This window comes from Oncorhynchus masou, chromosome 29 (genome assembly GCF_036934945.1).
Source record: "Oncorhynchus masou masou isolate Uvic2021 chromosome 29, UVic_Omas_1.1, whole genome shotgun sequence".
NCBI lineage: Eukaryota > Metazoa > Chordata > Actinopteri > Salmoniformes > Salmonidae > Oncorhynchus > Oncorhynchus masou.
Genome location: NC_088240.1, coordinates 23,299,606 through 23,443,784, shown reverse-complemented (window position 1 = coordinate 23,443,784; position 144,179 = coordinate 23,299,606). Strand labels below are relative to the sequence as shown.

At 44.2% G+C, this 144,179-nt stretch overlaps 2 protein-coding genes across 8 annotated transcripts; one reads left to right on the top strand and one right to left on the bottom strand.

The window, feature by feature from the left end:
- The first annotated feature begins 48,494 nt into the window (after positions 1 to 48,494).
- Positions 48,495 to 53,357, top strand: serp2 (stress-associated endoplasmic reticulum protein family member 2). Its single transcript, XM_064947072.1, has 3 exons — positions 48,495 to 48,751; positions 51,903 to 51,975; positions 52,155 to 53,357. The coding sequence occupies exons 1-3, from the start codon at positions 48,668 to 48,670 to the stop codon at positions 52,193 to 52,195; spliced, it is 198 nt and encodes a 65-aa protein (XP_064803144.1). The 5' UTR covers positions 48,495 to 48,667; the 3' UTR covers positions 52,196 to 53,357.
- Positions 53,358 to 55,129: 1,772 nt separating this feature from the next.
- On the bottom strand, positions 55,130 to 124,764 carry LOC135519211 (TSC22 domain family protein 1-like). Of its 7 annotated transcripts, XM_064944311.1 has the most exons (4): positions 124,601 to 124,764; positions 121,407 to 124,074; positions 58,368 to 58,419; positions 55,130 to 56,766 (listed from the first exon to the last, which is right to left on the bottom strand). In XM_064944311.1, exons 2-4 carry the CDS (start codon positions 124,049 to 124,051, stop codon positions 56,506 to 56,508), a joined length of 2,958 nt encoding a protein of 985 aa, XP_064800383.1. In that variant the 5' UTR covers positions 124,052 to 124,074; positions 124,601 to 124,764; the 3' UTR covers positions 55,130 to 56,505. The 7 variants fall into 7 exon arrangements, with proteins under 7 accessions (XP_064800383.1, XP_064800382.1, XP_064800388.1 ...); XM_064944310.1 differs by having other exon boundaries at positions 121,407 to 124,764; XM_064944316.1 differs by lacking the exons at positions 121,407 to 124,074; positions 124,601 to 124,764 and adding an exon at positions 71,281 to 71,557.
- Between the last annotated feature and the right edge of the window lie 19,415 nt (positions 124,765 to 144,179).

Sequence of the window (144,179 nt, the reverse complement as noted above, 5' to 3'; positions counted from 1 at the left end):
TCCTCCTTTCTCTCCACGTATCCTCATGTCTCCTCCTTCTCCCCTCTCCTCCTTTCTCTCCACGTATCCTCATGTCTCCCCTTTCTCTCCACTTATCCTCATGTCTCCCCTTTCTCTCCACTTATCCTCATGTCTCCCCTTTCCTTCCACGTATCCTCATGTCTCCCCTTTCTCTCCACGTATCCTCATGTCTCCCCCTTCTCCCCTCTCCTCCTTTCCCTCCACTTATCCTCATGTCTCCCCCTTCTCCTCTCTCCTCCTTTCCCTCCACTTATCCTCATGTCTCCTCCTTCTCCCTCTCCTCCTTTCTCTCCACGTATCCTCATGTCTCCCCCTTCTCCCCTCTCCTCCTTTCCCTCCACTTATCCTCATGTCTCCCCCTTCTCCCCTCTCCTCCTTTCCTTCCACTTATCCTCATGTCTCCCCTTTCCTTCCACGTATCCTCATGTCTCCCCTTTCTCTCCACGTATCCTCATGTCTCCCCCTTCTCCCCTCTCCTCCTTTCTCTCCACGTATCCTCATGTCTCCCCTTTCTCTCCACGTATCCTCATGTCTCCCCCTTCTCTCCACGTATCCTCATGTCTCCCCTTTCTCTCCACGTATCCTCATGTCTCCCCCTTCTCTCCACGTATCCTCATGTCTCCTCCTTTCTCTCCACGTATCCTCATGTCTCCCCTTTCTCTCCACGTATCCTCATGTCTCCCCCTTCTCTCCACGTATCCTCATGTCTCCCCTTTCTCTCCACGTATCCTCATGTCTCCCCTTTCCCTCCACTTATCCTCATGTCTCCCCCTTCTCCCCTCTCCTCCTTTCCCTCCACGTATCCTCATGTCTCCCCCTTCTCCCCTCACCTCCTTTCCTTCCACTTATCCTCATGTCTCCCCTTTCCTTCCACGTATCCTCATGTCTCCCCTTTCTCTCCACGTATCCTCATGTCTCCCCCTTCTCCCCTCTCCTCCTTTCCCTCCACTTATCCTCATGTCTCCCCCTTCTCCTCTCTCCTCCTTTCCCTCCACTTATCCTCATGTCTCCTCCTTCTCCCCTCTCCTCCTTTCTCTCCACGTATCCTCATGTCTCCCCCTTCTCCCCTCTCCTCCTTTCCCTCCACTTATCCTCATGTCTCCCCCTTCTCCCCTCTCCTCCTTTCCTTCCACTTATCCTCATGTCTCCCCTTTCCTTCCACGTATCCTCATGTCTCCCCTTTCTCTCCACGTATCCTCATGTCTCCCCCTTCTCCCCTCTCCTCCTTTCTCTCCACGTATCCTCATGTCTCCCCTTTCTCTCCACGTATCCTCATGTCTCCCCTTTCTCTCCACGTATCCTCATGTCTCCCCCTTCTCCCCTCTCCTCCTTTCTCTCCACGTATCCTCATGTCTCCCCTTTCTCTCCACGTATCCTCATGTCTCCCCCTTCTCTCCACGTATCCTCATGTCTCCCCTTTCTCTCCACGTATCCTCATGTCTCCCCCTTCTCTCCACGTATCCTCATGTCTCCCCCTTCTCCACGTATCCTCATGTCTCCCCTTTCTCTCCACGTATCCTCATGTCTCCCCCTTCTCCCCTCTCCTCATTTCTCTCCACGTATCCTCATGTCTCCCCTTTCTCTCCACGTATCCTCATGTCTCCCCCTTCTCTCCACGTATCCTCATGTCTCCCCTTTCTCTCCACGTATCCTCATGTCTCCCCCTTCTCTCCACGTATCCTCATGTCTCCCCTTTCTCTCCACGTATCCTCATGTCTCCCCTTTCTCTCCACTTATCCTCATGTCTCCTCCTTCTCCCCTCTCCTCCTTTCTCTCCACGTATCCTCATGTCTCCTCCTTTCTCTCCACGTATCCTCATGTCTCCCCTTTCTCTCCACGTATCCTCATGTCTCCCCTTTCTCTCCACGTATCCTCATGTCTCCCCTTTCTCTCCACGTATCCTCATGTCTCCCCTTCTCTCCACGTATCCTCATGTCTCCCCTTTCTCTCCACGTATCCTCATGTCTCCCCTTTCTCTCCACTTATCCTCATGTCTCCTCCTTCTCCCCTCTCCTCCTTTCTCTCCACGTATCCTCATGTCTCCTCCTTTCTCTCCACGTATCCTCATGTCTCCCCTTTCTCTCCACGTATCCTCATGTCTCCCCTTTCTCTCCACGTATCCTCATGTCTCTCCTTTCTCTCCACGTATCCTCATGTCTCCCCTTTCTCTCCACGTATCCTCATGTCTCCTCCTTCTCCCCTCTCCTCCTTCTCTCCACGTATCCTCATGTCTCCTCCTTCTCCCCTCTCCTCCTTTCTCTCCACGTATCCTCATGTCTCCTCCTTCTCCCCTCTCCTCCTTTCTCTCCACGTATCCTCATGTCTCCCCTTTCTCTCCACTTATCCTCATGTCTCCCCTTTCTCTCCACGTATCCTCATGTCTCCTCCTTCTCCCCTCTCCTCCTTTCTCTCCACGTATCCTCATGTCTCCTCCTTCTCCCCTCTCCTCCTTTCTCTCCACGTATCCTCATGTCTCCCCTTTCTCTCCACTTATCCTCATGTCTCCCCTTTCTCTCCACTTATCCTCATGTCTCCCCTTTCCTTCCACGTATCCTCATGTCTCCCCTTTCTCTCCACGTATCCTCATGTCTCCCCCTTCTCCCCTCTCCTCCTTTCCCTCCACTTATCCTCATGTCTCCCCCTTCTCCTCTCTCCTCCTTTCCCTCCACTTATCCTCATGTCTCCTCCTTCTCCCCTCTCCTGCTTTCTCTCCACGTATCCTCATGTCTCCCCCTTCTCCCCTCTCCTCCTTTCCCTCCACTTATCCTCATGTCTCCCCCTTCTCCCCTCTCCTCCTTTCCTTCCACTTATCCTCATGTCTCCCCTTTCCTTCCACGTATCCTCATGTCTCCCCTTTCTCTCCACGTATCCTCATGTCTCCCCCTTCTCCCCTCTCCTCCTTTCTCTCCACGTATCCTCATGTCTCCCCTTTCTCTCCACGTATCCTCATGTCTCCCCTTTCTCTACACGTATCCTCATGTCTCCCCCTTCTCCCCTCTCCTCCTTTCTCTCCACGTATCCTCATGTCTTCCCTTTCTCTCCACGTATCCTCATGTCTCCCCCTTCTCTCCACGTATCCTCATGTCTCCCCTTTCTCTCCACGTATCCTCATGTCTCCCCTTCTCTCCACGTATCCTCATGTCTCCCCTTTCTCTCCACGTATCCTCATGTCTCCCCTTTCTCTCCACTTATCCTCATGTCTCCTCCTTCTCCCCTCTCCTCCTTTCTCTCCACGTATCCTCATGTCTCCTCCTTTCTCTCCACGTATCCTCATGTCTCCCCTTTCTCTCCACGTATCCTCATGTCTCCCCTTTCTCTCCACGTATCCTCATGTCTCCCCTTTCTCTCCACGTATCCTCATGTCTCCCCCTTCTCTCCACGTATCCTCATGTCTCCCCTTTCTCTCCACGTATCCTCATTTCTCCCCTTTCTCTCCACTTATCCTCATGTCTCCTCCTTCTCCCCTCTCCTCCTTTCTCTCCACGTATCCTCATGTCTCCTCCTTTCTCTCCACGTATCCTCATGTCTCCCCTTTCTCTCCACATATCCTCATGTCTCCCCTTTCTCTCCACGTATCCTCATGTCTCTCCTTTCTCTCCACGTATCCTCATGTCTCCCCTTTCTCTCCACGTATCCTCATGTCTCCTCCTTCTCCCCTCTCCTCCTTTCTCTAAACGTATCCTCATGTCTCCTCCTTCTCCCCTCTCCTCCTTTCTCTCCACGTATCCTCATGTCTCCTCCTTCTCCCCTCTCCTCCTTTCTCTCCACGTATCCTCATGTCTCCCCTTTCTCTCCACTTATCCTCATGTCTCCCCTTTCTCTCCACGTATCCTCATGTCTCCTCCTTCTCCCCTCTCCTCCTTTCTCTCCACGTATCCTCATGTCTCCTCCTTCTCCCCTCTCCTCCTTTCTCTCCACGTATCCTCATGTCTCCCCTTTCTCTCCACATATCCTCATGTCTCCCCTTTCTCTCCACGTATCCTCATGTCTCCCCTTTCTCTCCACTTATCCTCATGTCTCCCCTTTCTCTCCACGTATCCTCATGTCTCCCCTTTCCCTCCACGTATCCTCATGTCTCCCCTTTCCCTCCACGTATCCTCATGTCTCCTCCTTCTCCCCTCTCCCCTTTCTCTCCACGTATCCTCATGTCTCCCCCTTCTCTCCACGTATCCTCATGTCTCCCCCTTCTCTCCACGTATCCTCATGTCTCCCCTTTCTCTCCACGTATCCTCATGTCTCCCCCTTCTCCCCTCTCCTCCTTTCTCTCCACGTATCCTCATGTCTCCCCTTTCTCTCCACGTATCCTCATGTCTCCCCCTTCTCTCCACGTATCCTCATGTCTCCCCTTTCTCTCCACGTATCCTCATGTCTCCCCCTTCTCTCCACGTATCCTCATGTCTCACCTTTCTCTCCACGTATCCTCATGTCTCCCCTTTCTCTCCACTTATCCTCATGTCTCCTCCTTCTCCCCTCTCCTCCTTTCTCTCCACGTATCCTCATGTCTCCTCCTTTCTCTCCACGTATCCTCATGTCTCCCCTTTCTCTCCACGTATCCTCATGTCTCCCCTTTCTCTCCACGTATCCTCATGTCTCCCCTTTCTCTCCACGTATCCTCATGTCTCCTCCTTCTCTCCACGTATCCTCATGTCTCCCATTTCTCTCCACGTATCCTCATGTCTCCCCTTTCTCTCCACTTATCCTCATGTCTCCTCCTTCTCCCCTCTCCTCCTTTCTCTCCACGTATCCTCATGTCTCCTCCTTTCTCTCCACGTATCCTCATGTCTCCCCTTTCTCTCCACGTATCCTCATGTCTCCCCTTTCTCTCCACGTATCCTCATGTCTCTCCTTTCTCTCCACGTATCCTCATGTCTCCCCTTTCTCTCCACGTATCCTCATGTCTCCTCCTTCTCCCCTCTCCTCCTTTCTCTCCACGTATCCTCATGTCTCCTCCTTCTCCCCTCTCCTCCTTTCTCTCCACGTATCCTCATGTCTCCTCCTTCTCCCCTCTCCTCCTTTCTCTCCACGTATCCTCATGTCTCCCCTTTCTCTCCACTTATCCTCATGTCTCCCCTTTCTCTCCACGTATCCTCATGTCTCCTCCTTCTCCCCTCTCCTCCTTTCTCTCCACGTATCCTCATGTCTCCTCCTTCTCCCCTCTCCTCCTTTCTCTCCACGTATCCTCATGTCTCCCCTTTCTCTCCACTTATCCTCATGTCTCCCCTTTCTCTCCACGTATCCTCATGTCTCCCCTTTCTCTCCACTTATCCTCATGTCTCCCCTTTCTCTCCACGTATCCTCATGTCTCCCCTTTCCCTCCACGTATCCTCATGTCTCCCCTTTCCCTCCACGTATCCTCATGTCTCCCCCTTCTCCCCTCTCCTCCTTTCTCTCCACTTATCCTCATGTCTCCCCCTTCTCCCCTCTCCTCCTTTCCTTCCACTTATCCTCATGTCTCCCCTTTCCTTCCACGTATCCTCATGTCTCCCCTTTCTCTCCACGTATCCTCATGTCTCCCCCTTCTCCCCTCTCCTCCTTTCTCTCCACGTATCCTCATGTCTCCCCTTTCTCTCCACGTATCCTCATGTCTCCCCTTTCTCTACACGTATCCTCATGTCTCCCCCTTCTCCCCTCTCCTCCTTTCTCTCCACGTATCCTCATGTCTCCCCTTTCTCTCCACGTATCCTCATGTCTCCCCCTTCTCTCCACGTATCCTCATGTCTCCTCCATTCTCTCCACGTATCCTCATGTCTCCCCTTTCTCTCCACGTATCCTCATGTCTCCCCTTTCTCTCCACGTATCCTCATGTCTCCCCTTTCTCTCCACGTATCCTCATGTCTCCCCCTTCTCTCCACGTATCCTCATGTCTCCCCTTTCTCTCCACGTATCCTCATGTCTCCCCTTTCTCTCCACTTATCCTCATGTCTCCTCCTTCTCCCCTCTCCTCCTTTCTCTCCACGTATCCTCATGTCTCCTCCTTTCTCTCCACGTATCCTCATGTCTCCCCTTTCTCTCCACGTATCCTCATGTCTCCCCTTTCTCTCCACGTATCCTCATGTCTCTCCTTTCTCTCCACGTATCCTCATGTCTCCCCTTTCTCTCCACGTATCCTCATGTCTCCTCCTTCTCCCCTCTCCTCCTTTCTCTCCACGTATCCTCATGTCTCCTCCTTCTCCCTCTCCTCCTTTCTCTCCACGTATCCTCATGTCTCCTCCTTCTCCCCTCTCCTCCTTTCTCTCCACGTATCCTCATGTCTCCTCCTTCTCCCCTCTCCTCCTTTCTCTCCACGTATCCTCATGTCTCCCCTTTCTCTCCACTTATCCTCATGTCTCCCCTTTCTCTCCACGTATCCTCATGTCTCCCCTTTCCGTCCACGTATCCTCATGTCTCCCCCTTCTCCCCTCTCCTCCTTTCTCTCCAATTATCCTCATGTCTCCCCCTTCTCCCCTCTCCTCCTTTCCTTCCACTTATCCTCATGTCTCCCCTTTCCTTCCACGTATCCTCATGTCTCCCCTTTCTCTCCACGTATCCTCATGTCTCCCCCTTCTCCCCTCTCCTCCTTTCTCTCCACGTATCCTCATGTCTCCCCTTTCTCTCCACGTATCCTCATGTCTCCCCTTTCTCTACACGTATCCTCATGTCTCCCCCTTCTCCCCTCTCCTCCTTTCTCTCCACGTATCCTCATGTCTCCCCTTTCCTTCCACTTATCCTCATGTCTCCCCCTTCTCTCCACGTATCCTCATGTCTCCTCCTTCTCCCCTCTCCCCTTTCCCTCCACGTATCCTCATGTCTCCTCCTTTCTCTCCACGTATCCTCATGTCTCCCCCTTCTCTCCACGTATCCTCATGTCTCCCCCTTCTCTCCACGTATCCTCATGTCTCCCCCTTCTCTCCACGTATCCTCATGTCTCCTCCTTCTCCCCTCTCCCCTTTCCCTCCACGTATCCTCATGTCTCCTCCTTCTCTCCACGTATCCTCATGTCTCCTCCTTCTCCCCTCTCCTCCTTTCCCTCCACGTATCCTCATGTCTCCTCCTTCTCTCCACGTATCCTCATGTCTCCTCCTTCTCCCCTCTCCCCTTTCCCTCCACGTATCCTCATGTCTCCTCCTTCTCTCCACGTATCCTCATGTCTCCTCCTTCTCCCCTCTCCTCCTTTCCCTCCACGTATGCTCATGTCTCCCCCTTCTCTCCACGTATCCTCATGTCTCCCCCTTCTCTCCACGTATCCTCATGTCTCCCCCTTCTCTCCACGTATCCTCATGTCTCCTCCTTCTCTCCACGTATCCTCATGTCTCCCCTTTCTCTCCACGTATCCTCATGTCTCCCCCTTCTCTCCACGTATCCTCATGTCTCCCCTTTCTCTCCACGTATCCTCATGTCTCCCCCTTCTCTCCACGTATCCTCATGTCTCCCCTTTCTCTCCACGTATCCTCATGTCTCCCCTTTCTCTCCACGTATCCTCATGTCTCCTCCTTTCTCTCCACGTATCCTCATGTCTCCCCCTTCTCTCCACGTATCCTCATGTCTCCCCTTTCTCTCCACGTATCCTCATGTCTCCCCTTTCTCTCCACGTATCCTCATGTCTCCTCCTTCTCCCCTCTCCTCCTTTCTCTCCACGTATCCTCATGTCTCTCCTTTCTCTCCACGTATCCTCATGTCTCCTCCTTTCTCTCCACGTATCCTCATGTCTCCCCCTTCTCTCCACGTATCCTCATGTCTCCCCTTTCTCTCCACGTATCCTCATGTCTCCCCTTTCTCTCCACGTATCCTCATGTCTCCTCCTTCTCCCCTCTCCTCCTTTCTCTCCACGTATCCTCATGTCTCCCCTTTCTCTCCACGTATCCTCATGTCTCCTCCTTCTCCCCTCTCCCCTTTCCCTCCACGTATCCTCATGTCTCCTCCTTCTCTCCACGTATCCTCATGTCTCCTCCTTCTCCCCTCTCCCCTTTCCCTCCACGTATCCTCATGTCTCCTCCTTCTCTCCACATATCCTCATGTCTCCCTCCTTCTCCCCTCTCCCCTTTCCCTCCACGTATCCTCATGTCTCCTCCTTCTCTCCACTTATCCTCATGTCTCCTCCTTCTCCCCTCTCCCCCTTCTCTCCACGTATCCTCATGTCTCCCCCTTCTCTCCACGTATCCTCATGTCTCCCCCTTCTCTCCACGTATCCTCATGTCTCCCCCTTCTCTCCACGTATCCTCATGTCTCCTCCTTCTCCCCTCTCCTCCTTCTCTCCACGTATCCTCATGTCTCCCCTTTCTCTCCACGTATCCTCATGTCTCCTCCTTTCTCTCCACGTATCCTCATGTCTCCTCCTTCTCTCCACGTATCCTCATGTCTCCTCCTTCTCCCCTCTCCCCTTTCCCTCCACGTATCCTCATGTCTCCTCCTTCTCTCCACGTATCCTCATGTCTCCTCCTTCTCCCCTCTCCCCTTTCCCTCCACGTATCCTCATGTCTCCTCCTTCTCTCCACGTATCCTCATGTCTCCTCCTTCTCCCCTCTCCTCCTTTCCCTCCACGTATCCTCATGTCTCCCCCTTCTCTCCACGTATCCTCATGTCTCCCCCTTCTCTCCACGTATCCTCATGTCTCCCCCTTCTCTCCACGTATCCTCATGTCTCCTCCTTCTCTCCACGTATCCTCATGTCTCCCCTTTCTCTCCACGTATCCTCATGTCTCCCCCTTCTCTCCACGTATCCTCATGTCTCCCCTTTCTCTCCACGTATCCTCATGTCTCCCCCTTCTCTCCACGTATCCTCATGTCTCCCCTTTCTCTCCACGTATCCTCATGTCTCCCCTTTCTCTCCACGTATCCTCATGTCTCCTCCTTTCTCTCCACGTATCCTCATGTCTCCCCCTTCTCTCCACGTATCCTCATGTCTCCCCTTTCTCTCCACGTATCCTCATGTCTCCCCTTTCTCTCCACGTATCCTCATGTCTCCTCCTTCTCCCCTCTCCTCCTTTCTCTCCACGTATCCTCATGTCTCTCCTTTCTCTCCACGTATCCTCATGTCTCCTCCTTTCTCTCCACGTATCCTCATGTCTCCCCTTCTCTCCACGTATCCTCATGTCTCCCCTTTCTCTCCACGTATCCTCATGTCTCCCCTTTCTCTCCACGTATCCTCATGTCTCCTCCTTCTCCCCTCTCCTCCTTTCTCTCCACGTATCCTCATGTCTCCCCTTTCTCTCCACGTATCCTCATGTCTCCTCCTTCTCCCCTCTCCCCTTTCCCTCCACGTATCCTCATGTCTCCTCCTTCTCTCCACGTATCCTCATGTCTCCTCCTTCTCCCCTCTCCCCTTTCCCTCCACGTATCCTCATGTCTCCTCCTTCTCTCCACATATCCTCATGTCTCCCTCCTTCTCCCCTCTCCCCTTTCCCTCCACGTATCCTCATGTCTCCTCCTTCTCTCCACTTATCCTCATGTCTCCTCCTTCTCCCTCTCCCCCTTCTCTCCACGTATCCTCATGTCTCCCCCTTCTCTCCACGTATCCTCATGTCTCCCCCTTCTCTCCACGTATCCTCATGTCTCCCCCTTCTCTCCACGTATCCTCATGTCTCCTCCTTCTCCCCTCTCCTCCTTCTCTCCACGTATCCTCATGTCTCCCCTTTCTCTCCACGTATCCTCATGTCTCCTCCTTCTCTCCACGTATCCTCATGTCACCTCCTTCTCTCCACGTATCCTCATGTCTCCCCTTTCTCTCCACTTATCCTCATGTCTCCCCTTTCTCTCCACGTATCCTCATGTCTCCTCCTTCTCTCCACGTATCCTCATGTCTCCTCCTTCTCTCCACGTATCCTCATGTCTCCCCTTTCTCTCCACTTATCCTCATGTCTCCCCTTTCTCTCCACGTATCCTCATGTCTCCTCCTTCTCCCCTCTCCTCCTTCTCTCCACGTATCCTCATGTCTCCCCTTTCTCTCCACGTATCCTCATGTCTCCTCCTTCTCTCCACGTATCCTCATGTCTCCTCCTTCTCTCCACGTATCCTCATGTCTCCCCTTTCTCTCCACTTATCCTCATGTCTCCCCTTTCTCTCCACGTATCCTCATGTCTCCCCCTTCTCTCCACGTATCCTCATGTCTCCTCCTTCTCCCCTCTCCTCCTTCTCTCCACGTATCCTCATGTCTCCCCTTTCTCTCCACGTATCCTCATGTCTCCTCCTTCTCTCCACGTATCCTCATGTCTCCTCCTTCTCTCCACGTATCCTCATGTCTCCTCCTTCTCTCCACGTATCCTCATGTCTTCCCTTTCTCTCCACGTATCCTCATGTCTCCCCATTCTCTCCACTTATCCTCATGTCTCCTCCTTCTCCCCTCTCCTCCTTTCCCTACCCCTATCTTCTTTCTTCTCACTACTTTCACCAACTATAACTACTCTGTAATATTTATAAATAGAAGACAATCTTATTCTTTCCATGATTTTCATTGCATGGATAGACCCAGCTATAGCTATACAGCTATTACACTCTTGCCCTACAATCTAAATATTGGATACTTCTGTATGGTCTTCACCTCAATTGAAACTGCCATACATCTTCACAGTAAAAACTTCACACTGGCACGTGTACTGTAAACCCCAAAACAAACTTCATGTGGAAAGCAGACACACACTCACTGTATTTTTACTACAGGTGATGTTTTGTTTTGGGAAGGTAAAGCAACTTGATCCTCCATATTAAGGGTGGGGTCAGCTCCTCTTATAGCCCCCCCCCCCCCCCCCCCCATCACACAGGACAAATATTGTGCTCATGTGCACTGTCAATCTGTAGATATGTGTTTGTGTGTGTGTTTATTAATACCATGGTCTGCATGAATGTGTAGGCCCAGACCCCTCACAGAAGAATGTGTGTCTTGGGTCTTGGGTCTGTACTGTGTCCAACAACAGGCACTACAGTCTGAAGTTATATTTCTCTCTTATGAGGCCATTCGGTTTTACAACTACCTCTTTATGGCATCTGTTACTTTGTGTGTGTCGTCTACTGTAATGACTGAGAGTGTAATTAGAGGGAGAAACTATCTGATAAGATGACCAATCAGATTGATTTGATTCTACATCACATGAATCACTATCATTACCTTGTTAGTGTTTGTCTCTATGCAGTACTGGGAGGGAACTACTTAGTCTGACGCAGCGAGGAAAACAGAGTGACATCACGATTCATTCAGGTGTGGTGGACAATGATGTGCTTGTGTGCGTGTATATGTTTGTGAGAGGGAGATTGTATCTATGCAGCAAGTCAAAACTGTACAGAGGAATTTAACTTTCAATGTGCAGATACACTATATGATGTCATAATCACCATTGACACACAGGCCCTCATTTGAATGTTTGAAAGAGGGGAAGGAAGGAAGAAAGAAAGGGAGAGGCAGAGAAAGAGGGGAAGGAAGGAAGAAAGAAAGGGAGAGGCAGAGAAAGAGGGCAAGGAAGGAAGAAAGAAAGGGAGAGGCAGAGAAAGAGGGCAAGGAAGGAAGAAAGAAAGGGAGAGGCAGAGAAAGAGGGCAAGGAAGGAAGAAAGAAAGGGAGAGGCAGAGAAAGAGGGCAAGGAAGGAAGAAAGAAAGGGAGAGGCAGAGAAAGAGGGGAAGGAAGGAAGAAAGAAAGGGAGAGGCAGAGAAAGAGGGGAAGGAAGGAAGAAAGAAAGGGAGAGGCAGAGAAAGAGGGGAAGGAAGGAAGGAAGAAAGAAAGGGAGAGGGAGAGAAGGAGGGGAAGGAAGAAAGAAAGGGAGAGGCAGAAAAAGAGGGGAAGAAAGAAAGAAAGGGAGAGGCAGAGAAAGAGGGGAGGAAGAACGAAAGGGAGAGGCAGAGAAAGAGGGGAAGGAAGAAAGAAAGGGAGAGGCAGAGAAAGAGGGGAAGGAAGGAAGAAAGAAAGGGAGAGGCAGAGAAAGAGAGAGAAAGAGACAGATAGGGGTAATTCCACGGTAATGGAATTATGCTGAGATACAGATTCTTTTTTTACAGTATATTATACCAAAACTAAAAAAATATTTCAAAGTTTAACAAACCCTACAACTCGATGTATAATGACTACTTTTAACAATTCCCATGTCTGATGAACCTAATCATGGTCTAACTTGCTTTATGTCCCCTGTCCTCATCCTTCTCAGTAGCCTACTGTATGGAATCCTGGGTATGCTGATTGGAATCCTCCTCATGAAATGTGTGTTTCAGACACAGCAGGTAACAGAGAAGAACATAAACCTCAATGAAAGAAAAGGACTCAAAAACATCACACTGGAAGCAATAGAGAGAGACAGGTGAAGAAAGAAAGCATCAGAGGCTGAACAGAGGCTTTGTGTTTTAGAAAGATAATTCATTGTTTTTTATTAGGATCCCCAATGGCAACAGATACTCTTACTGGGGTCTGACACATAATGGAAAAAACATTACCGACAAAATACTTGAGAGACATTTAAAAACATTAACTTGTAGTGTGAGCGTGTGTGTGCATCTATCAGTGACATGTACATGTCAGTACAACCACACTAAAAATAGGTCACATGGAGGAGAGGCATTATGCCTTGAGGTGTTGCTTTATTGGTATTTTTAAACCATGTTTGATGTTCACTTGCACTATATAAGAGGGAAGGGAGTTCCATGTAATCATGGTTCTCTATAATACTGTATGTTTCCTTGAATTTGTTCTGGACCTGGGGACTGTGAACATATCCCTGGTGGTATGTATGTTGTGGTAAGTGTGTGTGTCAATGCATAAGTTAACACTCATTGACATAAATAGTATTGATATTAGCCCCTCTGATTACAACGAAGAGCAAGATTTCCCGCTCTGTTCTGGGCCAGCTGCAGCTTAACTTGGTCCTTCTTTGCAGCATTTGACCAAATGACTGGATAAGATGAAACTAGAGCCTGTAGGACTTGGTTTGTGGAGTGTGGTGTCAAAAAAGCAGAGCATCTCTTTATCACAGACAGACCTCTCCCCATCTTAACAACCATTGAATCAATATGTTTCGACCATGATAGTTTGCAAGCTAAGGTAACACCAAGTAATTTAGTCTCCTCAACTTGCTCAACAGCCACACCATTCATTATCAGAGAGAGCGTGTTTGTGTGACTCAGAGACATGAAGAAAAGAGGGTTGTTGTAAGCAGGACAGGTGTGTTGGTTAATTGGCTGTTCCCCTGCGATGCACTCATTAGGGGGATCAGTGACCGTGTCTGGTGTCACTATACACAGGATAAATCCCCAGGGACTGCATACACACATTTTCAAATACACACAAACCTACAACAGAGTGGGCACAAACACACTATCCTACCTATACACTCAGTGCTACCTAAACTTTGGACTGAGGTGTCAGTAGTACTACTGTACATGTTTTATGTTTTTAATTTTACCTTTATTTAACCAGGCAAGTCAGTTAAGAACAAATTCTTATTTTCAATGACAGCCTGGGAACAATGGGTTAACTGCCTGTTCAGGGGCAGAAGGACAGATTTGTACCTTGTCAGCTCAGGGGTTTGAACTCGCAACCTTCCGGTTACTAGTCCAACGCTCTAACCACTAGGCTACCCTGCCGCCCCATGATAAGAGCAGTGTGTTTGTCAGGTTTTTCACCTACATTTGTGATAACTCAATGCCTTCAGCATTCTGTCCCTCCCAGAGACATACAGACTGTCTGGCTATATGGTCACCAATCTATCCCCATTGGACTCCCCGTCTCTATGTGCCTTTGTCTGTTAATTAAAGTGATACCAAGGAGCTTCAGCTCAGCAAGGCAGGGTAGAAGAAGGAGGAGAGAGAGGTCTGAGCACAGCACAGCTACACAAACAGCTACAGAGGAGATAGGTATAGTGGGAAAAAAGTTTTGTTTGTTTGTAGCTGGTTGTCAAGCTGGTTGTCTAGCACTGTGAGTGACATCACCTTCCTATTGACTCAACTGTCACTCCTAGAAAGACAAACTAGTTTCTTACTCTCCAGAAACATTGTTGGTTTTGTTTAGAAAATGATAACCCTGATATGGAATAGTGCATACATGCCACATGTGTGTTCAAATAGACATAATTGCAGAGTTGTAAGTAGCAACGGTCATCAAAATTGTTAAAATGTTTTATAAACAATTGTAATAAATGCAAGTTAGACAATGGATGAAGATATTCCAAACTTTTAGAAGTGTTATAATCCATCAGAAATGTACTGAATTACAGAACACAAAACATTTTACTGACACGGACAAATAATGAATGGAGTTCAGGGATTTCAGTGGGAATTCAGGTATTCAAAGAATCTTAAAATGCACCCATATATACATTACCAGTCAACAGTCTGGACTCACCCACTCATTCAATGTTCTTTCTTTATTTCTACTATTTTCTTCATTGTAGAGTAATACAATGTAGCCGTATATATTCCCCCCCCCAAGCAGACACATCGATGGCCCTGAACAAACTTTATTTGACTCTTTGCAAACTGGAAACCACATATCCTGAGGCTGCATTCATTGTAGCTGGGGATTTTAACAAGGCTAATCTGAAAACAAGACTCCCTAAATTGTATCAGCATATCGATTGCGCAACCAGGGCTGGTAAAACCTTGGATCATTGCTATTCTAACTTCCGCGACACATATAAGGCCCTCCCCCGCCCTCCTTTCGGAAAAGCTGACCACGACTCCATTTTGTTGCTCTCTGCCTACAGACAGAAACTAAAACAAAAGGTCTGTTCAACGCTCGTCCGACCAATCTGATTCCACGCTTCAAGACTGCTTCGGTCATGTGGACTGGGATATAGGTTCCACACTGAATACGCTAATTCGGTGAGCGAGTTCATTAGAAAGTGCATTGAGATGTCGTTCCCATAGCAACGATTAAAACATTTCCAAACCAGAAACCGTGGATTGATGGCAGCATTGGCGTGAAACTGAAAGCACGAACCACTGCTTTTAACCAGGGAAAGTTGACCGGAAACATGACCGAATACAAACAGTGTAGCTATTCCCTCCGCAAGGCAATCAAACAAGCTAAGTGTCAGTATAGAGACTAAGTAGAGTCGCAATTCAACGGCTCAGAGACAAGAGGTACGTGGCAGGGTCTACAGTCAATCATGGATTACAAAAAGAAAACCAGCCCCGTCACGGACCAGGCAGACTAAATAACTTTTTTGCCCGCTTTGAGGACAATACAGTGCCACTGACATGGCCTGCAACCAATACCTGCGGACTCTCCTTTACTGCAGCCGATGTGAGTAAAACTTTTAAAAGTGTTAACCCTCGCAAGGCTGCAGGCCCAGACGGCATCCCCAGCCGCGTCCTCAGAGCACGCGCAGACCAGCTGGCTGTTGTGTTTACAGACATATTCAATCAATCTTTATCCCAGTCTGCTGTTCCCACATGCTTCAAGAGGGCCACCATTGTCCCTGTTCCCAAGAATGCTAAGGTAACTGAGAAAAAATGACTACCGCCCCGTAGCACTCACTTCCGTCATCATGAAGTGCTTTGAGAGACTAGTCAAGGACCATATCAACTCCACCCTACCTGACACCCGAGACCCACTCCAATTTGCTTACCACCCAAATAGGTCCACAGACGATGCAATCTCAACCACACTGCACACTGCCCTAACCCATCTGGACAAGAGGAATACCTATGTAAGAATGCTGTTCATTGACTACAGCTCATCATTGAACAACATAGTACCCTCCAAACCCGTCATTAAGCTCGAGACCCTGGGTCTTGACCCCGCCCTGTGCAATTGGGTACTGTACTTCCTGACGGGCCGCCCCCAGGTGGTAAGGGTAGGTAACAACATCTCCACCCCGCTGATCCTCAACACTGGGGCCCCACAAGGGTGCGTTCTGAGCCCTCTCCTGTACTCCCTGTTCACCCACGACTGTGTGGACATACACGCCTCCAACTCAAGCATCAAGTTGCGGACAACACTACAGTGGTATGCTTGATTACCAACAACGACGAGACGGCCTAAAGGGAGGAGGTGAGGGCCCTCGGAGTGTGATGTCAGGAAAATAACCTCACACTCAACGTCAACAAAACAAAGGAGATGATTGTGGACTTCGGGAAACAGCAGAGGAAGCACCCCCCTATCCACATCGATGGGACAGTAGTGGAGAGGGTAGTAAGTTTTAAGTTCCTCAGCGTGCACATCACGGACAAACTGAATTGGTCCACCCACACAGACAGCGTTGTGAAGAAGGCGCAGCAGCGCCTCTTCAACCTCAGGAGGCTGAAGAAATTCGGCTTGTCACCAAAATCACTCACAAACTTCTACAGATGCACAATCGAGAGCATCCTGACGGGCTGTTTCACCGCCTGGTACGGCAACTGCTCCACCCACAACCGTATGGGTCTCCAGAGGGTAGTGAGGTCTGCACAACGCATCACCGGGGGCAAACTACCTGCCCTCCAGGACACCTACACCACCTGATGTCACAGGGAGGCCATAAAGATCATCAAGGACAACAACCACCCGAGCCACTGCCTGTTCACCCCGCTATCATCCAGAAGGTGAGGTCAGTACAGGTGCATCAATGCAGGGACCCAGAGACTGAAACACAGCTTCTATCTCATCAGACTGTTAAACAGCCACTACTAACATTGAGTGGCTGCTGCCAACACACTGACTCAACTCCACTTTAATAATGGGAATTGATGGAAATGTATGTAAAATATATCATTATCCACTTTAAACAATGCTACTTAATATAATGTTTACTTACATACCCTACATTACTCATCTCATATGTATATGTATATACTGTACTCTATATCATCTACTGCATATGTATGTAATACATGTATCACTAGCCACTTTAAACTATGCCACTTTGTTTACATACCCTACATTACTCATCTTATATATCTTTATGTACATATTCTTTATCCCTTTACACTTGTGTGTATAAGGTAGTAGTTTTGGAATTGTTAGGTTAGATTACTCGTTGGTTATTACTGCATTGTCGGAACTAGAAGCACAAGCATTTCGCTACACTCGCATTAACATCTGCTAACCATGTGTATGTGACAAATACATTTGATTTGATTTGATTTAGTGGTGAAGACATCAAAACTATAAAATAACACATATGGAATCATGTAGTAATCATGTAGTAAGTGTTAAACAAATCAAAATATATGATATATTTTACATTCTTCAAAGTAGCCACCCTTTGCCTTGATGACAGCTTTGCACACTCTTGGCATTCTCTCAACTAGCTTCACCTGGAATGCTTCTCCAAATGTCTTGAAGGAGTTCCCACATATGCTGAGCACTTGTTGGCTGCTATTCCTTCACTCTGCAGTCCAACTCATCCCAAACCATCTCAATTGGGTTGAGGTCGGGTGATTGTGGAGGCCAAGTCATCTGATGCAACACTCCATCACTCCCCCTCTTGGTCAAATAGCCCTAAGACAGCCTGGAGGAGTGTTGGGTCATTGTGGGGATGGCGTATTGTGGGGATGGATTGGCGTATAACTGCAGAATGCTGTGGTTGCCATGCTGGTTAAGAGTGCCTTGAGTTCTAAATAAATCACCAACAGTGTCACCAGCAACGAACTCCCACACCATCAAACCTCCTCCTCCATGCTTCATGGTGGGATCAGCACATTTCGGAGATCATCCATTCACCTACTCTGCGTCTCAAAAAAACACAGAGGTTGGAACCAAAAATCTAAAATTTGGACTCATCAGACCAAAAACAGATTTCCACCGGTCTAATGTCCATTGCTCGTATTCCTTGGCCCAAGCAAGTCTCTTCTTATTATTGTCCTTTAGTAGTGGTTTCTTTGCAGCAATTTGACCATGAAGGCCTGATTCACACAGTCTCCTCTGAAAAACTGATGTTGAGATGTGTCTGTTACTTGAACTCTGTGAAGCATTTATTTGGTCTGCAAATTCTGAGGCTGGTTACTCTAATGAACTTATCCTCTGCAGCAGAGGTAACTCTGGGTCTTCCTTTCCTGTGGCGGTCCTCATGAGAGCCGGTTTATTCATAGCGCTTGATGGTTTTTGCAAACTTTAAAAGCTCTTCAAATTTTCTGCATTGACTGACTTTCATGTCTTAAAGTAATGATGGACTGTCTTTTCTCTTTGCTTATTTGAGCTGTTCTTGACATAATATGGACTGATTGGCTCAAACGCATTAAGAAGGAAAGAAATTCCACAAATTTTAACAAGGCACACCTGTTAATTGAAATGCATTCCAGGTGACTACCTCGGGAAGCTGGTTGAGAAAATCACCTGTTCTATCTACCCTACCTGTACTCACCTGTTCTATCTACCCTACCTGTACTCACCTGTTCTATTTACCCTACCTGTACTCACCTGCTCTATCTACCCTACCTGTACTCACCTGTTCTATCTACCCTACCTGTACTCACCTGCTCTATCTACCCTACCTGTACTCACCTGCTCTATCTACCCTACCTGCACTCACTTCTGTTGTTGTCACGTTCTCTTGCACAATTCAACAAGTGTGTCAATAAGCAGGATACCCTCAGATTAAAAATCAATACAGTTGGCTCTAGACTACATCTATCTAAACATACTTTACATTGTTTGTGAGATCAGACAATCAGACATAGTCATCACCGTAATCCGAGTGTTCATTTTTGGAAGTTCCTTTAATTTCAGCGCTTCCGTTTGTAAACATTTCAACTGAACTAAATAATGACTTTTTTTAATTGCATAAAAAATTCATACACATGAAAATAAAGTGATCTTTCTTCTCTGTCCTTGTGATGTACAGGGCCTTCAGAAAGTGTTCACACCTGTTGAATTTTTACACATTTTGTTGTGTTACAAATTTGGATTAAAATGGATTTAATTGTAATTATTTTGTCAATGATCTACACAGAATTCTCTAATGTCAAAGTGAAACAACAATCCTAACAAAAAAATACATGAAAAATAAAACACTAATATACACTACATATACAAAAGTATATGAACGCCTCTTCAAATGACAGGATTCGGCTATTTCAGCCAGACCCGTTGCTGACAGGTGTATAAAATTGAGCACACAGCCATGCTATCTCCATAGACAAACATGGGCAGTAGAATGGCCTTACTGAAGAGGTCAGTGACTTTCAACGTGGCACTGTCTTTTATTTTTGATTGGATTTAACCTTTATTTAATTAAGCAAACCAGTTTCAATAACGGCCTACCAAAAGGTAAAAGGCCTCCTGGGGGGACGGGGACTGGGATTAAAAATACAAATACATTTGGTAAAAATATAGGACAAAACACACATCACAACAAAAGAGACAACGCAACACTACATGAAGAGAGGCCTACTACAACAACATAGCATGGCAGCAACACATGACAAAACAGCATGGTAGCAACACAACATGACAGCAGCACAACATGTTAGCAGCACAAAAACGGGTACAAACAGTCTTGGGCACAGACAACAGCACAAAGGGCAAGAAGGTAGAGACAACAATACATCACGCAAAGCAGCCACAACTGTCAGTAAGAGTATCCATGATTGAGTCTTTGAATGAATAGGTTGAGATAAACTGTCCAGTCTGAGTGTTTGTTACAGCTCGTTCCAGTCGTTAGCTGCAGCGAACTGAAAAGACGAGCGGCCCAGAGATCCGTGTGCTTTGGGGATCATTAACAGAATGTGACTGGCAGAACGGGTGTTGTAAGTGGAGGATGAGGGCTGCAGTAGATATCTCAGATAGGGGAGAGTGAGGCCTAAGAGGGCTTTCTAAATAAGCATCAACCAGTGGATCTTGCGACAGGTATACAGAGATGACTAGTTTACAGAAGAGTATAGAGTGCAGTGATGTATCATATAAGGAGCTTTGGTGACCAATCTGATGGCCGAATGGTAAAGAACATCTAGCCGTTGGAGAGCACCCTTACCTGCCAATCTATACATGTATGTCTCCGTAATCTAGCATGGGTAAAATGGTCATCTGAATCAGGGTTAGTTTGGCAGCTGAGGTGAAAGAGGAGCGATTACGATAGAGGAAACCAAGTCCAGATTGAACTTTATCATGCAGCTTATATATGTTCAAAGAGAAGGACAGTGTACCATCTAGCCATACTTCCAAGTACTTGTATGAGGTGACTACCTCAAGCTTTAAACCCTCCTTTGGGTGGCGGGGCATTCTTCTTACCAAACCACATGACCTTTGTTTTGGAGGTGTTCAGAACAAGCTTGAGGGTAGATAAAGCTTGTTGGACACTAAGAAAGCTTTGTTGTAGAGCGTTTAACACATAATCCGGGAGGGGCCAGCTGAGTATAAGACTGTATCATCTGCATATAAATGGATGAGAGAGTTTCCTACTGCCTGGGCTATGCTGTTGATGTAAATTGACAAGAGCGTGGGGCCCAGGATCGAGCCTTGGGGTACACCGTTAGTGACAGGCAGTGGCTAAGACAGCAGACATTCTGATTTTATGCACTGCACTCTTTGAGAGAGGTAGTTAGCAAACCAGGTCAAAGACCCCTCAGAGACACCAATACTCCTTAGCAAGGCCCACCAGAATGGAATGGTCTACCATATCAAAAGCTTTGACCTAGTCAATAAAAATAGCAGCACAACATTGCTTAGAATCAAGGGCGATGATGACATCATTGAGGACCTTTAAGGTTGCAGTGACACATCCATAACCTGAGCGGAAACCAGATTGCATACCAGAGAGAATACTATAGACATCAAGAAAGCCAGCCAGTTGATTATTGACAAGTTTTTCCAACACTTTTGATAAACAGGGCAAAATAAAAATAGGCCTATAACAGTTAAGATCAGCTTGATCTCCCCCTTTAAATAAAGGATGAAGTGTGGCTGCTTTCCAAGCAATGGGAACCTCCCCAGAGAGGAGATACAGGTTAGAAAGGTCAGAGATAGGCTTTGCGATGATAGGGGCAGCAACCTTAAAGAAGAAGGGGTCTAAACTATCTGACCCAGATGTTTTTTGTGGGTCATGTTTAAGGAGCTCCTTTAGTGACCGCTTGCAGGGACAAACTTCGTAGCGTGGCAGGGGAAAAAGAGGGAGGAGCATCGGGGCTAGTCGCATTAGAAGGGGTGGGAGATGAGGAAATGTTGGATGGGCAAGGAGGCATGGCTGAGTCAAATAGGAATCCTGGCTTAATGAAGTGGTGATTAAAAGCTCAGCCATGTGCTTCTTGTCAGTAACAACCACATCATCAACTTTAAGGGACATGGGCAGCTGTGAGGAGGAGGGTTTATTCTCCAGGTCTTTAACAATTTCCAGAACGTCTTGGGGTTACACCCACATAGAGAGAACTGCTCCTTAAAGTAACTAACTTTGGACTTCCGGATAGCCTGAGTACACTTATTTCTCATTTGCCTGAACGATAGCCAGTCAGCCTGAGTATGCGTATGCCGAGCCTTTCACCAAATGCAATTCTTGAGGTGGAGTAACTCTGCAAGATCACGGTCGAACCAGGGGCTTGAACCAGGGGCTTGAACCTGTTTTTAATTCTCACTTTCTTTAGGGGGGCGTGTTTGTTAACAACACCACTGAAAATATCAAAAAAGAAGGTCCAAGCATCTTTGACAGAGGGGATCAAGCTGATTCTTTACCTATTTACAGAGGCCAGGTCGTGAAAAAAGGCTTGCTCATTAAAGTTTTTTAGCAAGCGTCTATAACAAATCAGGACAGGTCATTTCACTGAGCAGCCATTACGAACACAGGCTGTAAAACAGTGATCACTAAGGTCATTATAGAAAACACCAGACTGATAACTATCAGGATTATTTGTGAGAATAACATCGAGGAGAGTAGCCTTTTCTGGGTGTTTGCTGTCATACCTTGTAGGATTGGTGATAATCTGAGAAAGATTTAGGGAGTCCCATTGCCTTAGAACTTGGTCAGGTGGTTTAAGCATGTCCCAGTTTAGGTCACCTAGCAGGACAAATTCAGACTTAGTGTAAGGAGCCAGGAGAGAGTTTAGGGGAGGTAGGGTACAGGCCAATGCTGATGGAGGACGATAGCGCCCAGCAACAGTCAACAAAGAGCTATTTGAAAGTTTAATGCTTAAAAACCGCACATCAAATTGTTTGGGGACAGACTTGGAGACAACCGAGCACTGAAGGTGATCTTTGGTAAAGATTGCCACTCCACCACCTTTGGAAGATCTGTCTTGCTGAAAAGCTTATAACCAGAAAGGTTAACATCAGTATTCAAAACACTCTTTCTTAACCAATGTCTCAGTAACGACCAAGTCATTTGGATTGGAGGTGGGAACACACACTTTAAATTGATCAATTTTAGGTAGTAAGCTTCTAGTGTTAATAACGTGCAGAAAACCAGGCATTTACAAGAGCAGAAGTCAGTGAAACATATCAGAGCACAAGTCAGAATTGGGGCTTGCAACAGTAGATGGGCCAGGGTGTACATGCACATTTCCAGATATCATCAACAGTCATCACAGTAATACAGTAATACAATCAAGGCACAATCAAGACACCACATAGTACAGGGAGAGCTCTGCAGTGCTGATTTATGACATTTGAATGTGCATTAGATGGCAACAAGATTATATTATACAGCAATTTCATCAGGTAACATGAATACAAAGCCGGCGAGAGGTGGTTAGAATAGGATGGGAGGCCAAAAGTCTGTAACCAATAGAGAGTCAGAGTCCTAAGTGTGGGAACAAACATAGTCTGTCCCACGGTTGGGTAAACAAGAAGTTCATAGTCAACAAAGCATACAGGAGTCATAACTACTTGGGACTAGCCATTGTAAGTTCTAGCCATTGTAAGAGTCACATGCCCCAACAATGTCTGTGGGCTGGAGGTGAGTTAAAGCTCGGGAGAGAGGGGGGAGTATGGTGGGGGTATCTGTACCTGACAGGGGGAGACAACCAGGGCAGACGGTGAACAGATCGCCAAGTGGAATCCAAGCAGCAGTGCAGCAGGCAACGGGAGTAGTAGTGTCTCACCCACTTGGGATAAGCTTTTATTTCTGGAACATGCCAAAATGTGCTGGAAAATGTGGGAGCTCATCTGCTCATGACCTCTCTCTCCAGCAGCCGGTGTAATAGGATTTCACTTTTCCAACAAGTCAGTTAGTCAAATTTCTGCCCTGCCAGAGCGGCCTCGTTCAACTGTAAGTGCTGTTATTGTAAAGTGGAAATGTCTAGGAGCAACAACGGCTCAGCCACCAAGTGGTAGGCCACACAAATTCACAGAACGAGACCGCCGAGAGGCCCTCAGCGTGTAAAAATCCTCTGTCCTCGGGTTGCAACATTAACTATCGGGCTCCCAACTGCCTCTGGAAGCAACGTCAGCAGAATAACTGTTTATTGGGAGCTTCATGAAATAGGTTTCCATAGCCGAGCTGCGGCACACAAGCCTAAGAACACCATCCACAATGTCAAGCATCGGCTAGAGTGGTGTAAAGCTTGCCGCCATTGGATTCTGGAGCAGTGGAAATGCGTTCTCTGGAGTGATGAATCACGCTTCACTATAAAATTAAAGTAAAATGAAGTAATATTAAAGCAATCAACCTTGCGAGATTTAAGTGACAAGTGGATTTTGCTCCCATCAAACAGGAAATAGATGGCTGAAAAGACAGATTCTCAGGTGGATGTGTGAAAAGTGTGTGAAAAGCCTCTCAGGTTACTGAGCAGAGAATAGGATGTTCTGATTAATCTTCAGGTTCACATACAATTACCATTAAATCCACAGGTGGCTGTGTGCGTTCTGTTCTGGCTCTGCCTGATACTGAAGTCCGTTAGCAGTTATACTGGATGATGATTCCTTCTGAGGGAAACCAGTGGAGACAGCCGGAGTCTCTCTGCCAACTCACTCTGTCTCATCTTGCAGCCATATCAGTCCCAGCCTGGTGAGCACTACCAGACCATTCATATTCTAGTACATTCCAATACTGTTCATGTGGAAATACTGTACATCACGGCTTTCCTATCCTGTGTAGCATCACAAGAGCTGGCAGGCAGGAGTGGAGAAGGGGGGTGCCACATACCTTTGTAATGTCCCATACACACACACTGACACACTGCGTATGGCCCCGCTCTCACTCTTCAATGAGGAATGTCCCGTTCAAACATTTCAAACACACACAAACAAATGGCCACCTCAAACATTACCTCACGGATGTCACTCGTGAGGGCACAGATGTCACTCGTGAGGGCACAGATATGTGTGTCTTATGGGGTTAGGGACAAACCAACGTTCCCAAACAGGAACTCCTAACTCACTGCTGACAAACCTTGGCAGAGTCCTATGGCCAGGCACTAGGTACTGTTGGCAGAGAGAATGTCGATAACTTCAAAGTGTCTGTTTGCTGAGAAAGTGTGTGTGTGTGTGTGTGTGTGTGTGTGTGTGTGTGTGTGTGTGTGTGTGTGTGTGTGTGTGTGTTTGTGTGTGTGTGCGTGCGTGTGTGTGTGTGTGTGTGTGTGTGTGTGTGTGTGTGTGTGTGTGTGTGTGTGTGTGTGCCTGCGTGTTCATCACATGCAGGTGTTGTGGAGAGTGACAGAGCCTGTCTGGCATCCAGCTCCATGACCTCAGCCATCCAAACCGTCTTATGACATCATCAAGATGGGATGCTGTTTCTCCCGGAGACTTTGTTTTCACAATTATTATTCAAAACATGTTTTCACAGTTTCCCTGCTGTGGGTTGGCAGCAAGGGGCAGCGCTAACAGACGTATAGTGGGTCATTCAGCAAGGCGTGTGTGTGTGTGTGTTGTGGAAACACTGCGTGCCGTGTGTGCATGTGTGTGCGTGCATGTGGAAACCTGCCTTATGTGCGTGTTGACCTTGGCTGCCTGTAAGTGATCCAGCTGTCTTTGAACAGGCCTCAGCGTTTTACAGCAGCCCTGGGCCATGGAGGGAACTCATTTACCAACCTGTTTACCTAAAATACACACACACTCACACACACACACACACACACACACACTCACACACACACACACACTGGGACTGATTGTAATTCCATTGATCCAATCTGATGCTAATTTAGTTTTTGCTGCTATTCCTGCCAGAGTGTCAGAGAGAGAGAGAGAAAGAGAGAGAGAAAGAGGTGGTGGATGTTTATCTGATAAAACGTGAGCTAATCTAATCATGTAGTAAGCGTTAAACAAATCAAAATATATTTTATATTTGACATTCTTCAAAGTAGCCACCCTTTGCCTTGATGACAGCTTTGCACACTCTTGGCAATCTCTCAACCAGCTTCACCTGGAATGCTTTTCCAACAGTCTCAAAGGAGTTCCCACATATGCTGAGCACTTGTCATCGGATGCATTACTCCATTACTCTCTTTCTTGGTCAAATAGCCCTTAGACAGCCTGGAGGTGTGTTGGGTCATTGCCCTGTTGAAAAACATATGATAGTACCACTAAGCGCAAATCAGGTGGGATGATGTATCGCTGCAGAATGTTGTGGTAGCCATGCTGGTTGTGTGCCTTGAATTCTAAATAAATCACACACAGTGTCCCCAGCAAAGCATCCCCATACCATCACTCCTCCTCCTCCATGCTTCATGGTGGGAACTACACATGCAGAGATCATCCGTTCACCTACTCTGCTTCTCACAAATACATGGCGGTTGGAACCAAAAATCTCAAATGTGGAATCATCAGACCAAAGGACAGATTTTCACCAGTCTAATGTCCATTGCTCGTGTTTCTTGGCCCAAGCAAATCTCTTCTTATTATTGGTGTCCTTTAGTAAGGGTTTCTTTGCAGAAATTCAACCATGAAGGCCTGATTCAAGCAGTCTCCTCAGAACAGTTGATGTTGAGATATGTCTATTACTTGAACTCTGTGAAGCATTTACTTGGGTTGCAATTTCTGAGGCTGGTAACTCTAATGAACTTATCCTAAGCAGCAGAGGTAACTCTGGGTCTTCCTTTCCTGTGGCGGTCCTCATGAGAGCCAGTTTCATCATAGTGCTTGATGGTTTTTGCAACTGCACTTGAAGAAACTTTCAAAGTTCTGGAAATGTTCTGTATTGACTGACCTTTATGTCTTAAAGTAATGGTGGACTGTCGTATCACTTTGCTTATTTGAGCTTTTCTTGCCCTAATATGTCCTGGTATTTTACCAAATAGGGCTATCTTCTGTATCGTACCCCTACCTGGTCACAACACAACTGATTGGCTCAAATGCAAATGAACTTTTAACAAGGAACACCTGTTAATTGAAATGTATTCCAGGTGACTACCCCAAGAAGCTGGTTGAGAGAATGCCAAGAGTTTGCAAAGTTGTCATCAAGCAAAGGGTGGCTACTTTGAAGAATCTCACAGATAAAATATAATAATATATATTTAATTTAGGTGCAGATGAGGATGTGCAAGTAGAAATACTGATGTGCAAAAGAGCAGAAAAACAAAAACAAATATAGGCATGAGCTAGGTAGTTAGTTGGATGGGCTAATCCGGTGTAATGGTCCAGAGCTTGAGGCAGGAATTCGATGATGTAGTGGGAAAAAAGGCAGTCAGATATGCTCAGGGCTGATATCACGCTGTGCAGATTGGCAGGTATTATCCGGGCTCTCTGGGCTAAAGCGGCTGGAGTCCGAGCTAAAGGTAAAGACCGTTAGCAGTGGCTAGCAATGACTAAATTGCTAGTAGCTAATTACCTGGCTAGCTGCTGATGGAGGTTCCAGTTAGAAGGTCTAAGAAAATAGAAGATCCATACCACATTGGGTGAGGCAAGTTGCAGGGAGGTAAAGTTCATTTGAAAATGGAAAAACGAGATTTAAATATAATGAAATGTATACAAAAAAACAGAAAAAGACAATATTTACATGGACGATAAAATATATTTTGATTTGTTTAACACTTTTTTGGTTACTACATGATTCCATATGTGTTATTTCATAGTTTTGATGTCTTCACTATTATTCTATAATGAATGAATAGGTGTGTCCAAACTGTTGACTGGTACTGTACATATACACACAGAGACACATACACACAGAGTGACAGGAAAGCATTGCAGAAATAATGATGTAATTGCAGACAGCAGGGTTGGGATTCTGCATTGATCTGTTACATATTGATAAGTGACGTGGGACACATCATCATCAACGCCTCTATTCAAAAAACACCAATAAATCAATAGTTTCTAAAACTAGACTAGGCCTTTATACAGTTAAAACCTTCCGTGACAGGAGGGCACTGTAACATCTCAAACAAAGCTGGATCCTTTACCAGACATGCCAATTAAGCATATTTGATACAAGAGAAGGAATGTTACGGTGAACTGGAAGAGGGCACGACAACACCTATTCCCCCTCAGGAGACTGAAGAGATTTGGCATGGGTCCTCAGATCCTCAAAAGATTTGGCATGGGTCCTCAGATCCTCAAAAGATTTGGCTTGGGTCCTCAGATCCTCAAAAGGTTCTACAGCTGCAACATCGAGAGCATCCTGACTGGTTGCGTCACTGCCTGGTATGGCAACTGCTCGGCCTCTGACCGCAAGGCACTACAGAGGGTAGTGCTAACGGCCCAGTACATCACTGGGGCAAAGCTCCCTGCCAATCAGGACCTCTACACCAGGCGGTGTCAGAGGATGGACCTAAAAATTGCCAAAGACCTCAGCCACCCTAGTCAAAGACTGTTCTCTCTGCTACCGCACGGCAAGCAGTACCAAGTCTAGGACCAAAAGGCTTCTCAACAACTTTAACCCCCAAGCCATAAGACTCCTGAACAAAGTAGAGATACAGAGAGAGAGAAGGGAGATGTACAGTGAAAACAGAGAGAGGAATGATTTTGTTAACACAAGTACAAAGGAGGTCATGTTACGCCTTACTGAAGGAGGAACAACAAAGTAGCAGAGTTATACAGCATTATACTGACACTCACCCTCGATAGAGCGATAGAGGGAGGAAAGAGAGGGGGAGAGAGGCACACAGCATGTGCAAGCTTCATCCTTCCCTATAGTGCTGTGTGCTTTTGTGCACGTATTTCAACATTTGAGTGCATGTCACATCTTGCTGAACTCAGAAATCCCTGTGTGTCTGTGTGTGTGTGTGCAATCAGCCTCTGTGTACCTCATTCTTGTGTTCTCTGGGTTTTTCAGGCCTGTGGTCATTGTGGCTCTGTTGTCCAATGCTGCTTTGTCCCTGTAAAGGTTAGCAGCTAAAACAGTGAATGCAGCGCTGGTGTTTTGTAATACACTGCAGTGTGGACAATATGAGCTGAGCTGTGTGTGTGTGTGTGTATGTGTGTGTGTGTGTGTGTGTGTGTGTGTGTGTGTGTGTGTGTGTGTGTGTGTGTGTGTGTGTGTGTGTGTGTGTGTGTGTGTGTCTGTGTGTCTGTGTGTGTGTGTGTGTGTCTGTGTGTCTGTGTGTGTGTGTGTGTGTGTGTGTGTGTGTGTGTGTGTGTGTGTGTGTGTGTGTGTGTGTGTGTGTGTGTGTGTGTGTGTGTGTGTGTGTGTGCTTACGTGTGTGTTTCAAATCATATCAAATTTTAGGATTAGAATTAGGTCTAGGGTTTAGTGGTTAGGTTTAGGGTTAGGAGTTAGGGTTAGGTTAGGGGTTAGGAGTTAGGGTTAAGTTAGGGGTTAGGAGTTAGGGTTAGGTTAGGGGTTAGGAGTTAGGGTTAGGTTAGGGGTTAGGAGTTAGGGTTAAGTTAGGGGTTAGGAGTTAGGGTTAAGTTAGGGGTTAGGAGTTAGGGTTAAGTTAGGGGTTAGGAGTTAGGGTTAAGTTAGGGGTTAGGAGTTAGGGTTAAGTTAGGGGTAAGGGAAAACGGGAATCAATTGTTGGTCCACAAAAAGTCCTCCACAAGTATAGAAAGACATAGCTGTGTGTGGCCAGGCACTATGGCCAGGCACTATGGTGTTCGTGCGTGTGTGTGTGTGTGTGTGTGTGTGTGTGTGTGTGTGTGTGTGTGTGTGTGTGTGTGTGTGTGTGTGTGTGTGTGTGTGTGTGTGTGTGTGTGTGTGTGTGTGTGTGTGTGTGTGTGTGTGTGTGTGTGTGTGTGTGTGTGTGCATATTTACGTGAACTTTTATAGTCATTTAGGAGATGATCTTATCCAGAGCGAATTACAGGACCAATTAGGGTTAAGTGCCTTGCTCAAGGGCACATCAACATATTTTTCACCTTGTCGGATCAGAGAGTCGTATGAGCTCAGAAGACCCTACAGAACTACTAGAAGTTCTGGACAAAGACAGAAGAGACTTTTGTGGATTGGGGTGATCAGTCCTTTGTTCCAAATATTGGGGAAGATGCCAGAGCTAAAGATGATGTTAAAGATATTAAGTATAGCCAATTGGAATTTGTTGTCTGTCTGTCTCTCTCCCTCCCCCCCTCCCCCCCCCACCGATCTCTCAATTAATTTCAAAGGGCTTTATTGATAAGGGAAATGTGTTTACATTGCCAAAGCAGGTGAAATAGACTATAAACAACAAGGAAATAAACAAGGAAATAAAACATCTGAAATAAGCAGTAAACATCACACTTAAATTACTATAGACATTTACATCTCTCCCCCTCTCTCTCCCCCTCTATCTGTATCTCCCCCTCTCTCTACCCCTCTCTGTCTCTCCCCCTCTCTCTCACCCTCTCTGTCTCTCCCCCTCTCTGTCTCTCCCCCTCGCTCTCTCCCCCCTCTCTGTCTCTCCCCCTCTCTCTGTCTCTCCCCTTCTCTCTCCCCCTCTCTGTCTCTCCCCCTCTCTCTGTCTCTCCCCCTCTCTCTCACCCTCTCTCTGTCTCTCCCCCTCTCTCTGTCTCTCCCCCTCACTCTCCCCTCTCTCCCCCTCTATCTGTCTCTCCCCTCTCTCTGTCTCTCCCCCTCTCTCTCTCCCTCTCTCTGTCTCTCCCCCTCTGTCTTTCCCCTCTCTCCCCCCCTCTCTCCCCCTCTCTCTGTCTTTCCCCCTCTCTCTCCCCCTCTCTCTGTCTTTCCCCCTCTCTCTGTCTTTCCCCCTCTCTCACCCCTTCTCTCTCCCCCTCTCTCTGTCTCTCCCCCTCACTCTCCCCCTCTCTCCCCCTCTCTCTGTCTTTCCCCTCTCTCCCCCTCTCTCCCCCCTCTCTGTCTTTCCCCCTCTCTCTCCCCCTCTGTCTGTCTTTCCCCCTCTCTCTGTCTTTCCCCCTCTCTCTCCCCCTCTCTCTCCCCCTCTCTCTGTCTTTCCCCCTCTCTCTCCCCCTCTCTCTGTCTCTCCCCCTCTCTCTCCCTCTCTCTTTCTTTCCCCCTCTCTCTCTCCCCCTCTCTCTGTCTCTCTCCCTCTCTCTCCCCTCTCTCTGTCTCTCCCCCTCACTCTCCCCCTCTCTCTCCCCCTCTCTCTGTCTCTCCCCCTCACTCTCCCCCTCTCTCCCCCTCTCTCTGTCTTTCCCACTCTCTCTGTCTTTCCCCCTCTCTCTCCCCCTCTCTCTCCCCCTTTCTCTGTCTTTCCCCCTCTCTCTCCCCCTCTCTCTGTCTCTCCCCCTCTCTCTCCCCCTCTCTCTGTCTCTCCCCCTCACTCTCCCCCTCTCTCCCCCTCTCTCTTTCTCTCCCCTCACTCTCCCCCTCTCTCCCCCCCCCTCACTCTGTCTCTCCCCTCACTCTCCCCCTCTCTCCCCCTCTCCCTCTCTCTCCCCCTCTCTCTGTCTCTCCCCCTCACTCTCCCCCCTCTCTCTCTCCCCCTCTCTCTGTCTCTCCCCCTCACTCTCCCCCTCTCTCCCCCTCTCTCTGTCTTTCCCACTCTCTCTGTCTTTCCCCCTCTCTCTCCCCCTCTCTCTCCCCCTTTCTCTGTCTTTCCCCCTCTCTCTCCCCCTCTCTGTCTCTCCCCCTCTCTCTCCCCTCTCTCTGTCTCTCCCCCTCACTCTCCCCCTCTCTCCCCCTCTCTCTTTCTCTCCCCTCACTCTCCCCCCCTCTCTCTCCCCTCACTCTGTCTCTCCCCTCACTCTCCCCCTCTCTCCCCCTCTCTGTCTTTCCCCTCTCTCCCCCCTTTCTCCCCCTCTCTCTGTCTTTCCCCCTCTCTCTCCCCCTCTCTCTGTCTCTCCCCCTCTCTCTGTCTCTCCCCTCACTCTCCCCCTCTCTCCCCCTCTCTCTGTTTCTCCCCCTCACTCTCCCCCTCTCTCCCCCTCTCTCAGTCTTACCTCCTCACTCTACCCCCTCTCTCTGTCTTTCCCCCTCTCTCCCCCCTCTCTCCCCCTCTCTCTGTCTCTCCCCCTCTCTCTCCCCTCTCTCTGTCTCTCCCCCTCTGTCTCTCCCCCTCACTCTCCCCCTCTCTCCCCCTCTCTCAGTCTTACCTCCTCACTCTCCCCCTCTCTCTGTCTTTCCCCCTCTCTCACCCCTTCTCTCTCCCCCTCTCTCTGTCTCTCCCCCTCACTCTCCCCCTCTCTCCCCCCTCTCTCTGTCTTTCCCCTCTCTCCCCCTCTCTCCCCCTCTCTCTGTCTTTCCCCCTCTCTCTCCCCCTCTCTCTGTCTTTCCCCCTCTCTCTGTCTTTCCCCCTCTCTCTCCCCCTCTCTCTCCCCCTCTGTCTGTCTTTCCCCCTCTCTCCCCCTCTCTCTGTCTCTCCCCCTCTCTCTCCCTCTCTCTTTCTTTCCCCCTCTCTCTCTCCCCCTCTCTCTGTCTCTCTCCCTCTCTCTCCCCCTCTCTCTGTCTCTCCCCCTCACTCTCCCCCTCTCTCTCCCCTCTCTCTGTCTCTCCCCCTCACTCTCCCCCTCTCTCCCCCTCTCTCCCCCCTCTCTCTGTCTTTCCCACTCTCTCTGTCTTTCCCCCTCTCTCCCCCCTCTCTCTCCCCTTTCTCTGTCTTTCCCCCTCTCTCTCCCCCTCTCTCTGTCTCTCCCCCTCTCTCTCCCCCTCTCTCTGTCTCTCCCCCTCACTCTCCCCCTCTCTCCCCCTCTCTCTTCTCTCCCCTCACTCTCCCCCTCTCTCTCCCCCTCTCTCTGTCTCTCCCCTCACTCTCCCCCCTCTCTCCCCCTCTCTCTTTCTCTCCCCCTCTCTCTGTCTCTCCCCCTCACTCTCCCCCTCTCTCCCCCTCTCTCTGTCTTTCCCCTCTCTCCCCCTTTCTCCCCCTCTCTCTGTCTTTCCCCCTCTCTCTTCCCCTCTCTCTGTCTAAATATAAAATAAATATAAATATATCCCATTTAGCAGACGCTTTTGTCCAAAGCGACTTACAGGTCGGCTGGGGCCACGACTTTTTACATATGGGTGGCCCCAGCGGGAATCGAACCCACGACGCTTGGCGTTGCAAGCGCCATGCTCTACCGACTGAGCCACACAGGACCCATGTCTCTCCCCCTCTCTCCTCCTCTCTCTGTCTTTTCCCCTCTCTCTCCCCCTCCCTCTGTCTCTCCCCCTCACTCTCCCCCTTTCTCCCCCTCTCTCTGTCTTTCCCCCTCTCACTCCCCCTCTCCCCCTCTCTCTGTCTCTCCCCCTCTCTCTCCCCCTCTCTCCCTTTCTCTCTGTCTCTCCCCCTCACTCTCCCCCTCTCTCTGTCTCTCCCCTCTCTCTGTCTTTCCCCCTCTCTCTCCCCTCTCTCTCCCCCTCTCTCTTTCTTTCACCCTCTCTCTCCCCCTATCTCTGTCTCTCCTCCTCTCTCTCCGCCTCTCTCTGTCTCTACCCCTCTCTCTGTCTTTCCCCCTCTCTCTGTCTCTCCCCTCTCTCTGTCTCTCCCCCTCTCTTTGTCTCTCCCCCTCTCTCTCTCTTTCCCCCTCTCTCTCCCCCTCTCTCTGTCTCTCCCCCTCTCTCTGTCTTTCCCCCTCTCTCTGTCTCTCCCCTCTCTGTCTCTCCCCCTCTCTCTCCCCCTCTCTCTGTCTCTCCCACTCTCTCTCTTCCCCCCTCTCTCTCACTGTTGCCACCACCGCTCACACTGTCTCGGTCTCTCCCTCTCACCATTAGCTGTTTATAGTATCTCTTCTCCAAAACACCCCACCCCTCTCTCCTCTCTTTCTTTCTATGTGTGTGTGCACACATGCCTGCATGATGTGTGTGTCCTGTCTGGTACACTGTGTTCTTTGGGATCAATACTACATTCAACTGAACTGAAGTTTAATTTCAAGCCTATTACTCAAGCGTTACTGCTGCACCAAGTCTGGAACCAACAGGACCATGAACAGCTTCTACCCCCAAGCTATAAGACTATTAAATAGTTAACCACATAGCTACTCAGACTATCTGCATTGACCCTTTGTGATTTGATAAGTTACATGTGGAGAGAGAGCGAGAGAGATAGAGAGAGAGAGAGAGAGAGAGAGAGAGAGAGAGAGAGAGAGAGAGAGAGAGAGAGAGAGAGAGAGAGAAAGCCACAACCAGAGCGACTAGTCTGTGTTATTCTCAATTCAAAGGGCTTTATTGGCATGGGGAACATATCTTCACATTGCCAAAGCAAGCCTGTGACCCCCACCCCTTGTCACCTGCACTACAGACACTTGTTTAATACTTGTGTTGTAAAAACTTAGAATTCAGGGGCCTGCTGCCTCTACCCTCTTTCATCTTTAGCCCATGTCCTGTTTTCCTTTCTCAGAGTGTTTTTCTCCTACCCTCTTTCATCTTTAGCCCATGTCCTGTTTTCCTTTCTCAGAGTGTTTTTCTCCTACCCTCTTTCATCTTTAGCCCATGTCCTGTTTTCCTTTCTCAGAGTGTTTTTCTCCTACCCTCTTTCATCTTTAGCCCATGTCCTGTTTTCCTTTCTCAGAGTGTTTTTCTCCTACCCTCTTTCTCCTCTCACCCTTTTCTTGCCCCTCATGTCCTTGTGTGACTGGTGTCTGAGGTGAACTTCAGTCAAGTGGTCTGGGGCCACTGGGACAAGGGTGTGTATGAGTCCACATGTGCTGTCTTTTACGATGAGCCACATTCCTCTCTGTCATCCAGACAGGGTCAACAACAGTATAGGCTTATAATTGATGGCTTAAGGTACCATAACAATAACATTGTTAAAGGTGTTACTGTCGCTAGCAGCCCTCTATTGACTAGGATTGCCTGTCTTGTCTGTCAAGTGCGCTATTGTTAACAAAGTGCAGACATGCATGTGAGGGTAGAGAGCTGTGTGTGGTTGCAGCCCCATCTCTAGTCCAGTCAGTCAGCCCCATCTCTAGTCCAGTCAGTCAGCCCCATCTCTAGTCCAGTCAGTCAGCCCCAGCTCTAGTCCAGTCAGTCAGTCAGCCCCAGCTCTAGTCCAGTCAGTCAGCCCCAGCTCTAGTCCAGTCAGTCAGCCCCAGCTCTAGTCCAGTCAGTCAGCCCCATCTCTAGTCCAGTCAGTCAGCCCCATCTCTAGTCCAGTCAGTCAGCCCAGCTCTAGTCCAGTCAGTCAGCCCAAGCTCTAGTCCAGTCAGTCAGCCCAAGCTCTAGTCCAGTCAGTCAGCCCCAGCTCTAGTCCAGTCAGTCAGCCCCAGCTCTAGTCCAGTCAGTCAGCCCCAGCTCTAGTCCAGTCACAGCCCCAGCTCTAGTCCAGTCACAGTCACAGCCCCAGCTCTAGTCCAGTCACAGTCACAGCCCCATCTCTAGTCCAGTCAGTCAGCCCCAGCTCTAGTCCAGTCACAGCCCCAGCTCTAGTCCAGTCACAGTCACAGCCCCAGCTCTAGTCCAGTCAGTCACAGCCCCATCTCTAGTCCAGTCAGTCAACCCCAGCTCTAGTCCAGTCAGTCAGTCAGCCCCAGCTCTAGTCCAGTCAGTCAGCCCCAGCTCTAGTCCAGTCAGTCAGCCCCAGCTCTAGTCCAGTCAGTCAGCCCAGCTCTAGTCCAGTCAGTCAGCCCAAGCTCTAGTCCAGTCAGTCAGCCCAAGCTCTAGTCCAGTCAGTCAGCCCCAGCTCTAGTCCAGTCAGTCAGCCCCAGCTCTAGTCCAGTCAGTCAGCCCCAGCTCTAGTCCAGTCACAGCCCCAGCTCTAGTCCAGTCACAGTCACAGCCCCAGCTCTAGTCCAGTCACAGTCACAGCCCCATCTCTAGTCCAGTCAGTCAGCCCCAACTCTAGTCCAGTCAGTCAGCCCCAGCTCTAGTCCAGTCAGTCAGCCCCAGCTCTAGTCCAGTCACAGTCACATCCCCAGCTCTAGTCCAGTCAGTCAGCCCCAGCTCTAGTCCAATCAGTCAGCACCATCTCTAGTCCAGTCAGTCAGCCCCAGCTCTAGTCCAGTCAGTCAGCCCCAGCTCTAGTCCAGTCAGTCAGCCCTAGCCAGCCAGCCCCAGCCAGCCTAGCCCATGAGAGGGAACAATCCACAGCGAAGAGACACCCCAGGGAGAAAGCTGGGGAGGGGAGGGGGTCTGACGGAAATGCTTGGGCCACTTTCCACTTCTGACCTACATATCTGCTGATGCTTCCCTTCCCTTCCCTTCACTAGCCTGCTGCTTCCCTTCCCTTCCCCAGCCTGCTGCTTCCCTTCCCTTCACCAGCCTGCTGCTTCCCTTCCCTTCCCTAGCCTGCTGCTTCCCTTCCCTTCCCTAGCCTGCTGCTCCCCTTCCCTTCCCTAGCCTGCTGCTCCCCTTCCCTTCCCTAGCCTTCTGCTTCCCTTCCCTTCACTAGCCTGCTGCTTCCCTTCCCTTCACTAGCCTGCTGCTTCCCTTCCCTTCACCAGCCTGCTGCTTCCCTTCCCTTCACTAGCCTGCTGCTTCCCTTCCCTTCCCTAGCCTGCTGCTTCCCTTCCCTTCACTAGCCTGCTGCTTCCCTTCCCTTCACTAGCCTGCTGCTTCCCTTCCCTTCACCAGCATGCTGCTTCCCTTCCCTTCCCTAGCCTGCTGCATCCCTTCCCTTCCCTAGCCTGCTGCTTCCCTTCCCTTCACTAGCCTGCTGCTTCCCTTCCCTTCCCTAGCCTGCTGCTTCCCTTCCCTTCACTAGCCTGCTGCTTCCCTTCCCTTCACTAGCCTGCTGCTTCCCTTCCCTTCACCAGCATGCTGCTTCCCTTCCCTTCCCTAGCCTGCTGCTTCCCTTCCCTTCACTAGCCTGCTGCTTCCCTTCCCTTCACTAGCCTGCTGCTTCCCTTCCCTTCACCAGCATGCTGCTTCCCTTCTCTTCCCTAGCCTGCTGCTTCCCTTCCCTAGCCTGCTGCTTCCCTTCCCTTCCCCAGCCTGCTGCTTCCCTTCCCTTCACCAGCCTGCTGCTTCCCTTCCCTTCCCTAGCCTGCTGCTTCCCTTCCCTTCCCTAGCCTGCTGCTTCCCTTCCCTTCCCTAGCCTGCTGCTCCCCTTCCCTTCCCTAGCCTGCTGCTTCCCTTCCCTTCACTAGCCTGCTGCTTCCCTTCCCTTCACTAGCCTGCTGCTTCCCTTCCCTTCACCAGCCTGCTGCTTCCCTTCCCTTCACTAGCCTGCTGCTTCCCTTCCCTTCCCTAGCCTGCTGCTTCCCTTCCCTTCACTAGCCTGCTGCTTCCCTTCCCTTCACTAGCCTGCAGCTTCCCTTCCCTTCACCAGCCTGCTGCTTCCCTTCCCTTCCCTAGCCTGCTGCTTCCCTTCTCTTCCCTAGCCTGCTGCTTCCCTTCCCTAGCCTGCTGCTTCCCTTCCCTTCACCAGCCTGCTGCTTCCCTTCCCTTCACTAGCCTGCTGCTTCCCTTCCCTTCACCAGCCTGCTGCTTCCCTTCCCTTCACTAGCCTGCTGCTTCCCTTCCCTTCCCTAGCCTGCTGCTTCCCTTCCCTTCCCTAGCCTGCTGCTTCTCTTCCCTTCACCAGCCTGCTGCTTCCCTTCCCTTCACTAGCCTGCTGCTTCCCTTCCCTTCCCTAGCCTGCTGATTCCCTTCCTTTCACTAGCCTGCTGCTTCCCTTCCCTTCACCAGCCTGCTGCTTCCCTTCCCTTCACTAGCCTGCTGCTTCCCTTCCCTTTACTTGCCTGCTGCTTCCCTTCCCTTCACCCGCCTGCTGCTTCCCTTCCCTTCACTAGCCTGCTGCTTCCCTTCCCTTCACCAGCCTGCTGCTTCCCTTCCCTTCACTAGCCTGCTGCTTCCCTTCCCTTCCCTTCCCTAGCCTGCTGCTTCCCTTCCCTTCCCTAGCCTGCTGCTTCCCTTCCCTTCACTAGCCTGCTGCTTCCCTTCCCTTCACTAGCCTGCTGCTTCCCTTCCCTTTACTAGCCTGCTGCGTCCAGCTGTATCTGTCAAGAGACGGTGGGAGAAAGACTGTGGATTCGCTCTGGATTTCTGGCTGTGCAGAAAGGTTGCTGGTTTTCAAGTTAGATGAATATTGTATCAAACAAGGATGTTGCCACGTTGGGTGGCTGTGCCTGCAGGTGCAGTGGTTAGAAGTGGTGCCCTAGCTTAGGATGTGGTTGAGTTTCTTGTGAAGAGGGGCAATAACAAGTTGTCCTGTTGAAAAGGACTATACATAAAAAGAGCTGTAGGAATTAAAAGCAGGCCCATGCCAGAACCACAACAATGTGTGTCATACCTGACACACACACCTTACCAGTGGTGTAAAGTACTTGGTAAAAATACTTTTTACTTTCACTTCACTACATTCCTAAAGAAAATAATGTACTTTCTACTCCATACATTTTCCCTGACACCAAAAGTACTCGTTACATTTTGAATGGATAGCAGGACAGGAAAATGGTGGAGGACTCACTAAACACAAATACTTCATTTGTAAATTATGTCTGAGTGCTGGAGTGTTGCCCTGGTTATCCGTGAATTAAAAAACAAACAAGATAATGGTGCTGGTTTGCTTAATATAAGGAAATTGAAATTATTTATACTTTATACTTTTTATAATTTCAAGTATATTTTAGCAATTACATTTACTTTTGATACTTAAGTATATTTAAAACCAAATACTTTTAGACTTTTACTCAAGTAGTATTTTACAGCTTGACTTTCACTTTTCCTTTAGTCATTTTCTAATACAGTTGTTTTCAATTGCTAACAAGCATCGGTTAATACTAAAGCCACTTTTTCAAAACCCTTCACAGTCTGTATTACCAACATGCATCTTTTTCCAAACTCTTCACAGTCTGTATTACCAACATGCAATCTTTTTCCAAACTCTTCACAGTCTGCATTACCAACATGCATCTTGGCCAAAACTCTTCACAGTCTGCATTACCAACATGCAACTTTTTCAAAACCCTTCACAGTCTGTATTACCAACAAGCATCTTTTCCAAAACTCTTCACAGTCTGTATTACCAACAAGCATCTTTTCCAAAACTCTTCACAGTCTGTATTACCAACATGCATCTTTTCCAAAACTGTTCACAGTCTGCATTACCAACATGCATCTTGGCCAAACAGTTAATCTCACCTCCAAAACTCACTCAAACCACCAAAACACTTCATATATGTCTCAAAATAAGCTTGTTCGACCAGAACACTGACAACAATTCTCACTCAGAAAGCAGACATTGTCACTCATAACACACTGACACTAACAGGGAGCATTACATAAATTATTAACTTTTCTCTTTGAAGTTTGAATGATTTTTCACATAAATCAGTATTTCATTATAGAGTAAGAATAACACCTTTTCACTTTGTTGACTGTACTAAAGTATATGTAACAAGAATTAATCAGAAAAGCAGCAATATGCTTCAATAGCCTTTATTTTTTATGTATCTTTGCATGTAGTAATTTACTTGTGAAAAATAAAAAGTTGAAACAAAACAAATTCCTGAAAATCCAGGTCTGCAATAATAATAAATGAAAAAAACATCAACATGTATAGTACAATCACTCATACTGTACAGTACTGTGAGGGTTCTAGTTCTCATCAACATTATAGTATAATCACTCATACTGTACAGTACTGTGAGGGTTCTAGTTCTCATCAACATTATAGTATAATCACTCATACTGTACAGTACTGTGAGGGTTCTAGTTCTCATCAACATTATAGTATAATCACTCATACTGTACAGTACTGTGAGGGTTCTAGTTCTCATCAACATTATAGTATAATCACTCATACTGTACAGTACTGTGAGGGTTCTAGTTCTCATCAACATTATAGTACAATCACTCATACTGTACAGTACTGTGAGGGTTCTAGTTCTCATCAACATGTATAGTATAATCACTCATACTGTACAGTACTGTAAGGGTTCTAGTTCTCATCAACATTATAGTATAATCACTCATACTGTACAGTACTGTGAGGGTTCTAGTTCTCATCAACATTATAGTATAATCACTCATACTGTACAGTACTGTGAGGGTTCTAGTTCTCATCAACATTATAGTATAATCACTCATACTGTACAGTACTGTGAGGGTTCTAGTTCTCATCAACATTATAGTATAATCACTCATACTGTACAGTACTGTGAGGGTTCTAGTTCTCATCAACATGTATAGTATAATCACTCATACTGTACAGTACTGTGAGGGTTCTAGTTCTCATCAACATGTATAGTATAATCACTCATACTGTACAGTACTGTGAGGGTTCTAGTTATCATCAACATGTATAGTATAATCACTCATACTGTACAGTACTGTGAGGGTTCTAGTTCTCAACAACATGTATAGTATAACACTCATACTGTACAGTACTGTGAGGGTTCTAGTTCTCATCAACATGTCTAGTACAATCACTCATACTGTACAGTACTGTGAGGGTTCTAGTTCTCATCAACATGTATAGTATAATCACTCATACTGTACAGTACTGTGAGGGTTCTAGTTCTCATCAACATGTATAGTATAATCACTCATACTGTACAGTACTGTGAGGGTTCTAGTTCTCATCAACATGTATAGTATAATCACTCATACTGTACAGTACTGTGAGGGTTCTAGTTCTCATCAACATGTATAGTATAATCACTCATACTGTACAGTACTGTAAGGGTTCTAGTTCTCATCAACATTATAGTATAATCACTCATACTGTACAGTACTGTGAGGGTTCTAGTTCTCATCAACATTATAGTATAATCACTCATACTGTACAGTACTGTGAGGGTTCTAGTTCTCATCAACATTATAGTATAATCACTCATACTGTACAGTACTGTGAGGGTTCTAGTTCTCATCAACATTATAGTATAATCACTCATACTGTACAGTACTGTGAGGGTTCTAGTTCTCATCAACATGTATAGTATAATCACTCATACTGTACAGTACTGTGAGGGTTCTAGTTCTCATCAACATGTATAGTATAATCACTCATACTGTACAGTACTGTGAGGGTTCTAGTTATCATCAACATGTATAGTATAATCACTCATACTGTACAGTACTGTGAGGGTTCTAGTTCTCAACAACATGTATAGTATAACACTCATACTGTACAGTACTGTGAGGGTTCTAGTTCTCATCAACATGTCTAGTACAATCACTCATACTGTACAGTACTGTGAGGGTTCTAGTTCTCATCAACATGTATAGTATAATCACTCATACTGTACAGTACTGTGAGGGTTCTAGTTCTCATCAACATGTATAGTATAATCACTCATACTGTACAGTACTGTGAGGGTTCTAGTTCTCATCAACATGTATAGTATAATCACTCATACTGTACAGTACTGTGAGGGTTCTAGTTCTCATCAACATGTATAGTATAATCACTCATACTGTACAGTACTGTGAGGGTTCTAGTTCTCATCAACATGTATAGTATAATCACTCATACTGTACAGTACTGTGAGGGTTCTAGTTCTCCCTCTCTCCTGTCAGTCTTCTGGAGTAGTGTCTCCACACTCTGGCAGTCTTCAGGAGAAGTGTCTCCACACCCTGGCAGTCTTCAGGAGAAGTGTCTTCACACCCTGGCAATCTTCAGGAGAAGTGTCTCCACACCCTGGCAGTCTTCAGGAGAAGTGTCTCCACACCCTGTCAGTCTTCAGGAGAAGTGTCTTCACACCCTGGCAGTCTTCATGAGAAGTGTCTCCACACCCTGTCAGTCTTCAGGAGAAGTGTCTCCACACCCTGTCAGTCTTCATGAGAAGTGTATCCACACCCTGGCAGTCTTCAGGAGAAGTGTCTCCACACCCTGTCAGTCTTCAGGAGAAGTGTCTTCACACCCTGGCAGTCTTCATGAGAAGTGTCTCCACACCCTGTCAGTCTTCAGGAGAAGTGTCTCCACACCCTGTCAGTCTTCATGAGAAGTGTCTTCACACCCTGGCAGTCTTCAGGAGAAGTGTCTCCACACCCTGGCAGTCTTCAGGAGAAGTGTCTCCACACCCTGTCAGTCTTCAGGAGAAGTGTCTTCACACCCTGGCAGTCTTCAGGAGAAGTGTCTCCACACCCTGGCAGTCTTCAGGAGAAGTGTATCCACACCCTGGCAGTCTTCAGGAGAAGTGTCTCCACACCCTGTCAGTCTTCAGGAGAAGTGTCTTCACACCCTGGCAGTCTTCAGGAGAAGTGTCTCCACACCCTGGCAATCTTCAGGAGAAGTGTCTCCACACCCTGGCAGTCTTCAGGAGAAGTGTCTCCACACCCTGGCAATCTTCAGGAGAAGTGTCTTCACACCCTGGCAGTCTTCAGGAGAAGTGTCTCCACACCCTGTCAGTCTTCAGGAGAAGTGTCTTCACACCCTGGCAGTCTTCATGAGAAGTGTCTCCACACCCTGTCAGTCTTCAGGAGAAGTGTCTCCACACCCTGTCAGTCTTCATGAGAAGTGTCTTCACACCCTGGCAGTCTTCAGGAGAAGTGTCTCCACACCCTGTCAGTCTTCAGGAGAAGTGTCTTCACACCCTGGCAGTCTTCATGAGAAGTGTCTCCACACCCTGGCAATCTTCAGGAGAAGTGTCTCCACACCCTGGCAGTCTTCAGGAGAAGTGTATCCACACCCTGCCAGTCTTCAGGAGAAGTGTCTCCACACCCAACATTCATAACATCCAGTAAGGACATCTGGTCATGTGAATGGTGGTCATAAACCTTCCACCTCCATGCAGAGAAAACCTCCTCTATGGGGTTTAGGAAGGGGGAGTATGGAGGCAGGAATAGCACTGACATCCTGGGATGTGCAGTAAACCAGTCTGTGACTGCAGCAGAGTGGTGGAAGGCCACATTATCCCACACAACGAAGGTAGGGGGGTTTCTTGCCCCTCTCTCCTCTGCTGGCACAAGTCCATTATGCAGGTCAAGCAGAAAATAAATGAGCCTCTCTGTATTGTAGGGGCCAATGAGTGGTTTGTGTAACAGCAAAGCATAATTGGACAGTGCTGCACACATTGTGATGTTACCTCCTCTCTGGCCTGGGACATCCACGGTTGCTCTCTGTCCAATCACATTTCTTCCCCTGCGGTGTGTTTTTGCCAGGTTGAATCCAGCTTCATCCACAAAGATGAATGTATGCGCAGTTTGCCTGGCTTCCATCTCCAATACTCTCTAAAATATAGTAAAGCCACAGTTTTACAGTCATTTACATTATGCATAGCTTGTGTATGTACCCTGTTTGGTTATTGAACAGACATCTTACCTGGACATATTGATACGGGAGTTCTTTCACACGTTCACCATTTCTCTCAAACTGCTTCACCCTTATTTTATGTTTCTCTAGGACTTTAGCAATTGTCGTTGTGCTGACCGTATTCACATTCCCAAAAGTGATAATGTCTGCCAACACTCTGTCCCGAATTCACAGCAGTTTTATTGCAAACACAAAACAATAAATATATTTCAAAATGTCAGTACATGTAAAAATGTGAACATGCTGTATTGTACTGTAGTATGTAGTTAAATTATCATTGAAGGATGCACATCTCACCTGTTGTTTTGCCAGAAAATTTGTACTAATGGTGAAACTGTTGAACGCTGCAGATTTGGTTACACCCTTAAACCGGCCTCTCTCAAAGAGAGACCATGGTTTACAACAGGGTCGATATTTGTGGTCTTTATCTCATCAGAGACCACCGGTCTTGGTCTTCCTCTCCTTTGTCCTCCACGCATTCTCCCTCTCCCTGACACTCTTCTCTCCCCACCAACCTGTCTGCCTCTCCCTGCCACTCTTCTCTCCCCATCAACCTGTCTGCCTCTCCCTGACACTCTTCTCTCCCCACCAACCTGTCTCCCTCTCCCTGCCACTCTTCTATCCCCACCAACCTGTCTGCCTCTCCCTGCCACTCTTCTCTCCCCACTAACCTGTCTCCCTCTCCCTGCCACTCTTCTCTCCCCACCAACCTGTCTCCCTCTCCCTGCCACTCTTCTTTCCCCACCAACCTGTCTCCCTCTCTCTGACACTCTTCTCTCCCCACCAATCTGTCTTCCTCTCCCTGCCACTCTTCTCTCCCCACCAACCTGTCTCCCTCTCCCTGCCACTCTTCTCTCCCCACCAACCTGTCTCCCTCTCCCTGTCACTCTTCTCTCCCCACCAACCTCTCTCCCTCTCCCTGCCACTCTTCTCTCCCCACCAACCTGTCTCCCTCTCCCTGCCACTCTTCTCTCCCCACCAACCTCTCTCCCTCTCCCTGCCACTCTTCTCTCCCCACCAACCTGTCTCCCTCTCCCTGCCACTCTTCTCTCCCCACCAACCTGTCTCCCTCTCCCTGCCACTCTTCTCTCCTCACCAACCTGTCTCCCTCTCCCTGCCACTCTTCTTTCCCCACCAACCCATCTTCCTTGATCCATGTTTCCAAACTAATTCCGAAGCCATCTTCTTTTGTCTGTTTGGTAATGAGACTAAAAACAGGACACTTGGGTAGTCGTTCAGCTGAAATTGCAATCAGCTGTGTTTGGAAGAATTACATTTTCTGCTGAGATTTTCTATATGTTTCAATCTGGTTACTGCCAAAATGCACGACATTTGCAATCATTCTGTTTTGAATGTGTTTTTAACAGTTTTGTGTTTGCATTTGAAAACATGTGCTGCAAATATATAGTTTTGCAGGTGGTGGAGTGTGAATGAGAAAAGAGTTCATGGATTTCAGGGGAAATGTGGTCATTGAATGCATTTTGTGTGAAAGCAATGAAAATGATTCACAGTTTTGTACACATACACTTCTGTTTCGCTGACTGTGTGAAGAGTTTTGACAATGTGACTTCAGTTTTGACTAATGCATGTTAGCAATTGAAAAAAACTGTAAGGTATCTTTACTTTTACTCAAGTTTGACAATTGGATACGTTTTCCACCACTGCACCTTACACACACGTACATTGTTCCTTCCCATTTCTCCCGCCGCCTCCCTCTCTCTTCGCCCTTGTTCCCCTTCTCCTTCTGGCTCTCTTCAAGGCTTTCATGGGGTTAATTCAGTTGTCAATTCAGAAAGTGAATACAAGTAAATTATTAAAAGAAATTATCATATACATATACACCAATCAATGTATGTATGTATTGCTGTAGCATAGTAGCTTCGTACCATCCTGATCTGGCGAGGTTAGTGACGTAGTGGGATGCAGAGCCAGTGTGGTAGTGCGGCAGGTTGAACCCAGGACACCAAAACACTCAGAGACAGAATAGAACGGCAGCATGTAAAAGCTGGAGCTGTATGTGTCATCTCTAATTCAGCACCAGAGCAGAGTAGCACTACCGGAGCCTACCATACAGGGCCTGGGGAGAGTGGCAAGGAGAGCAGCACACAGAGACATGATGAATAAGATTAGCTCAAACAGTACAGCAGGCAAACGCTGAGAAAGCCTTCCCTCCTTCCTGATTGCAGTGCTCGATAGGACTCAGAGAGCATCGTCTAGTTGTATCTAAGATCAATATGTTGATTGTGTGTGTGTGTGTGCGTGTGTGTGTGTGTGTGTGTCAGACCTGATTTAAATACTATTTCAAATATCCCAATTACTTTCACATATAGTACATTCGAAATAAGTATTCAGATATATTTTATTTGAAAAGACAAGTAGTTTAATAGTTTAATGTATTTGGAAATACACTTAAAAAGTATTTGAAAATACTCAAATACACTCTTATGCATTTAACCCCAGTGTTTGAAAATAGTTTTTGAAATATGTATTTGAAGACACTCCAATACAATTTGGTAGACAATTTTTTTTTACAAATAATCACTCAAATACTGAAATAAAAGTACTTGTTTTGGGCTGTATATTTGAAAATTCTGAAATACACGGAATACTTAAATGCAGAGAGGTAGAGAGGTAGAGAAAGTAGAGGTAGAGAGAGAGAGAGGTAGAGAGAGAGGTAGAGAGAGAGGTAAAGAGAGAGGTAGAGAGAGAGAGAGAGAGAGAGAGAGAGAGAGAGTGGTAGAGAGAGAGATAGAGAGAGAGGTGGAGAGAGAGGTAAAGAGAGAGGTGGAGAGAGAGGTAGAGAGAGAGGTAAAGAGAGAGGTAGAGAGAGAGAGAGAGAGAGGTAAAGAGAGAGAGAGAGAGAGAGAGGTGGAGAGAGGTGGAGAGAGAGGTAAAGAGAGAGGTGGAGAGAGAGGTAGAGAGAGAGGTAAAGAGAGAGGTAGAGAGAGAGGTAAAGAGAGAGGTGGAGAGAGAGGTAGAGAGAGAGGTAAAGAGAGAGGTAGAGAGAGAGAGAGAGAGAGAGAGAGAGAGAGAGAGTGACTGTTTAGATGTAAGTTGGATATGAACAGGTTTGAAACTAGGTCAGATATTTTCTCTGTTTCTCTCTAGAAATAAATGGTTTCGTGCAGAGTGTAAAGTTGTCTTGCAGTGGAAAGGGAATTACTGTCAGGATGGGGTTGCACTGGTGCCTGGACTGTATTGTATAATAGGTTATTAGCACTGCATGTAATCATTCCTAACAACAGTGTATGCATGCATGCGTGTGTGTGCAGGTGTGTGCAGCTGGGATCTAGGGGTCTTGTGTGTGTCCACTTCTTCATAATCAAATCAAATCAAATTTATTTATATAGCCCTTCGTACATCCGCTGATATCTCAAAGTGCTGTACAGAAACCCAGCCTAAAAACCCAAACAGCAAGCAATGCAGGTGTAGAAGCACGGTGGCTAGGAAAAACTCCCTAGAAAGGCCAAAACCTAGGAGGGAACCTAGAGAGGAACCAGGCTATGTGGGGTGGCCAGTCCTCTTCTGACTGTGCCGGGTGGAGATTATAACAGAACATGGCCAAGATGTTCAAATGTTCATAAATGACCAGCATGGTCAAATAATAATAATTGTCAACTATAACAGAATAGACTTCCTGTCCTGCAGGTATTTTGTTTTCTTTGACAAAGAACCATCAGAGTTGGCCACATTCCATAGTGTTAGATGGGTTAGAATGGGCTTAAAGCAGTCAGAGGGTAAATCAAACATCTGACCCAGCCATGGATAAGAGATAACAAAGGCTACAGGGAACTACAGGGAGAAAGATGACACCACATAACCAGGGCTGAGTTTCTGTTTGCCCAACATACCACCAGTATGTTACTGTGAGATCCATCCTCATTCCCATTGATTAGAGCCCTGGGTGTCTGGGTGTGTGTGTGTGTGTGTGTGTGTGTGTGTGTGTGTGTGTGTGTGTGTGTGTGTGTGTGTGTGTGTGTGTGTGTGTGTGTGTGTGTGTGTGTGTGTGTGTGTGTGTGTGTGTGTGTGTGTGTGTGTGTGTGTGTGTGTGTGTGTGTGACGGGTCACTTTCAGCCTCTGTACACGAGAGGAGTCATTGGTCCTCAGGGCTGCTCAAGGGGTTGCGGGTCGGCTGGGACAAGCAATATAGTGGATCCCCATAGAAGCAGGCATGAAGGACCCCAAACTCAAATCTCTCTCTCTGTTCACCTACTCTCATCTCCCCTTGCTGCCTTTTCTACTTTAACTACCCTTGCTCCCTCCTCTACTACCCTCTCTCTCTGCTCATACCTCCTTTCCCCTGTCCCCTCCTCTCCCCTGACCGCATCTTCTTCCCCTATCCCCTCCTCTTTCCCTGTCCCCCTCCACTTTCCTTGTCCCCTGCTCTCCTCTGTCCCCTCCTCTTTCCCTGTCCCCTCCTCTCCTCTTCCCCTGTCCCCTCCTCTTTCCCTGTCCCCCTCCTCTCCTCTTCCTCTGTCCCCTCCTCTCCTCTTCCCCTGTCCCCTCCTCTTCCTCTGTCCCCTCCTCTCCTCTTCCCCTGTTCCCTCCTCTTTCCCTGTCCCCTCCTCTCCTCTTCCCCTGTCCCCTCCTCTTTCCCTGTCCCCCTCCTCTCCTCTTCCCCTGTCCCCTCCTCTTCCCCTGTCCCCCTCCTCTCCTCTTCCCCTGTCCCCTCCTCTCCTCTTCCCCTGTCCCCCTCCTCTTCCCCTGTCCCCTCCTCTTCCCCTGTCCCCTCCTCTTTCCCTGTCCCCTCCTCTCCTCTTTCCCTGTCTCCTCCTCTCCTCTTCCCCTGTCCCCTCCTCTCCTCTTCCCCTGTCCCCTGTCCCCTCCTCTCCTCTTCCCCTGTCCCCTCCTCTTCCCCTGTCCCTTCCTCTTTCCCTGTCCCCTCCTCTCCTCTTCCCCTGTCCCCTCCTCTCCTCTTCCCCTGTCCCATCCTCTCCTCTTCCTCTGTCCCCCCCTCTTTCCCTGTCCCCTTCCTCTTTCCCTGTCCCCTGCTCTTCTCTCCTCTTCCCCTGTCCCCTGCTCTTCTCTTTCGCTGTCCCCCTCCTCTTCCCCTGTCCCCTGCTCTCCTCTTCCCTTCTTTCATCTTCCCCTGTCCTCTCCCTTTCCCTCCTCTCGTGTGTCCTTGGGCTGGGCTGAGAATTCCCTCCACATGGTGTAAAGCTGGTAAACACATACAGGAGCAAGGCAGACCACACACACTCACTGAATGGTCACAATAAACACACACACATGTGTGCGTGTCAAAGCTGAGTTTTTCGTATTGGAGGTTGTTGCATTGCTCTGCAGTTTGGCTGAATATGGACCTAGAATATAGATACTGTGGGCAAGAGGAGCCAAACTGTTGTTGCAAAGTGAACTGTCTGGATTACATGTGTTTGGGCTCACAATGTTCAGTGCTGTGTAACACCAGAACAACCCAATTAGTAAAACAGAGCATGAAGTCAACATTACACACTGTGGACACAGAACACACACTTAATTGGTTGAAATGACTGGAAATATTACATACAGTACAGACTTTTAATAGATAAAGACAATGTTATTAGACGTTTATTAATTGTATGTAAATAAAGTAAAGATAATGAAATCTATCCATGGGTTGAGCTGTTGGACCCATGGTGCTGATAAGAGTGGTTGCCTATCAACTGCATCTAGGGGTGGGCCAGCTATGTCTGAAGTCCTCCCTGCCAAGGCACAGTGCTGCTGTGAAACCCTGGTTGGCCCACCCCTAGATGCAGTTGCTAGGCAACCACTCTTATCAGCACCATGGGTCCAAGTGCAGCACTGCTGTTGTCTTCTCCTCTCTCATCTTATTCTTATTATCTCTCTCCTCTCGTTCTCTACTTAAGCTAATCACATTTGAAGATATATAATTTTGTGAGGATTAGAAACCCCAGAAGCGGATAGTTATGAGTGGTGTAAGCTGTTGTAATTCTAATTTATACTTTTGTCTTTAAAATAAATAAAAAACAGGTCACTCAAATGTTTCTAACCTACTTTTGCACCATTTTCTAGGCCACCACACTCAATGTCCTGAATGCAAGGTACTTGTCAGATTAACACATGCTGTTTCTCCAGACATTCCAGGCATGTCCAGCACACAGACAAGACCCTGGCAACAGCTTCTGTTGAGAAAGGTAGAAGAACTTTAGCCTACTGATTGAGTACTGGGGACAACTGAGGGTTATGCTACTGTTTATAACGTGTGTTACTACGGCAAATGAGAGAACTATTCATGCATTCCATGTTGAAGAATAAATAGTTTGACTCACTGCTAATGGCTGGTTGGATTGAGAGGTGAGGCAGAAAAAAATGCTCTGTAGCGGATCGCGCGCGCCACGCTTCATGGAAGAGCACTTCCGTCCGCGCGCACGTCAGCAGGTGCAGAGAGCAGTGGGGGTCTCGCGGCTTCATCATCCCTGCATCGAAATTACGCCGGCATATAACAATTTTACATCAATATAACATTCTCAGAAAATGGTAGCAAAACAAAGGATCCGTATGGCAAACGAAAAGCACAGCAAAAACATCACGCAGAGAGGCAACGTTGCAAAGACCCTGGTGAGGCGAAGCTTTTCTTCATGCTGTGTGTGTTCATCATCAGACGAAAGAAGATGCAAGCATGATGACACCGATTCAGTTAATCATCACTGAGAATAGCATGATTTCAATAATGTGACCCATCCATTTCATTATGATAAGTTATTGATTGGGTAGGCCTATCTGATGTTATTGTTTAAAAAAAACGCATGTTTTAGCCTATCTAATATGATTCATTTCAAACCATTCGGATCAATCACACGACACATACAAGCCGCAATTAATGAGTTTTCAAGCCCTTCTCCATTCATTGTAATACATGGGCCGTTGGTTGGGTGGTTTATCAATACTGATGGCTGTATGTTATATAATGGTCGATTATCTTGAATCGGCGGTTTGCCACAGGGTTTACAGCCCGGTATTCTCCCAATCAATAATTAATGAGAGATCAATGCCACGTAGATAAAGATCGAGATTGTCGATAAGGATGGTGTCATCATCTGGTTGAACAGTCCATATAGAAGGCTTGAGGTTGTTGATGAACTCTATGGTCCATCTGTATCCTGACCGGGTCACAAATACACGCACAGTTTTGTATTGCAATGCTTGCAGGGACCATAGAATTCCCACCCAAAATCCGGTTTTCCCTAACCCTAAATCTAACCCTAACTCTAACCTTAGCCCTAAACCTAACCATAACCCCTAACCTTAACCCCTAAGCCTAAAATAGCATTTTTCCTTGTGGGGACAGGCAAAATGTCCCCACTTGTCTGAATTTTCCTTCCTTGTTTTACTATTCTTTTGAGGACTTCTGGTACCCACAAGGATAGTTAAACAAAAACACATACACAGATATTATAGGACAGGTAGTGATACTGATAATTATGTAACTCTGGAATGTAGGATTCACTTCCTCATGGGGATTGGTTACACTGGCCTGTATTAGTTTAAATAGTGTACATTAAACCCTTGTATAATTGTGCTGTAATAGCCTTAGGGAAATGGGAGGTGTTCATAATTTATTAAATTATCGTAACTGCTGAATATAATGTTATAGTATTTGTTATAGTATTCCCAATTTATCCAAAGTCTAACAGATTGCTTTTCATGGCAGGCTGACTTGTTCTCTTGGTGTTCCTTAAGATGTTGTTTTTTCTTCGGACAACCTTGAATTATGAAACTATACCAGAAATCTTTACATGTCTTCAACATGACTGCATTGTGCAAGGTGACACTGAATGGAATAGCTCACTGTGGAATAGAGATTGTTTTCATTGTTTGTATTGGAATAAAGGAATACTTGGGGTTTGCGCTGTACATTCTAGATAGCTATTGTGTCATCCACAATAATACCGTACCACAATCAGAAAGCACATGGGTGCTATCCAACTGTATTATGACATCACCCACACCAGACCACATCTTGTGGTTGTGATGCTTTATGATGGTGATTCTCGTGCTGCTGGTCTAGACAGCCAGGCAGGCTGAGCGTTTCCAGAGACATATTGTATATCATGTGTTTTTACATCAGTGGTTTGGTTTCCACTCCTGTTTTCCATAAGAACTAGATGTGTTCATAGCGGAGTCTGAGGGGCTATATGCTAACTCCGCAGAACTCAGTTTATTATTAGATCCAGTCTATTCTGGTGTAACTGGGTACAAAACAGCCACACCGTGATGAGGACAAGGTTTAAAACAGTCAGACTGAGCCTGGACTAACATGGTTTAAAACAGTCAGACTGAGCCTGGACTAACATGGTTTGAAACAGTCAGACTGAGCCTGGACTAACATGGTTTGAAACAGTCAGACTGAGCCTGGACTAACATGGTTTGAAACAGTCAGACTGAGCCTGGACTAACATGGTTTGAAACAGTCAGACTGAGCCTGGACTAACATGGTTTGAAACAGTCAGACTGAGCCTGGACTAACATGGTTTGAAACAGTCAGACTGAGCCTGGACTAACATGGTTTGAAACAGTCAGACTGAGCCTGGACTAACATGGTTTAAAACAGTCAGACTGAGCCTGGACTAACATGGTTTGAAACAGTCAGACTGAGCCTGGACTAACATGGTTTGAAACAGTCAGACTGAGCCTGGACTAACATGGTTTGAAACAGTCAGACTGAGCCTGGACTAACATGGTTTAAAACAGTCAGACTGAGCCTGGACTAACATGGTTTAAAACAGTCAGACTGAGCCTGGACTAACATGGTTTGAAACAGTCAGACTGAGCCTGGACTAACATGGTTTGAAACAGTCAGACTGAGCCTGGACTAACATGGTTTAAAACAGTCAGACTGAGCCTGGACTAACATGGTTTAAAACAGTCAGACTGAGCCTGGACTAACATGGTTTGAAACAGTCAGACTGAGCCTGGACTAACATGGTTTGAAACAGTCAGACTGAGCCTGGACTAACATGGTTTGAAACAGTCAGACTGAGCCTGGACTAACATGGTTTGAAACAGTCAGACTGAGCCTGGACTAACATGGTTTAAAACAGTCAGACTGAGCCTGGACTAACATGGTTTAAAACAGTCAGACTGAGCCTGGACTAACATGGTTTGAAACAGTCAGACTGAGCCTGGACTAACATGGTTTGAAACAGTCAGACTGAGCCTGGACTAACATGGTTTGAAATGTGTCCTATTCAGCATGTTGTTGATGTCGGCCTAAAGGTCATAACACTGTATGAAACTTCATCCAACGGATGTTTGTTCAACCTGCTTAGTCTTCCTCCACCGGGCGATGTCCAGTAGTCGCATATTCTGCACAGTTTTGACCACCCTTGAACAACGACTGTCTGACCTTGACCGTCATACTAACTCTGACCTTACATCCGACCTTATGCCCGGTGTATGTGGCCAGCCAGAGGAGGATGCCTCTCAAGACTTCCTCCTTCTACAGTGGAGGTTTCCTGGCCATTGTTACACTAAACTTGCTCACTGGGGTTTCAGGCCCTATCAGGTCCTAAAATGATAATCTCTAAAACTAAAATAGTTAACTAACGGAAGAACACCGATAACAACTGTTTCATTCAGAAGGATCATGTAGTTTCCAAAGAGGTCCTAAGTCATGACATAAATAGTGACATTAAGATGACATTTGACTTGTACAGTATGTCTCAGTGGTTGAACATTGTTGTTGTTTTCTCTCCCCACTCCCTCTCAGCGACCTCAGGAAGAGAAGTACCCCGTGGGGCCGTGGCTCCTGGCTCTGTTCGTCTTCGTCGTCTGTGGATCTGGTAAGGTGCAAACATCCAGTGTTCAATATTCTGTTTCACATTAGCCTTGATATTACTCACCTAGGGAACATTGGTTAACCACAGAACTAAACCAATTTTAGTTTCACTTCAGTTTTCTGCTCAATTATTTTGCTTAACTGGATGTTGTCTTGTGTAACAACAGCCACTTTCTCTCTAAGCCATCTTTCAGATCATCCAGAGCATCAGGATGGGAATGTGATCCAGAGGTCCCACAGACTCTCCCCTCTCTCCCCACACCCGCACATCAGACCTGAGGCTGCTCGCCACACTACGTACCTCCCTAACACCTCCAGGAGGCCTGGAGGTCCGGACAGCTCTGTGTCCATCAGGGAAGGCCTGAGAGATGAGTGGACCACCCCCCTTCCCCCCTCGATTTTCTCGATCACATGTTTACAGAGTTCCAGGCTGTGGAGATGAGAGCTTTTCTACTGACAGTCTAAACCACAACCAATGGCTGGCTCAATCTCGTACAGAGTGTTTTACACCTGCTCATATGTGTGAGTGTGAGACTGTGAGTGAATGTGTATGTGTGTGCAGTCAATGATGTGACTGGCTGCTGTGCAATACTGCTGTGTTTCTATATACACTCACCGGACAGTTTATTAGGTACACCACCTTGTTCACAAAAATGGATCGCTCCTATTGACAGTGACCATGGCTTGCTGTATAAAGCAGGCAGACAGGAATCTAGACATTCAGTTACTGTTCAATTGAACGTTAGAATGAGCAAAACAATTGACCTAAGCGACTTTAAGCGAGGTATGATCGTCGGTGCCAGGCGCGCCGGATCCAGTATTTCAAATGGCCGACCTCCTGGGCTTTTCATGCATGACAGCGTCTAGGGTTTACCGAGAATGGTGCGACAAACAAGAAACATCCAGTCAGTGTTGGTGAAAACAGCTAGTTGATGAGGGAGGTTGTAGGAGAATGGCACAAATTGTGCAAGCTAACAGGCAGGCCACAAACAGACAAATAATGGTACAGTATAACAGTGGTGTGCAGAACGGCATCTCAGAACACACAACGCCTCGATCCTTGTCACGGATGGGCTACTGCAGCAGACGACCAAACTGGGTTCCACTGCTATCAGCTAAAAACATTAAGAAACGTCTCCAGTGGACACGCCATCACCAACACTGAACAATTGAGGAGTGGAAAAACATTGTCTGGAACATGACAGCGAGTTCAGTTTACTTGATTGGCCTGCGCAGTCCCCAGACCTCAACCCAATAGAGCATCTTTTGGATGAGATGGAACGGGGTTCCGACCCAGTACTAGATGGAAGTACTTAATAAACGGGCCGGTGAGTGTATATCTGTGTTGTGAGAACCTTTTTCAAATAAATGTGACATTTGGGACATGTCTGTTTGTCTGCTTTCAGTTCCACTTTGGCTGCTTCTATCCCAGCGCATGTTGTGCAGATTCAGCTTGCTAATAGTGTGGTTCATTTGGGGCTTCCTGGTGTGTGTGTGTGTACATGCATATGTGCGTGTTATATAACTTAGCACTAAAGAACCACGGCTTCATGGGGTGTCTTAATGTTTAAATTCCAGGTGCTAAACCGTCACAACTATTTACCAGGATTCTGTCATGTCCTTTCTCCAACATACCTGTATGACACCAGGGTTATGTCATGTCCTTTCTCCAACATACCTGTATGACACCAGGGTTATGTCATGTCCTTTCTCCAACATACCTGTATGACACCAGGGTTATGTCATGTCCTTTCTCCAACATACCTGTATGACACCAGGGTTATGTCATGTCCTTTCTCCAACATACCTGTATGACACCAGGGTTATGTCATGTCCTTTCTCCAACATACCTGTATGACACCAGGGTTATGTCATGTCCTTTCTCCAACATACCTGTATGACACCAGGGTTATGTCATGTCCTTTCTCCAACATACCTGTATGACACCAGGGTTACATCTTGTTACTCAGCCTCTCAAATTTATGTCTCCCGAAATCATCCTTCTTCAAGGCAGATGGCAGCTTATCGTCATTTGAATGGAATGCTGTTCACACATTTATCCAGTGTCGTGAGTTGTGGAGTTATACAATCGCTGTTTGTTCACTTGAAGTAATGGGCCAGAGCAAGGTGCTGTTCCTGTTCAATTGGAGTATTTGTGGACCATGTAATCTATGCAGCTGTTAACTAAGGCCGACCCTGGTGAAAAGCAGAGGAAAAGCTTAACCTACAGCTTGCAGTATACAGGCAGTGCTCTGTTGCTGTTTCACATGTTCTCTTTTCAGTGTACAGTAGGATGATGTGGCCCTAGACACTAAACTAAGGTTAGTTTTACACTCTGCTATAAGAAATCAGCAGGCACACAGGTCTGATTGTTACAACAGTAACACACTGCAAAGGTCTGTCTGCTGAACACCATGAGGTCAATGCTCGGCCTGGCATTTCCTCTTTTTTATTTTATTTGGCAAGTCAGTTAATAAGAACAAATTATTATTTTCAATGACGGCCGAGGAACAGTGGGTTATCTGCCTGTTCAGGGGCAGAACGACAGATTTGTACCTTGTCAGCTTGGGGGTTTGAACTTGCAACCTTCTGGTTACTAGTCCAACACTAACCACTAGGCTACCTGCCGCCCCGCCCCTGTCTCTGGGAGATGGAGAACGCAAACACTGCATGTCCATTTCCTACACAGATCCCTCTGTGTGTGCGCATTTCCTATCCCATATAAACATGTTTTCCCTAACTCACAGGACATAACATAACCTAGCCATGGCAATGTGTCAAAGCTCATCCAGCAGTGCTGCTATAACATGCCTACAATCCTACAAGTAGAGATGCAGCCAGCTGAACTTGCTGCATGCCAATAGCCTACGTGACTAGAAAAAAGGTGGAGGAGACTACCATTGGACCGCAGGGGAGAGAAAAAATGTCAATCAGGGACCAGGTGCTGGTTTGTTATTTACATAAACATGTGGTATCCATACAACCACTAGGCCAAGGAGGACCACCAGTTCATCCACAACACCTCAACTTTTGTTCACTTGGCAGGTCAGCACTAAGTAAGAAGTTGGTGTTAAATGGCCTACAGGTTAAGGTTAATTATTTAAACTACAGAAGTAAATGAAGACTAAAGTAAACATGAAGAGGCATGAACAAGTTGATTATTCCTTTAACATTTTATTGAAAGTTGTGAAGTGAAACTGTCAAGTGCAATTGTGTTAAGTATGTTTACAATACCTCATCTGGTTTGAGGAAACATGCGGAACATGAGCATACAACTTATACATAGAATGCTAAAAATCCATTTCAGTTCATCTTTCTGATATTCAGAGTAACGTGTTTGTTATGTTTAAGAGCTGATCATCCGGAAGTACTTTACCGTCAAAAAAAGAAAACAAAATAAATTTACTTCAAATAATTTCAAGTGAAAGATGGTTTACAGTAGGCGTTAATGTTGCAGCCGAAGATATGGATACTGGATATTTGTCAGTTAAATAACCTCCACAGCTCTATTGTCCTGAATTACAGCATTAAAAAGACAGCACATATCTTCAGACCAGCCCATTACTAGGCCTAGATCACTCACCATTTGTACTTCACCTAAATAGCATCTGTCTTCTCTCCTTATGTCACTATATTACACAGTACTTACACTAAATATACAGAAATATACACAATGTAGAAAGCCCATCAACTCCTTTTTGAAAATGCAGCTTAGCCAAACATCTCAGCCCATGTGCTCCTTTACATAAGAGAAGCCGCAATGAGGTTTAACAGGGCGCAAGGCTGAGGGGTTCAAATTAAAATAAGAACGTCATAATCATCATCTCTTTTAATAAGCAAGTACAGGCTACTATACTCCATTCAATCCCACAGTTTAAATGATGACGTCCATGGAAATGTTGTCATGTTCTCCCTTCAGGTCTCCTCCCCCTCACTCGCCAAATGCCAGATGGGGACTATCACACCATGACAACCCTCTGATTTTTCACTTTGTCACCATGAGAGGTGCTCCATTCTCGGTCTGTCTCTCTGTAGCACGCAAGCAGAAGAGAACCGCTGTATTTATTTACATTATCAGGATTCAACAAAGCATGGCCGTTATTATCTCCCTCCATCATCGTTACCACTGAAGTCTACATGACTTGAAATTCATTGACACGGGCACAGTAACTAAGTCATGTCTACTTTCTTGTCGGTTTTGTTTTTCTTAGTCAGACAATCTTGTTCTCTCTCTCCCAAGTCCATGAATTTTTTGGCAATGTTCATTCTCCTATAACATCCCCTTTCCCTCCTCTCCTAGGCAGATTGTCTTTGATAGTGTTTTTAATAGTCTTGAAACGATGACAACACCTGTCGCCGCTCTCAAAGTTAAATATGTGCAAATTCTTGTCTTAACAGCGTAGCCCCGTGCAATGAAGGCCTGGTTGTTCTGCAGCGTTAGAACAGGAGTCTGTCTGAGGACTGTCAAGTCAGTCAGGCCCTGGTTGGTTGATAGACTTCCTCATCGACCCCTCTCCGGGGGTATCAGGTGATGCTACGCAGAGGGTCCAGAGTTGTGTGATGGTTGAGTCGGGGGTAGGGTTGGTGCCTGGGCTGGAGGCTGTGTGGAGGTGGGAGGGGAGCCGGTCTGGGTCTGGGCCTGGAACTGAGCCATCTGCTCTGGGCTGGCCAGGGTCTTCAGAAGGCTGTTCTCCTGCTCAAGCTGCGAGTTCCTCTCAATCAGCTCCTTGATCTGCTCCTTCAGAACCTCCACCTCCTCCCTCACTGCGTACATCAGGTGGCTCTTCACCAGGTCCTAAAGGGACAGAGAGATGAACAAACAGAACAGACTTTAGTGTCTAGTTTTTTAAACATGACAATAAAAAATATCATATGAAAGAAGACAAAGACAGTGTTTTGCATAGTCATTTCACCCCTACCTACAAAAGACCTCGACTAACCTGTACCCCCCACACATTGACTCGGTATCGGTATCCCCTGTATACAGCCTCTATAGTTTTTTTATGGTGTTACTTTTTAGTTTATTTTTTACTTTAGTTAATTTGGTAAATATTTGTTTAACCTTTTTCTTGAACTGCATTGTTGGTTAAGGGCTTGTAAGGAAGCATTTCCCAGCAAGGTCTACACATGTTCTATTCAGCACGCATTTGACAAATCAAGTTTGATTTGAAATTACATACAAAACAATTTTAAATTTGTTCTGTTTTTTTTTTAAATGACCATAAATAAACCGCAGTGACTGCGGTTGAAAATTAGCCGGCTGGCAAAAACCGGCACTTTTACTGAAACGTTGATTAATGTGCACTGTCCCTGTAAAAATAAAATGAACTCAACATTATAGTCTTGATGCAATCATAATAATGTATGCATAGCATTACTACGGCTCTTTGTGGGAATTACTATTACTATGTAATACATGTTAATTATTGTAGCTAGCTTCTGTTTGTTTTAATATAAGAAGTGGGTCTGATCTTAAACACATAACCTGTTTGAGCATATGGATTAAATCAAGACAAAGATTCTGTAGATTATGGGACACATATTCCCAGGGTCTAAATCTCCCCTTCCTCTAAAGCCTGGACAGGACTCAACGTCACCAAACAGACAAAATGGCCGGCCCACATACACGTTTTAGCCAATCAGAGCCTGAGATATTTATATCTTATATCCAGGCGTCAAATATTTTCCGTTTGCCTAGCAACAAAGGCAAGCACAGTATGGCGCGAGTGAGAGAACATCCTTAGCGGGAAGGGATCCAGAGACAATAAAACACTAGAATGCTGAGGAAATGAAAATAAAATCCTGCACGCACGCTCATCTCGTTCACCCTGTGTCAACGTGTATATTGAAATAAATGGTAGCTTCAGGTAGAAATCGAAACAGTGTTTTACAGAAGTGGATAGTACACATGACATAAATGTACATATGGCCCATGTGCTACCATGGTAATCTGGATACGACTTTGCGTGATGACAAACTTGGCTAACGTCTAGGCCCCCATAAATACACTTTGGCAAACTAAATATGACATTGACGTCAAGGCGCATAATAACACCATATGCTGCAACATTGTTGCCAGAGCATCAAGCTATTCTCGATATATGTAACAGCGCCAAATTAAACGGGTTACAAAGTAACGTGCAAATCGAAGGTGATTCGAGGTTTTTCAAATCCAGTAGTAGCGTTTAGAAAGAATCAGCAAAAGGCTGTATGTTGCATGACTTCCCAGTTCTCGCTGGTTACGTGGTTATGTAATCCATTCATTGCGCTAACTGAAGCAACCTTTTATTTTAACTGACCTTTCTCCGAATGTATTCTTCGAAATAAGTTATATTCGCATGTGATTTGTGTAGTATAGTGTGCAGATAAAGCGAGTTTTAGATTGCATAAACTTACCATAGCCTGTTCAATTTTGTTGTCTATGGCCACCACACTGGCTCCTGACGAACTGAAAGAATGAAAAGAAAAGTCTTAGTACACTGCATCGGTAAGAATGAATGAAAGCAACTACTGTCGATGTTGCAGATCTAACACCAGTCATTTCAATACAATGAAATACAGTATAAATATCCTTATACAGGTGACATCACTTCGACTGAAGACCATTCTAGAGCCAAGTGTTCAGGGTGTATTGAATAGACCGCAGACTATTCCTCTCAAATGCCACAAAGAAGCCGTACATGTTCTATTACTGTCATCAATGTAAATCAACTAAATGTTATTTTACTGTCTTCAATGTAAATCAACTAAGGGGATTAGCTACAGCATTTCCTGGGCCAGCAATAAGCAAAACCATCCTAGTAATGCCCCAATCACGACAAGTGCATTTTCTCTCACTGAGCCCAATCAAAATGGCAGCCTCAGCATTAACGTCAAACAAAGGCATTTGGCTATACTTTTATTTTAATAATCAGGTTCTCTATAATACATAGTGTTGTATGATCAGTGTATAAAGCAGCGCTTCTTTCGGAATACAGAAATAATATTAGCTGCCAGCAATAGGCATCCTCCTTGCAGCACAATGTCATCGTAAAATATATTTACCTATTGTCGAGCCTGACAGGTGAACTATCCGTGCTCAGTAACGAAGATAAAAACGAGATAGAAAAATTCCTTAACTGGCAAACACCGAGATCCATCGCCACTGTTGTATAGTACGGACTATTCATGCTATATCACAGATATAAACCAAGCTTTATGCAACGAAAAACTCCTCTCGACGATTATCGTGTATCACAAATCACATTCTCTAGTTCCGTGGTTGGGAGAGGCGTTAGCAGGCACTTTATGTCCCTTCAGAAAAGCCTCGTATCCCGGGAAGCCTGAACATCTATCTACCGCTGCAGCACAAAGAATCTCCAAGGTCAGCTCATCTCCGCTCGGCTGAAAATCTGCAGCCCGGGGACATTTGCATAATGCATCTAAGAAAAACAGCGCTCCGATGCACCCGATTGGTGGAGGGATACTAATATTTGCATAATCTATGTAGAAAACGCCCCTACCTGCGGGCCCAGCTGATTTAATTTTCATAAATTATTTAGAGGATGCACCCTCTGCCGAAACTGGGAAAAACCGGATGAGCTGGTGAGGAACACTACAGTACTTCAAAAGACACAAAGAAGGGACATGTTTACTTGTCGAGATTCAGGCTACCAAGAAATGTCCGAATACCAGGAATTATACACGAGAAATGGACAAATGAAAAATTATGTATTTGGTACATTTACAACTACCAAAATGACTAAACGCGATGAAAGTGTATATTATGAACAAAAACGAATCAATCATTCACACAGTAGAAAAGAACCTTTCAAGATCGTTGTGGATCCAAAAACTGAACATATCCGAATTGTATCCAAGTTCTGCACGTCAACATACCGCCCCCTGGCGGTTACTATGAGCACAGCCCCACACAAGATTTACTCAAACCATTTAAGAATACCCAAATACAACAAGTGAACAAATGCATTCAGAACGCTTCCAGCACGTTTTGTATATGTGCCAGGGACAATGGCCCCTCAAACCATAGATGAGTCAGATACTAACCAAATTCACTTGAAATGCTCCTTGCACCATGTCTCTATTTTAGAGCATTTGCTCATTTTATTAGTGCTCCAGAAATTAGAACTGTTGTGTGTCAGTCCCCCCAAAAATAGCTTTAGCCACACAAAATACCTATTGACTGTAAGCAAAAAACTAAGGAGTGGGTAAGTGAATTGACAGGCAGATGGATAATAACATGTACTTGTTTTGTTAATGCCCTCATGAAAATAATTTTAGAAACATCTAATCAGAGACTGTAGACCTGTTAACCAAACCTCCTCGAATACCCTCAGCCGGTATTTGATGTATTCCAGAACTAGCACAGCTGATTCAAATGGTCACCTAATCATCAAGCCTCCCATTAGTTACATCAGTTGAGGAGAGGTTTGGGAAACACTGCTGTAGACTATCCATCCAGAGTCCTTGACTTGTCTACACTAAGTCAGACATGTACCTGCCCTGTGCCCAACACACCTTACGACAACCATTACTGGAGATATTGGGCTTTTTCTACTCATGCCACCATGGCAAAACAAGATAAAATGACCACCCATTCTATCAAAGACAGCACAAACACACCATCAGACCCAAAGCACAGATTCAACAGATCACTTCCTCATATTTATATACTCAGAAACTATAAGCTAGTGCCTGGTGGGGTGGCTTCTCCCTGACGCAAAGCTACACCTCTGAAATAAGAGCTGTAAGAACCTTTAGATGTTTTGATTCTGAGGTAGAAGATATCCATCAACTTAATTAGCGCTTTTCCAGATGCTCCAAGCACTTTCGATTGTATGGGGCAAAGAAACACAACATATCCATTATCTGTGTGCAGCAAGCAACTGGGTGATGCCATGGCAGCCATTTTGCACCAGAGACAAGCTCATCACAGGCTGATATCTGTTCAGTGCTGCTGAAACATTGGGGTCTGAACTAGAGGTCGACCGATTATGATTTATCAACACTGCTACCGATTATTGGAGGACCAAAAAAAAGAGCCGATACCGATTAATCAGCCGATTTAAAAAAAATGTATTTGTAATAATGACAATTACAACAATACTGAATTAATACTTATTTGAACTTGATATAATACATCAATAAAATCAATTTAGCCTCAAATAAATAATAAAACATGTTCAATTTGGTTTAAATAATGCAAAAATAAAGTGTTGGAGAAGTAAAAGTGCAATATGTACCATGTAAGAAAGCTAACGTTTAAGTTCCTTGCTCAGAACATGAGAATATATGAAAGCTGGTGGTTCCTTTTAACATGAGTCTTCAATATTCCCAGGTAAGAAGTTTTAGGTTGTAGTTATTATAGGACTCTCTCTATACTATTTGTATTTCATATACCTTTGACTATTGGATGTTCTTATACGCACTCTAGTATTGCCAGTGTAACAGTATAGCTTCCATCCCTCTCCTCGCCCCTACCTGGGCTCGAACCAGGAACACATCGACAACAGCCACCCTCGAAGCAGCGTTACCCATGCAGAGCGAGGGGAACAATTACTCCAAGTCTCAGAGCGAGCAATGTTTGAAACGCTATTAGCGCGCACCCCACTAACTAGCTAGTCATTTCACATCGGTTACACCAGCCTAATCTCGGGAGTTGATGGGCTTGAAGTCATAAACAGCGCAATGCTTGAAGCACAGCAAAGAGCTGTTGGCAAAACGCACAAAAGTACTGTTTGAATTAATGCTTACGAGCTTGCATCTGCCTACCAGCACCCAGTCAGTCTGCTCTATCAAATCATAGACTTAAACATAATAACACACAGAAATACGAGCCTAAGGTCATTAATATGGTCGAATCCGGAAACTATCATCTCGAAAACAAGTTTCTTATTCCAGTGAAATACGGAACCGTTCCGTATTTTATCTAACGGGTGGCATCCATAAGTCTAAATATTCCTGTTACATTGTACAACCTTCAATGTTAGGTCATAATTACGTACAATTCTGGCAAATTAGGCGGCCCAAACTGTTGCATATACCCTGACTCTGAAATGAACGCAAGAGAAGTGACACAATTTCACCTGGGTAATATTTCCTGCTAACCTGGATTTCTGGACAGTCCTTTTTAGCGAATAGGCACCGTATCGATTATATGCAACGCTAGATAAACTAGTAATATCATAAAACATGTGTAGTGAACTAGTGATTATGATTGATTGTTTTTAAAGATAAGTTTAATGGTAGCTAGCAACTAACCTTGGCTTACTGTATTCGCGTAACAGGCAGGCTCCTCGTGGAGTGCAATCTGAGGCAGGTGGTTAGAGCGTTGGACTAGTTAACTGTAAGGTTGCAAGATTGAATCCCCGAGCTGACAAGGTAAAGAGCTGTCGTTCTGCCCCTGAACAAGGCAGTTAACCCACCGTTCCTAGGCCATCATTGAAAATAAGAATGTGTTCTTAACTGACTTGCCAAGTTAAATAAAGGTGTTACATTTATTTTAATTTTATTATTTTTTAATCGGCGTCCAAAACTACCGTTTTCCGATTGTTATGAAAACTTGACAAATCGGCCCTGATTAAATCAGCCATTCCGATTAATCGGTCGACCTCTAGTCTGAACTACACCAAACTATAGCTTGAAATCAAAGAAATATACTTTCTCTTGTTATACAACTTCAGTACTTGGATGTACAGAATGCACATGGACACATGCCTTGCTTGTCACGGAAGACACCGTAAAGGCCTAAAGGTTGTCTTTTATGGTGATCCATCTACAGTAACTGTCAGTAAAATGGCCTAGAGTTAGACAACAAAAAAAACAGCTTCTGGTCATTTGCGTAAAAGTTTTGGCTGAGAAAATGATTTAGTAAACCCCACATACACACACAAGCGCAGGCTTGCCTCAGGGAGCTAGAGTGTGTGAATATGGACTTGACGTTCCAGGGGAGAGGATTGCACATTCTCCCTTTGAGGACTTCTGAACAACAAGTCCCTAAAGTAGGCCTAAAGCTATGAGAGCATCGTTTATTTCATAAGACAGGGCCTAGTGAGGGTTTCATTCTTGTTGAAATCCAGAACATTAACCATAGAGATCCTAGTTTCTATATTAATTTTAATGCAAACCAAACCATAACACGACAAGGATGTGGATGAGCATCCTAGTTGGCATACTATGTGCAGCAGACAAAACCTTCACACATACAGGGGATTGAGTGTTGCCGTCTCAGTACTTCTGGGGGAAGAATGGAACACTCATCCACATATCCAAGACATCATATACACACAGATCTCAAACACATCCTAAACACAACTCAAAAACAGACCAAAAAAACCAAACACTTCACACAACTCGACCCGTCCCACATCTTACATTCCACACAGTCGCATACGACAGAAATCTGATCCCCGCTGTGTACAGGCTGTGTGCTGAGCTGGGGTGATTTATGCAAGTTCCCTCTTTTACACATACTACCTGGGAGGAAAGGAGGGAGAGAGGATGGCTGGGATACCTGAGAGGAAGGGTGGGATAAAGGGAGGGAGAGGGTGGCCACTGTTGAAGAATGTCTTAATCCTGCCAGCAGGGTGCAGGGATTAATACCAAACAGAGACACACACTAGAGCCTTACACACAAATAAGAACAAATTCTTATTTACAATGACGGCCTACCCCGGCAAAAACCCTAACCCGGACGCTGGGCCAATTGTGCGCCTCCCTATGGAACTCTCAATCACGGCCGGATGTGATACAGCCTGGAATCGAACCAGGGTCTGTAGTGACGGCTCTAGCACTGAGATGCAGTGCCATAGACCGCTGCGCCACTTGGGAGCGCATTTACGATAAACACAAAATAGGCTACTACATAGTCATTAAGGCCACCCTTTCATCCAGTTATTCACAGATCTATCAGTCATAGGAAAGGTGTCCGTCTTTACACACAATTCACAGAAAGTTATCTAGTTCTGCAGAAGTTGGCTTGGTGTTAGTCTGAGGTTCAAACATAGCCCAGTGCTCAGTACTGAGTCCATCCAACAGTAACAGTGAATTAGAGGTCGACCGATAATGATTTTTCAACGCCGATACCGATTATTGGAGGACCAAAAAAAGCCGATACCGATTAGTCGGCCGATTCCTAACGATGTATTTGTAATAATGACAATTAAAATAAGTGTTCATTCAGTATTATTGTAACTTAATATAATACATCAATAAAATCAATTTAGCCTCAAGTAAATAATGAAACATGTTCAATTTGGTTTAAATAATGCAAAAACAAAAGTGTTGGAGAAAAAAGTATTAGTACAATATGTGCTATGTAGGAAAGCTAAGGTTTCAGTTCCTTGCTCAGAACATGAGAACATATGAAAGCGGTTGGTTCATTTTAACATGAGTCTTCAATATTCCCAGGTAAGAAGTTTTAGGTTGTAGATATTATAGGAATTATAGGACTATTTTCCTCTATACCATTTGTATTTCATTAACCTTTGACTATTGGATGTTCTTATAGGCACTTTAGTATTGCTAGTGTAACAGTATAGCTTCCGTCCCTCTCCTCGCACCTCTATGGGCTCGAACCAGCAACACAACAACAACAGCCACCATCGAAGCAGCGTTACCCATGCAGAGCAAGGGGTACAACTACTAGAAGGCTCGGAGCGAGTGACGTTTGAAACGCTATTAGCGCACGCTAACTGGCTAGCCATTTTACTTCGGTTACACCAGCCTCATCTCGTGAGTTGATAGGCTTGAAGTCACAAACAGAACACAACGAGGAGCTGCTGGCAAAACGCACGAAAGTGCTGTTTGAATGAATGTTTACGCGCATGCTTCTGCCTACCACCGCTCAGTCAGATACTTAGGGAGCGCAGTGGTTAGAGTGTTGGACTTGTAACCGAAAGGTTGCACGTTCAAATCCCCGCGCAGACAAGGTACAAATCTGTCGTTCTGCCCCTGAACAGGCAGTTAACCCACTGTTCCTAGGCAGTCATTGAAAATAAGAATTTGTTTTTAACTGACTTGCCTAGTAAAAAAAAAAAAAAAGCTCAGTCAGATTATATGCGACGCAGGACACGCTAGATAATATCTAGTAATATCATAAACCATGTGTAGTTAACTAGTGATTACGATTGATTGTTTTTTTATAAAGATAAGTTTAATGCTAGCCAGCAACTTTTCTTGGCTTACTGCATTTGCGTAACAGGCAGTCTCCTTGTGGAGTGCAACGAGAGAGAGGCGGGTCGTTATTGCGTTGGACTAGTTAACTGTAAGGTTGCAAGATTGGATCCCCCGAGCTGACAAGGTGAAAATCTGTCGTTCTGCCCCTGAACAAGGCAGTTAACCCACCGTTCCTAGGCCATCATTGAAAATAAGAATGTGTTCTTAACTGACTTGCCTAGTTAAATAAAGGTATTAAAAATAAATACATTCGGCAAATCGGCGCCCAAAAACACAGATTTCCGATTGTTATGAAAACATTAAAATCGGCCATTCTGATTAATCGGTCGACCTCTACAGTGAATATACACAGGGTACAAACATTAGGAACACCTTGCTAATATTGAGTTGCACACCCTTTTGCCCTCAGACTGGCCTCAATTTGTTAGGGCATGGCCTCTACAAGGTGTCGAAAGCATTCCATAGGGATGCTGGCCCATATTGAGTCCAATGCTTCCCACAGTTGTGTCAAGTTGGCTGGATGTCCTTTGGGTGGTGGACCATTCAATCAAATGCAGCAGATGTCACAAAGTGCTATATAGAAACCCATCCTAAAATTCCCAACAGCAAGCAATGCAGATGTAGAAGCACAGTGGCTAGGAAAAACTCCCTGGAAAGGCAGGAACCTAGGAAGAAACCAAGAGAGGAGCCCGGCTCTGACTGTGCGGGGTGGAGATTTATAAGTACATGGCCATTAAGGACAGATTTTTCTAATAGATGACCAGCAAGGGCAAATAATAATCACAGTTGTTGTAGAGGGTGCAACAGGTCAAACATCAGGGGTAAATGTCACTTGGCTTTCATAACCGAGCATTCAGAAATGGCAGGTGCGGTAGATTGTTGAAAACAGCATTCTGATACACACAGGAAACTGTTGAAATTGAAAAACGCAGCAGCGTTGCAGTTCTTGACACACTCAAGCCAGTGCGCCTGGCACACACCTCGTTCAAAGGCACTTAAATCTCTTGTCTTACCCAATCACCCTCTGAATGGCGCACATACACAATACATGTCTCAATTGTCTAATCCTTCTTTAACCTGTCTCCTCCCCTTCAATTACACTGATTGAAGTGGATTTAACAGGTGACAACAATAAGTGATCACAGGTTGACCAGGTGAAAGCTATGTCATGGAAAGAGCAGGTGTTCCTAATGTTTTCTACACTTCCTGTCCTCTTTGCCTGGATGTGTCTTTAACCCAAATAAAGACCCAAATATACACCTGGGAGCGCACAACCTAACCTCAGTCTACCTAAACACACACAACACGGTGACACTGCAACCAAAGCTACTTAGCCCTGAGCTATACTGGGCTCCATTCATAGAACACCCAGGGGCATACTGGGACAGGCTTTCAGGAAGCTGCGCTTAACCAATGTTCTGTACGTTCTCAGTGTCACTGATCTGGAGGTACCCAGCCAATGACAAGCAGCATATAGCCCAGGTTGGAGGTCACTACCTGGCATAATGGAAAGGTTGAAAGCACAGTATTTTCCAACCCCAGAAGTGATTTATCAACCCCACCCTTAACCCAAACCTTAAATAAAAACAAATTCTAAAAAAAATAAGTAGTTAACATACATGGGCCATTCTGGTTCGGACCCAGGTATTTGAGCACCAATTCTGACAATACTGCTTCTTTTGTCCATTCAATATGTGATTTACTGACAACAAGTTTATGGGATGATGGGATAGAGTATGGGCTCAATAGGTAGATGTAGAGTTTCCCTAAACACAGATCAAAGATAAGCTCTATTAAAAGCTCCATGTAGTCTAACATTTTGACCACTATGTACATTTACATTTACATTTAAGTCATTTGGCAGACGCTCTTATCCAGAGTAGCTGGGCCTTTAGCGCCATATGGCTGCATATTGCATAGTTAGGTTGGAGACCTACTGAAGTCAGTGATTCTCTGATCCCAATCCCACACGAATATCAGGAAAAACACTCACCAACATCAGCATGCACCAACCACATACTAACCAATGCCATGCAATCAGCATGCAACCTCTACGCAACCATCACACAACTAAACTGAAATGAAGTGACACTTTAAACCAGTGGTTCCCAAACACTTTATTTTTTGACTGGAACTCAGTCAGGCATGAAACTTACTCTTGAAAGTTGTAATAGTAGAACGCACAAGGTGCAATTTTTTAATTGGGTAGGACATCCTTGGTTCCTCTTGTCATTTTAGTTATTGCATAACTTAGAGCTATTAATAAATGAAATGTCCAGATCAACTATAACATGTCTCCTAGCGTTTTTTTTATTTAGGTTTTTCGATATTGTTGTAATTTTGTCACTCAAATATCACATGAATACACATGAATACAATGTATAGAATTGCAAGTAAAGTAGCTTTTAAACATTTTTTTTGTTGTTGCAGGAAATAAGCTTTAAACCTGCAAAATTCTCTCCACCAACAAGATGTGTGTGAACAGTTTGTGTCATTAACAGTGCCTGTGCCCATAGAAATAGACATGGCGTGAGTGCAGGGTGGGCGCAAGATGTTCCCCAAATCTGGAAAGGGGTGCCTCTGAGTGAAAAAGTTTGGAAACCCCTCAGGGCTGACCCCAATTAGTCGACTGGTAGATTGTTTGCTCGTTAGGCGATTGGTCGACCTAGATTGTTTTAGTCGAGCAGTAGTATACACATATAGAGAAAGAGATATGCATACATGCATACACACACACAGCTCAAAAAAATAAAAGGGAACACTTAAACAACACAATGTAACTCCAAGTCAATCACACTTCTGTGAAATCAAACTGTCCACTTAGGAAGCAACACTGATTGACAATAAATATCACATGCTGTTGTGCAAATGGAATAGACAACAGGTGGAAATTATAGGCAATTAGCAAGACACCCCTTATTAAGGAGTGGTTCTGCAGGTGGTGACCACAGACCACTTCTCAGTTCCTATGCTTCCTGGCTGATGTTTTGGTCACTTTTGAATACTGGCGGTGCTTTCACTCTAGTGGTAGCATGAGATGGAGTCTACAACCCACACAAGTGGCTCAGGTAGTGCAGCTCATCCAGGCTGGCACATCAATGCGAGCTGTGGCAAGAAGGTTTGCTGTGTCTGTCAGCGTAGTGTCCAGAGCATGGAGGCGCTACCAGGAGACAGGCCAGTACATTTTCACATATCTCTTCATTGATATCGTTCGTGGAAGTTTGCTTTCTCCTCTCAATCACATGGAAAAATACTTGCAGCTGAAGTTTGCGCACCAATTTCGATGCAGGACACCTGACGGACACCTGGTAAATGTGGTCTCTTATGGCCAATCTTCCAATGATATGCCTACAAATGCGTCACAATGCTGCAGACACCTTGAGGAAACGGCAGAAATTGTAGGCTCATTCCTGGCGCATTCACAGCCATATAAGGAGACATTGGAAAACAGCGCTTCAAAGATTTTGCTCATTTCCTGTTTGAAGTTTCATCTTGGTTTCCCCTGTAGCATCAGTTCTGTGGCACTCACAGATAATATCTTTGCAGTTTTGGAAATGTCAGAGTGTTTTCTTTCCAAAGCTGTCAATTATATGCATAGTCGAGCATCTTTTCGTGACAAAATATCTTGTTTAAAACGGGAACGTTTTTTTATCCAAAAATGAAATACTGCCCCTAGAGTTCCAAGAGGTTATTAACAAACTATAGTTTTGGCAAGTCGGTTAGGACATCTACTTTCTGCATGACACAAGTCATTTTCCCAACAATTGCTTACAGACAGATTATTTCACTTATAATCCACTGTATCACAATTCCAGTGGGTCAGAAGTTTACATACACTAAGTTGACTGTGCCTTTAAACAGCTTTGAAAATTACAGAAAATGATGCCATGGCTTTAGAAGCTTCTAATAGGCTATTTGACATCATTTGAGTCAAGTGGAGGTGTACCTGTGGATGTATTTTAAGGCCAACCTTCAAACTCAGTGCCTCTTTGCTTGACATCATGGGAAATCAAAAGAAATCATCCAAGACCTCAGAAAACAAATTGTAGACCTCCACAAGTCTGGTTCATCCTTGGGAGCAATTTCCAAACGCCTGCAGGTACCACGTTCATCTGTACAAATAATAGTACGCAAGTATAAACACCATGGGACCACGCAGCCGTCATACCGCTCAGGAAGGAGACGCATTCTGTCTCCTAGAGATGAACGTGCTTTGGTGCAAAAAGTGCAAATCAATCCCAGAACATCAGCAAAGGACCTTGTGAAGACGCTGGCTGAAACAGGTACAAAAGTATCTATATCCACAGTAAAACGAGCCCTACATCGACATAACCTGAAAGGCCGCTCAGCAAGGAAGAAGCCACAGCTCCAAAACACGTAACTGGGGATGGGCACGTTTATTCAGTGGTTTAATGGTACATGTATTCATACCAAACTGTATGGAGACTTTGGGTTCAGTCCACACTGTGAACCCGAATGACTACTACTACTAGTATTACTACTACTACACTAGGCCTATAGGTCTTACCTACACTGTGTTGTATGCCTCGAGTAAATCTGAGCTGAAATTCTTTTTGACCCTAAAATTGTTTTTGAGCCTATGCGCATGTTGTAATCAAAATTATAATCTTAATTGGCGCATTTCAAACGGTCCTTTTGTGATGTGCAGCCGGGAACTATTTCTGTATGATGGACTAGTTCCGTATTTCACTGGAAGAATAAATGTTTTCTTTTCAAAATGATAGGTCATTAATATGGTCAAATCCGGAAACTAAGGCTCGTATTTCTATGTTTATTATATTACAATTAAGTCTATAATTTGATAGAGCAGTCTGATTGTGCGGTGTTAGGCAGCAGCAGGCTCGTAAGCATTCATTCAAACCACACTTTCCTCCATTTACCAGCAGCTTTCCGCAATGCTTGAAGCACAGCACTGTTTATGACTTCAAGCCTATCAACTCCCGAGATTAGGCTGGCAATACTATAGTGCCTATAAGAACATTCAATAGTCAAAGGTCTATGAAATACAAATGATAAAGTGAGAAATATATAGCAGTCTGCAGCGAAGGGCAAAAAGTTGCTCCAGAACACCCCCCACCACGAAAATAAAACTGCACCAACACCCCCAAACTACTTTCCGTAGCTATGCTTGCTACTGTAGCCAGCTAGCTTCTTTGCAATGACTTGGTGCAGTCAAGAGAGGCACTACCAGATGGTATGATAGATTACCTATGGCATCAACAAGTTTGTCTAACTAGCACGAGTCGGTTTGGCTACTTTCGCTATCTTCCTCCGTGCCACACACACCGGCCCCCACACCTCTTGCCCTTCCCCCACCCTTCTGCTAAAATGAGCACACCAGCTCTTTCAAGTCACGTGATCAAGTCTCCATTGCCATTTTAAAATTACGTTATGAAAAAAACAAAAAACATTTAGACTATTCGGATACCTGAAAAAATGTTAATTATTCATATTCTGAAATCATTACAAATGTCCATCCCAACACTTAACACCAATCGTCAGACCAATCATTAGTCTGACCAAGACAAAAGACAGACAATTCAGCTTAGTGCATCCCTTCCTTGGCTTGTTTCCTGACTCCTGTACAGTAAGAACAGACATACAGTCTATACATCTTCAACTACAGTATTAAGACACTAACCCTGCTAGCAGACATGGTAGGGGAGGACTAGGTCAGTATTGTCAACAGTAGACTAGATCCAGTAAGGGGGGGACCAGGTCAGTATTGTCAACAGTAGACTTGCTCCAGTAAGGGGGACCAGGTCAGTATTGTCAACAGTAGACTAGATCCATTTAGGGGGGACTAAGTCAGTATTGTCAACAGTAGACTTGCTCCAGTAAGGGGGACCAGGTCGGTATTGTCAACAGTAGACTAGCTCCAGTAAGGGGGACTAGGTCGGTATAGTCAACAGTAGACTAGCTCCAGTAAGGGTGGAATAGGTTGGTATTGTCAACAGTAGACTAGCTCCAGTAAGGGGGACTAGGTCGGTATAGTCAACAGTAGACTTGCTCCAGTAAGGGTGGAATAGGTTGGTATTGTCAACAGTAGACTAGCTCCAGGAAGGGAGGACAAGGTCGATATTGTCCATCTCCAGTTTAAGTCTTAGTTTACCTCTTGAGGTGCTGCTCCAGTTCCCAGAACAGCAGCTTCATGGCCATCTCGTCCTGGCCTTGCACCCGGACCATCCGCTCTCTCATCGGGCTGTCTGTTCACTCTCCTCCAATAGAATCAGATATTCCTCTTTTCTAGTCCCTCGCTCCCTTTCTTATCATCTTCTCTGAGTCCCACCGGATTGTGGAGAGCAGTGGTAGAGATGAGGGAACAAGCCAGGGCTGCGTGTGTCGGTTGGTGTGTGTGTGTGTGTCAATCCTCTGCATGCGTCTCCAAGGCAGGAGAACTAGCGACTGATTGAGCAAAAACAAGTGTAGGGCAGACGTGACATCACATCACTGCGAGGTCATGTGACCTAGTTACATAAAAGCATCAACACAGATTAGCTTCTGCCCTGATGAGCACCGCTTCTACTCTTCTCCCTGGTGAGCCCTCTCCCTTCAGAGTGGGGTAGATTTGGAGCCCTCTGTGTTTAGGACGGACCCCTGACCCCCATTTAAGGCAGGGAGTCTGGCCCCTGTACTTGAGCCAGGTCTTTTCCTGTCACTTCTCATCAGTAGGGCGGGCTAACAGTGGGCTTAACACCTGCATGCACAGAACGAGTACAACACACACGACTGCAGACTATCAGCCAGCAGCCTGGGTCAGGGGAACACTACAGGCAAGGACAAAGCAGGGGGGCTTACCTGTCAAATACACTGTGGGCTGAGTCAGAGGGGGGCTTTGTTGGTCACATGTCCAACTGTTGCAGTTTAGCCTAAAGAATACTGACCTGACCCATGATGAGACATTAAATCATACACAACTGACCACATACTTCATGCGCTATCCAATAATTTTTATTGATTACGACACCTTTTAGGGCTACAAGTGCTCTGATTGTTTGGTAAATTCAAGTGAACGGTTATGGAGGACTAGTGAGGCCCAAAGATGGTGATTTGGTGGAAAATAGTATGTTGTAGAACATCATACTGTATTTTTATTGTAATTGTTCTCCTAATTATGCCTGGCCAAATTAACCCTGAGGGGATTGATCCAGTCATATTGTATTTGTTTGGGAAACAGTGGGTTAAAGATGCTGCCCCTGTCCTTTCAGTCTAATCCCTACCATATATAATAGCCTACTTATTACACAACTCACAGTTTATAAATAGCAAGTCTTAACATTCAACATAACATGCAACTGCCACAAATTATTTATCATCGAATAGATATGTGAAAAACACCTTGAGGATTGATTCTAAACAACGTTTGCCATGTTTGTCGATATTATGGAGTTAATTTGGAAAAAAGTTTGGCGTTGTAATGTAATTTTTTTTCTTAGCCAAACGTGATGAACAAAACGGAGCGATTTCTCCTACACAAATAATATTTTTGGAAAAACTGAACATTTGCTATCTAACTGAGAGTCTCCTCATTGAAAACATCCGAAGTTATTCAAAGGTAAATTATTTTATTTGAATGCTTTTCTTGTTTTTGTGAAAATGTTGCCTGCTGAATGCTAGGCTTAATGCTATGCTTAATGCTATGCTAGCTATCAATACTCTTACACAAATGCTTGTGTAGCTATGGTTGAAAAGCATATTTTGAAAATCTGAGATGACAGTGTTGTTAACAAAAGGCTAAGCTTGTGAGCCAATATATTTATTTCATTTCATTTGCGATTTTCATGAATAGTTAACGTTGCGTTATGCTAATGAGCTTGAGGCTATGATTACGCTCCCAGATACGGGATTGCTCGACGCAAGAAGTTAAGAATATTCCCCAGTTTATACCGTCATATCACCAATGGGACATCTCTGCTCTCATTTCCATAGCCCAAAAATGCGACTATACCGGAAGTTTCAAGCCTGGATAGGACAACTATGGATAGAGTAATTCACTGTGGGAAAATGATGAGTAGCCATTTTGGCATTACGTTGTGGCGTGAGAGAGGTAGAAAGGGAGAGGGTGTGAGAGGTGCCATTTGAACATTTGGGCTGACAGCAGCAGGTCAAACAACAGAGCTGAGTCCTGCTCTCTCCGGCTCTCACCAGGGGAGAATGGACCAGATACACCGCCTCAGCACGTGGCTCTGTCTCAGAGAGCGAGAGAGAGGAATTGCCAGGGACCTCACGATACGGTATTATCACCATACGTAGGCGCCGATACGATATGTATTGCAATTCTCATGATTCTATATGTATTGTGATTCGATACAGCAATTTTATTGTGATTTGATGTTCCAAATATATTGTTCACTATATGTCTGCTGCAGAGAAACGAGAAAGCATGATAAAATGAGTTGATCATCCATGGGAAAAAAAAAGTGCCAAAAACATGTTGACCCACTACTTAAAAAAAAAAGAAAAGATGGATTACAAGCTATATGATAAATACCAGAGTTTTGACGTAAGTACACCCTACTAGCATTCAATAATTCTACCTAGTGAAAAAAACAAGTATTCAGTCAAGTATCGATATAATATTGTCCAAAATAATACTGTGATAGTTCCCCCCCATCACTAAACATCATGTGGTCAACTAGATCCAATACATCTTGATAGGTTCAGATAGAGCTTTCAGCCCACCATTCAACAAGTATGCTCAAACATTAAGATCAGTACAGGTCTACTAAGAAAGGTGTTTGTAAAAAAAACAAGAGCAGCAGGTATGACTAATGTGGCGTGAAACCTGGTATTAGCAGGACTAATACTCCGAAAACACAAACACATGATGCACTGCTCAAAGACCTGTTGAACACAGCGCTCAAAGAGGAAGATCTGGGGCGGAAAAGCTGGCAATTCTTACATGAAACATGGAGAGGAGGGTCAACAGAAAGAGGGAAGACAGAAAGCAGAGAGAGAGGGGTACAGAAAGAGAGAGGGGGACAGAAAGCAGAAAGAGAGAGGGGGACAGAAAGCAGAAAGAGAGAGGGACAGAAAGCAGAAAGAGAGTCAGTCGTGCCTGCATCTGTAACAGTGGTGTCCCTCCAGTCAGTCTGTGTGGAGCCACTGGGCTGTTGATGAGAAGTGACACGAGGGGGGGGGTGAGGTCTTTACTAAAGCCTAGAACCAACCGCTGCTCCCCTCCACATGTAACCACCAACACAGCAAGGCCACATCAATGTGTGTGTGGTATGAACTGGGGCTTATCCACAGAGACAATGGCAGAGTTGTCCGATTTGGGGCGATGGGAGAGGAAGAGGGGACGATGACGCTAGAGGGAAGAGGAGAGGGAAAGAAGAAGGAGGAGGAGGGGGGGGGCTCTATACATTGGCCTAGAACATGATGTTCTAACTCCAGACGGCTAGACAAACCAGAACATTACTTCCACTGCAGCAGCTGAGGGGATTGGGAGGGCTAAGCTGAGTTGGATGTATAATACTGCACACTCATCAGGTGTTAGGGGTCAGTCACATGTTATAGTGCATTATATGGACCCCCTGCGTGATAGCTTAATCAAACAGGATTGGTTGGCCCTTCCACACTATTAACCTGGACACACACACACAGAAAGACAGACGGGGCAGATGGATGGTTTGTGATTGTAAATCCAGACCAGGCCTTCACACTACCTGCTGGTTTGAACCAGATAATAGATCATAATCCATAATATATTATGTACAAATTGTTTTTCTTTACTGGGAAATTAGACTGGATAAGTCTAAATAAAAATGAGTAAAAAAATAAAATAATCATACAGTAGTCATGTGAAGTAACCTAGTACAGATCCTCATCAATATACTGTCAGTATAAACTAAATTAACTGTGTCAGTAATCAACAATGCCAAATTCAGCACATACAAGCTCTCACACACAATTAGACAGATTGTCACAAATAGGTATTTTGGCAAACCAGATCTGAAAAAAAAAATAGAATTGGGCTGCCTGTGAGAACAGCCATATTACCTGCCACAGTTAACAGAAGGGTTAAGCTGAGGGAAGATGTGTTCCATTCATGTAGAGCAGGCCTGGACAATTATTTTCCATCGCGGGCCAGAATCATATTACAGGATTATACATGTGTATGACTGTGTTGACATATCTACTGGAAATCACATCAAGATATGCTACTCATTTAACTTTAACATGCACAGAAATAAACCACATCCACATTCTCCTTTTGGTAGGTATTTTCATTATTAAACATGCAATGAACTACACGGAGGGAAAAGTACACTGTGCATTCAGCACCACGGACAGAACTCTTGTTAACAGGTATGCACAAAAAACACGAGAGAGAGCACTCAACATTACTTTTAAACTACTCAATCAACTCTCTGATGGGCACTGACTAGAGCAGTGAAGTCAGGTATAGTTTCTGACGTCGCTATGGGCAGGATTGCTGAGAGGTGAGAGTCAGTAAGAGATTCTGTGCCTTGACGTGTTATATTCTGTTCACATACATAGGTTGACCCAAACAGTACAAACATCTGAGCAGAACTCTTAATCTTTGGAAAGTTTTGTTCATTAAGAGATGCATAGAACCTCAGTGTTTGAATAGTTCTCCAATCACTGCATCACTCTGAAGATCAATAAGCTCAAGTTGTAGGTCAGAAGCATTATCCACATTGAAGGTGAAAGGAGAGGAAACCAACAGCATGTCATTTCCCAACACTTTGAAATCCTCAACATTCACTGTTCAAAGCATGCAGCAGCGATGTATACTTCTCCCGCTGGTCATCTGATAGGGAACAAACTAGTAGTGTCAGAAGGTGGGTGAGATTGTTGGCTTCTACTTGGCAGGTCGGGATGAGTCATTTTCCCTTAAAGGCTGACAAGGCTGTACGTCTAATGTGCAAAAAGGACCTTCCCTTGTAGTTTGGAATTCAGTTCATTCATGAGGGCCATGATGTCCACAGTGAAGGAAAAATCAGCCAACCATTCTTTATCTTGCAGTTGATGGAATCCCACATATTTCCTTCCATTTGCAAAAACGAAGTAATCTCCAACTTCAGGTCCCACAGCCTTTTAAGCACCTTCCCCAAACTCAGCCATCTCACGTTTGTGTGGAAGGGGAGCTCTGCATGACTCGACTCTCTCTTCCAACAGTGAGACAGACTGGTTGTGGTTTAATGATTTTGCTCTTAAGAAGTTTACCACTTTAGTGACTGTATCCACAACATGGCTCAGTTTCAGAACACATTTACAGAGCAACTTCTGATCAGTAATGCAATGCAGGAAAATTATTTTCTGATCTGAGTTCAGCTACTTGATGTTGTATCCTTTTCAAAGGGCTAATGTTTTTTCCTGTCAAGTTTGGTCACCCATCAGTGGTCACACTGGATAACCTTTCAATACTCAGTCCCAGGTTTGCCACACACTTATTATTAACCTCCTCCAATAAATCTTTCCCTGTGGTTGTGTTCTTCATTGACTGCACTGAAGCAAGCTCCTCTAATTGCACAGTCTGGGGTTATGCCTCGTGTCACACATGCATCACTGCTCATCCAGGGCCAAGGAGAAATAGGTGAAATCCTTTACCTCGTCTTTCAACTGTTGTTCCATATTCTCTGCGAAGTCCTCAACACGCCATGTCACTGTTCGTCTTGACAGAGAAACTTATTTTTGTCGGGGCAAAGTACTGCTGCAGAGTCAAAAAATTATTTCATTAATTTGCCCTCAGCGAAACGCTTGCCATCTTTATCACTTTTATGGGACAATACATAGCTAGCTCTCGCAATTCCGTCGTTTTCTGAATGCAGTTGTCAAAAGTCCTTATGCAACTGAGAAAGCAACTCTTTCGATGCCCTCTGCATGCTTTGTCTGGAAGTGTCAGGACAAGTTGTAGTCTTTCAAGACAGCGAAGCTCTCTCTGAACACAGATTTACTTGATACCTCAATAAATAAATATTTCGATGTCCACTCTTGGCTGGAACACCCTACATTCATTGTCTACTTTCCTTTGAAAAACTAATTTTAGCACCATTTCTAGCTAGCTACTATTTGCAACTGACGTGTGTGTCAGCCTGTCAGTCACTGTCGGTCCTTATGCAGTTATTTATACGTGCCTTCAAAATAAAAGTCCCACAAGCGGTGGGAGTTAAATCATGACACAAAGGTGAGTATTCATTGGGCTTTTAATATGAATAACAAATACATTCTTCAAAACTTTACAATCGCAAATTCTTCATGTGACCGGAGCATGATTACGCATACGGCCCCTGGGCCGGCCTTTGCCCATGCCTGACGTAGAGTGTAAACCAGCCACCTGCTCTTAAATGCATTGGACAGGCTATGTGTTTGTGCTTTTCCCAAAGATTCTTTAGAACTAGAGCAAACCAACATGTCAAGTGTACTATAAGTTGGAGGCATTGTGTTCTTGTGGACTGTTGCTCTGTTAGAGGGTAGTGTGTTCATGCATGCATGTCTGTATTTGTGTGATGTGCTCTGTACTCCTGTGCAGCTCATGTTCTACTGAGCAGCTTTTACCTGGCATCGGCAATGAGACTTCAGAACACAAAACTGCAATAAAAACACACAAACCATCCCCCACTGACATACACAAGAGAGTAGAAAGAATAGGGTGTGGAGTGAGTTAAGTACACAGACTAGACAGAGCTCTGTGTGATATTTCAGAAAAGCAAGGCCAAACCTCCCCATACATAATGTTTGTGTTTATCTCTAACCTCTTCAAATAGAACATCCCCATTCTAATCCCAATTCTCCACAATATCACCTCTGTGTCCGAACTAGGGGATTTCATTTGTATGTAGTGCTATCCTTGAGCTGTTCTGGTCTATTAATGTTCTGTATAACTTCATGTTTTGTCTGGAACCCAGGATGAGTAGCTGCTGCTATCACAACAGCTCATGGAGATTAGAGGTCGACCGATTAATCAGAATGGCCGATTTTAATGTTCTCATAACAATCAGAAATCGGTATTTTTGGGCGCCGATTTACAATTATTATTTTTGTACCTTTATTTAACTAGGCAAGTCAGTTAAGAACACATTCTTATTTTCAATGACGGCCTAGGAACTGTGGGTTAACTGCCTGTTCAGGGAAAGAACGACAGATTTTCACCTCGTCAGCTCAGGGGTTTCCAATCTTGCAACCGCACAGTTAACTAGTCCAACGCTTTAACCATTGCACTCCACGAGTAGCCTGCCTGTTACGCAAATGCAGTAGAAGCCAAGGTAAATTGCTAGCTAGCATTAAACATATCGTATAAAAAGCAATCAATCATAATCACTAGTTATAACTACTAATCCAGTTTAGCAGGCAATATTAACCAGGCAAAATGATCATTTCTCTTGCGTTCATTGCACACAGAGTCAGGGTATATGCAACAGTTTGGGCTGCCTGGCTCATTGCGAACTAATTTGACAGAATTTTACGTAATTATGACATACATTGAAGGTTGTGCAATGTAACAAGAATATTTAGACTTAGGGACGCCCCCCGTTAGATAAAATACCGAAAGGCTCCGTATTTCACTGAAATAATAAACGTTTTGTTTTAGAAATGATAGTTTCCGGATTCGATCGTATTAATGACCAAAGGCTCGGCTTTTGTGGGGCGATGGGTAACGATGCTTCGAGTGTTCCTGGTTCGAGCGAGGAGAGGGACGGAAGCTATACTGTTACACTGGCAATACTAAAGTGCCTATAAGAACATCCAACAGTCAAAGGTATATGAAATACAAATAGTATAGAGAGAAATAGTTCTATAAATACTATATTAACTACAACCTAAAAAACCTCTTACCTTGGAATATTTAAGTCTCATGTTAAAAGGAACCACCAACTTTCATATGTTCTCATGTTTTGAGCAAGGAACTTTAAAACGTTAGCTTTTTTACATGGCACACATTACTTTCTCCTCCAACACTTTGTTTTTGCATTATTTAAACCAAATTGAACATGTTTCATTATTTATTTGAGGCTAAATTGATTTTATTGATGTTTTATATTAAGTTAAAATAAGTGTTCATTCAGTATTGTTGTAATTGTCATTATTACAAATATATATATATATATATATATATATATATATATATATATATATATATATATATATATATATATATATATATATATATATTTTTTTTTTTAAACGGCCGATTAAAATCGGTATTGGCTTTTTTGGTCCTCCAATAAATCGGTATCGCCGTTGAAAAATCATAAAATCGGTCGACCTCTAATGGAGATCCCCAAAAATAACACTTACTACACTACAAAATTTACAGCTCAAGCTCCCCTGCCCTCCCACCCAATCCATCCCTCTCTTCATCTGTCCATCTGTCTGGTCCGGCATATCAAAATTGGGTGTCAAATGAAAGCTAAGAGTATCGATTTTTGGGAAATTAAGGCATATACATTTAACCCTTTTTCCCCATCTGAAAAATGAGGCATAAGTAATGGCTTTGATTTCTAGATAAACATATAGAAAAGGGTTTTTAGAAAACATCTACCAGAAAGTCTTAAAAAGGTATCAGAAATGCATCAAAACACAATGTTCACAGAATATCAACACATATTTTGTTAAATTGATTGCCTTCTTTAAGAAATATTGCCTTGTAATTCCGTTACCAAAACCCTGCATATTTTTAAGATATTTTTAAATTTCTCTCCATCATGAGGGAGGATAATGAAAGTTCACAGAGTAACAAATAATGAAAGACCTACCAATCATAGCGATTTTACTGATATTAATTTTATTAATGAATTATTAAGTGATTAAAACTCGTAACTCCGTTACCAATTTGGGAATGGAATTACTGCAACTGAATTGGCTACAATGGGAAATCATAAGTGACAAACCACAGTTGGGTCACATGCTAACGTCCTCCCTTCCACTGGCATACTGTTATGTTCAACTCATAGCTGTTTTCTTACTCTTTCTGTTATCTGGTTGTCAAACCAAGAGTGTTAAAACAGTCTGGACAACCCCTCCCTCTCCAGTTAATATCACCTCTTCCCAGCTCTTACTGACACCTACCCATGAGCCCACTATTTCCATTCACTGTGACCAGCATCCACACCCACTGAGCACTGACCAACACCGGACATCAACTACGTTGAAAAGTAGTTGAGATATGGTCACTCCACCCTGGCCTTGACGTTAACGTCCACAGACGAACCGGACCAAATCTGAACCCATCATAGAATGTTTCACAAGTTTGGATAGCACAGTACATTACAGTACAATGAGTAGAGCACAGTACAATAGTGCAGTACAGTACAATACTGTACTACCTTTCTGTACAGTAAACTCTACCCTGCTGTATTGTACTGCACTGTAGTCTACTGTGATCTGCTGTGATGACCAGATTTGTGAAACATGAGAATGACATTCATATCCATAATTCTGCATTTCTGTGTAGTAGAGATTAGGAATCCATGATGTAATTCCGTTACCATAATTCCATTACAAGGTGTAAATCCACTTCACTTCAATAACCAAAAGAGATTTCTTCAAACTCAAGGTGCCATGTCATAGCTGACATCCCATTCTTTCTACAGACATCTATAAATCTTAATTCGGTGCAGCTATTTAACAGTCTTTGGAAACCATGGTTACATTAAAAAAAACCTGAGGGAGATTTTACTGTAATTCCGTTACCAAAGATTGTATCTGTACATTTCTTGCACTAAAGTCATTTTTGTACATTTCAGTAGAAATTGTTAAACGTAGTCCTTGTGCATAGATTTGTATGGTTTGTTAAACTTCGATAATGTTTGTGTGACATACATTTTAAAGTGAATGAGTCAAAGCGTAATTCCGTTACCGTGGAATTGCCCTGCTCTGTCCTACTTCTGACTGGAACAGTAGTGGGAAACCGGTACAATCCGGTTTGGATGGAGGGAGAGAGTACATTTCAGTAGAAATTGTTAAACGTAGTCCTTGTGCATAGATTTGTATGGTTTGTTAAACTTCGATAATGTTTGTGTGACATACATTTTAAAGTGAATGAGTCAAAGCGTAATTCCGTTACCGTGGAATTGCCCTGCTCTGTCCTACTTCTGACTGGAACAGTAGTGGGAAACCGGTACAATCCGGTTTGGATGGAGGGAGAGAGAGAGAGAGAGAGAGGACAGCCAAATAGCTTTCCAACCTACAGCTCCATGACACAGCAGAGAGCAGAGGGTATAGAGAGGACATAAGATGGAAGTGGGCAGCAGCAATCACCCAGCCCATCCATGCCCTCTCACAGAGACACATTAACTAACTACTGGGGCTCAGTGATATACCCACTTATCATTCGCTCTATCAGACTTGAATACTCATGCACACAGAGAAAACAAAGATAGGCGACTACCAAGAGACACAAACATGCCTAACAGAGCCTCAAAATTCTGAGCCAGAGGGTCTCAATGTGACTTTTCCCTCACTGGTTTTCTGAAATGCTACAGTATAGCCTAATAATAAGTATCCATCTGCACATTATTGGACAAGGACGTTACAAAGTGGTTTAACTAAGGGACAACTGCACGCAGCACTTAGCATAAAGTTATGTTATAAGCTGTGGTCCATGTTGTAGACCTTTTTAACAACTTTTTGAAGAGCAGCAGAAATGAACTGCAGAAACCCAAACACTTTCGGTGCATTTGCAAACAGCTAGCCAGCTAAACTAGCTAACTTAGTCCAGTTCTTTTCTCAAGGTTTTGACCATAGTATTCGTGGGTGGGGTGGTCCTTAAGTCCAGAGACAAATCCATTTTTTAAAATGAAAGTTCAATCAAATGTATTTATATAGCCCAAATGTATTTATATAGCTGATATCTCAAAGTGCTGTACAGAAACTCAGCCTACAACCCCAAACAGCAAACAATGCAGGTAAAGCAGCACAGCGGCTAGGAAAAACTCCCTAGGAAGAAACCAGACTATGAGGGGTGGTCAGTCCTCTTCTGGCTGTGCCGGGTGGAGATAAGAACATGGCCAAGATGTTCAAATGTTCAGAAATGACCAGCATGGTCAAATAATAATAATCACAGTAGTTGTCGAGGGTGCAACAGGTCAGCACCCAAAGAAGCATGGCAGCGGGTTGCGTAGCCTGCATGGCTAGTAACTTCAGAAGCAGGAGGTGGCTGCGCCAAGATGACGTGTAGCACACAGGTCCGTTTCTTTAGCAAGTTAACCATCTATTCTAGGTAACGTCAGCTAGCTAGAGATAAATAAAACAGCCATCCAATATTAGTTTTTTTTGCATGATCTGCTAAAAAAAAAACATGTTAGCTACTTAGCTAGTAGCTAAACTAGCTATCTAATGAACACACTTCCAGTCCAAAAGAGAACACAAAATACAAAAACACAAGTGCAACAATAATATCAAATGTTATATCACTTGATGAAGCAAGTCCTGGTCTAATTTATTTTTCCTAACCTCAGATACAGAGCCCTGTGAAAGCTGTTAAAACCTGTCTGTGGACAAAAGTCTCAAAGAAAGTCCCAAGTCCTGGAGAGACTGAAGGGTTTATCTCCAATGGGTTATATATGCTATTGGTTTACTGTTAAAATTGGTTGTAGGACTACAAAAATACTGTTAAAAGTAACAATGCATAGACATAAAACATGCATGACAACCTAGCTACTGGGTGCAGATGTTTCTGTTCAACCCTGACATTCTGCTTATTATTTCGATTAGAAAATAATAATTTAACTATTCAATTTCTCTTGTTTTGGAGTAAGATTAATGTCTAAACCCACTAACCATTTACATAGACGTCCTTTTTTGGTCATCGAACAATCCCTGTGTATCGGTTGACATTCACTTTCCTTTTGTCTAGTGATATTGCACAGATTTGCAGCTGCAGCTGATGTCCTTGATCATTGGTGTGGGTTTTACAGTCCCTGTGTGGCTGACCTAGGATTCAACTTCTGTCCACAACAGCACCCACAAAGCAGTGTCCATTATACTACCAAAACGATGGCCTTGGTTGGGCTAGGATAACAGAACTTTAGGTCTCAGAGCAGGTGACATCACCACAATGAAGGCTCCTAGAGTTGTCTCACTTGGTCTTTCCTTACTACTCGCATCCCATCTCCTCACCTGTATTGTATCGCAACTATATTGGTGGAGAAGGTACAAGGTCACTGCCTTTATTATTCTTCACTAATGTGTAGAGCAATAGAGGAAGGATGAATTAAGAGCCTAGCACTCACCTGTCAACTAGCTCACATGTACTATACACTCGCTCCACTCACCTTCTCCGAGCAGAGCAAATATAGCACCCACAGAATACATTGCGGGTATTTCATTCTGCTACATTGACTCAGATCACACAGTCTGTAGCTAAGTTACACTGTCCGTAGCATAGGTGGTGGTGAAAGGGGTGTGACTGCACACAGAGGTAAGCTACAGGTGAGTTCAAGCAGCCACTGATGTAATACCCCCTGAAATTTGAAGTAATGCCTCCTCCTGCCTAAGCATCTCTGCTGCAGGAGAATCTCTTCCTGCAAATTTGCTCAGATTTTCTTCATTCAGCTACACTCTCCAGTGGTTGCCATGCTAGCTACAAGTGTAATTTGGTCAGGGTTTGTGTCCCGGCCAACCATACAGGGATGAAACTCATACATCACATGGCTACTTTGCAGACCATGGAAAAAAGTGACACTTCACTGTAGTCACTCTCCAGGTTATTTGTCTATTGCCTCCACTATGCGTGCTCTACCCTCTTGGTTAAAGTGGATGTAAGATTTTCTTATGGCCTGCATAACTGCAGACAAACAGTGCCTTCGCAAAGTATTCAGACCCCTTGACTTTCTCCACATTTTGTTACGTTTCAGCCTTATTCTAAAATTCTACCCCATAATGACAAAGCGAAAACAGGTTTTTAGAAATGTTTGCAAATTTAATACAAATAATAGTTACGTAAATAAGGTATTTCTGTTTAAGGCCCTTTGCCATGACTCAAAATTAAGCTTAGGTGCATCCCTTTTCCATCCTCAGTGGTCATCAGAGAGGTTTCTACAACTTGAAAAATTAAATTGATTGGACATGATTTGTAAAGGCACATACATGTCTATATAAAGATCTCACAGTTGACCGTGCATGTCAGAGCAAAAACCAAGCCACGAGGTCGAAGGAATTGACTGTATAGCTCCAAGACAGGATTGTGTTGAGGTAACAGATCTGGGAAGGATACCAACAATTTCTGCCTCATTGAAGGTGCCCAAGAACATAGTGGCCACTTTCAATTGGAAGAAGTTTGGAACCGCCAAGACTCTTCCTGGAGCTGGCCACCCGGCCAAACTGAGCAATCGGTGGAGAAGGGCCTTGGTCAGGGAGGTGACCAAGAACCCGATGGTCACTCTGACAGAGCTCCAGAGTTCCACTATGGAGATGGAAGAACCTTCCAGAAGGACAACCATCTCTGCAGCACTGCACCAATCAAGCAACTCTTCAGTAAAAAAGGCACATGACAGCCCGCTTGGAGTTTGCCAAAAGGCACCTAAAGACTCTCAGACCATGAGAAACAATATTCTCTGGTCTGATGAAACCAAGATTGAACTCTTTGGCCTGAATGTCAAGCGTAATATCTGGAGGAAACCTGGCACCATCCCTACGGTGAAGCATGTTGGTGGCAGCATCATGCTGTGGGGATCCTTGATGAAAACATGCTCCAGAGCGCTCAAGACCTCAGACTGGGGGCGAACATGACAACAACCCTAAGCATGCCGCCAAGACAACGCAGGAGTGGCTTCAGGACAAGTCTCTGAATGTCCCTGACTGGCTCAGCCAAAGCCCAGACCCGAACCTGATCAAACATCTCTGGAGAGACCTGAAAATAGTTTTGCAAGCAACGCTCAAAAAAAATAAAATCAAAACGACTTTTCATTATGGGTATTGTGCGTAGGTTGAGGGAAAATGATTTAATCAATTTTAGAATAAGGCTGCAACGTAACAAAATGTAGAAAAGGTCACGAGGTCTGTAATTAATATGCAGTTCACAATTATTACCACTAGCTAGGTCTCATAACGTGAGGTTGATAATACATGCCTAGCACAAGCTAGCAGTTCAATAAAATTACAGTATGTTTGTTGAAACTAAGTGGGCAATACACCTGGGTAAAATATAGTTGCGTTTTGGAGGAAGCAAACAAAGACCTAGGAGAGAGATTGGTGACGGGGGGGAAGAGGTTGATTGTACTGCTGCTAGCCATCTTTTGATGTAAACAATTAGTTATATTGTTGGCTGTCGTGAGAGAACTTCATCTATCTAGCTGAATAACCAGGTTAAACTGAGCTTTCTATACAGTCACATCTCGCTAGCTGTGTGGTTATTTCTGTGCTAGCCAAGTGTAGCCCACACCACCAGAGCAAACAGATAAAACAGGAAATAAACATTGGTGATTTTGTTTAGTAGATCTGATAGCAACAAGTCTGTGTGTGTATAGAACTCGTTTGTTCGGTTTTTTGGTTGGCTCAAGAAAAATGAACTTGTCATTTTGTGCTAGCAAGCCAACTAACTAGCTTGCTAGAAATGATGGAATGCCGCAGCACCGAATGTTTACTGGGGAACCTCCTGGTTGTGCGTGCATATAGAACTTGCTACTGTTTTGACAGTTGAAAAGGTCTTCATAATAATAGTTCTCCCTGAACGAGCCGACAGAAGCTCCTGATTACATGCTCCAATACACCTAGTCTCCATAGGTCTGTCAGGCCAGAATATAGGAGAAATTACATCTACACATTAAATGATGCACACAGAGCAGTCATTGCTCCCTCTCAAATCCTCCATTGTTCATTGTGAGAAACGGGACCTGTAGAAAACCTAAACAGCAGGTGGAAGAGTGAAAACTGGTACACTACACCCACAATAACATCTGCTAAACACATATGTGGCCAATACAATTTGATTTGATTCACACTTGAATATTGACTTAAATAGATGAGTTTTGTTGATCTGTAATCTGCAGTTCATTCTGGGAGGCCGTCCTTCTTAAACCCTGGCCTGTAGAACTATAGGATCTTACCCATTCCTTCCTTCCTCCGTGTGTGCGTTGTATCTAATTAGATGTCCAGAGAGAGAGAGGAGGAACAGAGTGGATTAACTAGAGACTGCGTCAGGCCAAAGGCAGTGATGACAGGGGGCCAACATAAGTAGTACGTGATCCCACACACACAGCTCAGTGGCTGCAGCGCCATACATGGACTACGGAAGTTTACATACAGAAATGTTTACATAGGTTGGAGTCATTAAAAGTCGTTTTTCAACCACTCCACAAATGTATTGCTAACAAACTATAATTTTGGTAAGTCGGTTAGGACATCAACTTTGTGCATTACACAAGTCATTTTTCCAACAATTGTTTACAGACAGATTTCACTTATAATTCACTTTCACAATTCCAGTGAGTCAAATGAAACAAAAATAGAACCATTTGGCCATAATGACCATCTTTATGTTTGGAGGAAAAAGTCAAAGAACACCATCCCAACTGTGAAGCACGGGGGTGGCAGCATCATGGTGGGGGTGCATTGCTGCAGGAGGGACTGGTGCACTTCACAAAATAGATGTCATCATTAGTATGGAAAAATATATTGAAGCAACAGCTCAAGACAGTCAGGAAGTTAAAGCTTGGTCACAAAGAATACTTCCAAAGTTGTGGCAAAATGGCGTACGGACATCAAAGTCAAGGTATTGGAGTGGCGATCAATCCCATAGAAAACTTGTGGGCAGAACTGAAAAAGTGTGTGCGAGCAAGAAGGCCTACAAACCCGACTCAGTTACACCAGCTCTGTCAAGAGGAATGGGACAAAATTCACCCAACTTATTGTGGGAAGCTTGTGGAAGGCTACCTGAAACATTTGATCCAAGTTAAACAATTTAACGGCTATGCTACCAAATACTGATTAAGTGTATGTAAACTTTTGATCCACTGGGAATGTGATGAAAAAATAAAAGCTGAAATAAATCACTGCTATTATTCTGATATTTCACATTCTAAAATAAAGTGGTGATCCCAACTGACTTAAGACAGGGAATTTGTACTAGGATTAAATGTCAGGAATTGTGAAAAACGGAGTTTAAATGCATTTGGCTAAGGTGTGTGTAAACTTCCGACTTCAACTGTATATTTACCTCGAGTGTGTATTTATGGACCACTAACAGATAGAGAGAATGAGTCCATCTACCGGTATGCTTCTACTTTCACAGAAAACCACAAAAAGGTATTTCTTTGCTAATTAACTCAAGACACTGGCCTGTGTCCTCTGTCCTGAGTTGTAACACACTCACAGATACAACCTACAGCCTATCTACTACTGTTGAGGCCAATGTAGCTGCTGTGCTCATATGAGTGTTTATATATTATGATATTGAGAAAGCAGAGGCCAGAGGGACAGAGAAAGAGAGAATAACAAGGAAGAAAAAGCTAGAAGGGATGGAGAGTAGCTGTGTGTGGGTGGATGCGACCGGTTTGAACCGGTCAGCTGTGACTCTTACTGAGCGTTGAAAGGACAGCCCCCTTTTACAGCAACGCATCCCTGCAGAACAGTTAGAATGCTTTAGCCAGAGGCCTGCAGTAGTCAGTAAATACATGGGGCCTGGGGCCATTTGGGGTCCACCATCTGATGCCATTACTGGTCAACGCTGTCAAGTGGTCAAAGTGGAGTCTTAAATTAACATTTAACACACTTCACAGTTTAATGTAATGGCAGAGGAAGAGAACTCTTACCTACAGATGGGTAGCGAAAGGGCAGGTCAGCAGAGAACATGGAAAAAAAGAGAGGGAGACAAATAGATGAACATATAGTACAGTACACACACGGATCTACAATTGTGCGACTGTGCCACAAGCCACTTCCGAACAACGAAATTATGCAGACTCAGATTTTTCACTTTATAAGGGTAAAACATGATTTCAAAGTCTAACAAATCTATTAACAATTTCTACAGAAAATTTCACAAAAACACATTTACTGGAAGAATGATTGTAAAATCTGTTTCATTCTGTAACAGAATGTATATCTGCACAGTTATTCGTGTAAATGTGTTTTTGAAAAATTTTCAGTGAAAATTATTAAGTGTTCCTTGTGCATAGAGTTGTATGGTTTGTTAAACTTTGAAATCAATGGTTGTTGGTATACATTTTAAAGTGAAAAAGAGTTTCAGCGTAATTCCATTGCCATGGAATTTCCCATAGGTTTACAGTAAATATGTCTGTATAATACACAAATAGTGTGTATGTGTTGATGTATGAGGGGTTTTGGGTTAGGCAAGGGCTGGACCAGTGACTCGGCCAAAGGGGAGGGTAGAGCAAAACAAAATGGTTGTTCCTGTGTGTAGGCTACACACCGTTTCACCACAGAAAAGCACTTCCTAATAAAATGGCCATATAATATGCCACCTGTGAGTCACCCCACACACCCTCTTGCTCTCATTCTCTCTAGTCCCTAAGCCTGCTGACTCATTCAACCCAGAGCCACAGGGTCTATCCTCACTCAGCTTAATCTAAATCAACACTACATCATTACCATAAATAGGCATACATTGTGTTCCATACATTCAGAGGCAGACTGATGCCAGGGTGTGGTTTTGTCATGGTTAATCATCCTTAAATCAATCAAAACAGTCACCCTGCAGGTGTTTCCCGGGCTCAAAGTAGGGCTAGGCGATATCGAATTAATCCGAATTAATGTTTTTGCACTATATTCTAAAATGCCTGTATTGCAGAATCTGGGTTAAGTATTTATGTGCGTTTATGTCCGCTTGTTCTCATGTTGTCTTTTTGGTCTGGTCTCATTTGCTCTTTCTGTGCACGTTCCCATTTACACCAGAGATCTGTATATAATGATGTCACCGCCCTAACAACGGGAGTTGTTGTCCCAAAGAAGGGGCATGCAACAAGCTTAGGTTCAAAATAAGCGCATCAAAACGCATTGGGCTTATTTTGGCAAGAGTGAAACCTCTCGCTTCGCCTATTTCTCCCAAGCCCTTCCCTCTACCACAACAAAGGTGAGAGTACCTTCTTCCTCTCTGACAAACGGTTTCAACTCGCTATTTGCATTGGAGGTTTACTCCAACAGAATTGGTTATATCGACACAAACAAATGGAGAAATTATTTGACTAATAGAGGAGAAATTAACGTTTCAATCCCTACCCTGTTTATATTTCAACTACTCAAATTTCGAGCAGAGCAGACGCTACTAAAACAGATCTACCAATGAACAATCATTCTGGAAAATGAACGCTTAGTTTGTCACGCGCACATTAAGGTACCACGTATAGCTAGCAGCATTTTAGTCAAATAAAGATTATTTTAGATGTTAAGTCTGTTTTATAAATGTGAAATAGGCATAAAATAATTAAGGAATTTGCCACTCGTTCTCATTCTGATAAATAAGGTAGGCCACTTGATTTCAACATCTGAACAAAGTGGACAGGCTAGCATGCTGTTCAAATAGTTGGAGATTAATTGTTATGAACACAACATTCTGTCCAACTGTTTTTCCTTGTTAGCTGAATTCAGAGCTTGTGAAATTATACCTAGATCCAAGTTGGCTAAACTTGAAATATAAAATATTAGCTGGCTACTCACTAGCACGTGGGCTTGTGCTTGAGAGATTGTTTATGCCTGCTACATTATTCGTGAAGGTGCATTTTGCATGGTTCTGGTTACATTTGTAACAAAAAGGTCATTTTTATAGACAGACCTGAAAGCCAGATCAGTGATAGAAAAAAAAGCAATGACAACTATTTTGATTAAACGAGCTCTTAATTAATTTGATTGCTGACTGTTAAATGCAGTGTATTTGACCTTTACATTGTACAGCAAAGCTAATTTAGAGCTAATATATAGATATATTTTTAAATCAATATAGATATATTTTTAAATCAATATATATATATATATAGATATATTTTTAAATCAATATAGATATATTTTTAAATCAATATAGATATATATTTAAATCAATATAGATATATTTTTAAATCTATCTATCTATATCTATATATATTTAAATCAATATAGATATATATTTAAATCAATATAGATATATTTTTAAATCTATATATATATATATATATATATATATATATATATATATATATATATATAGTGAATTGCCCACACTTTTCAAAAAATGTGAGATAATGGTTTTAGACCATATCGCCCAGCCCTAGCTTATGTGCTGACATTACATAACTGTCCACTGGTCTCCACCCAGTTAAAACGAGTACAGCATATCTCTAGACTCTAAACCACTTCAATAGACCCCGTGGGGAATATTTACACAGTATAAGGCTACGTTTGTCCTCTCTCTCTCTCTCCCGTGCTCTCCTCTTCCTTCAAAACCAGCAGGCAAACAACCTATCAGGGAGATTGTCCAGTGAGCAGTAGATGGAGGACGCTGATTAGAGGAGTGACACTGACAACTGGTGGACATCAGAGGTAACAGCATAGTTCACAGGTCTCAGATGTATGCAGGACAATGGATGTCTAGCCAACATGAATTTGATCTCCACCTATATGCCAGAAATAGCCTCGGGCCCTATACTTACTAGATTACTGCCAATGATACAAATTTAAGTTTTAGATGACAATGGCAAACAAAATAATGATATTGGGCCTTGATTATAGGCAAGGGCGATAGGCAAGGGCCACATTAGAAAAAAGGGTATTTACAAGGGGATCAGACATTTCAATTACTCTTCCTAAAATCGGTATAAGAACAATGGCAAACAATTATAATATTATAAACTCACTTTCATTCAATTTCAATTTTGCTAAAAGTTCATTTTAAGTGCTTTAAGAGTAGCCTTATTCAGTGCATCAAATTCTTTAAATAATGGAACACATTTTATGTTTTATGTACTTAATCTTTAGTTGTTTTTTTTACCCATAGGAAACAAACATTTTACGTATGGCATCTGTTGACTGTTGATCATATTCTGTTCTATTTTCTAATTATTTTCCACTAATTTTCTGTCTTGTCTTGTTACACATAAAAACATTTCATGCATGGCATCTCTCAGTTGTCTACCTTTTGCGGGGAGAAGTCTCTCTCCCCCCACATCAGTAGAGAACGGGCCCTATAACAAACTGCACAACCAGTTTTATCCCTCCCCTGTAGTCCCAAATAAAGTCTATTCAAATCGATAGATAATATCAGAAGATCACCTTTGGGTGAGTCTTTGCACACCTGGATTGTACAATATTTGCACATTCTTTCAAAATTCTCCATGCTCTGTCAAGTTGGTTGTATTTGTAATGGCAGCAGATACTCTTCCTGGGGTCCAGCAAAATAAAGGCAGTTACAATTTTAAAAACATTACAATACATTCACAACAGATTAAGTGTGTGCCCTCAGTGGGTCTTATGGTTGTGGAGGTATAAATTCACAAGCTCTGAATTCATTAGATTATTACCGGCTATTTGAAATGCAGTGTACTTGACCTTTAAATTGTACAACAAAACTTAAGAGTTCAAATTTAAGCAAAAAATAAATATGAAAAACATACCAATATATTCACAACACATGAAGTGTGCGCGCTCAGGCCCCTAAACAACCATTTTGAAGTCAAAACCTTAACCAGGCCACTCAGGAACATTCAATGTCGTCTTGGTAAGCAACTCCAGTGTACAGTGGGGCAAAAAAGTATTTAGTCAGCCACCAATTGTGCAAGCTCTCCAACTTAAAGATGAGAGGCCTGTAATTTTCATCATAGTTACACTTCAACTATGACAGACAAAATGAGAAGAAAAATAAGTATTTGGTCAATAACAAAAGTTTCTCAATACTTTGTTATATACCCTTTGTTGGCAATGACAGAGGTCAAACATTTTCTGTAAGTCTTCACAAGGTTTTCACACACTGTTGCTGGTATTTTGGCCCATTCCTCCATGCAGATTTTCTCTAGAGCAGTGATGTTTTGGGGCTGTTGCTGGGCAACACGGACTTTCAACTCCCTCCAAAGATTTTCTATGGGGTTGAGATCTGGAGACTGGCTAGGCCACTCCAAGACCTTGAAATGCTTCTTACGAAGCCACTCCTTCGTTGCCCGGGCGGTGTGTTTTGGATCATTGTCATGCTGAAAGACCCAGCCACGTTTCATCTTCAATGCCCTTGCTGATGGAAGGAGGTTCTCACTCAAAATCTCACGATACATGGCCCCATTCATTCTTTCCTTTACACAGATCAGTTGTCCTGGTCCCTTTGCAGAAAAACAGCCCAAAAGCATGATGTTTCCACCCCTATGCTTCACAGTGGGTATGGTGTTCTTTGGATGCAACTCAGCATTCTTTGTCCTCCAAACACGACGAGATGAGTTTTTACCAAAAAGTTATATTTTGGTTTCATCTGACCATATGACATTCTCCCAATCGTCTTCTGGATCATACAAATGCTCTCTAGCAAACTTCAGACGGGCCTGGACATGTACTGGCTTAAGCAGGGGGACACGTCTGGCACTGCAGGATTTGAGTCCCTGGCGGCGTCGTGTGTTACTGATGGTAGGCTTTGTTACTTTGGTCCCAGCTCTCAGCAGGTCATTCACTAGGTCCCCCCGTGTGGTTCTGGGATTTTTGCTCACCGTTCTTGTGATCATTTTGACCCCACGGAGTGAGATCTTGCGTGGAGCCCCAGATCGAGGGAGATTATCAGTGGTCTTGTATGACCTCCATTTCCTAATAATTGCTCCCACAGTTGATTTCTTCAAACCAAGCTGCTTACTTATTGCAGATTCAGTCTTCCCAGCCTGGTGCAGGTCTACAATTTTGTTTCTGGTGTCCTTTGACAGCTCTTTGGTCTTGGCCATAGTGGAGTTTGGAGTGTGACTGCTTGAGGTTGTGGACAGGTGTCTTTTATACTGATAACAAGTTCAAACAGGTGCCATTAATACAGGTAAAGAGTGGAGAACAGAGGAGCCTCTTAAAGAAGAAGTTACAGGTCTGAGAGCCAGAAATCTTGCTTGTTTGTAGGTGACCAAATACTTATTTTCCAACATAATATGCAAATAAATTCATTAAAAATCCTACAATGTGATTTTCTGGATTTTTCCCACTCATTTTGTCTGTCATAGTTGAAGTGTACCTATGATGAAAATTACAGGCCTCTCATCTTTAAGTTGGAGAGCTTGCACAATTGGTGGCTGACTAAATACTTTTTTGCCCCACTGTATATTCTGTACAGGCTTCCTTCTTTTCACTCTTTCAATTAGGATAGTATTGTGGAGTAACTACAATGTCATTGATCCGTCCTCAGTTCTCTCCTATCACAGCCATTAAACTCTGTGGAGGAGAATTTCTGTCTATAATAAAGCCCTTGTGGGGGAAACTGATTCTGATTTGCCGGGCCTGGCCTGGCTCCACGGTGGTTGGGCCTTTTGCCCTCCAAGGCTCACCTATGGCTGCACTCCTGCCTAGTCATGTGAAATCTACATATTAGGGCCTAATACATTTATTTCAATTGACTGATTTCCTTATATGAACTGTAACTCATTAAATCTTGGAAATTGTTGCATGTTGGATTTATATTTTTGTTCAGTATACTTCAGTACCAGATCTGTAAAATATTAATTTAGCAGTTATCTAAGTTAATAATACCAATTCCTGGGGTAACAATAACTATCACGTATACAAACAGTGATAGCGTCTGAACAACATTGTAGTAACATAATTACCTCGACACTAGTGCCTCTGCACATTGACTCATAACCTGACTGAATCAGTGACTGGTGTACAAATCACATTTTATTTCTCACATGCGCCGAATACAACTGGTAAAGCCTTATTGAAATGCTTACTTACAAGCCCTTAACCAACAATGCAGTCTTAACAGTACCCCCTGTATATTGTTATCTACTGCTGCTCTTTAATTATTGGTTATTCTTACTTTTATTTGGGGGGGGGGGTGTTAAGACTGCATTGTTTTTCAACCACTCCACAAAATTCTTGTTTACAAACTATAGTTTTGGCAAGTTGGTTAGGACATCAACCTTGTGAATGACATCCTTTTTTACAAACAGATTATTTCATCACAATTCCAGCGGGTCAGAAGTTTTCATACACTAAGTTGACTGTGCCTTCAAACAGCATGGAACATTCCAGAAAATGATGTCATGGCTTTAAAAGCTTCTGATAGGCTAATTGATATAATTTGAGTCAATTGGAGGTGTAACTGTGGATGTATATCAAGGCCTAACTTCTAACTCATGGGAAAAGCAAAAGAAATCAGCCAAGACCTCAAAACAATTGTAGATCTCCACAAGTCTGGTTCATCCTTGGGAGCAATTGCCAAACGCCTAAAGGTATCACGGCCAACTGTACAAACAATAGTACGGAAGTATAAACACCATGGGACCACGCAGCCACCATACCACTCAGGAAACAGACGCGTTCTGTCCCCGAGAGATGAACATACTTTGTTGCGAAAAGGGCAAATCAGTCCCAGAACAACAGCAAAGGACCTTGTGAAGATGCTGGAGGAAACAGGTACAAAATTATCTATGCCCACAGTAAAACGAGTCCTATATTGACATAACCTGAAAGTCCACTCAGCAAGGAAGAAGCCACAGCTCCAAAACCACCATAAAAAAAGCCAGACTATGGCATGGGGACAAATATCATACTTTTTGGAGAAATGTCCTCTGATCTGATGAAGCAAGAAATAGAACCGTTTGGCCAAAATGACCATCGTTATGTTTGGAGGAAAAAGGGGGAGGCTTGCAAGCCAAAGAATACCATCCCACCTGTGAAGCACGGGGGTCACAGCATCATGTTGTGGGGGTGATTTGCTGCAGGAGGGACTGGTGCACTTCACAAAACAGATGGCATCATGAGGAAAGGAAAATTATGTGGATATATTGAAGCAACATCTCAAGACATCAGTCAGGATATTAAAGCTTGGTCACAAATGGGTCTTCTAAATGGACAATGACCCCAAGCATACTTCCAAAGTTGTGGCAAAATGGCTTAAGGACAACAAAGTCAAGGCATTGGAGTGGCCATCACAAAGCCCGGACCTCAATCCTATAGAACATTTGTGGGCAGAACTGAAAAAGTGTGTGCGAGCAAGAAGGCCTACAAATCTGACTCAGTTACACCAGCTCTGTCAGGAGGAATGGGCCAAAACTTATGTGGGAAGCTTGTGGGAGGCTACCGAAACATTTGACCCAAGTTAAACATTTTAATGGCAATGCTACCAAATACTAATTGGGTGTATAATCTTCTGACCCACTGGGAATGTGATGAAATAAAAGCTGAAATAAATCACTCTACTATTATTCTGACATTTCACTTTCTTAAAATAAAGTGGTGATCCTAACTGACCTAAGACAGGGAATGTTTAGTAGGATTAAATGTCTGGAATTGTGAAAAACTGAGTTTACATATACCTTAGCCAAATACATTTGAACTTCCAAATTAAACTGTATCTGCACTAATGGTTTTGAATACTCTTGAAATCTTGAGGAAAATATCTGTGTATAAACTGAATCTGCATAAATGTGAAATGTTTTGTATTCTCCCACATGATGGATCCACCAGTTTGGCTACACTTCTATTCAAAAGGGTCAAACAAATTCACATATCTGGGTGTTTCAGTTACCCACCACTTTAAAGACCTAAAGGCAAACTTTACAAAGCTACAATAACATACGAAACTTGTCTTTGAGTGCTGGTCGCTTCTCCCCTTTCACTATCTGGAAGCATAAATACGGTGAAATGAATGTCTTTCCAAGGTTTATTCAACTATTTCAATGTGTTCGTTTTTTCTTTCTAGATCAAGTTATTACCTCATTCATTGTACAGTTCTACAACTGGTCTGCCAACATCAGAAATAGTATGTACTGGGTTGAATCTCAATTATTCAAGTCATCCCTCTTTGGTGTTGTTGGGTTCTGAGAATAGGAAATATACTTATTCCTGTCACTGAGGGAGTGCTGAGGTTTAGAGGGTCTACACCAGAAGTTAATGCTTATAGTCGGAAGGTATATAATGTGTGCAACTAAGCTTGGAATGTGTTGAGTGCAGGGAAGCGATTACATGTCGCAGGCATTGATAAGCGGAGGGAGCCTTGGATTGGTGATGGAGGGGGGGTTGAGGTCAGGTCACCTTAAGGGAGAAATAAAGGTTTATGGCCCGTATCACTAGTGTCCTACCTAGCAGTAAAGAACAATGTTTGTACAGATGGGTAGGAGGAGACTCAGCCTATGAGGAACGGTTAAATATCAGTGCTTGTGTGAAAATGTTTGTCTAATGCAGCCCTATTCATCCTCTGGAAATAATAAACTTGGTTAAGCTTTGAGAGAGTGTTTCACTGAGAATTAGAACCTAACAGTGAAAATGGAAGAATCAGCCTGTGACACACTAATGTTCACCCTTACCTTTGCCGATATCCAGGTACACATCTAATCCCATCGTTAAACAACCTATGAGAATATGGATCCATTTGACAACATTTTCAGCTTCACTCAGCATGTCCCTACACAATAACCATATGTTCCCCCCATCATGTGAAGACATTGAATTTGATGTAAGGCAGAGTAAAGGTGTTCATGTATTGGATCGTTTTCTGAACAATAATTTTGCCTCACTTGACAAACAAGTCAAAAACATTGATCTTCCTAGATGTATTTCATTATCTTCAGGTACGCAACTTGTAAGTACATCAAAACAAAATGGGAAGATGATCTGAACAATGAATTCTCAGATGAGGAATGGAATTATTGTTGAGAGGGTGCATCCATTGTCTATTTGTGCTAGACATGCATTTGTTCAGGTCAAGCTGCTACACCAAATCTATTGAACTAAGTCCAGGCTAAGTAAAAGGTATCCAAACCTAGACCCTATGTGACCGATGTAGAGAGGCTTCTGCAGCTATTACTCATATGTTTTGGTCCAGCGTTTTTGCAACAATATAACATTTTTGGAGTCAATGTATAACTGTGCCCTCAGAGGGCCCTTTTTGGCCTACCACCTACTGGGTTAATGGTGTCCAGATTAGGGGTCGACCGATTATGATTTTTCAATGCCGATACCGATAATTGGAAGGACCAAAAAAAGCCGATACCGATTAAAAATCGGCAGATTTATTATTTATATTTATAATAAATTACAATTACAACAAAACTGAATTAACACTTATTTTAACTTAATATAATACATAAATAAAAATCTATTAAGTCTCAAATAATGAAACACGTTCAATTTGGTTTAAATAATACAAAAACAGTGTTAAAAAGTAAAAGTGGAATATGTGCTATGTAAAAAAGCTAATGTTTAAGTTCCTTGCTCAGAACATGAGAACATATGACAGCTGGTGGTTCCAATATTCCCAGGTAAGAAGTTTTAGGTTGAAGTTATTATAGGAATTATAGGACTATTTCCCTCTATAACATTTGTATTTCATTAACCTTTGACTATTGGATGCTCTTATAGGCAACATAGTATTGCCAGCCTAATCTCGGGAGTTGATAGGCTTGAAGTCAAACAGCGCTATGCTTCAAGCATTGCGAAAAGCTGCTGGCAAACAGAGGAAAGTGCAATTTAAATAAAAGCTTACGAGACTGCTGCTGCCTAGTACTGCTATAATCAGACTTAATTGTAATATAGTAAGCACACAGAAATACAAGCCTTAGTCATTAACCTCTTGAAACTCTGGGGGCGCAATTTCATTTTTGGATGAAAAACGTTCCCGTTTTAAACAAGATATTTTGTCACAAAAATATGCTCGACTATGCATATAATTGATAGCTTTGGAAAGAAAACACTCTGAATTTTCCAGAACTGCAAATATATTGTCTGTGGGTGCCCTAGAACGGGAGCTACAGGCAAAACCAAGATGAAACGGCAACCAGGAAACCAGCAGGATTTTTGAGGCTCCGTTTTCCATTGTCTCCTTATATGGCTGTGAATGCGAGAGGAATGAGCCTGCCCTTTCTGTCGTTTCCCCAAGGTGTCTGCAGCATTGTGACGTATTTGTAGGCATATCATTGGAAGATTGACCATAAGAAACTACATTTTCCAGGTGTCCGCCCGGTGTCCTCCGTCGAAATTGGTGCGTCTTTTTCAGCTGCTGGTATTTTTCCATGCGATTCTGAGGGGAAAGCAGGCTTCCACGAACTGCATATCAATGAAGAGATATGTGAAAAAACACCTTGAGGATTGATTCTAAACAACGTTTGCCATGTTTCGGTCGATATTATGGAGTTAATTCGGAAAAAGTTTGACGTTTTGGTGACTGAATTTTCGGTTCGTTTCGGTAGCCAAATGTGATGTACAAAACGGAGCGATTTCTCCTTCACAAAGATTCTTTCAGGAAAAACTGAACATTTGCTATGTAACTGAGAGTCTCCTCATTGAAAACATCCGAAGCTCTTCAAAGGTAAATGATTTTATTTATTTGGTTATCTGGTTTTTGTGAAAATGTTGCGTGCTAAATGCTACTCAAAATGCTAAGCTAGCTTAGCATACTCTTACACAAATTAGTGATTTGCTATGGTTCAAAAGCATATTTTGAAAATCTGAGACGACAGTGTTGTTAGGAAAAGGCTAAGATTGAGAGCAGGCGCATTATTTTCATTTTATTTGCGATTTTCAGAAATCGTTAACGTTGCGTTATGCTAATGAGCCTGAGGCTTTATTCACGATCCCGGATGGGGAGTATCAAGATTAATATGGTAAAATCCGGAAAGTATAAATTTCAAAAACCAAACGTTTATTCTTCCAGTGAAATACGGAACTGTTCCATATTTTATCTAACGGATGGCAACCCTAAGTCTAAATATTGCTGTTACATTGCACAACCTTCAATGTTATGTCACAATTACGTATAATTCTGGAAAATGAATTACAGTCTTTGTTAGGAAGAAATGGTCTTCACACAGTTCGCAACGAGCCAGGCGACCCAAACTGCAGCATATACCCTGACTGCTTACACTGAACTCAAGAGAATTGACACAATTTCAGGCACCGCATTGATTATATGCAACGCAGGACAAGCTAGTTAAACTAGTAATATCACCAACCATGTGTAGTTACCTAGTGATTATGTTATGGGGCGTCAGGGTAGCCTAGTGGTTAGAGAGTAACCGGAGGACTAGTAACCGGAAGGTTGCAAGTTCAAATCCCCGTACAAATCTGTCGTTCTGCCCCTGAACAGGCAGTTACCCCACTGTTCATAGGCCGTCATTGACAATAAGAATTTGTTCTTATTGCCTAGTTAAATAAAAGGTTATAAGCTAAGTTTAATGCTAGCTGGCAACTTACCATGGCTCTTTGCTGCTGGCACTCGCGTAACAGGTGGTCAAGCCTGCCACGCAGTCTCCTTGTGGATTGCAATATAATCTCCGTCCAAAATTGCAGATTACCGATTGTTATGAAAACTTGAAATTGGCCCTAATTAAATTGGCCATTTCGATTAATCGGTCGACCTCTAGTCCAGATCAGTGCAGGACACACTTTCTCTACTATCCTTGCAAAAAGACGTATAATTCTTGAGGAAAAATGTCCACCCTCCATTGCAGTTGATGGCTGCACAATTTTATTCACATTTTAAAACTGTAATTGAGAATGTGCACCCCTTTGGGTTCCCAGGGCCAGGAGTTGGGAAGCATTTCTCTCCAACGTAAAAATGTAACAAACAAACAAACAAACACACACACACACACTGATCTGATATTGTATACCATGGAATGTAGGTAAAAATATTTGTGAAATATGAATAAAAAACAAACTTCTAAATAAATCCTGACAGCCAATAGGCACTAGATGGAGCAAGAGACTAACACTACTCAGTGACCGTAATAGCGGAATTAATACAATAGATCCATTACCTCTCTCTCCTCAGTTTTGCCCCGTCATAGAGCCATTACTTCCCGAGTCCTGTACAGTCTGCAAATAATACTGACCCTGTAACTGGCAGCTCTGCTCACCCAGGCCTCTTCAATGCAGCAAAATGCTCCTCTCAAAACAAAATTGGTAAATTCCTCATTTTACCCAAACTTTATGGTAACAGAGGCCTAGAAAGAGAGTCAAGGTAACGCATTAGTGTGCCTTAAAAAAATATGTTTCAACAAATAGTCCATGAGGGGTGTTGTATGAATGTTTTACAGAGCTATCATTTCAATAACTATTTTAGTATGTGTGTGCATGAGCATGTAAAGGGTAGTTTATGAAATCGGAACTAGTTGGCCCAAAAACAAACAGCACAAAGTCATGTTAAAACGACTCACTCATTCTGAACAACCATCAGAGATGACAGCTCCTCTACTACATAAACCTCTCCATCACCGCAGAACCACGCGGGTGAAGCTAGGTGGGTGAGGACGTCTCCAATCCATGCAGCTTTTGAAAAGAACCCAGTGCCTTCAGTGCTCTCTTTGCCTGTGGGTGTGTTCTGTCAGCTGATGAGACATGATAAAACGGACACTCACACACGCTCCACCATGTAGAAACCAGGTGGAAAATATGATCTCTGACAATGGATCTGTGTAATATTAGGACTTTAACAAGGTCTGACTCACTGCCCATGACCTCAGTGCATGTTTGAGACTAAACAGGAGGTTAAAATAAAACAAACTGTTTTGAGGTTATTGCAGGACATAGCCTACATTCACCCTGTTGGGTGGCGCACAATTGGTCCAGCATCGTCCGGGTTTGGCCGGCGAAGACAGTCACTGTAATTAAGAATTTGTTCTTAACTGACTTGCCTAGTTAAATAAACGGTTAAATACAAATGTTTCAAAAATGTGCATCAAAAATGTGTTTGATGCAACAGTAAACAGTTGTGACAGAACAGAGTGATGATGCACGTGATATATTAATCTGTCAACAGGACGACAACATCAAATAGCCATGCCTGAACACCCCCGCACCCACCTCACACGTTACCTATTACAGCGCACAGTGCAAGCCTGTGTGTGTGTTAGCATGCATGTCCACAGGAAAAGCTATTCATCAATACTGCATGATACCAACACCGGAACTCAATGTGTGAGTGTATGTCTGCTTACGCATGTGTATGATATGGCAAAACAGACTGGATACTATGAAAACCTGTCATCATAACAAACTGCTTAAATCTGTGATTTTATTAATTTTAAATATGAAAAGCTCATAACATCAGTACAGTCAGACAACACTTGCTACGGAACCAGCAACGATGAGTTCCCAATTTATGACCTGGCACACACACCCATGCACACACCCTGCAGTGCAAAGATCAGAAGGACTGTCCTGTCTGTTATTCAAAAGCAGTCACCAGCCTCTTAAATTTAGATAAACTCAAAGCACCTGCCACACCAAACCCACGCCTGGTTGCAGTGGTGAAAAAAACCTGAGTGAAAGAATAAACAAACGGTCATTCATTTAAAAAAAATTGAGCAAGGAGTCCAGATAAGTAGGTACAGTAAGATGTACCCGGGGCAACACTGCAGTAAATACAACCTGTCAGACATATACTGACAAAACAGCCCTGTCATCATCAACATCAGAGGTTGGTTAACCCAGCAGACTGACTGAACAAGCTTCTGGTTTAGTTAGGGGTTACATGGCTGACTGAAGCCTCAATCCCCGGGGCCCAGTTTTCAAAAGTTATGTAGAATTTGCCTATCGGATAGGATTGAATGCATAGAAATAGAATGAATGGAAAGGGACGAATTATTGAACAGAAAGGCAGTCAGAGGTGTGGTGAGGGGTGAGGACATCACAGGGAGCCAGGCAGCCACGCAAGCTCTGGCACTGACACTTAAGAAATGACTCAGTGCTAAACTAAGTGCTAAAACAAGGGCTACTCAGTGCTGAAGGGTAGCACAGGGGATGAGCGTGCTACAGAGGGGCTATTTCTATTGGTAATATAAAAGGCTACACTAAAGGCTAAGAGAGCAGGGTCATGCTGTATGCTAATGCTAACGTGTTAGCAGCTATTAAATCCAGAGACAGGATTAAACACCACATATAACCTATCAAATGATATGGATAAATTTAAATAGATTGTTTTAGAGCACCAGGCTCCAACAGTATATAATGGAAGTTAAAACCCAAACATGCGTCTCAGTCCTTCAAGAATGTGAGACTACGTACTACTGCGCAGGAAAGTTTGATTTGAGGAAGCTCATTTAGGAGGGAGAATATGGGAGTTTGAGTTCAGAAGAACTTCATTCTTGGATTTTAGGTTTAGATTAAAAATTAAGACTGAAGTGAGAGAGCAAGTGAGAAAGAGTGAGAGAAAGGAGGGGGATAAATTATTTTGTGCCAAGCTATTATCTCCCCCAGTGACCTCATTTCACACGGGCCGGATAGACCGGGCTAGACTGGGGCTGTTCAGCCGGTGACACAAGTAAGGGAAATTTAATTGTGCCTGCTCACTAGAGCAGCAGAGACACATGGGCCTTCACGCAAGGCAGCAGCATGCTCACAGAGACAGAGCGTTAGAGAGAGGGGGGTAGGGTAGGTTGAGGCAGACGGTGTGTGATGTGCAAAGTAATCTATTGCAAGTGTGTGTTCCTATGTGCACAAGTACATTCCTGGGTCCAGGACCAGACAGCGTATTGGTCACAGGAATTCCAGGTATGATTCAGCACATCACAGTGTTCAGAGAGCTAACAGACTAGTAGACGACCTCTATCAACACCATTCAATACTAATACCGGGAGAGACGGGGTCAGACAGAGGGGAAGAGTGAGGGACAGAGGGAAAGTGTGAGTGACTTAACCCTAAGTTTAATTCACAATGACTGAAGTTTAAATTAAACACTGCTCAAATTAGAAGTTACAATACAATGACGTCATACCCCTTCAAAGAGGTAGAAGGCCTAAAAGGAAGATCTGTGCCTGTTGAAAAAATGCCTAAAATGGCATCCCACATCTGCTTTATATAAAGATGGTTCCTCCGACCTATTGGTGAAGGAGGGTGTTATGCTATCTAAAGCTCTAAGGCCTCTGAGATGAAAGGTAGACTACAAACAGTCCATTATAACCTATTAGCAATTACTAGGCCAAGACATGCGCACATGCACCAATCCATCCCCTTTGCGGCTTGAATAACAACAGATATCATCAAAACAGAGAGAAATAAAGTCAGAAAGAAAAGGCACATCTGCACCTGGATCAGAGGCCACTCACGCAAGTTGCTGCTCTGCTGTGTTCTCTGGGCTGTGTAGTATGAGAGCAGAGAAGGAGAGAGATACACACGTACAGCAGCAGATTGCCAAATAATAAAATAGCACATTCGACAAACAGGTTGTTTCATGGACGCCTTTAGCCTAGCGTGTTTACTTGACAAACTCACCATAAAATCAAAGCACACGCATAATTGACTTGGCCAGAGTGCACACGAGACCCGAACACATTTTATAGAGTTCACATCAGAACTGAAAATGTGCTCCCGGTTTTACCCGATCCCGGCAAGCTGAAGCCCAGGCCTGGTCCGACATCACAGAAATGAGCCCGAACCCTATATATTTTTTAAAAGATTGCAAGAAAACAGTAGGCTATATTGATTTCAACTGGTGTTGAGAACAACGTGGCAGAGGCCGGCAGCAATAGAGTGTGGAAACGAGGAAACCATTGAGCCTAGAAAAAGCACAGAGGAAAACTCACCTTAGTTATGATCTACTGAATTATGAAAATATTGGAATGGTAGGCTGATGCAATTGAAGGCATGTATCAAATTTTTGCTTATGCGGAAACTCTTAGTCATATACAGCCGTTATACTTATTTAAAACAATAGTCGTGTGTGGTCACCTAGATTATAAATTCACCACTATTTTGATTGGGACAGCGCCAATCACGCTGCTTCTAGACAAGAGTGGGGGACTCGTCGACATAAATCAATCGATGTCGGATCTTTGTTTTCACTGAATCTCCGTTTGAATATTTGGTAACACTTCGGCTGCTGAAATGTTAGCTAAATTGAGGTGAGTGCTAATATCTTTATTCTAGTTTGCTCATATATTAGCTGATTAGAACATTTTGCTAGCATGTTATAAAAGTGGATTTTGCTCTTCACTCACGCAGTAGCCTGTCCTACTCCCAACCAAAACCTGTGACTTGTCTGAATCAAACAAAGTGATAATGTTTCACTGAATCTCTGTCTGTATATTTGGTTAATTGATCTCTGGCTGGACAAGTGGAAGTGGTAGTTCATTTATTAGTTCACTCATCAATCACTGATCATGCAACAATGTCGTCTAAATCAAGTGTATTATTTATCCATATTTTCCTATCGTCCCAATCCCACTGAAACCCAAAATTCGGATTCCTGTCTCACATGAAAATTCCTAACTTTATTCTGTTATCCATAGGTTGCATTATCAAAGCACGTCTCACCTATGCATGCCAAAATACCTCTACCTCTATTGCTGCCCCTTGAGCTTCAGTAGAGAATGCGTGATCAACAAATGGTATGAGTAGATATGGATTCTTAATTTTTTTTTTTTTTTTAAAGTTGGTCCCCGTTAAGATATCTTGATATTTAAACAATTTCTCTTCATCTCCATGTTATTCATGAGCTGATATGCTATCTGTATACTCAACTTGATTTTGTCAAATAGGAGATGTCATTCGTTGGAGGTTATCTAGAAAGCTTAGCAACTTTGGTCATTTTACTTTTGTTTGACTGCCGTTGAAAAGTTGATATGATTCGACAACGTCGAGAGAGCACCATGTCGAGAGAGCATTTCAGCAGTAGGCCTAGGCTGAATTGGGAAACATAACGCTCTGAATTTATGAACCGCCTGTTAAGCAATTCACAATGTTATTGCCGATCAAAGTTACTCTAACATGACTAAATATCCGTTTCACTTACTGTGCGATCTTTACATATTGCCGCAAACAAGACAGTCCCTGAGTTACATTGCCATCGTATTTTGGGAGAACCCCAAGTGATTGATTTGGATTTTAAAAGCTTTACAGTATTGCAACAGTACTTAGTTAATTTAGGCCTACACTGACTGCTAAATGGAACTAATACAGTCCAAGTATGTTGCCTGGGTTCCAACACTGGTAGCATAATAACAGAGAGCAACACATACGCTACATGAAGATACATATTCCAGAATTAATAGATCCCAACTAATACAACAAACATACCATCATTGTGTCGCTCTCCACCCTGTTGCTATTTATGACTAATCGCAATGTGTATACTGCTATGGTAGTCTAATAAGGAGGCCTATAATCAATGCTTGCAGACCATGACAAGTATTTTAGTATCCAATAAACCAGAGGGGAATAATTAGTATAAAGCCAGGGATCTAAACACAAGAGGTAGCTAACCACATACGTCAGCAAAATAAACTCAATACTGCTGTTCACACAGACCGCTGGGGTTGTGTAAGGACAGGACAAGACAGGCAGGGCAGGTGACAGTGAGACTGACTCTGCTGATGCCGTTTTGGCTTCCAGATCATGTTTCAGTCCTGCTGAAGCAGTCATTTATCTTGAAGCTCCAGGAACAGACACACACACGAGTGTTTTAACAATACAAGAATTTTAACGTCGATACAGATACCAAGTTTAGTATCACAATACTCAATACTATAAATAAATAAAATATATATATATATATATATATATATATATATATATATATTTTATTTCTATTTTATTTATATATATATTAGTGAGGGAAAAAAGTATTTGATCCCCTGCTGATTTTGTACATTTGCCCACTGACAAAGAAATGATCAGTCTATAATTTTAATGGTAGGGTTATTTGAACAGTGAGACAGAATAACAACAAAAAAATCATCCAGAAAAACAAGTCAAAAATGTTATAAATTGATTTGCATTTTAATGGAGGGAAATAAGTATTTGATTATGAACACACACTTAAAGGGAGTGCTACTAATCTCAGCTTGTTACCTGTATAAAAGACACCTGTCCACAGAAGCAATCAGATTCCAAACTCTCCACCATGGCCAAGACCAAAGAGCTCTCCAAGGGGGAGGAGTTGCAGTCTACTGCAGAGATGGCCTGCAAAGTAATGTCATACTTTCCAGGTCCATACCCAAACAGTTCAAACTACTAATTTTGAAAATTACTCTCCCCAGAAATAAGTCTCTCACTGTTGCCGCCTGCTACCAACCCCCCTCAGCTCCCAGCTCTGCCCTGGACACCATTTGTGAATTGATCGACCCCCATCTAGCTTCAGAGTTTGTACTGTTAGGTGACCTAAACTGGGATGTGCTTAACACCCCGGCAGTCCTACAATCTAAGCTAGATGCCCTCAATCTCACACAAATCATCAAGGAACCCACCAGGTACAACCCTAAATCTGGGGCACCCTCAAGGGCACCCTCATAGACGTCATCCTGACCAACTGGCCCTCCAAATACACCTCCGCTGTCTTCAACCAGGATCTCAGCGATCACTGCCTCATTGCCTGTATCCGCTACGGAGCCGCAGTCAAACGACCACCCCTCATCACTGTCAAACGCTCCCTAAAACACTTCTGTGAGCAGGCCTTTCTAATCGACCTGGCCCGGGTATCCTGGAAGGACATTGACCTCATCCCGTCAGTTGAGGATGCCTGGTCATTCTTTAAAAGTAACTTTCTCACCATTTTAGATAAGCATGCTTTGTTCAAAAAATGCAGAACTAAGAACAGATATAGCCCTTGGTTCACTCCAGACCTGACTGCCCTCGACCAGCACAAAAACATCCTGTGGCGGACTGCAATAGCATCGAAACGTCCCCTTGATATGCAACTGTTCAGGGAAGTCAGGAACCAATACACGCAGTCAGTCAGGAAAGCTAAGGCCAGCTTCTTCAGGCAGAAATTTGCATCCTGTAGCTCCAACTCCAAAAAGTTCTGGGACACTGAAGTCCATGGAGAACAAGAGAACCTCCTCCCAGCTGCCCACTGCATTGAGGCTAGGTAACACGGTCACCACCGATAAATCCATGATTATCGAAAACTTCAACAAGCATTTCTCAACGGCTGCAAAACCTGGAGCCGTACAAATCAGCTGGTCTTGACAATCTGGACCCTCTATTTCTGAAACTATCCGCCGCCATTGTCGCAACCCCTATTACCAGCCTGTTCAACCTCTTTCATATCGTCTGAGATCCCCAAGGATTGGAAAGCTGCCGCAGTCATCCACCTCTTCAAAGGGGGAGACACCCTGGACCCAAACTGCTACAGACCTATATCCATCCTGCCCTGCCTATTTAAGGTCTTTGAAAGCCAAGTCAACAAACAGGTCACTGACCATCTCGAATCCCACTGTACCTTCTCCTCTGTGCAATCTGGTTTCCGAGCCGGTCACGGGTGCACCTCAGCCACACTCAAGGTACTAAACGATATCATAACCGCCATTGATAAAAGACAGTACTGTGCAGCAGTCTTCATCGACCTTGCCAAGGCTTTCAACTCTGTCAATCACCATATTCTTATCGGTAGACTCAGTAGCCTCGGTTTTTCTGATGACTGCCTTGCCTGGTTCACCAACTACTTTGCAGACAGAGTTCCGTGTGTCAAATCGGAGGGCATGCTGTCCGGTCCTCTGGCAGTCTCCTAGGGGTGCCACTGGGTTCAATTCTCGGGCCCACTCTTTTCTCTGTATATATCAATGATGTTGCTCTTGCTGCGGGCGACTCCCTGATCCACCTCTACGCAGACGACACCATTCTATATACTTCCGGCCCATCCTTGGACACTGTGCTATCTAACCTCCAAACAAGCTTCAATGCCATAGAACACTCCTTCCGTGGCCTCCAACTGCTCTTAAAACACTAGTAAAACCAAATGAATGCTTTTCAACTGTTCGCTGCCTGCACCCGCACGCCTGACTAGCATCACCACCCTGGATGGTTCCGACTTTGAATATGTGGACATCTATAAGTACCTAGGTGTCTGGCTAGACTGTAAACTCTCCTTCCAGACTCATATCAAACATCTCCATTCTAAAATCAAATCTAGAGTCGGCTTGCTATTCCGCAACAAAGCCTCCTTCACTCACGCCGCCAAACTTAGCCTAGTAAAACTGACTATTCTACCGATCCTCGACTTCGGCGATGTCATCTACAAAATTGCTTCCAACACTACTGGATGCAGTTTATCACAGTGCCATCCGTTTTGTTACTAAAGCACCTTATACCACCCACCACTGCGACCTGTATGCTCTCGTCGGCTGACCCGCGCTACATATTCGTCGCCAGACCCACTGGCTCCAGGTCATCTACAAGTCCATGCTAGGTAAAGCTCCGTCTCAGTTCACTGGTCACGATGGCAACACCCACCCATAGCATGCGCTCCTGCAGGTGTATCTCACGGATCATCCCTAAAGCCAAACACCTCATTTGGCCGCCTTTCGTTCCAGTTCTCTGCTGCCTGTGACTGGAACGAATTGCAAAAATCGCTGAAGTTGGAGACTTCTCCCTCACCAACTTCAAAACATCTGCTATCTGAGCAGCTAACTGATCGCTGCAGCTGTTCATAGTCTATTTGTAAATAGCCCACCCATTTTTACCTACCTCATCCCCATACTGTTTTTATCTATTTACTTTTCTGCACTTTTGCACACAAATATCTCTACCTGTACATGGCCATCTGATCATGTATCACTCCAGTGTTAATCTGCAAAACTGTAATTATTCGCCTACCTCCTACCGCCTACCTCCTCATGCCTTTTGCACACAATGTATATAGACTCCCTTTTTTTCTACTGTGTTATTGACTTGTTAATTGTTTACTCCATGTGTAACTCTGTGTTGTCTGTTTGCACTGCTATGCTTTATCTTGGCCAGGTCGCAGTTGCAAATGAGAAATTGTTCTCAACTAGCCTACCAAGTTAAATAAAGGTGAAAAAATAAAATAAATGTGTAGGTCTACAATCTTGTCCCTGACAAGGCTGGAATGGGTTACAAGACCATCACCAAGCAGCTTGGTGAGAAGGTGACAACAGTTGGTGCGATTATTCGCAAATGGAAGAAACACAAAAGAACTGTCAATCTCCCTCGGCCTGGGGCTCCATGCAAGATCTCACCTCGTGGAGTTGCAATGATCATGAGAACGGTGAGGAATCCAGACAAACTCAGCTACTCTTGTGTTCAAACTTTGGGCATCTTTTGAGTTCAATATCATTATGTTTAAACCTTTGTCCTTTTTTGTTGTTGCCAAAAACAAAAGATGTCCTGATCTTTCTTACATCTCTCAGATAAAGGACAGACACTTCAGAACAAACATCCTTTTGTGGGGGGGGGGCGATCTGTTGATCCATGTAATGAATCGGTTATTCAAAATCCAATTTGTAAGTCGCTCTGGATAAGAGCGTCTGCCAAATGACTTAAATGTAAATGTAAAAATAGCACTAGACAGGGCTTAGACTGTAATGGGTTTTTAAGAAATTAATGAATTTTTGGCTATGGAATCTAGTTGAAACCAGACGGGGGGCAAAGGAAGTCAGTGAATGATTTTTGGTAGTGAGGAAGACAAAGTCTTGCCGTTGGTTCAGTCCAGAGCTATCTGAAGTCATACACAACAGAAATGCTGCCTTGGGCCAAAGGTGGATTCACAGACTTGGGCCCAGATTGGCAGTCTAAGTCAATTGAGAAATCTGTGTGCAAAACTAGTTAAAAAGCTAAATCAGACTATTACAGTTGAAGTTGGAAGTCTACATAAACTTAGTTGAAAGGTATTTGGCTAAGGTGTTTCACAATTTCTGACATTTAATCCTAGTAAAAAAAATCCCTGTCTTAGGTCAGTGAGGATCACCACTTTATTTTAAGAATGTGAAATGTCAGAATAATAGTAGAGTGATTTATTTCAGCTTTTATTTCTCTCATCACATTCCCAGTGGGTCACAAGTTCACATACACTCAATTAGTACTTGGTAGCATTGCTTTTAAATTGTTTAACTTGGGTCAAACGTTTCAGGTAGCCTTCCACAAGCTTCCCACAATAAGTTGGGTGAATTTTGGCCCATTCCTCCTGACAGAGTTGGTGTAACCGAGTCAGGTATGTAGGCCTCCTTGCTCTCACACACACACACACACACACACACCTTTTCAGTTCTGCCCACAATCCTTTCTATAGGATTGAGGTCAGGGCTTTGTGATGGCCACTCCAATACCTTTACTTTGTCGTCCTTGAGCCATTTCGCAACAACTTTGGAAGTATGCTTGGGGGTCATTGCCCATTTGAAAGACCCATTTGCGACCACGCTTTAACTTCCTGACTGATGTCTTGAGATGTTGCTTCAATATATCCACATCATTTTCCTTTCCTCATGATGCATCTATTTTGTGAAGTGCACCAGTCACTCCTGCAGCAAACAACCCCCACGACATGATGCTGCCTCCCCCGTGCTTCACAGTTGGGATGGTGTTCTTCGGCTTGCAAGCGTCCCCCTTTTTCCTCCAAACATAACGATGGCCATTATGGCCAAACAATTCTGTGTTTGTTTCATCAGACCAGAAAGTACGATCGTTGTCCACATGTGCAGTTGCAAACCATAGTCTGGCTTTGTTATGGCGGTTTTGGAGCAGTGGCTTCTTCCTTGCCGAGTGGCCTTTCAGGTTATGTCGATATAGGACTCGTTTTACTGTGGACAGATACTTTTGTACCCGTTTCCTCCAGAATCTTCATACGGTCCTTTGCTGTTTTTCTGGGATTGATTTGCCCTTTTCGCATCAAAGTACATTCATCTCTAGGAGACAGAATGAGTCTCCTTCCTGAGCGGTATGATGGCTGCTTGGTCCCATGGTTTAGTTTTAATGACTCCAACTTAAGGCTATGTAAACTTCCGTCTTCAACTGTGCATACATACACACATACTTCATGCTACAGTAGAAACGACACTATATAAAGAAAATAAGGCACTTACTTTGATAGGAACGCACACAAGTCCAAAGTTATTATTAGTAAGGAAAACAACAATGGAGGCAATGCGAGCACCAACCAGAAAATGTGCCAGTTCATGCAAGAATGAGTAAATGTCTGCATACTTGATGTGCGGAAGAAATGGGGAAGGGCTCTCCTCGAAGAGTGAAGTTCGTCCGGCTCAGTAAGGCCCCAAACAAATTGTCCGCAACACTGAAATGGGCTACGTCTATGTGAATGAATGAGGCAGAACAACCATCAATTCAAACTGTTAGAAAATACAACTTGTTAGAAAATAATTTGAAATTGACAAGTTGAAACATAGCCTATACATAATTAGCAGCCAGCGTGTGTTAACTTCTTGAAACTCCCCAACCCGGATCCGGGTTTGTGACTAAAGCCTCAGGCTCATTAGCATAACGCAACGTTAACGATTTCTGAAAATCGCAAATAAAATGAAAATAATGCGTCTGCTCTCAAGCTTAGCCTTTTCTTAACAACACTGTCATCTCAGATTTTCAAAATATGCTTTTGAACCATAGAAATTGACTAATTTGTGTAAGAGTATGCAAAGCTAGCATAGCATTTTGAGTAGCATTTAGCACGCAACATTTTCACAAAAACCAGATAACCAAATAAATAAAATCATTTACCTTTGAAGAGCTTCTGATGTTTTCAATGAGGAGACTCTCAGTTACATACCAAATGCGCAGTTTTTTCCTGAAAGCGTCTGTGTGTAGGAGAAATCGTTCCGTTTTCTACATTGCGTCTGGCTACCGAAAGCGAACCGAAAATTCAGTCACCTACAACGTAAAACTTTTCCGGATTAACTACATAATATCGACCGAAACATGGCAAACGTTGTTTGGAATCAATCCTCAAGGTGTTTTTTCACATATCTCTTCATTGATATGCAGTTCGTGGAAGCTTGCTTTCCTCTCTGTATCGCATGGAAAAATACTGGCAGGTGACTTTTGCGCACCAATTTCGGCGCAGGACACCGGGCGGACACCTGGTAAATGTGGTCTCTTATGGTCAATCTTCCAATGATCTGCCCACAAATACGTCACAATGCTGCAGACACCTTGGGGAAACGACAGAAAGGGTTGACTCACTCCTCTCGCATTCACAGCCATATAAGGAGACAATGGAAAACAGAGCCTCAAAAATCCTTGTCATTTCCTGGATGCCATCTCATCTTGGTTTTGCCTGAAGCTCACGTTCTAGGGCACGCACAGAGAATATCTTGGTATTTCTGGACACGTCAGAGTGTTTTCTTTCAAATGCTATCAATTATATGCATAGTCGAGCATCTTTTTGTGACAAAATATCTTGTTTTAAACGGGAACGTTCTTCATCCAAAAATGAAATAGCGCCCCCATAGATGTAAGAGGTTAACCTCTTGAAACTCTGGGGGCGCTATTTCATTTTTGGATGAAAAACGTTCCCGTTTTAAACAAGATATTTTGTCACAAAAAGATGCTCGACTATGCATATAATTGATAGCTTTGGAAAGAAAACATTGAATTTTCCAGAACTGCAAAGATATTGTCTGTGGGTGCCCTAGAACGGGAGCTACAGGCAAAACCAAGATGAAACGGCAACCAGGAAACCAGCAGGATTTTTGAGGCTCCGTTTTCCATTGTCTCCTTATATGGCTGTGAATGCGAGAGGAATGAGCCTGCCCTATCTATCGTTTCCCCAAGGTGTCTGCAGCATTGTGACGTATTTGTAGGCATATCATTGGAAGATTGACCATAAGAAACTACATTTTCCAGGTGTCCGCCCGGTGTCCTCCGTCGAAATTGGTGCGTCTTTTTCAGCTGCTGGTATTTTTCCATGCGATTCTGAGGGGAAAGCAGGCTTCCACGAACTGCATATCAATGAAGAGATATGTGAAAAAACACCTTGAGGATTGATTCTAAACAACGTTTGCCATGTTTCGGTCGATGGAGTTAATTCGGAAAAAGTATGACGTTTTGGTGACTGAATTTTCGGTTCGTTTCGGTAGCCAAATGTGATGTACAAAACGGAGCGATTTCTCCTACACAAAGATTCTTTCAGGAAAAACTGAACATTTGCTATGTAACTGAGAGTCTCCTCATTGAAAACATCCGAAGTTATTCAAAGGTAAATGATTTTATTTGAATGCTTTTCTTGTTTTTGTGAAAATGTTGCCTGCTGAATGCTAGGCTTAATGCTATGCTAGCTATCAATACTCTTACACAAATGCTTGAAAAGCATATTTTGAAAATCTGAGATGACAGTGTTAACAAAAGGCTACGCTTGTGAGCCAATATATTTATTTCATTTCATTTGCGATTGTCATGAATAGTTAATAACCTGTTAAGACTCGGGACAATTACTGCCCCCTTCGGATGAATTGCCTGCCCATAGTAAACTGAAGAAAAAAAATCTGTCCAAAATTGCTAATATATGCATATAATAATTATTATTGAATAGAAAACACTCTAAAGCTTCTAAAACCGTTTGAATTATGTCTGTATGTATAGCAGAACTCACAGGGCAGCCAATCTCCCAAACTATTTTTCTCATCAGGAAAGTTGGGCCAACTTTGACGTCATCGCCCCCACCCTTCCCAACCAGCTATGGATCTGGGATCAGGTTCTGTGTCTTCCGCGAGATGTCTTCTTCCAATAGAGCATTTCATTGTGCAAATCCCACGAGCTTTGACCCTTTGGCAGGCAAAATACTGGGTGTCGCGAGAAAATAGATGCGCGTTCGTACACAGTCATTCCTCCGTTCCAGATTGTCTGAGAGGAGTTGCTTGTGTCCGGTCGAATCGCCAATCGTTTTGTACGTTAATAACATCCTAAAGCTTGATTCTGCACTTAGTTTGACCAGTTTAGTCGACATATATGTAATTTTGAAGTTTTGATGCGCAACTATTCGGGACCAGAAGTCATTTTGGATGCATTTCAGCTGAAACTGTTAGCATATGCTAATACAAAGACACACGACTTGAAACCAAACGATGTATTGGGTAAGTATGACTCCTTCCACTACATTCTGATTGAAGACCATCAAAGGTAAGGGAATATTTATGTTGTAATTTTGTATTTCTGTTGACTCCAACATAGCGGAGAAATATTGCTTACGTCTGAGCGCCGCCTCAGATTGCCTTGTGAACGAATTCTGTAACGTTAAAAATAAATGTAACACAGCGGTTGCATTAAGAAGCAGTGTATATTTCTAACGTTGCGTTATGCTAATGAGCTTGAGGCTATGATTACGCTCCCGGATACGGGATTGCTCGACGCTAGAGGTTAAACAACTCATGCTGGGACGACCGTTAGAGATATTTGGAACTCACATATGACACGGTTAAACTACTATCATATTTACCTTGAATGTGTGTATTTTGAAGTACAGGCTACATTTGGCCTTTATATTTGCCAAATTGAATGTTCTTTTTAATATAACTCTGATTTTGTTGGACATAATAATAAAAACCTCACCAATAATAAATAAATAAATATTTTTATTTTTAAATCGAGCAATGGCATATATATATATATATATATATATTAGGGCTGTTGCCGACTAAAGAAAATCTGGGTCGACAGAGTATTCTCTTGACCAATAGATTGGTCAAGTTTTATGAGGTGTCCAAACTTTTGACTGGTTCTGTATATAGACACATCCTGTTTTTTAATCAAATCAACTATATGCAGTGACGAAAAGAATGAGTGTTTGATTAAATAAGACATACAAATGACTAGAGGGGGTCCGATCGCAATTTATTAGATTGAGCTGGGCTCAGACTTGCTGCACTGTGTTAAAATGACAGCGAGTCACTTTGTGACGAGCACCCGTTGTCTCACTCACTCCTCCCTGCTGCAGCGGCCACCGCAAAACATCAGTGTTTATCACGCTGTCCGAGTTACTGAAGCTGCAACATAATAACTGCCATTTCTGACTGAAAGGTTCCGTTACCAAAAACCCTCATTTGTTTAGGAAAAACATTCCCTAATTCCCTCAACCCTTGCTCTCTTTACGTGACATGTATGCATCGCATGCACATCACCAATAGGGCCTGACCTACAGTGGGGCAAGAAAGTATTTAGTCAGCCACCAATTGTGCAAGACCTCCCACTTAAAACGATGAGAGGCCTGTAATTTTCATCATCGGTGCACTTCAACTATGACAGACAAAATTCGGGGGGGGGGGGAATCCAGAAAATCACATTGTAGGATTTTTTATGAGTTTATTTGCAAATTATGGTGGAAAATATGTATTTGGTTAATAAAAAAAGTCTCTCAATACTTTGTCATTGCCAACAAAGGGTATATAACAGAGGTCAAACGTTTTCTCTAAGTCTTCACACTGTTTTCACACACTGTTGCTGGTATTTTGGCCCATTCCTCCATGCAGATCTTCTCTAGAGCAGTTATGTTTTGGGGCTGTTGCTGGGCAACACGGACTTTCAACTCCCTCCAAAGATTTTCTATGGGGTTGAGATCTGGAGACTGGCTAGGCCAATCCAAGACCTTGAAATGCTTCTTACGAAGCCACTTCTTCGTTGCCCGGGCGGTGTGTTTGGGATCATTGTCATGCTGAAAGACCCAGCCACGTTTCATCTTCAATACCCTTGCTGATGGAAGGAGGTTCTCACTCAAAATCTCACGATACATGGCCCCATTCATTCTTTCCTTTACACGGATCAGTCGTCCTGGTCCCTTTGCAGAAAAACAGCCCCAAAGCATGATGTTTCCACCCCCATGCTTCACAGTGGGTATGGTGTTCTTTGGATGCAACTCAGCATTCTTTGTCCTCCAAACACGACGAGTTGAGTTTTTACCAAAAAGTTATATTTTGGATTCATCTGACCATATGACATTCTGGATCATCCAAATGCTCTCAAGCAAACTTCAGACGGGCCCGGACATGTACTGGCTTAAGTAGGGGGACACGTCTGGCACTGCAGGATTTGAGTCCCTGGCGGCGTAGTGTGTTACTGATGGTAGGCTTTGTTACTTTGGTCCTAGCACTCCGTAGGTCATTCACTAGGTTCCACTGTGCGGTTCTGGGATTTTTGCTCACCGTTCTTGTGATCATTTTGACCCCGCGGGGTGAGATCTCGCGTGGAGCCCCAGATCAAGGGAGATTATCAGTGGTCTTGTATGTCTTCCATTTCCTAATAATTGCTCCCACAGTTGATTTCTTCAAACCAAGCTGCTTACCTATGCAGATTCAGTCTTCCCAGCCTGGTGCAGGTCTACAATTTTGTTTCTGGTGTCCTTTGACAGCTCTTTGGTCTTGGCCATAGTGGAGTTTGGAGTGTGACTGCTTGAGGTTGTGGACAGGTGACTTTTATACTGATAACAAGTTCAAACGGGTGCCATTAATACAGGTATCGAGTGGAGGACAGAGGAGCCTCTTAAAGAAGAAGTTACAGGTCTGTGAGAGCCAGAAATCTTGATTGTTTGTAGGTGACCAAATACTTTTTTTCCACCATAATTTGCAAATAAATTCATTAAAAATCCTACAATGTGAATTTCTGGATTTTTTTCCTCATTTTGTCTGTCATAATTGAAGTGTACCTATGATGAAAATTACAGGCCTCTCATCTTTTTAAGTGGGAGAACTTGCACAATTGGTGGCTGACTAAATACTTCACAGATTAAACGGTAAACCGAATTCCTCTCATCATCTCTTCCTTCCTCAGGCTTCTTTTTCTACTTCTTTGGACTTTACATGGCAGTTGGCAACCAACTTTACGGTGCATTACTACAACCGACTGGAGTGTGGACGTCAGTTCATCTTTCAATCACCCATGTGGGTATATTCTCCTAAACACCAATGAAGAGCTGGCCTGGGGGTATTTGACCTTAAAAACCAATGAGGAGATAAAAGGTTGGACTTGCAGCGCATTGAGTGTCACAAATAGAACCCATTTCTATTGTAACAACATTGTAACAAAATTACAATTCACTGTGAGAGGTTTTTATCAGTGTCCAACAGAGTTAGGGCCGTAAAAAAAAAAAAATTAAAACAACGAGAATTATTGGCAAGGGACGAGTGCAGTGGGTACTTATAGGGGTTGCAACCAAAGATGCTAACGTGATGAAACCTTGGGCCTGTGTGTTTTGGGATGAAACTAAAACAGAAAATTATGTCAGCAATAGGACTCAATATACTTTGCATTTGAGGGCTGGAAAAAAATCTGACCACTGTCAGCATTACAAGGACGAAAGGGAAAACGATGGAAGGCATGATGTCAATTAGCCTAGTACAATAGAGACCCAAATTTAGAAGGCAGAAAGCGGTCATTAGTTATCCTTCTCCAAACACTAACACCTAGATCATACTGACAGCGTCGTTGGGCAAAATGGAAACAGCATTCACCTTTTGCTAACATTTCTGTCAAGCTGTCAACGCATACAGTTTGATGCACACGTTCGATAAAACCAACATATGCACCACACAGAACGCACTGCAACTCCCTCTGCGACGCAATGCTGCAAGGCAAACGCAGCGTTCCACTGGAAACAAATGTACTTCTGGTGTACCAAAACGCAATGCCCGAGGCGTAACACCCTGATTGAGTGTGCAGCCTAGCCGTGTGTGTAATGAGGGGTTAACACGGAGTAAGCATTCATTAATTCCTGCGCTGATGAACTCTCTGACAGTGGAGCTGCCTGGGCAGTATAGGAGTGTCACTGACACAGCTACTCAACATCATCTTAATGACATCTGCTACAGCACGCTCTGTCAGGTACTGAGAAAATTAGGTCTATACATCTACATGTCACAAACATCTCCATTCCATTTGCATAACATTTAAATTGTACTTCTCACATATTAATAGATTATCCTTTGGTGGCTAAGGCTCAACTCAAAACAAGTCAATGTAAAGTTCTTCATACAAAAAGGTAAACTGCTGACTAGGAGGCTAATTCACCAAGATGATCTGCTCATTTGTGAAGGGCTTTGTGTTGCGAGAAGACTGTAATCCACATTACCCTCCTAGATTATACATTCCTCAGAGTACACCATCATGTGACAACAGTAGCCATCCCTCAGCTCCAATATCGCTACAGCTGTGGAGGTGAGCCGTGGCCCAGGGGTTTCCAAGGGGCAAAGACCGCCATATGAACACGTCTAGCTGGCTGTAGAATAATTCAAAATGAGAAATAAAATCAGTTCTTGTTGATCCATATCCCTGGTTCACTACACTTTGTCTAAAACATGCTCTACACGTAGGATTTAAGATCATATGGTGGCAGCATATTCCAACACCATCACATAAGTTCTAGACAAAAGAGGTTAGTAACCTAAACACTTAACTTTCTGCTGCAAAGGCAAGCATTTAAAATTCCTTCCCCAATGACCTCAAATACTGATTTCTAAACATATTAAAGACTGAAATTCCATTGGCTTTCCCTCCCATTCATAGCACTGCCAACGTGTTACATCCATCTCAACAATTGAACCATTTATTCTTCAGCATAACATAAGTGTTCTATAGTAATGCTGCATCCACCTGCATTATCCTACCTCTAGGCCGGTGTCTGATCAATACATGTGTATGGGCACTAAACCCCCTTTCCAGTAGAATAAGAAAGTGCTGAGAGTGTGTAGGGCAATCCACCCTCTCTATTTTCCCCCTGCTAATCAGCACAGATCAGAAAAGGTGAAAACAATATGGTAGAAGTAGAAACACTGCTCTGCGCAGCAGACAAGGATGGATCAATCGGTCTGTCAAAAGCTGACATGACTTGGGCAGTGTGTGTGTGTGTACACTAGAGGTCAACTGATTATGATTTTTCAACGCCGATACCGATTATTGGAGGACACCAAAAAAAGCTGATACCGATTAAAATCGGCCTATTTTTTTATTTTTATTTTTTATTTGTAATAATGACAATTACAACAATACTGAATGAACACTTTTAGTTTAACATAATACATCAATAAAATCAATTTAGCCTCAAGTAAGCAATCAAACACATTCAATTTGGTTTAAATAATGCAAAAACAAAGTGTTGGAGAAGAAAGTAAAAATGCAATATGTGCCATGTAAAAAAAGCTAACGTTTAAGTTCCTTGTTCAGACCATGAGAACATTTGAAAGCTGTTGGTTCCCTTTTAACATGAGTCTTCAATATTCCCGGGTAAGACGTTTTAGGTTGTAGTTATTATAGGACTATTTATCTCTATACAATTTGTATTTCATATACCTTTGACTATTGGATGTTGTTATAGGCATTTTAGTATTGCCAGTGTAACAGTATAGCTTCCATCCCTCTCCTCACACCTACCTGGGCTCGAACAAGGAACACATCGGCAAAAGTTACCTGCAAAGAATCGTTACCCATCACTCCACAAAAGCCGTGGCCCTTGCAGAGCAAGGGGAACAACCACTTCAAGGTCTCGGAGCGAGTGACGTCACCGATTGAAACGATATTAGCACGCACACCGCTAACTAGCTCGGGAGTTGAAAGGCTTGAAGTCACAAACAGCTCAATGATTGAAGCACAGCGAAGAGCTGCTGGCAAACGCATGAAAGTGCTGTTTGAATTAATGCTTACGAGCCTGCTGCTGCCTAACACCGCTCAGTCAGACTGCTCTATCAAATATCAAATCATAGACTTAAACATAATAACACACAGAAACACGAGCCTTAGGTCATTAATATGGGCAAATTCAGAAAATATCATTTCAAAAACAAAACTTTTATTCTTTCAATGAAATGCGGAACCGTTCCGTATTTTATCTAACGGGTGGCATCCATAAGTCTAAATATTCCTGTTACATTGCACAACCTTCAATGTTAGGTCATAATTATGTAAAATTCTGCCAAATTAGTTCTCAACGATCCAGGCGGCCCAAACTGTTGCATATACCCTAACTCTGCGTGCAATGAAAGCAAGTGACACAATTTCCCTAGTTTAATATTGCCTGCTAACCTGGATTTCTTTTAACGAAATAGGCAGGTTTAATAAAATATACTTCTGGGTATTGAATTTAAGAAAGGCATTGATGTTTATGGTTAGGTACATTTGTGCAAAGATTTGTGCTTTTTTCGCAAATGCGCTTTTGTTAAATCATCCCATTTGGCTGTCTTTGTTAGGAATAAATAGTCTTCACACAGTTCGCAACGAGCCAGACGGCCCAAATTGCTGCATATACCCTGACTCTGTTGCACAGAAAGCAAGAGAAGTGACACAATTTCCCCAGTTAAAAGAAATTCATGTTAGCAGGCAATATTAACTAAAAATGCAGTTTTAAAAATATATACTACTGTATTGATTTTAAGAAAGGCGTTGATGTTTATGGTTAGGTACACATTGGTGCAACGACAGTGCTTTTTTCGTGAGTGCTCTTGTTAAATCACCTGTTTGGCAAAGTAGGCTATGATTCAATGATAAATTAACAGGCAACGCATCAATTGTATGCAACGCAGAACAAGCTAGATAAACTAGTAATATCAACCATGTGTAGTTAACTAGTGATTATGTTAAGATTGATTTTTTATTTTTTATAAGCGAGTACTTTTTTAGGATAGAGTGGTCTGCTCTGCACGCAGGTGGCAGTAGCAAGCGCAAGCAGGTCTAGATCATTTGATGGAAAATTCTGTCCCCCCTAGCGATGGACGTTAGTCCTGCTTCAGAAGCGGCATTCCTTAACAGACAGGTAAAATGCCCATTCAGTTGCGCTTCAAAACTATCTCCAGACAAGGTTTCATGTCGGCATTTAAAAATAAGTAGTGTACCCTTAAGGACAAATAAACCCTTGAAAGCGCCTCGGCTACAGCATATGACTGCCCGGCCATAGCGGTCATACATACCTAATAGGACCATTATTCTGCTTTGAAGTGGATTTTTTTTAAACAGAAAAACAATTTGTAGTTTAAATATCAAGCTAAAATCCCTAGTCTGTGTTTTAAAATGCAGTCTAAAGTATACAAAATGTCACTTCCAGCTGAGCACTGCCCTGTCTAGTGTCTAAGGAGTAGCATAGAGCGCTCTCAGACAGTGAGAGCGCACACATGGTTGTGTCTGCCATCTCACATACACACACTGTCTGGCATCCCACTCACCCACACAGTGCTGCCGTGGCGACCTGGATTCACCCAATCCAAACAATTCCTAACCACCACCAGGCACTCAGACTCCACTAGGAAGAACTCCCCCCGCATGCAAGGTCATGTCCAGGACACTGTGTTTTAAGGCAAATGCTGACTAAACAATTAATGGTCTAAATGTCATTCAGCACATCAGATACAACATTATGGAAGGAATGTTAAAAGCAGCATGCTGAAGGGAAAAAGAGACAACATGGGACAACCTCTTTAGTGATGTCTATCAGCTGGCCTACTAGTGTAGGAGATACTGTCACTTTTATACCCCAATATCAATCAATCGATCAAAAACATATAAAGGCACTGATTTGGGACTCACCCATCATCGTCTCCATCCACGGCTTTGAAGAGTCCGGCAGAGGAGGTTAAGGCACTGACGGCCGTGGCGGCGGCTGCGTTACTTTCAGTCCCCAGGCCTGTGCCTGCCGCAGTACCACCCTCCCCAGCCAGCTTGGCCATGGTCTGGGCCAGCAGGGCAGACTGGTCCTGGAAGAGCAGGCGCTGGGCATCCTCCAGCTGAGTGGTGGTGAAGGATGGCAGGCTGGCGTACAGGGCACTGGCTTGGGAAGCCACAGCCTGGGTGTGGGCCTGGGCACTGCTGAAGTCCTGGGGCATGCTGACCCCGGATGGCTGCGCCTGTGGGTGAGACTGGGCCAGACCACTGCCGTTTTGGGGCTGGGAGTCACTCTGTGGGTTAGGAGGAAGCACATTGGAGACTAGACAGCCCTGGTTAGGGAGGGCAGTGTTAGACAGCTGGGTGGCAAGTCCTTGGGCTTTGCTTGGGAATGACTGCTGTTGTTGCTGATGTTGGTGGTCCAGGGGGAGAGAGTGTCCTTGTGGCTGCTGCCCAAACCCAGTCACTCCTCCTGGGCCCATCTGAGGCATTAACCCCCCTCCTGCAACAGAGGCCTGGATTGAGGTCTGCTGGGGCTGCTGTTGGACGAGACCCTGGGGTTGGAGCTGGGGCATGGAGCCAACCACCTGCTGCTGCAAGACTCCCATCATCTGCCCGGATCCAGGCAGGGCCTGTGGGACAGCAGGTTGGGGTAAGCCTGCCTTGGGCTGGGGGTAGTCTGGAGGCATGCCCCCTCCCTGGCTCAGCCTGTGCACCGGGGCTACCTGGGGAGTCTCAGAAGGCTGCTGTGTAAGAGCATAGCCCATCTGCTTCTGGAGCACCCCCACTAGGCTCGGAGCTGAGCCAGGAGCCGGGATGGAGGCTGCCTGGGCATAGGTGAGCGGCTGCTGGGGCATAGGAGTGGTTTGGTGGCCTATGGTGGTCTGGAGGCCCACCATGTTGATGGGGGCAGGCTGGTGAACGCTGGCAGGGACTGAGGGAGCCACGGTGGGCAGCAGATGAGACTGAGACACCACCATGGGGAAACCTGGGCGGGAGGTCTGGAAGGACGGAGGGGGGTTGGAGTAGTCCTGGTAATGAGGGTGGGGCTGGAGTAATGGGGGGCCTCCAGCATCTCCACTTCCCACACTCTCTGTGTAGTGACTCAGTGTGCTGACTGTGCTGCTCACTGAACTCCCACTGGTGTTCTCCCTCTCTGACCCCACTTTCACACACTCAGGCCCACACGGCCGCATGCTGTCCACAACCCGGCCACTAGGGGCAGTAGCCTCAGAGGACAAGGGGGCAGGGGCCGAAGCTGGGGTATCCTTGTCATAGTACTCAGCACATGTCCATCTGCCCTTTTTAAATGGCTCTGAGCTGGAGTCAAGCTTGACCACTCTGAAACGGGAGCTAGTGGTGGCAGGAGCTGGGGTTGGGGGGGGCTGGGAGGAGGGGACTGAGGCGAGAGCCATGCCCGAGGAGCTCATCCCTGGCTGAGGTATGGCAGCTCCTCCACCCTGTGTGCCACTGGAGGGCCCCAACACCACAGAGCCACTGGCAGCAGCAGAAATCATAGTGATGCTCGAGTTCACAGTTGCAGAGCTTTGGTTTTGGATCAGATTGACATTGGGGTTGCCAAAGTTACTCCCCATCAAACCTCCAACCCTCCCAACGCAACTCATTACACTAGGGGGGAAGCCACCACCACTGCTGCTAGCGCTGGTGCTAACACCTCCCATCACAGATACATTGGAAGAGCTGTACATATTCACATTACAAACATTGCTGGTCAGGGGATTAGCTATGCTAACAGTAGCTACTGCAGCAGAGCTGTGCATTCCAGGGAGAGAGACAGCTGCTACAGGCTGAGTAGCAACACTGACAGAACCCACTGAAACATTCTCCAGAGGTACCTCGATGGTAGAAGGCATCTTTAGGGAACCCCCAGACCCTCCAGAGGTGGGAGTAAAGTGGGGGTCAGAGGAAGGAGGCTGAGCCAGGGCCTGCTGAGGGTGATTATGTTGCCTCTGGTGATGGTAGTGGTGCACATTTCCGTTCACCATCCCTCCGTGCTGGGGACCCTGGGGCAAGGAGTGGGTGGGCTGGTTGGGGGAGATAGCCCCAGGGGTGTCCGCCTCATGAAAGTTATTCAGTGTCTCCTCTGAGGAGCTCCTTGCGCCCCCAGCCATGTCATTGGCCCTGGAGAGGGAGACATCCATGATCTCTGAAGAGGACAGATCCTCTGTATGAGACTCATCCAGATCATCATAGCTCTCTGTGTCCTCCGCTATGCTGTTGTTGGTGCTCACAGAGATCTGTGCTGGAGTCACGCTGGTGATCTGGAAGCCACTCTTCTTCTTCATCATTATCTGAGACCCAGAGGAGAGAGCCTGGGCCTGTGGCTGGGAGTGCAGGTTAAGGCTGTGGGGAGGGTGCTGAGGCCCAGGGGAGGATGATCCAACAGGAGGTTGAGACTGCATCAATAGGGGGGATTGGTAGTCTTCAGTGGGAACGTGGCATTTGCTAACAACTGAACTCGTCGGTGTTGACAACGTGGGAACACTCCCGGCGCCGGTGTTAATGTTGCTAACATTACCCCTTCTAGGAAAATTCGCCGGGTGCGCCATCTTTCTGACGCTGCCAGAGTCTCCTGCAGAATGAGGATGGTGCATTTTGAAAGATTCCAGGGGATAACGTTACACTTCGTTAGGGCAGCCGTTTTGACAAAAACTGATATTTAACAATAACTTAATATCAACCGACAATAAATAAATCTGTTTTAAAGACAAGGTTCAAACATTTAGCTTTTTGGGATTTTTAAACGTCTTCCCTCGTGACGGAAAATGCTCGCGTTTGACAATCAGTTGACGAGCCAAAATGCTAACAAGCTAACTAGCTTGTTAGCTAGTCTAACATAAGCTTATGGGCTTGCTAGCCAGTTAAGGACGCATATGTTCTCACATACAAGCCAGCATTTCGTCGTTGTACTATATTATCTCAATAGGTAAATTGTTATAATTGATACATTCTTATAACACAAACTGAGTAAGCAGTAAGCATCCAAAGCGAGAGCTGATACAGAAGTGCAACGTTAGCTCCATCACTATCCACACACTGTGGTGAGTTGCATTATTGAATTTCTCAGAAGCAAAAAATGAAAACAAGCAATCCTTTACCGATATAAGGTTGTCCTTGGGATAATATATCCACTTAATTCTCTCGCAAAACGGGTTAATCCATTCCGAAAAGTCTTTGTTATAGCTAACGTTAGCTAGTCCAATGTTTGCTGTATCACTCCCTCTTCCAAAAGCTATTCACAGCCAGTCCGCCTTCTTGTTCTTGCACTGTGGCTCGAACCGTTGAAGTGTGACGAGACCGATGGGAGGAGGGTTTCCACTAGTTACCACAGCCACAGAGTGAAAATTGTCTATATCGTAAGAATTCGTGAAAACAAAAATGCTTTTTGGTCTTGACATAAGGTTAGGGTTAGGCATAATATTAGCAGTGTAGTTTCGGTTGAGGTTAGGTTTAAAATATGATAATACTTGTCAGAAATGGGCGGGGTTTATGAATGTGTGGCTGTGGTAACTAGTGACGACGGGGGAGGAGAGAACTTGCTAACATGGCGACCACGCATGCTCTATTGATGCCCAGACGAGTCAGACAAAAAGCAGTCTGGAGAGAAGAGGCTGAGAGAACAACAGGGGAGAGGCAGGCAACGGACAAAAAATAGTTTCAGACTCATACAGAATATTCCCATTCCTTTACCCTTGTCCAACCCAACTGGATAAAATCATAAATGCTTGCAGCTTGTCATGATTTTAAATAGGCTTATGAGAGATGGATAGGGAAATGTGTTATGGGTGTCATAATGCCAATCACATTATTTTCATAAACAGTAGACAAGACTATCAACATGGTGCGATAAATCACTCAAAAAAAATGTACATTCCATCAGCCATATTGTAATGTTTTCGTAGGGCATCAGAGTTCTGTTTTACCTTTAACTTCTAACAAAAACAACAAAAGGAAATGTTTTGGTCTGAACAAAACTTTAACAACACAAACAACAAGATCAGTTGTGTGTTTTTACTGTGAAACAAAAGGCATGCAGACAGAATATTCTGCAGACAGAATGGAGCCGGCCAGACATGTTCACTGCACTGACGATTATTCTACATGCATGTATTGTGAGAGTGTGTTTATTGTGGTGGGTACTCCAGGTCAGTAACCCCTCCCGTTGCCACGAAGTCTGTTCTGGATGTGTGTGTGTACCTCCACCTCCCTGTATTCTGGTGCCTTCTGTTTTATCACTGTTGGCTGCCATCGAGACCAGACCCACCTGTTGTTGTGAATGTCTTAGTGAATAACAGCAGATAGTCTGGTACCATCTGAATGTGCTTTGTTTGGCCAACTTCTCTGACTATCGTTGTCATGACATACTCCTCTCTCCTATTCTCTCTTCTCCTCTCATTCTATTTCCTCTCACCTCCTCCCATCCTTGAGTCATTTGCTCAGTCACAGCCACCAGATAGTTAATTAAAACACCAGGAGGCCCTCAGGACTGTTACACTCAGGTGGGACGCTGTATGAGAGGAGTTAGGGAGAGAGAGAGAGATGTGTTTGTGGAGAGGACAGAGGAAGATTAAGTAAGTGAATGAAATAGAAATAATCAGAGAGAGGGGCTATGGGGGAGATAGACAGTACAGAGAGGGAGCATTAGACGATTGAATTGAGAGAGAGCGAATGAGAGCATGTGCCCATTGTGGGTGACTGGCAGGCAGACAGGCAGCAGCAGGCTGTGACCAGACCGTGCAGGCAGACAGATTGTGCTCATCCATACAAATGACGGAGGGAGAGAGAGCCAGCGAGAGGCGAGCGCAATGTAAGCGTCTGGTACAGTCAGCAGCTTTAAATCACTCTGGCACTCCACAACAAAACACACTGAGCACTATTGTCCTGCCCTAACAATAATGCTCAATTTATACACCCGGCACGACTGTCATTTTGTAAACACTAATTTCTTTGATGGGAATGACAAAAAAAATCTTTCCCTCCTCGTCTTCAGTTTTTATGTCCAGCGGCGCTCGTCACTTCCTCTTGAACTCTCAATGAGGGAGAGCTCGGTTAGTTGTTTTGGAAAGTTTGTAGTTTTGGAAAGTTTTGAAAGTCTATTGGAAAAGTTTGGTTACTAGCTATCTACCTTTTGAATTTGGATCCCACGCTGCAGTTGGCATCAGTTGCTGTGACCACTACTGTCTGTCCAGTGATTCTGCTGACCAAGGCCAGGTCTGAGGAGCTGTTTGTTGTAACAGCTAACCTAGCTGCTAGCTAGCAGTCTATCAAGCTAGCAGGGCTTTCATGAGGGCTTGAACGCAGCCCGCAACGCAGTTAGCCATTGTGGCTAGGACCACGGATTGTCCCGAGCTTGTGGCTGTCTAGATCCCTGCTGTTTGTTGTTGTTGTTTTCAATCTTCCCTGCGACCTGCCCTGCCTGGAACTGCGAGGAGTAACAGCGTAACTTAAGTTGCTACTATGACAAAGACCAAAGCCAGCGGGAGTACCGTTGAGGACAATGGTGTCTCTATCACAGGTGAAGTATCTTTTAAACAAACAAAAAGAGTTCTACAAGCAGTTGTTACAACAACAAGAAAATAGCTTCAAGTGTTTTGTCCAAATACCGTTGGGAGTCAACTATTACAAGAATGGATAACCTGAACAGAGGTCCAGGACCTCTCAGTTCTCCCAGGATCAGTTCAAGAAGTTTTAACGTGAAAAGGCAAGATGACAGCAATCTGTAAGTCATTGAGAGAGGATGTCAGTTCTGCATGTGAATCCATGATAACAATGGCAGAGAAATCAGATTATCCAGAGGGACAATCAGCCCCCTCCTGTACTCCCTTTTCACCCATGACTGCGTGGCCATGCACATCTCCAACTCAATCATCAAGTTGGCAGATGACACAACAGTAGTAGGCTTGATCACCAACAACGACGAGGGAGGAGGTGAGGGCACTCAAAGTGGGGTGTCAGGAAAATAAAATCTCACCAAAGGAGATGATCGTGGACTTCAGGAAACAGTAGAGGGAGCACCCCCCATCCACATCGATGGGACAGCAGTGGAAAAGGTGGACATTTTCAAGTTCCTCGGCGTACACATCACGGACAAACTGAAATGGTCCACCCACACAGACAGAGTGGTGCAGAAGGCGGAGCAGCGCCTCTTCAACATCAGGAGGCTGAAGAAATTCGGCTTGTCACCTTAAACCCTCACAGACACAATTGAGAGCATCCTGTCGGGCTGTATCACTGCCTGGTACGGCAAATGCACAACCCACAACCGCAAGGCTCTCCAGAGGGTGGTGCAGTCTGCACAACACATCACCGGGGGAAAACTATCTGCCCTCCAGGACACCTACAGCACCCGTTGTCACATGAAGGCCAAAAAGACCACCCGAGCCACTGTCTGTTCACTACGCTACCATCCAGAAGGCGAGGTCAGTACAGGTGCATCAAAGCTGGGACAGAGAGACTGAAAAATAGCTTCTATCTCAAGGCCATCAGACTGGTAAACAGCAGTTCCTAACAAAGAGAGGCTGCTGCCTACATACAGACTTGAAATCATTGGCCGCTTTAATAAATAGATCACTAGTCATTTTAATAATGCCACTTGAATAATGTTTACATATATTGCATTACTCATCCCATATGTATATACTGTATTTTTATACCATCTATTACATCTTGCCTATGCTGCTCGGTCATCGCTCATCCATATATTTATTTATATGTATATATTCTTATTCCATCCCTTAGGTTTGTGTATATTAGGTAGTTGTTGTGGAATTGTTAGGTTACTTGTTAGAAATTACTGCACTTTCGGAACTAGAAGCAAAATCATTTCGCTACACTCTCAATAACATCTGCTGACCATGTGTATGTGACCAATACAATTTGATTTGATTTGAAGGTAGAACAACATGGTTGTGGACGGAATTGCAAAATCTCCACTTGGAACCTGGACGGAGTCTGAGGACAAAGTGAGGGAAATTATCTCGGAGAAACTGAAGAGGGACAGCAGATTGAGGTGGAGCACGCCAACATGACTGTTAAACCCACCACCGGCCCAGGTAACAGTCCCAGGCCGATAGTGGTCAAGTTGCTGAGGTTCAAGGACAAGGTAGCTGTTCTGGAAAGAGCCAAGAACTTGAGAGGAATGTATATCTTCCTCAACGAGGGCGACTCAGAAGCTGTAGGCCAGAAGAGGAAAGAACTTACCTGGCAGAGCGCGTGGGCTCATTGCTTACATTCGCTATGACAATATATGTAGTCTTAGAAATAAGGTTCATGAAATCAATAACTTGCTAACATCAGATAACATTCATATATTATACATTTCTGAGACTCACTTAGATAATTTATTTGATGATACAGCAGTAGCAATACGACAACATAACATCTATAGAAGAGACAGGAAGGCTTACGCGGGAGATGTTGCTGTATATATTCAGAGCCTTATCCCTGTAAGGCTTAGGGAAGATCTTATGTCAAGTGTTATTGAATTGTTGTGGTTGCAGGTGCACCTGGCATATCTAAAGCCTTTTATTTTGGGGTGTTGCTATTGGCCACCAAGTACTAACAGTCATTATCTACACTGAACAAAAATATAAACACAACATGTAAAGTGCTGGTCTCATGTTTCATGACCTGAAACAAAAGATCCAAGAAATGTTCCATATGCACAAAAATACTATTTCTCTCAAATTGTGTGCAGAAATTTGTTTACATCCCTGTTAGTGAGCGTTTTGGCCTTTGTCAAGATACTCCATCCACCTGACAGGTGTGGCATATCAAGAAGCTGATTAAACAGCATGATCATTATACAGGTGCAACTTGTGCTGGGGACAATAAAAGGCCACTCTAAAATGTGCAGTTTGTCACACAACACAATGCCACAGATTTCTAAAGTTTTGAGGGAGCATGCAATTGCAATAATGACTGCAGGAATGTCCACAAGAGGTGTTGGCAGAGAATTTAATGTTAATTTCTCTACCATAAGCCACCTCCAATGTCATTTTAGAGAATTTGGCAGTACGTCCAACCTGCCTCACAACCGCAGACCGTGTGTAACCACGGCTTGCCCAGGACCTCCACTTTTCCAAGTTGTTTAAAGGCACAGTCAACTTAGTGTATGTAAACTTCTGACCCACTGGAATTGTGATACTGTAAATTATAAGTGAAATAATCTGTCTGTAAGCAATTCTTGGAAAAATTACTTTTGTCATGCACAAAGTATATGTCCTAACCAACTTGCCAAAAATATTGTTTTTTAACAAGCAATGTGTGGAGTGTTTGAAAAACTAGTTTTAATGACTCCAACCTAAGTCTATGTAATCTTCCGACTTCAACTGAAGTTCAAAAGTAATATCCTCTAAAACGCTGTGGTAAGAAACAAACTTTCCACATGGCTGAGAGGACCTATTCAAGTAAGTAAATACATTTAGAATAAAAAAACAATGTATTATTAGCTAACTAACTACAGTGCAGGCTAACTCAAATGAGCTGCAAAATGAGTTTGCTACTTGGCTAGCAAATTTCACCAGGTACCTAAATTCATATTAGCTAGCAATCTTGATTTATTTATCACTGTAAAAAACAAACTCCAAATGCATTTGTAGGTAGCTAGCTAACAGCCATGGAGGAGGGTGAAAGGAAAGCAGCCCCATCTGTCAAAGTGAGAGTAGGCTAAGTCGTGGAAATTTCCTCTATTTACCAAATCATGGGAGCAAACCACACACACAAGTCAGAGTTAGTTATCAAAGTCTATCTTTAATTATATGAGCTCTATCACAACCCTGTGACTCTCAGATCAATTCAGAGTCCCTTCTACATTGAAACTGAGATCCTTTAATAGCAAAAATCCATCCCCCCGAGACGACATGACAAACCACAGGTCCCAGGAACTTACACAAAGAAAGACTTTACTTCAGAGAGGAGTATCCCCTAGCCAGACAGAGTTGGCTATAAATTATCGTTCAGTTTGGTCTCCTAAACAAAGCTCTTATTTCGTCCTTGGTACAAAATGGTACCAATACATTACCTCCACCCTATGATATATATCAAATGGTCATTTAGATACAACCAATTCTAAATACAACCAATCCTGGACAAGCTCATGGAGAGGAGAGTGAGGCTATAGGTTAAGATAGGGGCAACAGAGAGGATAGCATAGAATGATTCCAGACAATGCCATCCTCCTCTCCCCGATGGGAAAAGTAGGGAGTGACTGGCACACAGACACAGTGGAGCAAAATATATGTTTACACATGATGACACCTTGACCTCTCCCCTCTCTGCGGCCCAAGAAACTTAGTCCTGACAGAGAACAGATAACTGCCAATGGCCACCACTATAGTACAACAAAATACATTCTTATGAGAAATAACTCATAAGCATATCATGAAAATAAAACATGCTATCTATGTTACCCAACTAATTCTGATTATTCCCCAACAGCTATTCTGGATAGGGCTGGTACTTTTGTGTAGTTCCTGTCCCTAGAAGTGATGATGGAGATAATTGTAACATAATATTCATTGCAGTGTAATTTGAGTAGAATGAAGTCTTGTGAGGTTTTCTGTCCTCAGATAAAGAGGGCTATGAAAGCCTGTCTACAAATGAAGAGGTCACAATGAAGAGCAGTGGTTATCCGTCCTGGTCCTGGGGACTCAAAGGGGTACACATTTTTGTTTTTGCCTTAGTACTGCACAGCTGATTCAAATGATCAACTCATCATCAAGCTTCAAGTGGTATTTATATATTCATTTGTGATGCTATCCTTGATATGATCCTGTTATTGTCACATGCTACACATGCACATATGTGTGCCCATGCATCTATCAATCCAATGTTACCATGATTTGTTATCAGGGATATTATACTTTAGTAATCCACAATGACCTGGTGATGTAAACGTCTAACAATTACATTGTCTTCCATATTCCTACAATTACCTTGTAACTGGAAATTCCTTCAAAATGATTGCCTACAGTTAACATTGCACGGTTGGGTGACCAGGGCCGTCTGGGACTGCCTCCTGGAAGAATTAATGTGTGTGAAGGCTACTGGTGTCCTGCATAACTTCATGAGGATACACAGGAGGACCAGGAGGGGTTCTGCAGCTCGCCGCCATGTGCCAGATGAGAAGTTTGCTGCTCTGCAGGATGTTTCAAGAATGGGGTCCAACAATGCAACAAGAGAGGCAATCCGTGTGCAGGAGATCTTCACCTCCTACTTCTTTGAAGAGGGTGCTGTTCCCTGGCAACACCATAGACTACACTGTGCACAACCAAAGGCTATTTTAAGAGCCATTTGTATTGCTGTAAGAGTACACTTCCATTTACTTAGCTATGTCAACTGCAGTTGTACATTTCCAGTTTATCTCCCTTTGATTTCTACTTCTCAAATGAGGGTGCTGTTTAGGTAAGGGTGTGAAGTCTGTACAAAAACAAAACAGGCTATTTTACATCAACCATATAAAAATGTAAAAAATAACAATTGGACACCCTATAACCCACATCTACACACTCATCTATCAATCTGATTTATGGATTGTGCACCTAAGCAGGCTGTTAAGGGATTTTTTTATCAATAATGACTAATTATGTATACATTTCAATCAGGACTGACTAATCAGAATACTTGTTACGGCTTTCTAGGTGGGAAGAAGACTCCGGCAGCGCAGGAGAGGAGGAAGGCTCTGACAGCGCTAAACAGGCGGGAGACTCCGACAGCGCAGGAGAGGAGGAAGGCTCTGGCAGCGGTGAACAGGCGGGAGACTCCGGCAGCGCAGGAGAGGAGGAAGGCTCTGACAGCGCTAAACAGGCGGGAGACTCCGACAGCGCAGGAGAGGAGGAAGGCTCTGGCAGCGCTGGAGAGGCGATGCGCACTGTAGGCCTGATGCGTGGTGCTGGCACTGGTGGTATTGGGCCGAGGATACGCACAGGAAGCCTGGTGCGGGTAGCTGCCACCGGAGGATTGGTGGGTGGAGGTGGCACAGGATGGGCTAGACCGTGAAGGCGTACTGGAGATCTTGAGAGCAGGGCTGGCACAGGACGTGCAAGGCTAGGGAGGTGCACAGGAGGCCTGGTGCGTGAGGCTGGCACAATCTTCACCAGCCGACTAACACGCACCTCAGGACGATTATGAAGCGCTGACCCAGGTGCCATCAAATCCCCGACACGCTCCGTCGGGCGAACTCCATGCTTAAAGCACCAACACAGCAACTCCCTCATTTCTCTCTCCTCCAATTTCCCCATTAACTCCTTCACAGTCTCTGCTTCGCTCACCTCCAACACCGACTCTGGTTCTGGTCTCCTCCTTGGCTCCTCACGATAAACAGGGGGAGTTGGCTCAGGTCTGACTCCTGACTCTGCCACACTCTCCCTGAGCCTCCCCCCAAGAAATTTTTGGGGCTGACTCTCGGGCTTCCATCCGCGTCGCCGTGCTGCCTCTTCATACCGGCGCCTCTCCGCTTTCGACGCCTCCAGTTCTTCCTTGGGGCGGCGATATTCTCCAGGCTGTTCCCAGGGTCCTTCTCCGTCAAGGATCTCCTCCCAAGTCCATTTCTCCAAGTAATGCAGCCTCTCCCACTGCTTCTGCTGCTGCTGCTTCTGTTGCTTCTCCTGCTGTTGCTGCTGCTGCCTCTGTTGATTCTCCTGATTCCAGCGCCTCTCCGCTTTCTCCACCTCCAGTTCTTCCTTGGAGCGGTGATATTCTCCAGGCTTTGCCCAGGGTCCTTCTCCATATAGGATTTCCTCCCAAGTCCAAAAATCCTTATTTCGTATCTCCTGCTGCCGCTGTTGCTTCTCCTGCTGCTCCTGCCTGTTGACACGCCACTTGGTCCTGTTGTGGTGGGTGATTCTGTTACGGCTTTCTAGGTGGGAAGGAGAGTCGGACCAAAATGCGGTGTGTAGATTGCGATCCATGTTTAATAAACAAACGTAAAACACGAATCAATTACAAACACTACAAAACAAAGAACGTAACGAAAACCGAAACAGCCTATACTGGTGTAAATAAACACAGAACAAGGACATCAGGACACTAAGGACAATCACCCACGAAACACTCAAAGAATATGGCTGCCTAAATATGGTTCCCAATCAGAGACAACAATAAACACCTGCCTCTGATTGAGAACCAACGCTATATTGTTTGTCCTCATGTGTCCGTTCATGTTTTTCGGCATAAAGTACTCTGCAGCCACTTAGTGTGGTGTGGACACCAGGTGAGGCCACACACACGGATTTCTGTTGAACACTGTCACTTTAACAACCTTATTTTCTCAGTAACATTCTCTCTCCTTCACTTCATCCCTCTCTCCTCTTCTCCCTAAATCCTCTAGGTTAAATCAGCTGTGCCGGTGAACCCCTCCCACATCTGAACTGGCTACATGGAGTGCACAGCATGATCAGAGTAGAGAGGTCACTTGGTCAGATTAACAGGAAGTATTATTAAAGAAAGTATTTACATTGAAATACAGATATAGATGCAATAGTCACAGAGTTAATGATCCAAGGTCAGTTTTTGCATTTCTCCTCCTGATTATTATGATGACTAACAATGTTAGAATAAAAAATAAAAACAAGGCTTAAACATGCTCTCTCTCTCTCTCTCTCTCTCTCTCTCTCTCTCTCCTCTTTCTTCCTCTGTTTTTATCATGCACAACAGATGTGCATTGAAGCTATCCTGTGATTATCAGATCAATGCAGATGAAGGGCATTAGATATTCAGATTTACCGGTTTTAGAGTATTTACATGATGCATAGGAAGGGTAGTGTACTGTTTATATGAATTACAAATCAGCCTTTAACTATTTAAATCTTGTTTCAAGTCTATTGGTTACAATGTGTAACCATTGATGTTCCAGGACCAAGATTGGTAAACACTGTTGAAGTGTATAGTTGCAATACATACATGCAGACACAGCATCATTCAAAGACTGGAAATTGATACTCCTGGTATTGGATATGACTGAAGAATTATCTCAAAGATATTCATACCTGAACTGCACCTTTATTTGCCAAGGTAGAGTACATGATCAGTGAATATATTAAATGTATGGACTACAATGTGGGGATCTCATGCATGGTAATAACTACATGTACAGTGCCTTGCGAAAGTATTCGGCCCCCTTGAACTTTGCGACCTTTTGCCACATTTCAGGCTCCAAACATAAAGATATAAAACTGTATTTTTTTGTGAAGAATCAACATCAAGTGGGACACAATCATGAAGTGGAACGACATTTATTGGATATTTCAAACTTTTTTAACAAATCAAAAACTGAAAAATTGGGCGTGCAAATTTATTCAGCCCCTTTACTTTCAGTGCAGCAAACTCTCTCCAGAAGTTCAGTGAGGATCTCTGAATGATCCAATGTTGACCTAAATGACTAATGATGATAAATACAATCCACCTGTGTGTAATCAAGTCTCCGTATAAATGCACCTGCACTGTGACAGTCTCAGAGGTCCGTTAAAAGCGCAGAGAGCATCATGAAGAACAAGGAACACACCAGGCAGGTCCGAGACACTGTTGTGAAGAAGTTTAAAGCCGGATTTGGATACAAAAAGATTTCCCAAGCTTTAAACATCCCAAGGAGCACTGTGCAAGCGATAATATTGAAATGGAAGGAGTATCAGACCACTGCAAATCTACCAAGACCTGGCCGTCCCTCTAAACTTTCAGCTCATACAAGGAGAAGACTGATCAGAGATGCAGCCAAGAGGCCCATGATCACTCTGGATGAACTGAAGAGATCTACAGCTGAGGTGGGAGACTCGGTCCATAGGACAACAATCAGTCGTATATTGCACAAATCTGGCCTTTATGGAAGAGTGGCAAGAAGAAAGCCATTTCCTAAAGATATCCATAAAAAGTGTTGTTTAAAGTTTGCCACAAGCCACCTGGGAGACACACCAAACATGTGGAAGAAGGTGCTCTGGTCAGATGAAACCAAAATGGAACTTTTTGGCAACAATGCAAAACGTTATGTTTGGCGTAAAAGCAACACAGCTCATCACCCTGAACACACCATCCCCACTGTCAAACATGGTGGTGGCAGCATCATGGTTTGGGCCTGCTTTTCTTCAGCAGGGACAGGGAAGATGGTTAAAATTGATGGGAAGATGGATGGAGCCAAATACAGGACCATTCTGGAAGAAAACCTGATAGAGTCTGCAAAAGACCTGAGACTGGGACGGAGATTTGTCTTCCAACAAGACAATGATCCAAAACATAAAGCAAAATCTACAATGGAATGGTTCAAAAATAAACATATCCAGGTGTTAGAATGGCCAAGTCAAAGTCCAGACCTGAATCCAATTGAGATTCTGTGGAAAGAACTGAAAACTGCTGTTCACAAATGCTCTCCATCCAACCTCACTGAGCTCGAGCTGTTTTGCAAGGAGGAATGGGAAAAAATTTCAGTCTCTCGATGTGCAAAACTGATAGAGACATACCCCAAGCGACTTACAGCTGTAATCGCAGCAAAAGGTGGCGCTACAAAGTATTAACTAAAGGGGGCTGAATAATTTTGCACGCCCAATTTTTCAGTTTTTGATTTGTTAAAAAAGTTTGAAATATCCAATAAATGTCGTTCCACTTCATGATTGTGTCCCACTTGTTGTTGATTCTTCACAAAAAAATACAGTTTTATATCTTTATGTTTGAAGCCTGAAATGTGGCAAAAGGTCGCAAAGTTCAAGGGGGCCGAATACTTTCGCAAGGCACTGTATATACGTCTTGCATTTTGGCACAAAGTTATATTATATTCTACTCAATCCATAGACATCATTAATGTCATTCAGACTGCTCTGAAGTTGATACAATAGGCTATGATAGCAGAGGTTCATAGCCAAGTTCTGAACTAATATGTATACCAAACGCTTGGGTCCATACACAGATCGGCTAGATAGCCAGCTACACATCCATAGGCATACAGGTATTTTTATCCTCCACTGCACCATAAGAAAGAACATAGCTAGCTCTGTGATTTAATCTATCTGCATTGCATGGCAAATATCAGCAAGGCAAGCTTACAAAATTGTACATTCAATTTACAGTAAATGCTTTAGATAGCTAGATTCTTTACATCCACTGTTTTACAAGACGACAGCCTGGTTTGCTGGTTGTTTCAGGAGTCTCTAAAACATGAAACATCCAGAATTACAATTTCATACTCATGTCACAACACCCACAAAGCTAGCCTGCTAAATCGCAATTTTTGTAAATTAACTTTATGATAAAAAAAAAATATGCTTAATTGTTTCTCTCTACATTAACTAACATATTCCTGTCAACTGTAATTTTTTTCTGATCCACCAGAGACTCTGGGAGGTCCGTGTGGCGACGCACAATTGGCCTAGCGTCATCCGGGTTAGGTAAGGTTTGACCGGTAGGGAAATCCTTGTCTCATCACGCACCAGCGACTCCTGTGCACGGTGTTTCCTCCGACACATTGGTGCGGCTGGCTTCCGGGTTGGATGCGCGCTGTGTTAAAAAGCAATGCGGCTTGGTTGGGTTGTGTATCGGAGGACGCATGACTTTCAACCTTCGTCTCTCCCGAGCCCGTACGGGAGTTGTAGCGATGAGACAAGATAGTAGCTACTAAAAAACAATTGGATACCACAAAATTGCGGAGAAAAAGGGGTAAAATAAAAAATAAAAAAACATGGGATAAGGACATCCCAGCCAGCCAAATCCTCCCCTAACCCGGATGACACTGGGCTTATTGTGCGCTGCCTCATGGGTCTCCTGGGCATGCCCGGCTGCGACACAGCCTGGGATCAAACCCGGGTTTGTAGTGACGCATCAAGCACTGCCGATGTGCCACTCTGGAAGCCTGATGCTTCTCCTGTTTTTGTATTCACTCCATGTTCGTTCCTATTTAACTCACAGACTGCACCTGCATTCTGCTTCTCCGTTAGAACCTTATATGTTGTGTTTATATTTTCGTTCAGTGTATTTATGCCAAAATATTTACTCTATTCTACTGAGCCATTTACTTAATGTTCTATTCTTATATTTTATTATTAGGGGTTCAACAGCAATGCTGTATTTGTTGCCGTTGATTATTATTCTTCTTCTTCCGTAATGGCACATTCACATGCAAATTCCCATGAAATGGAAAGGCTTAGTAAGGTGCAACTTGAATAATGGTGAAGGGCCAAGGGCCACACCCTCTCATGCAATGCCATGACAATTGGCCAGATGGTGGCGCTATAACAAAGCAATTGAAAATGCAAGCTTTGAAAGGTTATGCCCCTCATGATGGATTTTTTGCCATTTTGAATTTTGTGAAAAACACTTAAAACGCTACTCTTCTGGCACTGAATGACTGATCTGCCACGAAATGTGATATGTGGCATCTATGGACAAAGTTCTCCCAACCCAATATTTTCCAGAATTGTAACTAAAACAACATGGCCGCTATTGATCAATATGCATTCACATGAGCGTGATCTGGCACATAAATTCATAGAAATCAGTCACGGATATTCGAATTGTAACTACTTGTTATACGTTTTCCAAAGACTGTGAAGATTCAGCATTTCATTGGACGGTGTATAACATAATAAAAACCTAACTCAAAAGCAAACCAATAGGCCATACTGTGTTTCACAGCTCTTGACATTAAGGAGGCTGATGTAAATGTAGTTCAGTGCAGCATGTTGGTAACAGGTGAACAGAGCAGGAATTACTGAAACAACAGAGGCTTCGGGCCAGTAGAGGAGCGGGCCATGCCCAGTGATGTGGGGTGGAGTGTCTGTGCCGGTCCCAGGCCCTCTATCTGGGCCTTTTGTCCACTCAGCCCCCTGTGTGTATGTGTTTTCTCGCTCCTAATGGGAACCAATGGCTTATTTTTGTTGGACAGTCCTCCTACCAGAAAATGTGTATGTTGTACTAGGTATTTTAAATATATATTTTTTATGTATTTTTGGGGACCTTGTATCATTTGATTTACACAACACGCCTACCACTTTGAAAATGCAAAATATTTTTTATTGTGAAACAAACAAGAAATAAGACAAAAAAAACAGAAAACTTGAGTGTGCATAGCTATTCACTCCTCCCCTAAATCAATACTTTGTAGAGCCACCTTTTGCAGCAATTATAGCCACAAGTCTCTTGGGGTATGTCTCTATAATCTATTGGGGTATGTCTCTTGGGGCGGCAGGTAGCCTAGTGGATAGAGCGCTTGACTCATAACTGAAAGGTTGCAAGATTGAATCCCCGAGCTGACAAGGTAAAAATCTGTTGTTCTACCCCTGAACTTGGAAGTTAACCTACTGTTCATAGGCTATCATTGAAAATAAGAATTTGTTCTTAACTGACTTGCCTAATTAACTTGCTTAGTTTTGCCCATTCTTTAAGGCAGAGCTGCTCCAGTTGGATGGGTTCCGCTGGTGTACAGCAATCTTTAAGTCATACCACAGATTCTCAATTGGATTGAATTCTGGGCTTTGACTAGGCCATTCCAAGACATTTAAACGTTTCCCCTTAAACCACTCGAGTGTTGCTTCAGCAGCATGCTTAGGGTCTTTGTCCTGCTGGAAGGTGAACCTCTGTCCCAGTCTCAAATCTCTGGAAGACTGAAACAGGTTTCCCTCCAAAATATCCCTGTATTTAGCACCATCCATCATTCCTTCAATTCTGACCAGTTTCCCAGTCCCTGCTGATGAAAAACATCCCCACAGCATGGTGCTGCCACCACCATGCTTCACTGTGGGGATGGAGTTCTCAGGGTGATGAGAGGTGTTGGGTTTGCGCCAGACATAGTGTTTTCCTTTTTGGCCAAAAAGTTCAATTTTAGTCTCATCTGACAAGAGCACCTTCTTCCATATTTTTGGGGGAGTCTCCCACATGCCCTTTGCAATACACCAAATGTGTTTTCTTATTTTTTTCTTTAAGCAATGGCTTTTTTTCTGGCCACTCTTCCGTAAAGCCCAGCTCTGTGGAGTGTACGGCTTAAAGTGGTCCTATGGACAGATACTCCAATCTCCGCAGTGGAGCTTTGCAGCTCCTTCAGGGTTATCTTTGGTCTCTTTGTAGCCTCTCTGATTAATGTCCTTATTGCCTAGTCTGTGAGTCTTGGTGGGCGGCCCTCTCTTGGCAGGTTTGTTGTGGTGCCATATTCTTTCTATTTTTTAATAATGGATTTAATGGTGCTCCGTGGGATGTTCAAAGTTTCTGATATTTTTTTATAACCCAAGTCTCTCGGTCCCAGCTTTGATGCACCTGTACTGACCTCGCCTTCTGGATGATAGCGGGGTGAACAGGCAGTGGCTCGGGTGGTTGTTGTCCTTGATGATCTTTATGGCCTTCCTGTATCATCGGGTGGTGTAGGTGTCCTGGAGGGCAGGTAGTTTGCCCCCGGTGATGCGTTGTGCAGACCTCACTACCCTCTGGAGAGCCTTACGGTTGTGGGCGGAGCAGTTGCCGTACCAGGCGGTGATACAGCCCGCCAGGATGCTCTCGATTGTGCATCAGTAGAAGTTTGTGAGTGCTTTTGGTGACAAGCCGAATTTCTTCAGCCTCCTGAGGTTGAAGAGGCGCTGCTGCGCCTTCTTCACGATGCTGTCTGTGTGGGTGGACCAATTCATTTTGTCTGTGATGTGTATGCCGAGGAACTTAAAACTTACTACCCTCTCCACTACTGTTCCATCGATGTGGATAGGGAGGTGTTCCCTCTGCTGTTTCCTGAAGTCCATTGGAGGCGTGCGTGGCCACGCAGTCGTGGGTGAACAGGGAGTACAGGAGAGGGCTCAGAACGCACCCTTGTGGGGCCCCAGTGTTGAGGATCAGCGGGGTGGAGATGTTGTTGCCTACCCTCACCACCTGGGGGCGGCCCGTCAGGAAGTCCAGTACCCAGTTGCACAGGGCGGGGTCGAGACCCAGGGTCTCGAGCTTGATGACGAGCTTGGAGGGTACTATGGTGATAAATGCCGAGCTGTAGTCGATGAACAGCATTCTTACATAGGTATTCCTCTTGTCCAGATGGGTTAGGGAAGTGTGCAGTGTGGTTGAGATTGCATCGTCTGTGGACCTATTTGGGCGGTAAGCAAATTGGAGTGGGTTTAGGGTGTCAGGTAGGGTGGAGGTGATATGGTCCTTGACTAGTCTCTCAAAGCACTTCATGATGACGGAAGTGAGTGCTACGGGGCGGTAGTCGTTTAGCTCAGTTACCTTAGCTTTCTTGGGAACAGGAACAATGGTGGCCCTCTTGAAGCATGTGGGAACAGCAGACTGGGATAAGGATTGATTGAATATGTCCGTAAACACATCAGCCAGCTGGTCTGCGCATGCTCTGAGGGCGCGGCTGGGGATACCGTCTGGGCCTGCAGGGTTAACACGAGGGTTAACACGTTTAAATGTTTTACTCACCTCGACTGCAGTGAAGGAGAGGCCACATGTTTTGGTTGCAGGCCGTGTCAGTGGCACTGTATTGTCCTCAAAGCGGGCAAAAAAGTTATTTAGTCTGCCTGGGAGCAAGACATCCTGGTCCGTGACGGGGCTGGTTTTCTTTTTGTAATTCGTGATTGACTGTAGACCCTGCCACATACCTCTTGTGTCTGAACCGTTGAATTGAGATTCTACTTTGTCTCTATACTGACGCTTAGCTTGTTTGATTGCCTTGCGAAGGGAATAGCTACACTGTTTGTATTTGGTCATGTTTCCGGTCACCTTGCCCTGATTAAAAGCAGTGGTTCGCGCTTTCAGTTTCACGCGAATGCTGCCATCAATCCACGGTTTCTGGTTTGGGAATGTTTTAATCGTTGCTATGGGAACGACATCTTCAACGCACTTTCTAATGAACTCGCACACCGAATCAGCGTATTCGTCAATGTTGTTGTCTGACGCAATACGAAACATATCCCAGTCCACGTGATGGAAGCAGTCTTGGAGTGTGGAATCAGATTGGTCGGACCAGCGTTGGACAGACCTCAGCGTGGGAGCTTCTTGTTTTAGTTTCTGTCTGTAGGCAGGGATCAACAAAATGGAGTCGTGGTCAGCTATTCCGAAAGGAGGGCGGGGCAGGGCCTTATATGCGTCGCGCAAGTTAGAATAGCAATGATCCAAGGTTTTGCCAGCCCTGGTAGCGCAATCAATATGCTGATACAATTTAGGGAGTCTTGTTTTCAGATTAGCCTTGTTAAAATCCCCAGCAACAATGAATGCAGCCTCAGGATGTATGGATTCCAGTTTGCAAAGAGTCAAATAAAGTTCGTTCAGAGCCATCGATGTGTCTGCTTGGGGGGGAATATATACGGCTGTGATTATAGATAATGCGGTCGACATTTGATTGTAAGGAATTCTAAATCAGGTGAACAGAAGGACTTGAGTTCCTGTATGTTTTTGTGACAACACCACGTCTCGTTAGCCATAAGGCATATGCCCCCACCCCTCTTCTTACCAGAAAGATGTTTGTTTCTGTCGGCGCGATGCGTGGAGAAACCAGCTGGCTGCACCGACTCCGATAGCGTCTCTCCAGTGAGCCATGTTTCCGTGAAGCAAAGAACATTACAGTCTCTGATGTCCCTCTGGAATGCTACCCTTGCTCGGATTTCATCAACCTTGTTGTCAAGAGACTGGACATTGGCGAGAAGTATACTAGGGAGTGGTGCACGATGTGCCCGTCTCCGGAGTCTGACCAGAAGACCGCTTTGTTTCCCTCTTTTACGAAGTCGTTTTTTTGGGTCGCCGGCTGGGATCCATTCCGTTGTCCTAGGTGAAAGGCAGAACATAGGATCCGCTTCGCGAAAGTCATATTCTTGGTCGTACTGATGGTGAGTTGACGCTGCTCTTATATTCAGTAGTTCTTCTCGACTGTATGTAATGAAACCTAAGATGACCTGGGGTACTAATGTAAGAAATAACACGTAAAAAAAAAATAACTGCATAGTTTCCTAGGAACGTGAAGCGAGGCGGCCATCTCTGTCGGCGCCGGAAGTACAGAATGCAGTGAGTGTTTTGAAAATAGAGATTTATGAACCGAAGCAACAATAGAGTGGTGAATGAAGCAAAATCCTCTCGCTCTCTCTCGAAATTACATAAATGCAAACCTCAAAGTAATGTTGACCCTGACAGGGGAATCAAAGCCCTGAGTCATGACCATGGCAGTGTTAATTTAGGGTTAGAGGAGGTCTGTCAACACTCTCTCAGGACTGAAGAAAAAACACAGAGACAGCCAGAGTGAAATCTGAGTTCTGAGAAAAAGGTGTGGAGAATCTACTGAGTAGGAACTCTTGAGTATATGCCAGGTATTCTCCATAGTACTGCCAATCACACTATGTTGTATCAGCCCGACTGGTCCTGAAAGCGTGTATCTTGCAATTGTACTGTCAGTATGCATGTTTGTGCATACATTCATGTGTATGTGCTCGAGCTTGAGTGTGTGCCTGTGTGGATGCTACTGTACAGTAACTGCATGATCTGTCGGCCTCTGTCCTTGTTTATAGCCTTTCGACACACTCCCATAACGAAGGTAAGACCTGCCAGGCTGAGGGAAGTCTGTGGGGGAAGTGCCCTGATGTGGTGAAGGGTTCTGAGGTAAATGTTAAGGTGGTGAAAGGTAGGCAAGCAAGAGGCTCTGAGATCAGTCCTTTAGGAGTCAGAGGTTTGTGTGGACCAGGACATGGTGCTACTGGGTCACAATGTGGTGAGAGATCTCTGAGGCACAGAGGAAATGTGCCTAGTCAACAACATCAGGAGCAACAGGTGAAAATAGTTATAGTTGAGAACTCCAATGTTCAGGTTATCCACCTAAATACCCTACAGACATACAGGCAGGCCTACATATCTGCCTCAGCAGCCCAATTGTGATTGAAGTTGCTCCCTTCCCTTAATCTAGTCACGTGGAACAGCTCCATCTAGTGGTAAATTAGCTAATGTCATTAAATCATAGAGTGAACATCTGGAGTTGAACTGTATTTATACCAGAGTTGTGGACTTGAATCACATAACTTGGACTGGAGTCTGACTCCAGTCACGAATGTTTTGATGAGACTGGAATTGATAGACAATAACATAACTTGAGACTTGATTTGGACTTGGAGCCTCAAGATTTGGGACTCAATTTTGACTTGAGACTGATTACTTTAATTTATTTGTCCAGGTTTTGTCATGTTTTATCACTCATTTTGTTGCACAGAGTCAACGTGGAATACTCTACATGCTGCCAAAGACAGTAGCCGCAGCAACGCCCTTGCAAAAAAACTGAAACAGATTGGCTAGTGAAACTTACACTCGGCACTCTGATTGGACCAATAAACTGTCAATCAACACAGGTAGGGTGGTAAACAAGCAAACAGATTGACGATTTGCTGTATGGATATAGGATCGGGTGCAGCGCAAACTTCAAATTATAGGAAGAAAGGATTGCCATAATAAATGAATATGCAGCGCCAAAAAACAGTTTGGTGATCAAGAATACTTTGCAAGCTCATCAGCAATAGGGCAACAATTACTAGCATAGGTCTACTGGTATTTTGGTATGTAACAACTTCTTGAAATTGATAATTTAATGCATTTGGAATTGGTTTAAAATGAATTATTACTGTGGAAAAGATGCACCACAGGCGCAGCTTTTCACCTGCGCTCTACAAACTCCCGTCAGTGGAGAGTGCTTTTTTTATTGTGCTCATGAATATTCACAAGACTCATGAGGTAGAAGTTCTGTTTATTTAATTC

Bases quoted from the DNA above. Each gene is read 5' to 3' on its own strand.
- serp2 (XM_064947072.1), top strand. From the start codon at position 48,668: ATGGTAGCAAAACAAAGGATCCGTATGGCAAACGAAAAGCACAGCAAA. The intron at 48,752-51,902 runs GTGAGGCGAAGC...ACTCCCTCTCAG, and splicing joins GCAACGTTGCAAAGACCCTG to CGACCTCAGGAAGAGAAGTA. The intron at 51,976-52,154 runs GTAAGGTGCAAA...TTTCTCTCTAAG, and splicing joins CTTCGTCGTCTGTGGATCTG to CCATCTTTCAGATCATCCAG.
- LOC135519211 (XM_064944310.1), bottom strand. From the start codon at position 124,096: ATGCACCATCCTCATTCTGCAGGAGACTCTGGCAGCGTCAGAAAGATG. The intron at 58,420-121,406 runs GTGAGTCCCAAA...TCATTCTTTCAG, and splicing joins GTGGATGGAGACGATGATGG to TTCGTCAGGAGCCAGTGTGG. The intron at 56,767-58,367 runs GTAAGTTTATGC...CTGTCCCTTTAG, and splicing joins ACAAAATTGAACAGGCTATG to GACCTGGTGAAGAGCCACCT.